The sequence below is a fragment of the Pseudophryne corroboree genome, chromosome 9 (assembly GCF_028390025.1).
Source record: "Pseudophryne corroboree isolate aPseCor3 chromosome 9, aPseCor3.hap2, whole genome shotgun sequence".
Taxonomy (NCBI): domain Eukaryota; kingdom Metazoa; phylum Chordata; class Amphibia; order Anura; family Myobatrachidae; genus Pseudophryne; species Pseudophryne corroboree.
Window position 1 is genome coordinate 458,610,654 of NC_086452.1, and position 144,179 is coordinate 458,754,832.

General features: G+C 49.6%; 1 protein-coding gene across 1 annotated transcript; it reads right to left on the minus strand.

Annotated features, from left to right (window-relative positions):
• Nucleotides 1–10,987: 10,987 nt before the first annotated feature.
• Nucleotides 10,988–117,585, minus strand: OXTR (oxytocin receptor). Its single transcript, XM_063941260.1, has 2 exons — nucleotides 116,033–117,585; nucleotides 10,988–17,281 (listed from the first exon to the last, which is right to left on the minus strand). Exons 1-2 carry the CDS (start codon nucleotides 116,937–116,939, stop codon nucleotides 17,031–17,033), a joined length of 1,158 nt encoding a protein of 385 aa, XP_063797330.1. The 5' UTR covers nucleotides 116,940–117,585; the 3' UTR covers nucleotides 10,988–17,030.
• Between the last annotated feature and the right edge of the window lie 26,594 nt (nucleotides 117,586–144,179).

Consider the following 144,179-nt stretch of genomic DNA (forward strand, 5'->3'; position numbering starts at 1 on the left):
GCTTTCTCCTGCGGGAGAAACACTTTTTTCTGTTCTGTGTCCAGAACCATCCCCAGGAACAGTAGGCGTGTGGTAGGAACCAGCTGTGACTTTGGAATGTATAGAATCCATCCGTGCTGTTGTAGCACTTCCCGAGATAGTGCTACTCCGACCAACAACTGCTCCTTGGACCTTGCCTTTATAAGGAGATCGTCCAAGTACGGGATAATTAAAACTCCCTTTTTTCGAAGGAGTATCATCATTTCTGCCATTACCTTGGTAAAGACCCTCGGTGCCGTGGACAGTCCAAACGGCAGTGTTTGGAATTGGTAATGGCAATCCTGTACCCCAAATCTGAGGTACTCCTGGTGAGGATGGTAAATGGGGACATGTAGGTAAGCATCCTTGATGTCCAGGGATACCATGTAATCCCCCTCCTCCAGGCTTGCAATAATCGCCCTGAGCGATTCCATCTTGAACTTTGAATTTTTTTATGTATGTGTTCAAGGATTTCAAATTTAAAATGGGTCTCACCGAACCGTCCGGTTTCGGTACCACAAACAGTGTGGAATAGTAACCCCGTCCTTGTTGAAGTAGGGGCACCTTGACTATCACCTGCTGGGAATACAGCTTGTGAATTGCCTCTAGCACAGCCTCCCTGCCTGAGGGAGTTGTCGGCAAGGCAGATTTGAGGAAACGGCGGGGGGGAGACACCTCGAATTCCAGCTTGTGTCCCTGAGATACTACTTGAAGGATCCAGGGATCCACCTGTGAGCGATCCCACTGATCGCTGAAATTTTTGAGGCGGCCCCCCACCGTACCTGGCTACGCCTGTGGATCCCCCGCGTCATGCGGTGGACTCAGAGGAAGCGGGGGAAGAATTTTGATTCTGGGAACTGGCTGACTGGTGCAGCTTTTTCCCTCTTCCCTCGTCTCTGTGCAGAAAGGAAGCGCCTTTGATAATACAGTGCTTTCTTAGGCTGTGAGGAAACCTGAGGTAAAAATTTTTCTTCCCAGCTGTTGCTGTGGATACGAGGTCCCAGAGACCATCCCCAAACAATTCCTTACCCTTATAAGGCTCTATGTGCCTTTTAAAGTCAGCATCACCTGTCCAGTGTCGGGTCTCTAATACCCTCCTGACAGAATGGACATTGCATTAATTCTGGATGCCAGCCGTGTATCCCTCATATATAAGACGACGTCTTATGTTCGCAAAATAGTATCCCTGTTTGACAGGGTTACAGACCACGCTGCAGCAGCACTATCTGCAGGTCTCAGTCTAGTACCTGAGTGTGTAAATACAGACTTCAGGATAGCCTCCTGCTTTTTATCAGCAGGTACCTTCAAAGTGGCCGTATCCTAAGACGGCAGTGCCACCTTTTTTGACAAACATGTAAGCGCATTATCCACCCTAGGGGATATCTCCCAGCGTAACTTATCCTCTGGCGGGAAAGGGTACGCCATCAGTAACTTTTTAGAAATTACCAGTTTCTTATCGGGGGAACCCACGCTTTTTCACACTTCATTCACTCATTTGATGGGGGAACAAAACACTGCCTGCTTTTTCTCCCCAAACATAAAACCCTTTTTTAGTGGTACTTGGGTTAATGTCAGAAATGTGTAACACATTTTTTTTATTGCCGGGATCATGTAACGGATGTTCCTAGTGGATTGTGTATATGTCTCAACCTCGTCGACACTGGAGTCAGACTCCGTGTCGACATCTGTGTCTGCCATCTGAGGGAGCGGGCGTTTTTGAGCCCCTGATGGCCTTTGAGACGCCTGGGCAGGCGCGGGCTGAGAAGCCGGCTGTCCCATAGCTGTTACGTCATCCAGCCTTTTATGTAAGGAGTTGACACTGTCGGTTTATACCTTCCACCTATCCATCCACTCTGGTGTCGGCCCCACAGGGGGCGACATCACATTTTTCGGCATCTGCTCTGCCATCACATAAGCCTCCTCATCAAACGTGTCAACACAGCCGTACCGACACACCGCACACACACAGGGAATGCTCTGACTGAGGACAGGACCCCACACAGCCCTTTGGGGAGACAGAGAGAGAGTATGCCAGCACACACCAGAGCGCTATATAATTTAGGGATTAACACTATATTGAGTGAATTTTTCCCAATAGCTGCTTGTATATACAATATTGCGCCTAAATTTAGTGCCCCCCCTCTCTTTTTAACCCTTTGAGCCTGCAAACTACAGGGGAGAGCCTGGGGAGCTGTCTTCCAGCTGTACTGTGAAGAGAAAATGGCGCCAGTGTGCTGAGAGAGATAGCTCCGCCCCTTTTTCGCAGACTTTTCTCCCGCTTTTTTATGGATTCTGGCAGGGGTATTTATCACATATATAGCCTCTGGGGCTATATATTGTGATATATTTGCCAGCCAAGGTGTTTTTATTGCTGCTCAGGGCGCCCCCCCCCCCCAGCGCCCTGCACCCTCAGTGACCGGAGTGTGAAGTGTGCATGAGGAGCAATGGCGCACAGCTGCAGTGCTGTGCGCTACCTTGGTGAAGACTGATGTCTTCTGCCGCCGATTTTCCGGACCTCTTCTTGCTTCTGGCTCTGTAAGGGGGACGGCGGCGCGGCTCCGGGAACGAACACCAAGGCCAGTTCCATGCGGTCGATCCCTCTGGAGCTAATGGTGTCCAGTAGCCTAAGAAGCCCAAGCTAGCTGCAAGCAGGTAGGTTCGCTTCTTCTCCCCTTAGTCCCTCGATGCAGTGAGCCTGTTGCCAGCAGGTCTCACTGTAAAATAAAAAACCTAAAATAAACTTTCTTTCTAGGAGCTCAGGAGAGCCCCTAGTGTGCATCCAGCTCGGCCGGGCACAGAAATCTAACTGAGGCTTGGAGGAGGGTCATAGTGGGAGGAGCCAGTGCACACCAGGTAGTCTAAAAGCTTTCTTTTAGTTGTGCCCAGTCTCCTGCGGAGCCGCTATTCCCCATGGTCCTTACGGAGTTCCCAGCATCCATTAGGACGTCAGAGAAAGGAGGATTAGTGGTGCGGGGGAACGATAGGAGGAGTAGTGGTGTGGGGCACGATAGGAGGATTAGTGGTGCGGGGCACGATAGGAAGAGTAGTGGTGCGGGGCACGATAGGAGGAGTAGTGGTGCGGGACACGATAGGAGGAGTAGTGGTGCGGGGCACGATAGGAGGATTAGTGGTGTGGGGCACGATAGGAGGAGTAGTGGTGCGGGGCACGATAGGAGGAGTAGTGGTGTGGGGCACGATAGGAGGAGTAGTGGTGCGGGGCACGATAGGAGGAGTAGTGGTGCGGGGCACGATAGGAGGAGTAGTGGTGCGGGGCACGATAGGAGGAGTAGTGGTGCGGGGCACGATAGGAGGATTAGTGGGGCGGGGCAGAATAGAAGGAGTAGTGGTGTGGGGCACGATAGGAGGAGTAGTGGTGCGGTGCATGATAGGAGGAGTAGTGGTGCGGGGCACGATAAGAGGAGTAGTGGTGCGGGACACGATAGGAGGAGTAGTGGTGCGGGGCACGATAGGAGTAGTAGTGGTGCGGGGCAGGTTAAAAGGAGTAGTAGTGCAGGGCAGGGCGGCAGAATGGGAGTAGTGTTGCGAAGCAGGGGGGCAGGATGGGAGTAGTGGTGCAAAGCAGGGGGGCAGGATGGGAGTAGTGGTGCGAAGCAGGGGGGCAGGATGGGAGTAGTGGTGCGAAGCAGGGGGGCAGGATGGGAGTAGTGGTGCGAAGCAGGGGGGCAGGATGGGAGTAGTGGTGCGAAGCAGGGGGGCAGGATGGGAGTAGTGGTGCGAAACAGGGGGGCAGGATGGGAGTAGTGGTGCGAAGCAGGGGGGCAGGATGGGAGTAGTGGTGCGAAACAGGGGGGCAGGATGGGAGTAGTGGTGCGAAGCAGGGGGGCAGGATGGGAGTAGTGGTGCGAAGCAGGGGGGCAGGATGGGAGTAGTGGTGCGAAACAGGGGGGCAGGATGGGAGTAGTGGGGCGAAGCAGGGGGGGAAGGATGGGAGTAGTGGTGCGAAGCAGGGGGAGGCAGGATGGGAGTAGTGGTGTGAAGCAGGGGGGGCAGGATGGGAGCACTGGTGCAGGGTAGGGGGGGCAGAATGGGAGCAGTGATGCTGAACAGGGAGGGTAGGATGGGAGCAGTGATGCGAAACAAGGAGGGTAGGATGGGAGTAGTGGCGTGGAGCAGGGGGTGCAGGATGGGAGTAGTGGTGCGAAGCATGGGGGCAGGATGGGAGTAGGGGTGCGAAGCAGGGGGGCAGGATGGGAGCACTGGTGCAGGGTAGGGGGGGCAGAATGGGAGCAGTGCCATGAAGAAGCCGGCAGTTAAACACTAATGTCACCTTTCTTCCTGTAGCTCCCGAGTCCCGGCCGCCGTGGCTCCCTCCCTGGACTGGCAGCAGCCATACACAGGAGCCGCCAAGACTGGTAACTGGATCGAGTATGCCAAGTAGAGCTCCCGCCGTGTGTCCCGCTCCGCCGGCTCCTCCTACTCATGACTCACAAGCAGCTGTCCTCTGCTCTAGCTGCCTCACACCAGGGACGGGTGGCCAGGGGGAGCGCGGAAGCTGAGGAAGGACTAAGGGCTGTAACACACACTCCGTTTTTTCCCGGATGGCAAAAAGCCGAACAAACTTTGTCCGGCTTTTTGCCATCCGGGAGAAACCGGCAGTGTCTGTCACACAGGACGGCTTTTAGCCGTGTGTGATGCTGTGCGCATGCGCAGCATCATACACGGCTACAGTAAAAACCGTTGTGTGTGAAAGCTCCCCTTCACACACACGGTTTACTGGCTCCAAAGACGGCCCGGCGGCCGCCGGACCTTCCAGTGGTGAGACCCGGCTGCAACCCGGCAGCCGGGCCGGGGCCGTGCAGTGTGAAGGCACCCTAGCCCTCACACTGTTAACTACAATGCCGGCACGGGAAAAAGCCGTCCGGCTTTTTCCCGGCCGGCAAAAACCGTGTAGTGTGTTTCAGCCCTTAAGGAGTCTGTGCGCCCGTGCGGGGGTGCGGGGGGACGGGACACACACATTAATTGGCAGCACTGTAGCAGGTGTGTGAGAGGGGGGTGCCTGTGCGCACCAGCCAGGCACCCCCGTGCGCACGCCTATACTTACTGCGGCAGCGTAAGTTGGGCAGCGGCGCCCTCCTAAATGTGGTGCCCTGCCCGCGCCATACGCAGCGGCAGCCTGGACCAGGTCCAGGAGTAATGACCGGACCGGCCCTGCCCACTGCCCAATCACATCTTCCCCAGTGACAGGGGAAGGACTGAGAGCACGCCCCTGTCAAAACAGAGGTGCCGCTTCTGCTGCATTTGTTACAGGGCTTTCACTGTCAAGTGCTTGGCTCCACCCCCCTCTTCCTGCTCTCTCACACTGGAGCGGGAGGCCTCCGAAACTAATTTAAAACTGTTTTTTATAGGGCAAAAATGATCAAAATAAATAATTCACAGCCTAAAGCAGATACTTATGACACAGACAGAATATGTGACATCATAAGTATCTACTTTGTATTATTTTATTCATTAACGACAGGGGAGGCACTGCCTCCTACCTCCCCTGACTGCACGTCCCTGCTTCTCCCCTATTTGGATCCCTATACTGGACATTGGGCTTTTCCTGTGCATAGCGCGCTGGAGCAATATTGAATTGCTTCAGTGATTTAGGGGTTTATTTACTATTCTTTGGAGAGAGACTTAGGGGTCTATTTACTAAGCCTTGGACAGAGATTAAGTGGCGAGAGATACAGTAATGTACCAGCCAATCAGCTCCCAACTGTCATTTTTCAAACACAGCATGTAACATGTCAGTGAGGAGTTGATTGGCTGGTACATTATCTCTCTTCATTTTATCTCTCTCCAAGGCTTGGGGCCCGGAGGTACTGTGAGTAGGGGAGGGGCGGGTAATGTTTCTCCTGCTTCTCCTCCTGGAAGCAGCTGGGCTGCTGTCCTCCCTTTGGCAGTGGCTCTCCCGGAGACTCGCACAGCAGCCAGTCACTATTGTTAGCGCCGGTGTCCCAACGCGCCGCATTACAGGGAAGAAGATGCACTCAATAAACTACAGCTCCCAGCAGGCCTTAGGGCCGGAATGCTTTGGTGCTAAGGGCTGCTGGGAGCTGTAGTTTATTTAGTGCGTCTACTTCCCTGTAATGCGGCACGTTGGGACACCGGCGCTAACAATAGTGACTGGCTGGCAGAACTGATTGACTCGCTGAATCAATCACCCACTCGCGATATCACCCACTCTGTCCGTCACATTAGCCATCTCGGCATAGGCATGCGCAGAACATTTTATTAGGGGGTGCACCGTCGGGGGGGCGTGTATAGCACCACCTACTGGGCATGTCTAGCACTGCCTATTGGGCGTGTCTAACACCACCTTTTGGCTCTGAAAGCAATATAAAGCACATAACACAAGGGGAGTGGCCACTGCAAATGGGGGTGTGTCAATATGACACAATACCTGTTTCTCATCCCTCTGGGAGTATTCCGTTCCATTCCATGTGTACCTTACTTATATGGTGGTTGCTCACAACGGAGAACCTCTGAAAAAATGTCCTCCCTGGGCAGACAGTGTCTTCAGTCGGTAATCACTATTCATGAAGGAAATTACATTGTCCAGAAGATGCCTGTTTGTGTAGGAATATAATCAAGATCATCATTATGCAACAGAGATTCAACCAGACTCGTGTCACCTCCTGCCCTCTGCGTCTCTCAGCCACACCATCATCTCCTCCGTGTCTCTCAGCCACATCCTCATCTCCCACCTGCGTCTCTCAGCCACACCATTTCCTCCCCTCCCTGCATCATCCCTCAGCCACACCGTTATCCCCTCCCTGTGTCATCTCTCATCCACACCATCATCTCCTGACTGCATCTCCCTGTCACGCATCTCTCACAATCCACCTCACTTTGTGTCTCTCAGTCTCCGCCTTCGCTATGTGCCTCTCTGCCTCCCACCCTTCACTCTGTCTCTCAGCCTGCCCCCCCCCCCTTCAATCTGTGTCTTTCAGCCTCACACCCCTTAACCTGTCTCTCAGCCTGCTCACATTCATTCTGTGTCTCTCAGCCTCCAACCCTGTACTCCGTGTCTCTCAGCCTGCCCCCTTCACTGTGTGTTTTAGCATTCACCTCCCTTCATTCTGTGTCTAGTGCCACTTACACACAATGCCCACTGCAGATGTGCCCCTTACACAATGCCCACAGCAGTTGTGCCCCTTACACAATGCCCACTGTAGTTGTGTCCCTTAAATAATGTCCACACAGTAGTCATGCCCCTTACACAATGCCCACACAGTAGTCGTGCCCCTTACACAATGCCCACAGTAGTCGTGGCCCTTACACAATGCCCACACAGTAGTCGTGCCCCTTATACAATGCCCACACAGTAGTCGTGCCCCTTACACAATGCCCACAGTAGTCGTGGCCCTTAAACAATGCCCACACAGTAGTCGTGCCCCTTATACAATGCCCACACAGTAGTCGTGCCCCTTACACAATGCCCACTGTAGTCGTGCCCCTTATACAATGCCCATAGTAGTAGTGCCCCTTACCCAATGCCCACTGTAGCCATACCCCTTACACAATACCCACATAGTAGTCATGCCCCTTACACACTGCCCACTGTAGTTGTGCCACTTATATAATGCCCACACAGTAGTCGTGCCCCGTTAGACAATGCCCACTGTAGTTGTGCTCCTTATACAATGCCCATAGTAGGAATGCCCCTTACATAATGCCCACACAGTAGTCATGCCCCTTTCAATGCCCATAGCTGTGCACCTGATGTATATATATATATACACATATGTCAGTGAAAGGCTGCGGCACTCACTCTGAATCAGGCAGGAAGGCTCAGAAGCCTGTGTCCAGTTCACCCCTGTCCTCTGTCCTGCTCCAGCGGCGGCTAGTCCTAGGGCACACACGTGAATTGAGTGGAGAGACTGAGCGCGGGTGGGAGGACAGCGCAGGGCGGGGAGGCAGGGTGCACGGTGTGATGTCACATTGCGAGGCATTCATAGCATGATGGCGGGTGAGCTGTGCGGCCAGCTACCCACCCTCTGTGACTGTGAGTCTGACCGGTGCAGCGGGAGGGGGTGTGACAGCCTGGGCAGCAATGCGCAGCAGGTGATCCGATCATCGCTATCTGTGTGCTGTAGTAGCACTGCTACAACAGCAGCACACAGACAGTGATGATGGGATCGCAGGTGTGATGTGCGCACGCCTATGCATCTCGGGGCTTCCAGGCTGGCAGCCCAGGTGCTGTGTTGCGGAGTCAGGGCCTCTGGGGATCTGGGTGCGGCTGTGGCTGGGAGGCACTTCTGTGACATCACGCGCAGAGCAGGCTCCGGGGCTCAGAGAGTATATGGCACAGGGAGGGCTATGAAAGCCTTCCGCTGCGCCGCTTTCATACACATCTATGCCGGTGGCCGCAGCAGCTTTTGTTCCACCTGCGCCGCGGCTAGGGAGTGGGGATTGTTGATGCCGGAGGGGAAAGGTGGACTGGCAGCAGGACATAGAACGCTGCAGTAAAAGGATTTTATTCCCCTATTTACAGCACAGAGACTTGCTGTAGATGCAGTACCATACCACCCAGCTGCACCTTTTTGGCAGGTACAGTCCCTTTTTTTATGGTACCGATTTTTGGCTCTCCAAACTTCCATTGAAAGTATGTTACCCATGGTCATGCCCCCTTTTCGAATATGTATCAATGTTTATGTGTAAATTGTTGGAGGGTGTGATGCTGCAGATGCAGTGGGGCTATTTTGGAGTGTGGACCTGGAGCTGCAGCTCCATCAGACCCATTGTTAATCCTGCTCTGAGAACACACAGCAGCCAAAGAGCAGAGCCTCCCATTGGATATAACCTGTGTAAGAGGGCGTTTCTCACCCAATCAGCTGTGGACTGGGTGTGATAGACCTGCTGCTAACCCAATGAGAGCTCCTAGCCACACCCAGCGTTATACACACAGGCACAGAGTCACAGATCTGGGCTATTATATAGGAGATGATTACTAGAGCTGCTGCCACATCACGCAGTGTAAGGGACAGAGCGGAGCTGCTGTATGTGCCCAGTGGTAGCAGCTTCTTCTACCAGGTTTGCTGTGTGTGTGGATCTGAGTCCTCAATCAGTGCTCTGGACCAGAGAGCAGCTACTAGGAAGAAGAGACAGGAGCCTTAACATGAGGTGGGAGAATGTGTGCTTAGAAAGTACAGTACTGGTTCTATTATGTTTGTGTATTTATTATGGTATGTTTAACATTTTCCTGACCATTTATTGATATTATTTCAATGTTTGATACAGCCTATACTATAGACCCATACCCTCCATCATTTGACACATAAAAATCGGTACAAATTAGAAAAGGGGGCGTGGCCACACTCCTATACCTATACTTTCAATGGAAGTTTGGAGAGCCAAAAATCGGTACAGACCATAAAAAAAAGGTAGAAGTCCTGCGTTTACCACTGACCGCTGCTACCACTAATTCATTATTTCCTCAGTAAGTATCACTGATGTGATGACCATAAACAGATATCAACAAAATACAGTAGATTTTAAATTCCCTTTCAACCTCTGGCTGACTTTTTATAGGACAGATCTTGTTTAATCCTACGTCTTCTCCCGCTTTCATATTGTAGAGTTATCTATTCTCAGCCATCAAAGCCATATACCAATTTATACCAGCTGCTCAGTGTAGAATTGGGAAGATAAAAGGTGGATTTTCAATTGACCGGTAGATATCCACAGCCGCTCCTCTGTGCGCAGATAATAAGAAAACGTACTCAGTGATTCCTTTCATCTCCTAGTTCTCAGGTGCGCTGAGAAATTCATATTCAACACACTGCAATATCTAAACTAATATTGCGTGCACTGGGGCCCTTACACATGTTGCCTCGGGGACCACAAATATGTCATTATTCCTCTAGTCAGGGGCAAAACTAATTGGTCAGCTGGAGAGGAAGCTGCAATGGGGTCAGACACTGAGGGCTAGGGCCCATACCCCAAAAATCATAAATTACCCCTCCCGCGGTCCCATGCCATGCAGTGAATGGCTGTCAGCACTCTGGATAGCTCCAGCCAAAAACCGACCAACCCCCAGCCCAGCTTGCCCCTGCTCGGAGGCCCCAAGAATTGTGAGGCCCTGGACAACTGCCCAGTGTGCCTATACATTTAAATGGCCCTAATTCTGATGATCCCTTCTTCTCTGAGCCGGAAATGCAGCATGCACCAGACCAATAATGAGTGGTGTGGGAAGGCTTGCACCTCCCTTGAAACCTTGGTGGCCCAATTAAATCCTGCTGTGGAGCCTATACATTTCTAGTTGCAATCCTGGGCTCAGTGCCGTTATTTTCTGCAAAGCGTGCCAGTACGCGTTGCGGCACAGGGATTACAGTGACCTCATTCCGTTTTGACACTAAAAATGGCTTTCAGAGAAGAACTGTTAAAATAAGGAAAAGTTTCACATCTTTCAATTTAAATACCGTAATTGAGAAACCAGAGATTTTCCAATGATAGTTCTTCATATTCTGCTGTTGAATGCTTATAATAAAGATCGCCCCTCACAAAACAACTCGGCAGGCCGCCAGGGCGACTATAAGCTTTTGAGTTTGTTACGTCAATGTTGAAGGACTTTGGAAAACTAAAGCCACCCAAGAGTTGAAAAAAATAAATAGTTGTGGGTATATTTATGTGAGAATAATCACTGACCTTTTATCACTCATTTCGCAGCCACCGATGTGGCCCCTGCTCACTCTTATTGGGTTGTGTACGCATCCTAGCAAATGTAATGATACAGTTTTCAATGGCGTATCCTCCGAGCCGGATCATCTATTTAGGGTAACCAATGGGCGACAAGGTTCCGGATTACTCTAACCCGCTTATATCATTTAATTATGTTACTGAAATCCTTATTTTCCTCCAAAAGTCCTTAAATAACGTACAGTAGTTGACAAATCCGTGAGTATTATTGTCTCCGTACACACAAATGCCAACCAAATAATCATCACTCCTCTCTGGTTTTAAAGAACGAGATTTATTAAAGATAGATGTATCTGGAATATCAACTTTTTATGTACAGAAAAAAAACCTGAACTCTCAGATGAAATCAGTGATCTGTAAAATGATGACGCGGCAGAAAAATGACTCCTATAAAAAAATATTATTTACAGTGTGTGATGAGTATGAGAGACCGTCCAATAGATCCTGACCAAAAGGGTGTGGATCCCCGGTGCTCTACCTCCTGCTAGCCTTCCGCTCCCAGTCACTGACCGCAAGGTGGTGGGAGCTGTGTATCAGCTTGAGTGCAGTAGTTAACTCCCACGTGCCCACTTTTTGGACCTCAGAAGGTCCACGGAGTAAGTGCAGGCCGCATAACCATGTGATTTGCGTCATTGTGACCATGCCTCCCGCTGTACAGTATACATCATTACACATCTGGGGGAGTGGCCATGATTCTGCCATTCTTAGCAAATCACATTGTCAGTGTCCCACCCACTCTACTAAAGTAGCGGACAGGATCCAGGAGGCTGACTTTCTCTCTCAGGAGTCAGGGAGATCTCCCAAACATTCTGGAGTCTCCCTGACATTCTGGTAGAGTAGGAAAGTATGAAATAACTACATCGGGGGTACCTACTCTGTGAACTGAAAGAATTCCCAGGAGACATCAGGACATCAATTCACTATAAGGTAGAGTGACCAGGGAGACATCACGCATCCTGTGCCTGATGCCTCCGTGATGTCACTATACCATTGTGAACTGAAACAAAATGGCAGCCTCCAGTGAGTGTAGGGGGCGGAGAGACTTAAACGTTGGTGAGACAGATTGCCTTGCCCTGGAGGATTAATAATGCACAGATATTATGTCTGAAATCTGAACGTGTGGTTCCCATAACTCAATGCTGAATATATAGATACAGAATTTCTGAGCTCATCGAATTAAATAGATTAATAGACATACTTTTATATATATATTAATATATATCTATATACAATACATTCATACGTACATATACAGGGAATGATATTCTGTGCAACAATCAACATTTGTGTGAGCGTCTTTTTTTAGTGGAAGCCGTGTAGGAAGGTCAGAAAGACACAGTGATGAGGTGACACAGTAATGAGGTGACATTGTGTATCTGCGGTGACATTACCCTGTCTTCCTCTGCGCATCATTATTGCAAACCAGATAATGACCAGTCAAAAACATAAACAAAACACAACCATAAACACAGCAAAGCTAACATTCGGATGTTTCGGCCCATGTGGGATTAAGCAACAGCGGCCTATCTTTTTACTGGGGTCCAGTGACATCGCTGAGGCATGAGACACAAGGTGCCTCACGCCTCACTGATGTAACTGCTTCTTAATGTAAACTCTTTACTCACAAAATATTGGTTACTATTGAGTTATCAGCTGGATTAATAGTCCACATTCTTGGGTCTATCGGCTCAGCGCCCTATGTGGAGGCCTCAGGTGTGTGTGTGAGTGAATAGTATTGCCATGATGTCGTTATCTTAGTCTCTGGCCCTTTCCTTGCGCAGAATGATCATTTTTCCATGCGCTGAGTGGTGTTTGAAGTGGGACAGACATATTTGTGAGACCCTGATACTTCCTCTCATATCCTTTGGTATTTACCAATGTGCCCCATTGATTGAAGGACCAGGTGGCAATACCTAAATGGAGGCTCTCCGTGACTGCGGCGTGGCGGGTACAAGGCTCAGTCTTCTGAGGAAACAAACCCACAGATATAGGGCAGAGAAGAGGGAAGAGGCATCACACTTGAAAAGAGCAAAGCGGAGGCCCCCCAACCACTTACATTACATATCATGCCTTACAAGCATGCTATTTAATAACGCCAGCGTAACCCTGTAAATGAGTATTGGGGGGAGGGGGTGTATGAGGATAGAACCTACTGGTTTCAGTGACCCCACACCCACTTGTACGTGCAGCTGCACATCATTTTTTATTCCTAACGCTACCTGTTCTATACACACAGGCATGCCCTCCTTTGAGGCATGGCCGCCATATTGTTTAACTTTTTCTACTAACACCTCCCCGCCTAGTCTCTTCCTGAATGTGTGTGTACTTTGTGCTGACGCGCTATCCAGAGACACACAAATGACAGCAGCATTCCTGGACCCCTACTGTCCCTGCTGTGTTGTACTGTATTACACATCTTCATGCATCAGACTGATTAATGGCTGAGACCAAGGAGTGAAACGCGTGTGTAACATCCACGCTAAGCACAGTCCGCCAGTCCTATTGTGTGACAAAGTGATAAATGAGACATCGCCCATCTACATCACTAACAATTATATCCTTCATTCATTTAGCATTCTTTAGCCCTTTTATATTGCTATGTGTGCATGGTAACCTGAACGTGTATTCTTATTAATATATGTGCACAGATTATAAACAAACAGGGTTCTTTACACCATTTGCCTATTTAGTAGTAATTTGCGTCCCACAGTGATCTATCATACCCACGAAAATGAAGGTGCAATTCCATGGAAAGATGTGTGATTTTCTTTCCCCATAAATCATTGTCTGTGAGAAGACACATACAGCTGTTACTCTTTCCTTAGAGGTTTGACTGAAGCTATTAGTAATAATTATTTATCATGTCATGTAATTACCAGTCACATGACAAATGATATAATAAGCATACGGGCCTTGGAATATTCACAGCATGAAACACGGCCTACAGATGGGTCCACGTTTATCTTGACCTTTAATAGGATTAACTGAGACTTGCCAGTTGGACTTAAGTGGTCATTCCGAGTTGTTCGCTCGCTAGCAGTTTTTAGCAGCCGTGCAAACGCTATGCCGCCTCCCACTGGGAGTGTATTTTAGCTTAGCAGAAGTGCGAACAAAAGGATCGCAGAGCGGCGGCAAACTTTTTTTGTGCAGTTTTAGAGTAGCTCAATACCTACTCAGTGCTTGCGACGACTTCAGACTGTTCAGTTCCTGTTTTGACGTCACGAACACGCCCTGCGTTCAGCCAGCCACACCTGCGTTTTTCAGAACACTCCCTGAAAACGGTCAAGCTGACACCCAGAAACGCCCTCTTCATGTCAATCACTCTGCGGCCAGCAGTGCGACTGAAAAGCTTCGCTAGAACTTGTGTGAAACTACATAGTTCATTGCAATAGTACAACGCGTGTGCACATTGCGCCGCATCCGCATGCACAGAAGTGACGATTTTTTTGCCTCATCGATGCACAGCGAACGAAAGCAGCTAGCGATTAACTCGGAATGACCCCCTTAATCCCCTGCTGTAATGACTTAATCCCCTGCTGTAGTGTTCTCTGTATTGTATTGCAGCTGAAAACAATAGATGAAGGGTTTATGCTAATAAATCATGTTGTGCCTAGGCGCAGAAAACTAGTCAAGATAACCTTGGACCCATCTGTACCCTATTCTGCCATCACATGACCACCGAGGAGCTTCCTGACTGATTGGCTCAGCTGCTACACTCTTCTGCTAGGTCTCTACAAAAGGAACAAACGGATTGCAAACGCACATCCAATCTATTTATCATGCTGTGAAATTACAACTGCGCTGGAAATGACTCTCTGATCGCCTACTTATAATAACGTTTTATGTAACGACCGTTATTTCAGTTCATCCATTACTTTATTTCCTGTAAAATTTCACTATGGTTTTTGAACGAAACACTTATTTATATGCAGTGAATCCTTGATTTTGCACTTATGCTGATTCTTATGCATTCATATCTGCGATGCACGCAGGAGACGGCTATTTATTGTACGGTACTGCACAGGCGCCGCTCTGCGGCTGCGCAATACCGCACATCTATGAATCAGATCTTACGGAAGCCCCACTACTCTCCTTACAAACTGCCTGGTGAAAGTCATGGATGCAGTAATGTCTCGCGATTCGTCCGTCTCCGCCAAATAGAATTTGTTCCTCCTATGGAAAACCTTAATCTTTCCTTCTCTGTTGCTCCACTTACCCGGGGCAGCATTGTGCATTAGGCACAGCAGGGTGGTACCTAGAGGCGGCAGAGGATGAAAGGAGGCTTATTCGTTACTCAGCAGGCAGGCAATCTTATTTTCTTTCATCGCCGCAGTAAAAAAAGAACTAAGGGAATGAGGGAAGAAAAGCAAGTGATGCAAGTTTAACTGAGGTGAGGATGAATTGTGCAGCAGCATATCGCAACAGTTATTTCCTGTTCTTCCGAAACACTTAGCACAACTACAAAAAGTGCTGCGTAGAAGGTGTGGCTGATGGATGGGGGAGGGGCTTAGAAAGTCAAGGGTCGTGTGCCTACAGGTCTATCTATTATAATACAACCCTGCTTGTACCAGTGAACCAGCCTCATCTTCCACCGACACAAAGCCATGATGCCGAAATGCATTGACCCTGACGCAACAGCATGTCACACCCCAACCTCAGCCACCTTCCAATAAATGTTGATTGGAGAAATGACACAACTGTATAGGGCTGGGGAGATTCATCAGTTATGACATGAAAGGTGGGAAGCCATAATAGTCTATCCAGTGGTGGGATTCAGCCGGTTCGCACCGGTTCTGCAGAACCGATACCTAATGTTAGGTATGGTTCTGAGAACCGTTTGCTAATGAGCACCGCCCGCACACCCGCCCGCCAGCACAGACCGGCGACCGCAACAGGAGTTCCTCCGCGCCCATTCTGACATGCGCAGAAAGCATATCAAGACACTGAGAGAGGGTTGGGCCAGGCGCAGAGGAACTCTGCAGTGCTACACAGAGACGCTTGGCCCTGTTGCGATCTGTGCTGGCGGGCGGGTGTGACTGCGGGCGGCAGCTCAGGCTAAGCAGGGGTGCCATTTTCGGGAGCGGAGTGGTCACCTGCACACCACCCCCCACCACTAGCATGCAGGAGTTAAGTATAGGCCCTGTCCTGGGGCAGGCCGACTGGCTGGGGGTATGTATGTAGTCCCTCTTTTTCCCCTCTGCTAGTCCCACTTTTCTGCTCTCTGCTAGTCCCACTTTTCTGCCCTCTGCTAGTCCCACTCTGCTAGTCCCACTTTTCTGCACTCTGCTAGTCCCACTTTTCTGCCCTCTGCTAGTTCCGCTTTTCCACCCTCTGCTAGTCCCACTTTTCCGCCCTCTGCTAGTCCCACTCTGCTAGTCCTGCTTTTCTGCCCTCTGCTAGTCCCACTTTTCCGCCCTCTGCTAGTCCCATTCTGCTACACTTAAAATGGTCATTAGGACATAGAACCTGTTATTAATTTATTTGAATCCCACCTATCCCTTCTCCATCCCAGGATTTCCTGCATCACAAGGAGGCCAGGCTACCCTAGTGCCAGATACTAAAACCTCGGTGTCATTCCAAGCCGACAGCCGCTGTCATTACCTGTGCTATATAGACAATGCGTACGGAGATACTTGGTAGCATTGTGATAGTTGTGTGTAGCTTTCTGGCGGCGGTGAGATATGTGGGTGATGTATTACAGGCATTATTGTGTAATAAGTACAGGTGAATCTCTACAGTGACTTATGGTACAGCGAAAGCGTACTTAGGTCCTCACATAGCCGAAACTAGGGGGAGATGTTACAGAGATGTTTTACAACTGGCGAAGTTGCCCTTCAGCTTCTAGCTAGCATTTATCAAGTACACTCCATAATTGGTTGCTACGTCCAACTTCGGCACTTGTACACATCTCCACTCTTTGGGAGTGGAGATGTGTACAAGTGCCGATGTAGCCTGCAAAACTCTGCTTCATTGTTCAAAATCAAGAAGTGTCCATCTCCAGGCCACAGGTCCACTTATTCAGTAAGTCTGTAGCAATCTGTCTGTCATTAGAACTGTACCTGTCAGCCACACACAAAATGGCTGCCTTCACTGTGCATAGGTGACAGCTACACTGTAAGGTGCATTATATTATTTCCCTTCTGACGGACCCGGTGCCAGGAAGGAAGACAGCGCCTTTACTGTTTCCAGCTGCAAGAGAGGGCCGGTAGTCCATTGCTTAGCTCAGAGGCCACAAGGCCTTCTCTATTGACCCACAGTGTTACTTCATCCTGCATGGCTAGGACACTAGGCCTCCTTGCCGGGACTCCTCATGCCATAGACGGCTGAGTGATGCTTTTCTGGCTGGAACTCTTCCGGCTGAGGACAAAGGTTGAGGAGTTGCTCTTTCTGCTGGCGCTAAGGTCACTCCCCTGTTGACTGGACTTCAGGTAGCGGGCGGAGCAGCAGAGGAAGCGCTGCAGGAGATCGTGGAAGAGGTGGCCGGTGAACAGCATGTAGATCCACGGGTTGCAGCAGCTGTTCAGACTTCCCAGGAGCATGGCGATGATGAACAGCGACGCTGAGGAAACAAAGGAGAGGCAGTTATGAGGCATCTTCTTTCAGCATGGAACAATAATAAAGGCCAACTGGGATGCAAAGCATTATGGGGAAATGTACCAAACCTTCTAAAATGGAAAGGTTGAGGTAATGCCCATTGGAACCAATCAGACTCTAGCTATCATTTATGCATTACATTCTATAAAATGATAGCTGCAATCTGTTTGGTTGCTATGGGAAATACAGTCACTTGCCCTATTTAGAAGTGTAATGTATAATGTGTTTTACACCATAAGGACATCAGAAGCCAGGAAGGCGTTACACAACCATATAAAGGCCGGCAGCACCAACAAACGTTTGGGTTATTCTTTTGTACATCTCCCAGTTATACAATATGTGACAGGAGGGTCCTGATTACCATGGCTAAAGGGGTGGAGCGAGGTATGGATCGATCCAGGGATTGGTCAAAAGATTCATAATACCTGTAGTGATTTTGGGAAGAAATGCATTTTCCCTTATCCGATGCGCTGTGAACAGAGTGCATTATGGGAAAGGGATGGAAAACGAAACATAGGGAAATAGATGGCTGCTGTCATTTTATTAGCCCATATTGTCATTTATGTGCCAGAGTCAACTGCGCATGTACTGATCTCTGGGAACATGGCGCCCGTACCATGTTCCTGGAGACTTCTTTACCCCGCATGTGCAAATTACAGGAAAATTTGCCGCCACAGCATTTTCCCAGTGATTTCTGATGCTCTACAATGCTAGCCACCACGAGAATCAAGAGAGGTAAGTTCAGTTGTATGTGCCCCCTAGACCTCACACCCTGCACCCAGTATAGATACACCAATGGCTTAATGTACTTTAGCATTGTATGGTATGTACTTGCAGCATTGTATGGTATGGACTTGCAGCATTGTATGGTATGTACTTGTAGCATTGTATGGTATGTACTTGCAGAGCATTGTATAGTATGTACTTGCAGCATTGTATGGTATGTACTTGCAGTATTGTATGGTATGTACTTGCAGCATTGTATGGTATGTGTTTACAGCATTGTATGGTTTGTACTTGCAGCATTGTGTAGTATGTACTTGGAGCATTGTATGGTATGTATTTACAGCATTGTATGGTTTGTACTTGCAGCATTGTATGGTATGTACTTGCAGCATTGTATAGTATGTACTTGCAGCATTGTATGGTATGTATTTATAGCATTGTATGGTTTGTACTTGCAGCATTGTATAGTATGTACTTGCAGCATTGTATGGTATGTATTTACACATTGTATGGTTTGTACTTGCAGCATTGTATAGTATGTACTTGCAGCATTATATGGTTTGTACTTGCAGCATTATATGGTATGTAATTGCAACATTGTATAGTATGTACTTGCAGCATTATATGGTATGTACTTGCAGCATTGTATAGTATGTACTTGCAGCATTATATGGTATGTACTTGCAGCATTGTATGGTATGTACTTGCAGCATTGTATGGTATATATTTACAGCATTGTATGCTTTGTACAGTACTTGCAGCATTGTATAGTATGCACTTGCAGCATTATATGGTATGTAATTGCAGCATTGTATAGTATGTACTTACAGCATAATATGGAATGTACTTACAGCATTGTATGGTATGTAATTGCAGCATTGTATAGTATGTACTTGCAGCATTGTATAGTATGCACTAGCAGCATTATATGGTATGTACTTGTAGCATTATCTATTAAAATATTTTTAGGAATTTCCCATTTGTTTTCTGTTTCCGCATAAAGATATAATTTCCCAGTCTAGGAACTTTCCTGAACTGATTACATTTCCCTCTTCTAAAATTCATCGTCTCTGTAGCCCACGTACAAAATGTTTTATCAAAAGTAAAATGTTACCGTGTTGTGATCGGTATTCCCCAAATACCCTGCTATATATATATATATATATATATATATATACACACACATATATATATATATATATATATATAGTGTAGATGTAATGGATGGCACTCATTCAGACTCCACAGCGTATGCGAAAAGAGGTGAAAATTTAATCAGCCGACATGTTTCGGGGAACGCAGCCCCGTCCTCTGGCCCTGAGGACGGGGCTGCGTTCCCCGAAACATGTCGGCTGATTAAATTTTCACCTCTTTTCGCATACGCTGTGGAGTCTGAATGAGTGCCATCCATTACATCTACACTAGCTATTTGGGTCTGCGCTGCATTTCCCACAGGAATGGCACCTCAGCAGTTGGTTCTATGAGGAGTGGAGTGCCGGGACGATTGCTATTTGGTTTATATATATATATATATATATATATATCATGTGGAGGACACATTTAGTTTTCCTGCATTTTAATGTGTAATAAATGGAAGTCAGCGCACGTGTTATGTAAGTTGCTTATAACAAACCACAATCATTTACAGTAACTCTCTCAGACTGGGAAATTGGGTGAACACAAACACACTTTCACGGGGTGAGGTTATTTACATTATAGGGGGTTTAGGAGATCATAGTGAGGGGCTGTCGTTGTCCTGTAGTTCTGTGTACAGACATCGTCACACACACCAGCCTGGTTTTGCCTTTAAATTACAGCCGCTTAATCTGTCAACATCGCATCGTCAAAACTTCCACCAACCATTTAGGGGCGCCAAAATTAAATTAGATTTTCCCCGTCCACCCTAACCTAAAAATGTTGTGGCGCCCGATTGGGAATAACGCAAATCAGAGCAAGTAACTGCACCTGGACAAAACCATGCTGCGCTGCAGGCGGGCATATACAGCGCAATGTATCCATCGCACAGTGCAGAGACTGCGTTGGCCCTCATCCAGCACACATGCAGCTGTGAGACTAATCTTTCTCGCTAGACGTTCATCGTCTGCAGATCCGCTCTGTCATTCCCTCCATTGGTTACCAGTATTCTACCGTATTAAATATAGAGAACTTTTACTTACATACAAGGCCATTAACCAACATACATCTCTTCACTTCACTGTCAAAATATCTCCCTACCCGACATCTCCGCTCTGCACAAGAACTGCGTTTCTCATCCACACGCATTACTTATTCAAACTCAAAATTACAGGACTTTATCCGGACTTCACCCACTCTGTGGAATGCCCTCCCACGCACAATAAGACTCGCCTCTAGTCTCCAAACCTTTAAACGTTCCCTGAAAACTCACCTCTTCAGACAAGCCTATCAAATTCCAGATCCACCCACATAACCTTCACTGCTTCCCTATCTAATCACATCCTCTCTGTACAGTACACATAGCATCACATATCTTCTCTTTCTTTACTCTCACACCCTCCTGACCCTTGGCCAACATTGCTGGGTGATCATATCATACAACCCATTAAGAACCTAGCAATCTGGTGGACCATTATGCAATAGGTAGCATCTATCCTTGTGTATCAATGCCTATTTCCCTATAGAGTGTAAGCTTGCAAGCAGGGCCTTCCTACCTCTATGTTTTGTTCTATTACTGTTGTTCTAATTGTAAAGCGCAACGGAATACGTGGCACTATATAAGAAACTGTTAATAAATAAATACACTATTCAGGGGAGCCTGACGCAGGAGATATCAGTCATCATGTTATTATTAGGTTCCAGGAGCTTGGTGACCAATGTAAGGAGCCAGTGTAGTAGTTGTGTATTGCTAAAGTGCTCCCTTGGGGCACCCACACTGGCCAGAGAACGGGGATGCTGTGCAATTTTCTGTGGTAAAATCTGACTATTTGCACTGCCGGGAGTCTCTGCTGTAACTGCAGGGCAGGAACACACAGGAACTGACAGTGTTCCAGAAATGAGAATTAGTTCCAGCAATAGCCTGTAGATGGCAGTGTACTACTGCAAGACTGCTAATCATTCTCTTACTACACCAGCCAGGAGTAGAGCCTGGTACTCACTATCCGATTATCAGACCCATAATTGTATAGGTGTGTATGCAGGAACGCTAGGCGATAAGCGGCTTAAACGCTCCGGCAACAGCCAGATCGAGAGGTCGCGTTTTATGTACAGTTTAATATTTTAGATGCTCAACCTCCCGATCCCATAGAAACTAGAAATAGCTCATGTTGTATGGGGTGCACACTGATCGAATCATCCAAGGCTTGATAAATCTGGGCCTGTGTTTGGTTCAAGCCACCAAAACGGATACCTCCAATGAGCGGTTTCGGAACACGTTATTGCTGGCGATACGAGAATTTGATACAAGCGGTATTTATCATCCTGTTATGGTTGAGCCATGGTTTTGATGATATTGGGGAACCCCAACAATGCTCATAGGCTATCACACTGACCATTGGCCTATCAGCTTAAGCCATAGACAACAAATTCTACACATGCAAATTTGCAAATACCGTGCGACATTGAGAGGCAAAAGCAAAGACAGGACCACTGGAACATTATACGTCTTTGAAATAGCATGTGGGGCATATCCCGAGCAAAAGACTATAATCCCCCCCATATCCTGCCGTTGGACGCCGTACTGCAAGCAGTCCGTCTCTCTCTCCTCCTCTCCCTCTCCTCTTTCCCCCTCCCGCTGCTTTTTTTCCTTTGTGACCACAAACCCTCAATAAGCTCTGGAGGGTTACCACACTGAAATCTCACTTATTAATGTCTTTTTTGTTGCTCCAAATAAACCAAGCTTACTATCTGGTAAAAATGTGACCACAAGTTCATGCCTTAAATAAGCCTAGCAAATATTCAGTGATTTCTGCATGATAAACTGGCCACCAGGGGGCACTGGATGACTCCCAGCAAATCCAAGAAAGTCTATTCGCTCACACTTATTGCGCAGCACTTTACAGAGAATATTTGGCTGTTCACATCGATCTCTCTGCCAGTGAGCTTACAATCTATATTCCCTATCATATGCACACACACATACACTTTTAGCGTCATTTTTTTTTTCTTCTGGAAGCCCATTAACCTACCAGTATGTTTTTGGAGTGTTGGAGGAAAGTGGAGCACCCAGAGAAAACACCATGCCAACATTTAGAGTACATGCAAACTCCACACCTATAGTGATTTAGTTAGAACTTGTTTCTTTCTAATATAGGGATTTATATTGGATATTTACATTCCAAACAGTCTCATCTAACATATCATTGGATGACTGGAGTGTTGTCCAAGTGTACAGTTTTATTTAGTGAACAGTGACCTCTAGTAGAGGATACCGGGCGTCAGTGCCAAGCGTAAGTGGAAGAGCAAGGATGAATATAAATGACATTTAATGCACTTATATTAATTATTTATACACACAGAAGGCAAAAAAATACATATTTAGTTAATGAAAAACAAACCTTAAAATAGTTGTTGTAAAATGTGAGCATGCAGTACCCATGTTTCACCAGAAGAGGGAGCTGTCCCCTGTCCATATTTGACTTTTCCCTTAGGATAGCACAACAACACAGCTGCTTCTGTCCAATCGTATAATGATCTAACTTCTTCCGAGGGTTCCCAGACCCCTAACAATACCAGCGGTGATAAGGGCAACAATACCTGGAGATGACTGGAAGTGAATGGGAGCTGATAATAAATAAGCGATAAGATGTATAAGTCTTGGCGCCAGAATGGTTGGTACACTGATGCCTCTAAATAGAAGTAATGCCTCATTACCTCATAGCAAGATCAGTGTCTGTGTGGGAGCCATACCCCATGCTAGGCGGGGAGCGTCATTATTAACCACCCACATATTTGGCAAACACGTGATAGTCAGGGGCCGCATTTGACCCCCAAAAGGGCCACACATTGCTCTTAATCCCAGTAATAATTTAAATCAATACATTTAATAAAAGAAAGAGATGCCAATCTGTAATAACATAGCAGCAGCATTTTACACAACAAACAAAACTGGCAATAAAACAGGACGGAGCTGGGGGGCCGCAGGTGAAGGCTTGGAGGGCCACACGTGGCCCTAGGGTCTTCTGCTGCTCATCACTGATGCAAAGTAACATCAGAGGATGGATTGCGGATTGGATGGAGGAGGGGTAGAATATTTGGCCACAACAGGGGGCATGGTATTGACATAGGGGGCATGGTATTGACATAGGGGGCAGCTCACCGAGCGCTAGGCATGCCCCCTCAGTGATGGAAATGGGAGGCGTGGCTCGCGATGGCGGCACTGCCATGCCTCCTTTCCCATAGGCCACTCCCTCTTTTCGGTCGCGCATTGCTAGCTCCAGATGTTGGGAGGTATGCCGAAACTAAATGGCTGATTCTCCACTTTATCTCTCTCCAAGGCTTGATACATTTACCCTGCAGTGCTGTGCGTGTCAGTGGGAGCTGTTATCTGTATCCCCGACTCTGACACATCCCAGAGAAATAATCTGGCACAGAGCTGGAATACCTGCGTGCGCTGGTGTAATGCGGCTGATCCGCTGCCAGTCTGGTGCAGGGCTCCTGGAGATGAAGAATGTTATTTGGGTGCAATGTATATACACTCCCGGCATTATCTGAGCTGCCTGCCGGTGCGGCGGCGGAGGGGTTACTGCCTGCCGCATGCCATAACTCCTGCTGAGACATTTGCTGGATACTAGAGTAGAACATGAGGTTACAAGAGCTGCTTTGGGCTGCAGGGACAGCTCATCTTTTTATATTTAGAAGTTGGGGCTATGAAGACGCTTACCTCTATTCCCCGGGGCTCCCCCGCAGCCATAACGCACCCCCCTCCTCCCCCCGACTCCGTTCTCCATGATGCATGCAGGCGATGTACGATGCATACAGATTGCAGACTGAGAGCCTGGTACAGGATGCACAAACATTTCTCATACAGACACAGATTTACTCATCTCCATGTGACATTGCCTCCTCTATACTCTGACATTGAGTGATTAACAACCCCCACAGCTAATCCCACCTCTACCTACAGGCCAAGACAGCCATCATTCAGGTGACACAGGGTGGAGGGAGTCAATGGGGGACATTTACTAAGCAGTGATAAGAGCGGAGAAGTGAGCCAGTGGAGAAGTTGCCCATGGCAACCAATCAGCACTGAAGTAACATCTATAATTTGCATACTTTAAAATGATACAGAGCTGCTGATTGGTTGATGGGGAAATTTCTCCACTGGCTCACTTCTCCTCTCTTATCACTGCTAAGTAAATGTCCCTCATGTCTCTTACCCCTGAACTACCGCAATACATGCAGTTCCCTTGCAGCTGTGACAGAGATGTGCTTATGGTATTACACCGGACTGGAGTCCATTCAATAGGCAGCCTAGGCTCGGGCCTAGAGGCCCCTGGGGTCTTAATGTGGCTCTACCACAGACCATGAAATGTCACCTGTTATTACAGCCACTTGAAAGCTCCATTTTACTTTGAATGGATGAGGCAGCTGTGTACGGTGCTACAGGTCAGGTACAGGTGTACCAGTGAGGTGCGGCGAGGTGAGGCAGGTGAGGCACGCACATCCCTGAGGTGCACCCATAACTGTACGACGCTCATTAAACGTTCTCAGTGACATTTAAACTGGCAGCTACAGGAATAATGATAATTCAGATTAAAGACGCTTTCATGGCACCGTTAGTCGGGCCTCACAGCTTTGCAGCAGTAGCGGCAGACAGTTCTTGGTCTGAACCAATTGGCATAACCACACCGCCTTGTAATTCCATAGCAACATGTTACATCACTGAGGCATGAGGCATACAGTGCCTCGGTGATGTCACTTGTTCTTCGTGAACTCCCGGAGTGCTGGGCAAACCCCCAGCATGATAAGAACGGGGTATGACGCACAGTGATGAGCAGCACACTGTCCCTGGCTGCCCCCTAAGTGGCTCAATTTCAGAAAGAAGATTTCATTTCCAGCCCCCGGATCTTCACCTCTCGCTCCAAACCAGCAATCAGACACCACAGCTGTTATAAATGGGCAGAAGATCCCGCCACCTGTGGAGTGTGTGCTCGTTATCTGCCCGTCACGGCCACTTACTCTAGAAGTCATTGAGCTGGAGGAACCAGCCTCTCCTGCTAAGGTTATACTTTACATCTGCATTTATATTCACTCTGCCTCACCTTGCCATAAGGACGCCGTCAGCTGCAGTACTATAGGGGAATAGGTATCAAAGCTTTAAGAGATAACATGGAGAGAGATAAAGTACCAACCTATCAGCTCCAAACTGTCATTTTTGAAACACAGCCTGTAACATGACAGCTAGGAGCTGACTGGCTGGTACTTTATCTCTCCGGATGGCTATAGCAGAAGCTTTAATGCCCCCCCGGCAGGCTGAACAGTAACAATACCTGCACGCCTCCTGTATATAATAAGGTCAGCGCAAAGTGCTTTGTACTAAGCACATAACCCAGAGATGAAATATAACCTGAAATCTTCCCAGTCCTGACTCACCTTTATAATCCTCAGAGAGGCTCGTTACTCTGAGGTAAAAGACCTTTCTGATGTCATGTCTCTGTTATGTATTTTTAGAAGCAGAAGGGAAGGTGCGAGGCAGGATGGCAGATTTTAGAGTGATAGCAAATTTTAATCAGATTTATGACATTATTTCCTCTGCAGTTATACCCAAAATAGAAAACGTTTCAGGCTTTTTTGAATACAATACGGAGAAGAAAACAACTTGTAGTTGCAGCAATCCAGTCCCCCAATGTTTCGTTAAACATAAAGAAGTCTATCATTGCCTACACTATACTGGACAATGCGCATTTCGCAGGAGTTCCCAAATCTGGGGTGAGTACATCAGCCTCTCTCCTCTTTTCACTAGGACAGTGATGGCTATTCTTGACACTCCAGCTGTTGTTGAACTACACATCCCAGCATGCCCTGCATCAGTTTTAGCATGGCCAAATAACAAAACTGATACAGGGCGTGCTGGGATATGTAGTTCAACAACAGCTGGAGTGTCAAGGTTAGCCATCACTGCACTAGGATATAGTGACAGCACTGAGGCATCAGCTATCCCAGAAAGCCAGAGTAGGCATCTATGACTGCTGTGGCAGGATACAGTCCTGCTGGGAATTGGCGCTCTACAATCGCCATCATGGCACGTTTACTGATACGTATAACTATATACATTTTTGGATTTCAAATGCTCCTTTTCAGTATTATCTTATAAATCCCAGAGAGTGAGGAACAATGACGTAATAGAGGTGTTTGCTTGTGCAGTTTGTCAATGTTGAGAAATAAAAATGAAAAATTGCAGCCCTAGCCCGAGACTGTGGTTTTATCAGGGGCATATATATGTGTATGTGTGTGTGTGTGTGTGTGTGTGTGTGTGTGTGTGTGTGTGTGTGTGTGTGTGTGTGTGTGTGTGCATGCATGTGTGTGTGTGTGTCATTTGCCATACGTACAACTGTATCCTAACAGGTACTGCATCTGTAAACTTTGGAGCCAGTAAAAGTTCTGTGGGAGTGGTGAAACGCGCGTCGGCACAGAACACTTTCAAGGTGCTGTTTGTAAATAAAGAGATGGAGGGGCTCATTTAAAATGGAAGAACTTGTTGCGAATGATAAAACTCATTCCGTATGATAAGTGGTGCGCCAGCCAATCGGCTCCCAACTGTCATGTGTTCAATTCCTGTTATGTGTTTGAAAAATGACAGCTAGGAGCTGATTGGCTCCGGTTATCATACGTAACAAGTTTTATCTTTCCCAACGAGTTTTATCACTCGTTGATAAATGGGCCCCCTAATATGTAATAATTAAGCGACATAGTGGATATTCAGTACAGATATTTGTGTGGCACCCTTTAAGCATCAGTAAAATGCCAGTAATGTGGCATTATGTAAAAGTGCAAACCATTTACACTAGATTTGTGTATTTGTTATGTAGGTTATACACTATGTGGGAAATAACGATACTGCAGGAAGAATAAGCTTTATCATTCCCGTTGTTGATTTCCTGGACTGAATATTCTCTGTCTGCTTCGGATCTAATAAATCTCTAGCAGGCTGGGGAAGGTGCACTATTATAAATAGTTTTAGGCGTGTAACCCGGCAGAGGAAACTTCCGTCATAGTTGTATTATTGTTTACTTCTCCGCCTTTGATTTATGTTACTGAATAAAGGTTATGCCACTGTATATTTATAGCTCTCATTATTTGTCGTGATGTTGTAGTACACAAAGCTTTTAGCACAGTTACTGTATATCGCCTGCAGTGTTTTTGCTATTTGTATATGAGTTATATGCGTCCGCTCCTATCCGTACACTTGGTCTACTACTCGTTATCATCACCAGACTATAATACGGGCAAATGAGACGCCCTGATAATGGGACTTTTTGGAACCTGTTGTCATTGGCCGATTTGATACATTAGGTCAACATGAGAATGCTGACATGGTGAAAATGTCGACAGACAGCATGCAGCATATCGACACTGACAGAGCCGGCCATAGGCATAGGCAAACTAGGCAATTGCCTAGGGCATTTGATATGCCTAGGGGCATCAGAACCTTCTGCTGATTAAAATGATATGCGGCATGCCTATATTCTGTGTGTAGCATTTCATATGCAGATACAGCCACAGTCTCACACAGTATATAGGCATGCTGCATATCAGTTTAATCAGCAGAAGCTGCTTGTGCATCCTAGCCACATAGCAATGCAAATTAGATGCATTTTCATAAAAAAAAGGTGCCCGACGTTAGCATTGAGGCAAGATTTATGAGGACACATCTGTATCCAAGCAGAGGCAGAGGTCACAGTGTTAGTGGCAGTGTGAGTGCTGTGTGCATGTGAGTGGGTTGGTTGTGCAGTAGTGTTCAGAATATGTGTAAGGAGCATTATGTGTGTCATGTAAAAATGCATTAATAATGTGCAACATATGTGTAAGGGGCACTATGTGTGTCATTATGTGTATAAGGGCATTAATAATGTGCGTCATATGTGTAACAGGGTACTACTGTATGTGTGTCATTATGTGTATAGGGGCACTAATAATGTGCAGCAAATGTGTAGGGGGCACTATGTGTGTCATTATGTGTATAAGGGCATTAATAATGTGCAGCATATGTGTAACAGGGTACTACTGTATGTGTGTCATTATGTGTATAGGGGCACTAATAATGTGCAGCAAATGTGTAGGGGGCACTATGTGTGTCATTATGTATATAAGGGCATTAATAATGTGCAGCATATGTGTAACAGGGTACTACTGTATGTGTGTCATTATGTGTATAAGGGCATTAAAAATGTGCAGCTTATGTGTAAGGGACATTATGTGTAAAAGGGCATTAATAAAGGTTGTCATAATGTGTAAGGTGCATTATGTTTATAAGGACATTAATAATGCGTCTCATATGTTTAAGGGGCATTACTGTGTGGCATTATGTGTATAAGGTGCTCTACTATGTGGCATTGCGTATAGAAAGGGCACTACTGTGTCATCTAATGTGAATAAAGAGCAATAGGGTGTGGTGTAATGTGAATAAGGAGCAATTCAGTGTGGTGTAATGTGAATAAGGGGCTCTACTGTGAGGAGTAACGTTTATAAGGTAAAGTGATACTACTGTGGGATGTAATATGAATTATGGACACTATCGCATGATCAAATGTGAATAAAACTGCAGTACTGTGTGACGTAAATTGGAATTTGGAAACACACCCCTTTTTGGGCTGTGCGCCAAATGTGCGAACTGTTCCTATTTAAAATATAGGGGGTACAAACACCAAAATAAGGACCGCTATGGATGAGGGGTGGTGGTGCTGTGAAAGAAGTGCAAGGTCAGAGGCGGAACCAGCGGTGGTGCTAGGGGGCACCAGACAAAATCTTGACTAGGGCATCATATTGGTTAGGGCCGGCTCTGGACACTGATGAAATATCAAATGGTCACACAATGGTAGACAAGCCATGTCTAATGAAGCTGCAGGGCATGAGAGATTTATCTACACTAGCAGACAGTGCCTACTGATTTGGGAATGTGTGGTACAGATGGACTGAATCACCATATACTCTTAGGGGGTCATTCAGACCTGATCGCACGCTAGGGTTTTTCGCTGCGCTGCGATCAGGTCAGAACTGCGCCTGCGTATGCACCACAATGGGCAGGCGCATCGTACGGGTACAAAGTGGATCGTTGGTGAGCGATGGATTTAACGAAGAATCCATTTGCACAGCCGATCGCAAGGAGATTGACAGGAAGAGGGCGTTTGTGGGTGGCAACTGACCGTTTTCTGGGAGTGTATGGAAAAACGCAGGCGTGTCCAAGCGTTTGCAGGGCGGGTGTCTGACGTCAATTCCGGGGCCCGGACAGGCTGAAGTGATCGCAGCGGCTGAGTAAGTTCTGGGCTACTCAGAAACTGCACAAAACTTTTTTGTACCGCTCGGTTGCACATGCGATCGCACACTTGCAAAGCTAAAGTACACTCCCCTATGGGTGGCGACTATCTGATCGCAGCGCTGCAAAAAATAGCTAGCGAGCGATCAGGTCTGATTTAGGCCCTTAATTTGGACATATAACATCATCAAGATTAATCTGTGGTGCCCTGGAACATGTTCTAATGCAGTGTTTCTCAAACTCAATCCTCAAAACACACTATCAGTCTGGGTGGGGTGCGAGCTCAAATGACACACAATTAGTCCACGTGGGGTGCGAGTTGAAATGACACACTATTAGTCCAGGTGAGTGTTACAACTTAAGGATCCTCTTCTTTGACGAGTCGGTGTTCTCTGAAGATCTTCTGGACAATGACCCTTGTACACCCCAGATTAAGACTTGTAGAACTCTCCAGCAGGTCTTGTAGCCTATAATAGCCGCTTTTCCCTTAAGGCGCTATGTGCCTACCTGTACTGGGATGCCACTAAAGAAGCAGACTAGAGATGAACGGGGCAAAGGGAAGGCAAGCAATGGAGACCAGAAAGAAACTGAGGAGCGAGGAAAGGAATAACAATACAAGTCTAAGAGAATAAGGGAATAATGGATACAAAAACACAGAGTACCCCGAAACAGGGAAATAACCTCCAGATAGGGAGGAGCAATAAACTACTAATGAACGCTGGCACACTAGTGTAAAATAGAGATGAATAATGAAGAGGATATTACTGAAGAGAAGGAGGATAAACAATAGACACTTTAACACAGAACTCTCCAAAACTCTGGGCAGCTTTTGGGCTAGGGGAGTATATAAAGTATGCAAACAGACAATACACTAGAGAAAGACGTTAGACAAAACAACAACGATATAGAGCCACTGACAGTAGGAGTACTGAAGGTATGCAGGAGAGATATATAACAGAGGAAACAAAAGACTACAGCAAGAAGACGAGGAGTAATATTAGTAGAAATAACAAAAGCAACAAGACAGAGTTGGATGCTGATAATTATGCAACAGACAGTCAGACACAGAGCTGGACACAGGAATACTGTAGAGGACGGTAGAAGAATAACCAGACATAGGTACCCAGTCTAGTACTAGAGCCTAGAGACAAGGGCTCCCGCTGCAACCAGGAACTATGACCAGCAGGGAGTGAGAGACAACACATATATAGAAGACAAGAGCCAATGAGAGTCAGCCAGCCTCCCCTAATTACCAACTCTCTGCAGCTGTGCTGCTGCAAGTCCACCAGCCTCCTGACTTACACAAGAGACAACAGGCTGGAGTCAGGTAGCGAAGCATTCCAAAGAGGTGTGCTTCTACACGTAGTACTAGTAGCCAGCTTCCAGGTTGCTATGAGACAGCCAGGAATACAAACAGAAATGCGCCGCAGCAGCGACTCATAACAGTGAGGTGTGAGCTGAAATGACAGACCATCAGTCCAGGTGGGGTGCGAGCTGAAATGCCGGAGCCAGCAGCTGATTGTGCCCAACTGGAGCAACAATTGAATAGCTCTGTCGGGCATACTTGGGTAACAGTTGCCGGCGCTAACAACTGAATTCCCCCCATATAGTTAAATAGAAATGACTGAGGTACTGAGTACGTCATCTCTGCTCAAGAATGGCTACACTTAAAACTTAGGTGCTAGTGTGCCTTGAGAACCTAGGTTGAGAACCAGGGGTAAATTTATTAAGATGGGAGTTCTATTTAAGATGGGATGTTGCCCATAGCAACCAATCAGATTCCATATATTATCTTCTAGCAGGTGCTAGATAAATGAGAAGTAAAATCTGATTGGTTGCTATGGGCAACATCCCATCTTAATTAGAACTCCCATCTTAGTAAATTGACCCCCCACTGTTCTCAAACTAGGTTGAGAACCAATATTCTAATCTGTTCTACATGCATTTTATACATGATAAGGAAATTATATGTCAATGCACAAAAGAAATAAGAAATATGAATATGTAGGTGATGATTACCCTGATATCTTAATAGGTATCTCTTATATAATTGCCCAGATCTGTCACTCTGTGACTGTGAGGATAACGCTGGGAGTGGCTAGGAGCTCTCATTGGGTTAGCAGCAGGTCTATCACACCCAGTCCACAGCTGATTGGGTGAGAAACGCCCTCCCATACAGGTTACATCCAATAGGAGGCTCTGCCCTTTGACTGTGTTCCCAGACTCAGAGCAGGATTAACAATGGGGCTGATGGAGCTGCAGCTCCAGGCCCACACACCAAAATAGGCCCACTGCATCTGCAGCAACACACCCTCCAGCAATTTACACATAAACATCGCTACAAATTAAAAAAGGGGGCGTGACCACGGGTACAGCCGTGTGGCCACGCCCCTTTTTCTATACTTTCAATGGAGGCTTAGAGAGTCAAAAATCGGTACATACCATAAATAGAATGGACTGTACCTGCCAAAAAGGTGCAGCTGGAGGGTATGCCACTGCACCTGCAGCAAGTCTCTGTGCTGTAGATAGGGGAAAACATCCTTTTACTGCAGCATCCTATGTCCTGCTGCCAGTCCACCTGCCCCCTCCGGCATCAACAATCCCCACTCCCTAGCCGCGGCACAGGTGGAATAAAAGCTGCTGCGGCCACCGGCATAGATGTGTATGAAATCGGCACAGTGGAAGGCTTTCATAGCCCTCCCTGCGCTGCATACTCTCTGAGCCCTGGAGCCTCCTCTGCGCGTGATGTCACAGAAGTGCCTCCCCGCCACAGCCGCACCCAGAGGCCCTGACTCCGCAACACAGCACCTGGGCTGCCAGCCTGGAAGCCCCGAGATGGCTAATGTAACGGATAGAGTGGGTGATATCGCGGAGGGTAATGTATGGACGCTGAATCAATGTAAAAGGTGACAGTGCTGTGCAGTGCAGTGGGTGTGCAGTGTCACTGACACTGCACAGCACTCTCACCTTTTACATTGATTCAGCGAGTCAGTCAGTTCTGCCAGCCAGTCACTATTGTTAGCGCCGGTGTCCCAACGCGCCGCATTACAGGGAAGTAGATGCACTAAATAAACTACATCTCCCAGCAGCCCTTAGTGCCAAAACATTCCGGCCCTTAGGGCTGCTGGAAGCTGTAGTTTATTGAGTGCATCTTCTTCCCTGTAATGCGTCGCATTGGGACACCGGCGCTAACAATAGTGACTGGCTGCTGTGTGAGTCTCCGGGAGAGCCACTACCAAAGGGAGGACAGCAGCTTAGCTGCTTCCAGGAGGAGAAGCAGGAGAAGCATTACCCGCAACTCCACCACTCGCAGTACCTCCGATCCCCATCTGCGGCACCCGACACCCCCCCCCCCCCCCTCCACCACCTGCGGTGGCTCTGGGCCCTCTCTCCCACCCACAACACCTTCCGCCCCTCCCCCACTCGCCGTACCTGCCCCTTACCCACCCGCGGTACCCCCGCACCCGCGGTGGCTCTGAACCCCCACCTGCGGCACTCATACACCTGCCCCTCCCCCACACGTGGCACCACCCCCTCCCCCAACCGTAACACCCCCGGACCCCCTCCCCCATCTGCGTCTCCACCGCACCCACCACTCCCCCAACCACAGCGCCTACTAGGTGATTCATGAGGCCCTGCATGCGCTGTTCACACCGTTGCAAGGGGCTACGACCCCTTAACCATTGCACGCCCTTTGTCCGTTCAATATTTAACCACTCACACAATTATGATTGGAGGTAATACTCCATATAATACATATATTGCACGCCACAAGGGCGTGCAAGGGTTAAGGGGGCGTAGCCCCTTACGACGGTGTGAATAAATCACCTAGTATATATATTTGGATTGTTACGCTAACTCTCTTATGTAGCAATGTTTAAAACCCGCCATGCAAAACTCCAGCATCTGGCGGCTTCCGATTCACTTTACCAAAAATATTCTGACTCTGCGTTCTGTGCCAGTGATGTAACTTCTGTACGTGCGAGCTTCAAATCACAGCGTGCTGGGCCGACACCTCGTTACCGGGCAGAGCAGCTGTGCTCTAATGAGCAGGAACATCCGCCCATCACGCTACAGGCCACCGGTGAGGCATGACGGACAGCGAGGCACTTATGTAAAAGGGTGAGCTAGCTCCAATCAATGAGGATTCCTGGGACAGAACAGTCAAGTAAGAAGCTTCCAGTCATTGAAAGGGCACCATAGGGCAAAGATACCAACCTGCTCTCTGCCCCCTCAGTGACATCATTGCGCAGAAGCGGTGAGAGACATCAGTCAAGGTCGGATGAATGAAGGGGGTGGGAGATATACGTAACATTTTACTAGAGGAAACGTTTAAATCATTCCAACGGCGACAATGTTTCCCACTGTGCGTCTGACCTTATATTTTATAGTTCTGGGATGGGTCATAATAAACCAAAACTTTACCGAATCTCCTGCACCCAGCATTGGTAGATGTAGGTTCCAATGACGGGTTCTGTGGCATGCAGGAGCAGGGAGGTGCGACTGCGGAAATGCGGATAGGCGCATTAAGGTGAGGTGTGCGTCTGTACCGTGCACTGCGCAATGTGATACAGGATTCCGGCGTCGCCAATCCGAGCAGTGTTGGGATTCCGGCATATGTATTCTGACTGCCAGGATCCCGACTGTATTCCATAATGCCAACCACTAGTGGAAATCCAATTTCTCTATCGTCCTAAGTGGATGCTGGGGTTCCTGAAAGGACCATGGGGAATAGCGGCTCCGCAGGAGACAGGGCACAAAAGTAAAGCTTTTACAGGTCAGGTGGTGTGTACTGGCTCCTCCCCCTATGACCCTCCTCCAGACTCCAGTTAGATTTTTGTGCCCGGCCGAGAAGGGTGCAATTCTAGGTGGCTCTCATAAAGAGCTGCTTAGAGAGTTTAGCTTAGGTTTTTTATTTTACAGTGATTCCTGCTGGCAACAGGATCACTGCAACGAGGGACAGAGGGGAGAAGAAGTGAACTCACCTGCGTGCAGGATGGATTGGCTTCTTGGCTACTGGACATGAAGCTCCAGAGGGACGATCACAGGTACAGCCTGGATGGTCACCGGAGCCACGCCGCCGGCCCCCTCACAGATGCTGAAGCAAGAAGAGGTCCAGAATCGGCGGCTGAAGACTCCTGCAGTCTTCTTAAGGTAGCGCACAGCACTGCAGCTGTGCGCCATTTTCCTCTCAGCACACTTCACACGGCAGTCACTGAGGGTGCAGGGCGCTGGGGGGGGGGGCGCCCTGGGAGGCAAATGAAAACCTTTAAAAAGGCTAAAAATACCTCACATATAGCCCCAGAGGCTATATGGAGATATTTACCCCTGCCTAAATGTACTAAATAGCGGGAGACGAGCCCGCCGGAAAAGGGGCGGGGCCTATCTCCTCAGCACACGGCGCCATTTTCTGTCACAGCTCCGCTGGTCAGGAAGGCTCCCAGGTCTCTCCCCTGCACTGCACTACAGAAACAGGGTATAACAGAGAGGGGGGGCAAAATAAATGGCAATATATTAATATAAAAGCAGCTATAAGGGAGCACTTAATCATAAGGCTATCCCTGTCATATATAGCGCTTTTTGGTGTGTGCTGGCAGACTCTCCCTCTGTCTCCCCAAAGGGCTAGTGGGTCCTGTCTTCGTATAGAGCATTCCCTGTGTGTCTGCTGTGTGTCGGTACGTGTGTGTCGACATGTATGAGGACGTTATTGGTGTGGAGGCGGAGCAATTGCCAAATATGAGGATGTCACCTTCTAGGGGGTCGACACCAGAATGGATGCCTTTATTTGTGGAATTACGGGATAGCGTCAACTCGCTTAAGCAGTCGTTTGCCGACATGAGGCGGCCGGACACTCAATTAGTGCCTGTCCAGGCGCCTCAAACACCGTCAGGGGCTGTAAAACGCCCCTTGCCTCAGTCGGTCGACACAGACCCAGACACAGGCACTGATTCCGGTGGTGAAGGTGACGAATCAACCGTATTTTCCAGTAGGGCCACACGTTATATGATTTTGGCAATAAAGGAGATGTTACATTTAGCTGATACTACAGGTACCACTAAACAGGGTATTATGTGGGGTGTGAAAAAACTACCAGTAGTTTTTACCGAATCAGAAGAATTAAATGACGTGTGTGATGAAGCGTGGGGTGCCTCGATAAAAAACTGCTAATTTCAAAGAAGTTATTGGCTTTATACCCTTTCCCGCCAGAGGTTAGGGAGCGCTGGGAAACACCTCCTAGGGTGGACAAAGCGCTAACACGCTCATCAAAACAAGTGGCGTTACCCTCTCCTGAGACGGCCGCACTTAAAGATCCATCAGATAGGAGGATGGAAAATATCCAAAAAGGTATATACACACATGCAGGTGTTATACTACGACCAGCTATTGCGACTGCCTGGATGTGCAGTGCTGGGGTAGTTTGGTCAGAGTCCCTGATCGAAAATATTGATACCCTGGACAGGGACAATATTTTACTGTCGTTGGAACAAATAAAGGATGCATTTCTTTATATGCGTGATGCACAGAGAGATATCTGCACACTGGCATCACGGGTAAGTGCTATGTCCATTTCGGCCAGAAGAGCTTTATGGACACGACAGTGGACAGGCGATGCGTAGAGGAGTTATTTGGGGTCGGTCTATCGGATTTGGTGGCCACGGCTACGGCCGGGAAATCCACCTTTCTACCTCAAGTCACTCCCCAACTGAAAAAGGCACCGACCTTTCAACCGCAGCCCTTTCGTTCCTTTAAAAATAAGAGAGCAAAGGGCTATTCATATCTGCCACGAGGCAGAGGACGAGGGAAGAGACAGCAACAGGCAGCTCCTTCCCAGGAACAGAAGCCCTCCCCGGCTTCTACAAAAGCCTCAGCATGACGCTGGGGCTTCGCAAGCGGACTCGGGGGCGGTAGGCGGTCGTCTCAAGAATTACAGCGCGCAGTGGGCTCACTCGCAGGTAAATCCCTGGATCCTGCAGATAATATCTCAGGGGTACAGGTTGAAATTAGAGACAGAGCCACCTCGCCGTTTCCTGAAGTCTGCTTTACCAACGTCCCCCTCAGAAAGGGAGACGGTTTTGGAAGCCATTCACAAGCTGTATTCTCAGCAGGTGATAGTCAAGGTACCTCTTCTACGACAAGGGAAGGGGTATTATTCCACTCTTTTTGTGGTACCGAAGCCGGATGGCTCGGTAAGGCCTATTCTAAATCTGAAGTCCTTGAACCTGTACATAAAGAAGTTCAAGTTCAAGATGGAGTCACTCAGAGCAGTGATAGCGAACCTGGAAGAAGGGGACTTTATGGTATCCTTGGACATCAAGGATGCGTATTTCCACGTTCCAATTACCCCTCACACCAGGGGTACCTCAGGTTCGTTGTACAAAACTGTCACTATCAGTTTCAGACGCTGCCGTTTGGTTTGTCCACGGCACCTCGGGTCTTTACAAAGGTAATGGCCGAGATAATATTTCTTCTTCGAAGAAAAGGCGTATTAATTATCCCATACTTGGACGATCTCCTAATAAGGGCAAGGTCCAGAGAACAGCTAGAGATGGGTTTAGCACTATCTCAAGAGGTGCTAAAGCAGCACGGATGGATTCTGAATATTCCAAAATCCCAATTAATGCCGACAACTCGTCTGCTGTTCCTGGGGATGATTCTGGACACAGTTCAGAAAAAGGTTTTTCTTCCCGAAGAAAAAGCCAAGGAGTTATCTGACCTGGTCAGGAACCTCCTAAAACCAGAAAAGGTGTCTGTACATCAATGCACAAGAGTCCTGGGAAAAAATGGTAGCTTCTTACGAAGCAATCCCTTTCGGCAGATTCCATGCAAAGGGATCTGTTGGACAAATGGTCAGGGTCGCATCTTCAGATGCACCTGCGGATAACCCTGTCGCCGAGGACAAGGGTATCCCTTCTGTGGTGGTTGCAGGAGGCTCATCTATTGGAGGGCCGCAGATTCGGCATGCAGGATTGGATCCTGGTGACCACGGAGGCCAGCCTGAGAGGCTGGGGAGCAGTCACACAGGGAAGAAATTTCCAGGGAGTGTGGTCGAGCCTGAAAAAGTCTCTTCACATAAGCATTCTGGAACTAAGAGCAATCTACAATGCTCTAAGCCAGGCGGAACCTCTGCTTCAAGGAAGACCGGTGTTGATCCAGTCGGACAACATCACGGCAGTCGCCCATGTAAACAGACAGGGCGGCACAAGAAGCAGGAGGGCAATGGCAGAAGCTGCCAGGATCCTTCGCTGGGCGGAGAATCACGTGATAGCACTGTCAGCAGTATTCATCCCGGGCGTGGACAACTGGGAAGCAGACTTCCTCAGCAGACACGACCTTCACCCGGGAGAGTGGGGACTTCATCCGGAAGTTTTCCACATGCTATTAAACCGTTGGGTAAAACCAATGGTGGACATGATGGCGTCTCGCCTCAACAAAACACTGGACAGGTATTGCGCCAGGTCAAGAGATCCGCAGGCAATAGCTGTGGACGCGCTGGTAACACCTTGGGTGTACCAGTCGGTATATGTGTTTCCTCCTCTGCCTCTCATACCAAAGGTATTGAGGATTATACGGCAAAGAGGAGTAAGACTAGTGGCTCCGGATTGGCCAAGAAGGACTTGGTACCCGGAACTTCAAGAGATGGTCACGGACGATCCGTGGCCTCTACTTCTGAGAAGGGACCTGCTTCAGCAGGGTACTTGTCTTTTTCAAGACTTACCGCGGCTGCGTTTGACGGCATGGCGTTTGAATGCCAGATCCTAAAAGGAAAAGGCATTCCAGAAGAAGTCATTCCTACCTTGATAAAGGCAAGGAAGGAAGTCACCGCGAAGCATTATCGCCGTATTTGGCGAAAATATGTTGCGTGGTGCGAGCAGCGGAGTGCTCCGATGGAGGAATTTCAACTGGGTCGTTTTCCTACATTTCCTGCAATCAGGATTGTCTATGGGTCTCAAATTGGGATCTATTAAGGTTCAAATTTCGGCCCTATCAATATTCTTCCAAAAAGAATTGGCCTCAGTCCCTGAGGTCCAGATTTTTATCAAAGGAGTACTGCATATACAGCCTCCTGTGGTGCCTAAGGTGGCACCGTGGGATCTAAATGTAGTTTTAGATTTCCTCAAATCCAATTGGTTTGAACCACTAAAGAATGTGGATTTGAAATATCTCACATGGAAAGTGACTATGTTACTGGCCCTGGCTTAGGCCGGGAGAGTATCTGAACTGGCGGCTTTGTTTTATAAAAGCCCTTATTTAATTTTCCATTCGACATAGGGCAGAGCTGCGGACGCGTCCGCATTTTCTCCCTAAGGTGGTATCAGCGTTTCACCTGAACCAGCCTATTGTAGTGCCTGCGGCTACAGACGACTTGAAGGACTCCAAGTTGTTGGACGTTGTCAGAGCCTTAAAAATATACATTTAAAGGACGGCTGGAGTCAGAAAATCTGACTCGCTGTTTATACTGTATGCACCCAACAAGTTGGGTGCACCTGCTTCTAAGCAGTCGATTGCTCGTTGGATTTGTAACAAAATTCAACTTGTACATTCTGTGGCAGGCATGCCACAGCCTAAATCTGTTAAGGCCCATTCCGCAAGGAAGGTGGGCTCATCTTGGGCGGCTGCCCGAGGGGTCTCGGCATTACAACTCTGCCGAGCAGCTACGTGGTCAGGGGAGAACACGTTTGTAAATTTTTACAAATTTGATACCCTGGCAAAGGAGGACCTGGAGTTCTCTCATTCGGTGCTGCAGAGTCATCCGCACTCTCCCGCCCGTTTGGGAGCTTTGGTATAATCCCCATGGTCCTTTCAGGAACCCCAGCATCCACTTAGGACGATAGAGAAAATAAGAATTTACTTACCGATAATTCTATTTCTCGGAGTCCGTAGTGGATGCTGGGCGCCCATCCCAAGTGCGGATTATCTGCAATACTTGTACATAGTTATTGTTAACTAATTCGGGTTATTGTTTAGGAAGCCATCTTTCAGAGGCTCCTCTGTTATCATACTGTTAACTGGGTTTAGATCACAAGTTGTACGGTGTGATTGGTGTGGCTGGTATGAGTCTTACCCGGGATTCAAAATCCTCCCTTATTGTGTACGCTCGTCCGGGCACAGTACCTAACTGGAGTCTGGAGGAGGGTCATAGGGGGAGGAGCCAGTACACACCACCTGACCTGTAAAAGCTTTACTTTTGTGCCCTGTCTCCTGCGGAGCCGCTATTCCCCATGGTCCTTTCAGGAACCCCAGCATCCACTACGGACTCCGAGAAATAGAATTATCGGTAAGTAAATTCTTATTATTTTTCTCAATGTACATAGGGGGTCATTCCGACCTGATCGCACGCTAGGTTTTTTCGCTACGGTGCGATAAGGTCACTACTGCGCATGCGTAGTGACCTTATCGCACCGCAGCGAAAAAAACTGCGTCTCTGCCCCAGTGGAGCTTACACTCTTTGGGGGTCATTCCAAGTTGATCGCTCGCTATGGATTTTCGTAGCGCAGCGATTGTGGCAGAACGGGGCTAATCTGCGCATGCGTATGCACCGCAATGCGCAGGCGCGTCATACGAGTACAAAGAGCTTTGTGATTTTGCACAGGTTCTAGCGACGCTTCCAGTCGCACTGGCGGACACAAGGAGATTGACAGGAAGTGGGAGTTTCTGGGTGTCAACTGACCGTTTTCTGGGAGTGTTTGGGAAAACGCAGACGTGGTCGGACGTTTGCAGAGCGGGTATCTGACGTCAATTCCGGGACCTATGTCCTAGCAATCATCGCACAGAATAAGTAACTACAGGGCTGGTCTTGTTCTGCACAAAATGTGTTTCCTGCCGCGCGGCTGCACAGGCGTTCGCACTCCTGCAAAGCGAAAATACACTCCCCCCGTGGGCGGCGACTATGCGTTTGCACGGCTGCTGAAAGTAGCTAGCGAGCGATCAACTCGGAATGAGGGCCAATATTCCCTATCACATGGACACACACATACATTCACAGTAGGGTCAATCATTTGTCAGGAGCCAGTCAGCCTAACGATATGTTTTTGGAGTGTGGGAGGGAACCAACAGAGCGTCCAAATATTATTACATTACATGGAAATACAACATCACTTCAATCAATTTTATATGCAAAATAAGATTAAGTGAAAGTCATGGGATAGGTATCGCAGCACATTTGGGTTTAAGATGGAGGGGGGTAGAAGTGTACATAGAATTTCTATCTTGGGTTACACACTCACAAACACGAGGGGGATGAAACCTCTGACAACCGAATGTCTTGTTTATTAGTTGGCGCCCGCTATATAATAAGGAAAACATGACAGGTATCTGGGGAATGTGATTATCACAATATTGGGGGTCATTCCGAGTTGATCGCTAGCTGAAAATGTTCGCTGCGCAGCGATGATGCAAAAAAACAGCACTTCTGCGCATGCGTATGCGGTGCAATGCGCACGCGCAACGTACTTTCACAACTGCCGATGTCGTTTCACACAAGGTCTAGCGAAGCTTTTCAGTCGCATTGGCTGCCGCAGAGTGATTGACATGAAGGGGGCGTTTCTGGGTGTGTACTGACCATTTTCAGGGAGTGTTCGGAAAAACGCAGGCTTGCCAGGAAAAACGCAGGCGTGGCTGGGCGAACGCAGGGCGTGTTTGTGACGTCAAAACAGGAACTGAACAGTCTGAAGTGATCGCAAGCGCTGAGTAGGTCTGAAGCTACTCAGAAACTGCACAAAATTATTTTGTAGCCGCTCTGCGATCCTTTCGTTCGCACTTCTGCTAAGCTAAAATACACTCCCAGTGGGAGGCGGCATAGCGTTTGCACGGCTGCTAAAAACAGCTAGCGAGCGATCAACTCGGAATGACCACCATTGTCACACACACAGGTTGTGTAAGCACTCGGGGGGTGATTCCGAGTTGTTCGCACGTTAGTTTTTTTCGCAACTGAGTGATTAGTCGCAAACTGCGCATGCGCATTGTTCGCAGTGCACCTGCGCCAAGTAAATCTGCACAAAAGTTTGGTATTTTACTCACGGCGTAACGAAGATTTTTCATCGTTCTGGTGATCGGAGTGTGATTGACAGGAAGTGGGTGTTTCTGGGCGGAAACTACCCGTTTTATGGGTGTGTGCGGAAAAACGCGGGAGTGTCTAGGCGAACGCTGGGTGTGTTTGTGACGTCAAACCAGGAACGAAACTGACTGAACTGATCGCAGTGTAGGAGTAAGTCTCGAGCTACTCAGAAACTGCTATGAAATTTCTATTTGCAATTCTGCTATGCTAAGATACACTCCCAGAGGGCGGCGGCTTAGCGTGTGCAATGCTGCTTGCGAGCGAATAACTCGGAATGAGGGCCTTGGTACACATCCTGCCTAGACAATAACCGGTATTCGGAGGTGTATGCACTGCTGGCCTGCTGCGCGCATTGGGGGTATTTCTGAGTTGATCGCAGCAGCAAGTTTGTTAGCAATTGGGCAAAACCATGGCCCTCATTCCGAGTTGTTCGCTCGCTAGCTACTTTTAGCAGAAATGCAAACACAAAGCCGCCGCCCTCTGGGAGTGTATTTTAGCATAGCAGAATTGCTAACGAAAGATTAGCAATTGCTAACGAAAGATTAGCAATTCTGCTAATATTAGCAGAACTGCTAACAAAGGTGGTCATTCCGAGTTGTTCGCTCGGTATTTTTCTTCGCATCGCAGCGATTTTCCGCTAATTGCGCATGCGCAATGGCCCTCATTCCGAGTTGATCGGTCGCAAGGCGAATTTAGCAGAGTTACACACGCTAAGCCGCCGCCTACTGGGAGTGAATCTTAGCTTCTTAAAATTGCGACCGATGTATTCGCAATATTGCGATTACTAACTACTTAGCAGTTTCAGAGTAGCTCCAGACTTACTCTGCCTGTGCGATCATTTCAGTGCTTGTCGTTCCTGGTTGACGTCACAAACACACCCAGCGTTCGCCCAGGCACTCCCACCGTTTCCCCGGCCACTCCTGCGTTTTTTCCGGAAACGGTAGCGTTTTCAGCCACACGCCCCTGAAACGCCGTGTTTCCGCCCAGTAACACCCATTTCCTGTCAATCACATTACGATCGCCGGAGCGAAGAAAAAGCCGTGAGTAAAAATACTTTCATCATAGTAAAGTTACTTGGCGCAGTCGCAGTGCGAACATTGCGCATGCGTACTAAGCGGATTTTCACTGCGATGCGATGAAAAATACCGAGCGAACAACTCGGAATGAGGGCCAATGTTCGCACTGCGACTGCGCCAAGTAAATTTGCTATGAAGATTGGTATTTTACTCACGGCATTACGAGGTTTTTTCTTCGTTCTGGAGATCGGAGTGTGATTGACAGGAAGTGGGTGTTTCTGGGCGGAAACTGGCCGTTTTATGGGAGTGTTTGAAAAAACGCTACCGTTTCTGGGAAAAACGCGGGAGTGGCTGGAGAAACGGAGGAGTGTCTGGGCGAACGCTGGGTGTGTTTGTGACGTCAAACCAGGAACGACAAGCACTGAACTGATCGCACTGGAAGAGTAAGTCTCGAGCTACTCAGAAACTGCACAGAGAAGTCTTTTCGCAATATTGCAAATCTTTCGTTCGCAATTTTGATAAGCTAAGATTCACTCCCAGTAGGCGGCGGCTTAGCGTGTGCAAAGCTGCTAAAAGCAGCTTGCGAGCGAACAACTCGGAATGAGGGCCAAAAGCAATTTCCTTGCAGTTTCTGAGTAGCTCCAGACCTACTCCTAGATTGCGATCACCTCAGTCCGTTTAGCTCCTGGTTTGACGTCATAAACACGCCCAGCGTCCGAACAGCCACTCCTCCGTTTCTCCAGACACTCCTGGGTTTTTACCTGGCACGCCTGCGTTTTTTAGCACACTCCCTGAAAACGGCCAGTTTCCGCCCAGAAACTCCCACTTTCTGTCAATCAGCAGAGCGATTGAAAAGCTTTGTTCGCCTGTGAGTAAAATAGCATAGTTTTGTGTAAATTTGTTTAGCGCGTGCGCCCTGAGATGCATACGCATGCACAGAACTGCCGGATTTTAGCTTATTAGCAATTCTGCTAAAATTAGCAGCGAGTGAACAACTCGGAATGAGGGCCCATGTGCACTGCATGGGGGGCAGATATAACATGTGCAGAGAGAGTTAGATTTGGGTGGGTTATATTGTTTCTGTGCAGGGTAAATACTGGCTGCTTTCTTTTTACACTGCAATTTAGATTTCAGTTTGAATACACCCCACCCAAATATAACTCTCTCTGCACATGTTATATCTGCCTCCCCTGCAGTGCACATGGGGGGTCATTCTGAGTTGTTCGCTCGTTGCCAATTTTCGCAATGGAGCGATTAAGGCAAAAATTTGCATGCGCATGGTACGCAGTGCGCATGCGGTAAGTATTTTAGCACAAAACTTAGCAGATTTACTCACTTCCGAACGAAGATTTTTCATCGTTGAAGTGATCGGAGTGTGATTGACAGGAAGTGGGTGTTTCTGGGCGGAAACTGACCGTTTTCTGGGAGTGTGCGGAAAAACGCAGGCGTGCCAGGAAAAAACGCGGGAGTGTCTGGAGAAACGGGAGAGTGGCTGTCCGAACGCAGGGCCTGTTTGTGCCGTCAAACCAGGAACGAAACGGCCTGAGCTGATCGCAATCTGTGAGTAGGTCTGGAGCTACTCAGAAACTGCTAAGAATTTTCTATTCGCAATTCTGCGAATCTTTCGTTCGCTATTCTGCTAAGCTAAGATACACTCCCAGAGGGCGGCGGCCTAGCGTGTGCAATGCTGCTAAAATCTGCTAGCGAGCGAACAACTCGGAATCACCCCCATGGTTTTGCTCAACTGCTAACAAAATTGCTGCTGTGATCAACTCAGAATTAGGCCCATTGCGTGTTCTGTTACCGTTCAGATTACTCTCTGGATAATATTAAAAATAAGAATAAATTATTCATATTTCAACGTCTAAATATTTTTACACATCCCACTATCAGAGGCGTAGCTAGGGTTTTCGGAGCCCAGGGGAAGATGGAATATGGCGCCGCCCCGCCCCCCCCCCCCTCCCCCCCCCAAAAAAAAGAAAATAGCAAAAGAAGCATGTGCGCGCGGCGAAAAAATGGGCGTGGCCACACACGAGAAGGGGTGTGTCCACGCACCAGAAGGGGTGTGGTCACTGAAAATGGCCCACAGTGCCAGTTACATTGCCCCACAGTGCCAGATACAATGTCCCACAGTGCCGGATACAATGCCCCACAGTGCCAGATACATTGCCCCACAGTGCCAGATACATGCCCCACAGTGCCAGATACATGCCCCACAGTGCCAGTTACATTGCCCCACAGTGCCGGATACAATGCCCCACAGTGCCGGATACAATGCCCCACAGTGCCAGATACATTGCCCCACAGTGCCAGATACATGCCCCACAGTGCCAGATACATGCCCCACAGTGCCGGATACAATGCCCCACAGTGCCACATACATTGCCCCACAGTGCCAGATACATGCCCCACAGTGCCAGATACATTGCCCCACAGTGCCAGATACATGCCCCACAGGGCCAGATACATGCCCCGCAGTGCCAGATACATTGCCCCACAGTGCCAGATACATTGCCGCACAGTGCCAGATACATTGCCCCACAGTGCCAGATACATGCCCCACAGTGCCAGATACATGCCCCACAGTGCCAGTTGCACGCCCCACAGTGCCAGTTACATGCCCCACTCAGTGCCAGATACATGCCCCACTCAGTGCCAGATACATGCCCCACTCAGTGCCAGTAACATGCCCCACTCAGTGCCAGTTACATGCCCCACTCAGTGCCAGTTACATGCCCACTCAGTGCCAGTTACATGCCCCACTCAGTGCCAGATACATGCCCCACCGTGCCACCCCCCCCCCCCCCCCCCGGTCACTCACCGCTTGTTGATATGTGAGGGGAGGAGAGCGCAGCGCAGCGCCTCTCCTTCCCCTCACCGCTCCAGGTCTCTAGCGGCTGTCTGGCGCCGGTTCGCTAGCCAATCAGAGCTCGCGGACCGGCAGACAATCAGGAGCCGGTCCGCAAGCTCTGATTGGCTAACGCCGCCGGAGACCGGACACAGCAGCGCTGCTGGCAGCGCTGCTAGTGCTGGCAGCGGTGGTGAGGGGAGGGAGAGATGCTGCGCTCTCCTCCCCTCACATTTCGGCGTGACGGGGGCGAGTGGGGCATGATGCCCTGGCCGCCGGCGGCGCGCCCCTCTCCTGGGCCTGCCAAGGCGCCCAGGGCACGTGCCCCACTCGCCCTACCCTTGTTACGCCTCTGCCCACTATACATCTATTTTTTAGTTTTGGCCTTTGAGTCCCACTGTGCAAGCTAGCCGGGTCATGCACACACGTGACGGGCGACGTTAACCCTTAGCGCTCCAGGCCAGTATCGCAAGTGTGGATCAATGGGTCGAACAAAGTAGGGTCAACAGGCAGTAGGCCGACCCCATATCGTCGACATGCAGTAGGTGGACTTGGTAAAAAGGTAGGGCCATTAGGTTGACATGAAAAAGAACGACAGTAGAAAAGGTCAACACATTTTTTTATATTTCTTTGTGTCATTTTGTGTATTAAACATGTAAGCCAAATTAGTGGAAACGTGTACCCTCGAGGGCTCGCATCGCTTTCCACGCTTCATGCAAGGACCATTCCCAAGCGTAGTCTACGTGGATTGTAAATGGTGAAAAGTTGTAAAAAAATTAACCCCCAAAAAACTTTTGTTCACGCAGCGCAAGCCATGCATCAGTAATGACGTCATTATGTCAACCCCCTTTTAATGCCCTTAGGGGAGGTTTATTAAAATTCTATTACATTGTTTTCCTATTTCTCACCTGAAGAATACCTGTGTTACCAGGGGTTAAAGTGAGCCGCAACGGGGCGGAACTGCATTCCGTCACTTCATTTGGAGACGGAATGCAGTTTACGCCTTCCAAGTCCCGCAGCGTGCATTATGGGAGAGACATCATACTACATGGGGCATTACTAGGGGCAATACTACAGCGGGCATTACTAGGGGCACTACTACAGGGGTGTCAAAGTCAGAAAAATATCTCTATGCACACTACCATATTTGCACCTCACACAGGTCCATGCTGCGCATGCGTACGCTCTCCCGTGCGTGCGCATACTCACAGTCGCGGGCACCCGCAGGCGCACGGTATGCGTACTTACGGTAGAGTTTATGTGATCGTAGCGTGCGACTCAATCATTACATATTTTCAGTAATAATGTATTTTGTAGATCATGGTCCCTTTGATAGATTCTGAAAGTTTAGTTAACATAGCATGTTCCTGAACAGAGAGATCCCTCTTTGTATTGTACGAAGGGTCTAACAGGGGTCATACAGTGGTGTTTGGTACCCATCGGAAGAGTATTTAAATAGCAATATTCCGGTGTTGGTTTGGAGCAGATTAATCGCTCGTGCGAATAGTTATGGACATAAGAAGTTTATGTCCATTTACTATTATTTGTTCTTATTTAGTCATGCGGCGGGAAACTCAGTATCCCACCCACCTGAACAGTTGGAAACAGTCACAACCCACCTGTATGAATCAACCTATGACCTTTTGTTATAGTGCGAAGTCGAATTCCTGTGTCCAATGAACAATAAGATTGTAGGGACCATTGAATTGCATTGTGTGTGGGGCATAAATAGGCAGGCCGACCATATCCAGTTCACTCTCTTCAACGGTTCTCATTGCTGATAATCGGGAGCTGGATATCGAGGCGCATGCGATCGTTTCCCCTTGTGCGTAAGTGTTTCTCCGCAACTATATTGATCTTCTTGTTATTGTGGGCCAATCTCTCTCAATTTCTCTCTCTCTCTCTCCTTCTCTTTCTCACTCATTTTCCCTTAAATTGTATTGTATTGTATTTCCTGTGTAGTTATCTGGTTAGGTAGTCTATGTTATATTGTAGTGTATGACTTGTATTGTGTTTAACTCTTTTGCAAGTATAGCATTCATAATATATATTTTAGGCGTTGGACCCTGAGCACGGTATCTGTGTGTTTCTTATAGTATTAAGTATTCTCAGAGCGTCGGTGACGCTCAAACAGCTTTTAAGGTAATAAGGTTATACTGTGTTGCATTTACTCTCTAACATTATACTAAGGTTTTACTGCACAATACACTGTTTATGGTTTAGATACAAAGGTTTAATATAGTGAGCGTCAGCTCCGCTGGTGATCTCCTCGTGGTCCCGAGCGTTCGCTACGCTATAGCGAATCATTACGTTAGTCAACAGCCAATAACGTGCCTGCCTGTGATCTCTTGGCCGTGAGTGAACGTGACGCTTGAGCGTCTCGATCACGGCAAAGCGATTGTTACGCAACTAGCGTACCCTTACGATACTTCATACATAAATAGCGTACTGTGTTCTTAGACCTCATAAAGGGTATTATATACGATAAATATTTAGCTTTATCAATTGGCGGCTCGCCCTGTCCTTCACATATCTGCACTAGGTAATTTCAGCAGACATTATCCAGCAGCAAAGGGCGGGAGATCATATTCCTCGTAGTGCTGTTTGGATAAGCGTCTGCTTCTCTTAGTAAAGGGTGCTGAAGGAATCCGGGAACCGGAGGTAAGAACAAAACAATAGTGTCTTTTTAAAACTGTTTATTTTTCTGTCTTGCGTACACACGCACGCACACATATATATCTGCATTTCCTTTTCATTGGTGTATTTTCGTATGTCACTCTCCTGTTTGCCAGTTCTATAGTTGATAAACGTATAAATTGTGTTACGGTGGATCTTTGCTTTGCGTACACGTGTCTCTAACAAAAGACTGAGACTTGCGTACGCAATCCAAGGGCCGACGCACGCAGCGTATATTACGCAACGGAGCGTACGGGTACGCCCACGTAACTCAAATCACAAGTTTTTTTTCTCTCCTCTCAACGCGATAAGTAGCGCCACGCGGTAAATAACGCCAGGCGATAAATCGCGCAAATCTATTTAAAAAAAAAAAAAAAATTCGAAATTTAAATTAATAGATCCTTCTCCTAATTTGTAACACATCTGGTCTAAAGAGACATTTCTGCGCAGAAATAGAAATAGAAACAGAAGTGTATATGCGGTGAGTGAGTGTTTGTTTTTACAATTTTTAAGGTTGAACCACAAGAAAAGTCGAGTACTCGTGAGGTACATGCGTGTAAGTGACGTACATGGTGGCTAGGGAGGCATCCCTGGTTAAATATACAATTTGAGCATTAGAGTGTAGCAGACCAGGAGGTCATACTGTAACAGACCAGGAGGTCATAGCAGACCAACAGGTTCAGGTACAGCAGACAAGGAAGTCCGCTATACAGTCCACAGGCACAACACCAAGAAAGGGTTGGTGCAACACCCATATAGGCCATACAAGCTCTGGCTGAAGGAATTCGCAGCCGAAATTTTCGATTCCACTGGTCGCTCAGTACATAAGATTAGTTGCTTGTGTACTAAACGATTGTACCGCACGTAATTGTGTGCATTAGTAAACCTGACCGGTACTATTTGTGTACGAAGGTCATAAACGCTATTTGTACATTCTAACGTGATTTGTGTAATTTTTTTTTTATTTTAAGGGAAGTTCGCTGCTCACTCAGGAACTATCCAGCAACCAATAGTTACTGGAAAGAGTAAGTGTTCTTCGGAGCACCCTCACAGGTTCCAGTAAATAGAGGTTCAGGTCGCAGGGGCCCTAGGTCGAGTACGCCAGCACCATATCGGTGTGATCAGGTCGTATTGGTCGGCGTGGGCGAGTGAGTGGGGTACTCGGTAAACCGCCACCGTCAGCCTATTTTGGACATTTGGTTTGCGTAAGGGTTGGTTAAATAAAGCAACACCTTCGAACTATGGGGGCCACTTGTTCAGGTAGGGGGCGATCAACCTCGGTTCGGGTTGATTCAGTGAACCGACCAATTGGGTCGGCAAGGTATGTAATGTGTGAGAAATACGGAAGTCACACAGAAGCTTTATGTGATGAATGGGAGAGAATGACGGTACATGACGGGGAGAAATTCCCAAGAGTAGGTAGCTTCAGCACAGAAGTGTTAACGAATTTAAGGAGAAGGATATGTCTCATTAAATCAACAAAGAGACGAATCAAACATTATGATTATTTGCAGTTGTGGCAGCAGGAGGGTGACATACAGAGAGGATTGGCTCAGGCGGCGGGATCTGGCTCAATCAGAAAACTGATAGCCACGGCCCCACCGCCACCATACATATCAGGAGAAAAATTGGTTGCGGAGAATGACGCACTAAGGTGTAACACACAAACACTTAGCAACTGTGTAAATGTTAAAGATAATGTTAACCAATTAACCAACGCAAGTATTAACCCGTGCAAGTTGTACCCTGTTTTGAACTTTCCTCAGGAGTGTGATCAAGAAGACGAATCGGCAACAATTTCAGCGCTCTCTCTAGCAGCCACCATAGCAGAGACCACAGTAGGCACAGCTCCACCCACGAGATTAGTAACAAGGGCCCCTAGCGGAGGGATAGGTGAGGTCGTATCTACAGGTAAGTACGGCACCATACACTATGCTGAAGCCATTTCACCACAGGCTGTAGAACCCACACAGAGTGATGTTGTTAGAGTTAATCCTGTTAGGGTAATAGCTGTTCCAAATGGGAAAACTGACACAACAGGGGTCACCCCTGTGAGGAACATTGCCATGTATAGCCCATTTTCCAGAATGGAATTAAGGACCATCGTGTCTGAATTCCCTGACCCTAGAAAAGATTTAGTTGCCAGTCAAAAATACATCAGAGACTTAGGTAACACTGTAGAGCCCAACAATAAAGACTGGCAGATATTGCTGAGAGCATGTTTACCCTCCAATGTTGACGCAACTCAATTTTTAGCTGATTGCGGATTAGATCAGGATGTACCTCTTACAGATGTGTACAACAAAGATAATGTAAAAAGAATAAACTTACAGTTAAAAGAGTATTTCCCAGCGGTAGTCAGATGGAACAAGATATTCTCCATTAAACAGAAGGAGTCAGAGACAGCTGCAGAGTATTTTCACAGAGCATTATCAGAAATGGCAAAATACACAGGCATAGAGGACATTAAAACAAACATAAACCATCGAGAAGTAGCAGTATCGGTACTGATGGATGGTTTAAAAGAATCATTAAAGACTAGGGTACAGACCACACAACCATGTTGGCGAGGTCTGTCTGTGGCTACTTTGAGAGAGGCTGCTATTGATCACGATAGGAACATCACCAGACACAGGGAACAACAAAGTGATAAGTTAATGGCCGTAAGTATACAGGCCCTGACCACAAGGCAGCCTTTGTTTGTATCACCAAACCCTGTGGGTAAGTCAAGTGTGGTTACTTGTTATTCTTGTCATAAACAGGGACACATGGCACGAGATTGTAGAGTAAAGAATGTACGAAACTCATACCAACCCCCTAGACAACGACACGACACACGACATTGGGAGCAAGGTCCGCAGAAACGGAGTTATGAGCCACATGCAGGGGAAACAAAAAGATACCCCCCAAACAGGGATTGGCAAACCTCTGGTAGTTCCCAGCTAACTCCCTCACAAGTAGTTGCTGCCAGCGGGATTCAGGGAGGTCACCATACCCAATAGGGGTGTGGCCACACCTGTAATCTGCAGCCAGTAAAATTGATTGCAAGTCTTGGAAGTGAACCAGAAATTGCAATCAATGTAGCTGGTAAATCATTAAACTTTCTTGTAGACACAGGGGCGGCCAAATCAGTGATAAATTCGACAGTGGGCATGAGGACCACTGGTAGGACAATTCCAGCCGTGGGAGCAACAGGAGTAGTCCAGCATTACCCTGTTAGCAAACCAGCAGAGATTACAATAGGGCCTTTACATACCAAGCATTCCTTTTTGCTGGCTGCATCGGCACCGACCAATCTCCTGGGAAGAGACTTACTGTGTAAAATGGGGTGCGTCATTTATTGTACTCCTGAAGGTGTATTCTTGGACATACCTGAGAATCACGCTCAGGAAGTACGAGACATGTTAGACTCCCCGTCAAAATTAATGTCACATACCACTATGACAAATAGGACTCCCTCCCAAGTAGAAGAAATGACATCTCAGATACCAGAGTCACTTTGGACTAAAGATGGACAGGACACTGGATTAATGGCAAACGTAGCTCCGGTAGTTGTACAAGTAAAAGATGGTAGGATAGCTCCAAAAATCCCACAGTACCCTCTGAAGCCAGAGGTGGAGTTAGGAGTTTACCCAGTAATAGAGCGCTTGCTACAACAGGGCATTCTGGTAAGAACGTCCAGCACTGCTAATAGTCCCATCTTCCCTGTGAAAAAGAGTGGGGGGAGGGGTTACCGGCTAGTGCAGGATCTAAGGGGGATTAACAAAATAGTTGAGAGTCAGTTCCCCGTAGTGCCAAATCCAGCTGTCATCCTAATGCAAATCCCTCCCACTGCGAAATTTTTCACTGTTATTGACCTCTGCTCCGCTTTCTTTTTGGTACCTCTGCACCCTGACAGTCAATATTTGTTCGCATTTACATACAGAGGAGTCCAATACACATGGACTCGATTACCACAAGGATTCATAGATAGCCCAAGTATATTTTCTCAGGCTTTGCATGATTGTTTACAGTCTTTCCAAGCAGTGAGTGGATCAGTATTAATACAGTACGTGGATGATCTACTACTGTGTTCTGATTCATTGGAGGCATCCCTGAAGGATACGAAACAGCTCCTGTTTCATCTTTCAGACACAGGACACAAGGTTTCCAAAGACAAGTTGCAATTATGCCAAACTAAGGTAAAATATTTGGGACACTGTTTAACACAAGGACTGAGACACCTGACCGCTGATAGAATTCAAGCAATTAGAGACATGACTCTGCCACAAACCCAGCAACAAATCAGAACATTTTTAGGAATGTGTGGGTATTGCCGTAATTGGATCCCAGGGTTTTCCATTTTAGCGTTACCTTTGCAGGAAATGGTCTCCTCAAACAAACCTGATCGGATTTCGCATACAGACGAGTCTGAGGCAGCATTTGAGAGACTTAAACAGTGCCTAACGCAGGCACCAGCATTAGGTATGCCGGACTATGGGAAACCCTTTGAACTATACGGAACAGAAAGTGCTGTTTGCGCGGCAGGCGTACTAACCCAAAAGCACGGTGATGCCAGCAGGCCAGTAGCATATTACAGCGCTCAGCTAGACACGGTAGCGCGATCCCTCCCCACATGCTTGCGAAGCGTTGCTGCGATAGCATTGCTAGTAACGAAAAGCGAAGACGTCGTGCTAGGTCACAACCTCACAATTCATACACCGCATGCAGTGTCAGCCTTGCTAAATTCTGCCCAAACCAGGCACGTCTCATCAGCGCGGTTTACAAGATGGGAATTGGCACTAATGGCCCCCGTAAACATCACCATAAGGAGATGCAGTGCATTAAATCCTGCAACATATCTCCCAAGTGTGTCTGGACAGACCCAAAGGGTGGAGGATGAGAGTACTGGGGAAGGAGGATTTAATACAAAGGAAGACACTCATGATTGTATAGAATATTTGACCCAAAATTTTACCGCAAGGCCTGACATCAGTGACAACCCACTGGAAGATGCAGAACTTACGTTCTACACGGACGGTAGTTGTTATAGACAGTCAGACTCGGGAGACTTGTGTACTGGATACGCAGTCGTAGATGACCAAGGCACCATAGAAGCGGAACCGCTAGGCCCACCTCACTCAGCCCAGGTTGCTGAACTGGTCGCCCTAACCAGAGCATGTGAATTGGCTAAGGGCAAATCAGCCAATATCTACACCGATTCTAGATACGCATTCGGGGTAGTCCATGATTTCGGAGCCCTATGGCGCCTCAGAAATTTCATGACGGCAGCTGGTACACCGGTAGCGCATGCAGCTCACATAAAAAGGCTTCTAACAGCGATACAGGAACCCGACAGAGTGGCTGTTATCAAATGTAAAGCACATACATATAGCCAAGACCCAGTATCGCTTGGTAACAGCCGAGCAGACGAAGCAGCTAAGTTAGCAGCTGCTACCCCCAGACAGACAGACACCACACAACTGATGGTATTTAATACCATCAACACACAGAAGTTGTGTGAGATGCAAAATTTGTGTTCCACACAGGAAAAGGCAGTCTGGAAGGCAAAGGGATATGGCCAGGAGTCCTCAGGACTCTGGACGGATGGACATGGTAAACCAGTGGCCCCCAGAGCATATCTTCCATGTTTGGCTGAAGCAGCTCACGGGCTGACTCATCTAGGCAAGGAAGGGATGTGCAAGTTGGTAAGAGCATATTGGTGCGCCCCAGGATTCTCCTCTCATGCGAGTAAAAGAGCCATGTCATGCCTTACCTGTTTGAGAAAGAATATTGGAAAGGCAATACCTACAGAACCATCCCATATCCCACCTGCCGGCGGCCCTTTCCAGGTAATACAGATTGACTTCATTCAATTACCCCCTTGTCGAAATTTGAAATATGTACTTGTTTGTATAGATGTTTTTTCAAATTGGGTCGAAGCATTTCCGGCGGCCACAAATACCGCTATGTTTACTGCTAAGAAAATTGTGCAGGAATTTGTATGTAGATATGGTATCCCTAGAATTATCGAAAGTGATAGGGGTACCCATTTTACAGGTGATGTCTTTCAAGGAATGTGTAAATTGATGGGAATTGATAGCAAGCTGCATACTCCATACCGTCCACAGGCGAGTGCGAAAGTGGAAAGAGTGAACAGCACTATTAAAAATAAACTGAGTAAAGTGATGGCAGAGACAGGATTGACATGGCCAGAAGCTTTACCCATTGTACTGTACAGCATCAGAACCACTCCCAGGTCCCCTCTTAATCTGTCTCCCTTTGAAATCTTGTTTGGTCGACAACCGCATGTTATGATTAACCCTCAGGATGATTTGAAGTGTAACAATGAAGTGACTGTAAAATACTTGATTAACATGAGTAAACAGTTAAGGAATCAAAATGATAATCTGAAGTTAGTGGTTCCTGATTTACCAGATAGTAATTGTCATGACATTGTACCTGGGGATTATGTAATGATACGGAATTTTCTACGCTCAGGTTGCCTTATTGACAGATGGGAAGGACCATACCAGGTCTTATTGACTAGCACTACAGCATTGAAGGTTGCTGAGAGAGAGACTTGGGTTCATTCGTCCCACTGTAAGAAGGTCGTTGATCCAGAGAAGTCCTGTGATAAGGAACAGACGGTAGAGGTTGTATCACTAGAGTGTCTGTTCCAGGAGGACTAAGGCGGCACCTGAGCATCGAGAACCACAAGATCAAAAGCAGTTGTCGATCCCCTGTTCCCTTTTATTGTTTTTCTCCAATTTCCCATCCCATCTCCCTCAAATATTTTTTTCCCCCTCTCATTTTTCTTCGTCTCCTCCTATAAGATGGACTTGCCCCAAGAGACTGTGATCCGGATTTTCCTGTTGACCATGATGTTGACCAGAGCAGTCTGTTCCGGCGAGAGTACCATGGAGGTCGAGAGAGGTTCTGGAATGGGTTCTGATGATAAAAGTGGAGGCGTAGTTTTCCGAGAACAACATAATCAACAAGCAAAGGCGAGTATCAGAAAACGATCCGATAGCATTGACCATAGAAGGAATTGTGAAGGATTGTTAGCTGAAGAAAACTGTATCTGTAGGCTCTGTAACAATGTCATTGAGGATGGGTGCATTAAGAAATGCCAATCCAGTTTTAATATCCATATGGACCGGCATCCATTGAGTGACTATCACTCCTTAGTGGGTAATGTGTTAAACAAAACAGATTGTTGGGTATGCTCTCAAGTACCTCAGGGTCATAGCAAATCAGGGCTAGTACCATTTCCTTTAACGATAGAGGAGGTACTTGAGTTAAATGGTGGGAGACCGGTGGACCGGAGGTTTAATATCTCCAGCCCTCCTAGTTTGAAGCTCCACCAATACCATGTGGATAGGTCCCTATTATGTTTCAACATCTCCAATCCCCGAAAACCGGGAAATTGGGAAGTGTCATGGAGTAACCACACCATGACCTTTTCGCATAGAGCAGATAGAATGCCTACAGATACAGAGCTTGTACGCCACATAGCCAGTAGAGGAAAATCTTTCCGGTATAGGTATACCTTAGGAAATAGGATTACTAAAGTTGGAGAGGTATCACCAGGATACTGTGCACATATCGTACAACCTGATACGTGTACTAAGCAGATGGAAGAATTAGGGTTAGGAGATTTCACATGGAAGGTGTGTAATATGGTTATGTCCTACTCCGTCCCATATGTTCTCCCCGATGATGCATATTTCATATGCGGGAGAAAGGCGTACAAGTGGCTTGCCCCAAACTCTGAAGGATTGTGTTATATTGGAAAAGTACTGCCTGAAGTAATGACTGTATCACATGACAAAATGAAAGACATACACCGTGGTGCCCAAGCTCCTTATACTCACACCCATTACGAGCACGTTGTTAAAAGGCACCTGATAGAGAAGACAGAGCATCCGGCCTCTGATCTGATAAGTGAATCCACCGGGATTCAATTCTTAATCGCGTTAGATTTCACCCGCACCGCTAGAGGAGTGCTGAATTATAAATACATTTCTGCGCTCGCCAATTTGTTAGATAATATCACTGAAATGTATGATGACACGTTTAGGTATACTGGAAGAGAACTTCAGGCTTACAAAACAGAACTGGTACAGCATAGAATGGTTCTCAATTACCTCACAGCAGTGACAGGCGGATATTGTGTCACACTGGCAACACAATACGGCGTGAAATGTTGCACATATATTACGAATAGCACCGAGGACCCGGTCGAGGTCATAGACCAAAAGATGGACGATATTCTCCAATTGAAGTGGGAATTTCGCAGGAGACACAATCTCACTCTTGCTGCTGTAGGTAATGAGCTGACTGGTTGGGTGTCATGGTTGAACCCGCGAAATTGGTTTTCTGGTTTAGGAGACTGGGCTCAAGGAGTCATAATGGATGTTGGGAAGTTTCTCCTATGTATCTTAGGTGTTGTCATATCGATTGGATTGATATTTAGATGCGGTCAGGCTTTAATGAAGTGCAATCATCGTACTAGGGTAATGAGTTTAAGGAGTGAGGAAACTGTAATTAACCTGGACTTGATTTATGACCCAAATGTAGAAACAATGATGTGATGAAAATGCGATTTCTACGGTCCGTTTCTTTCACCTGTTTTTCCGTTTTCTCCAAGGTAACAAGACCCACTTGGACGAGGAATTTGATGAGCCGATATACAGACAACAGAGGGATTAAAGAAGAAGTTTGACAACCTGATACACAGATTTTTGATGAACTATGCCATGGATCCCCAGTTTCCCTAGAAATTTTAAAATTACGCTAGCCCAACACTTTTGTAAATCTATGGACATTGACAGCTTTTGCTCGCACCTTATGGGCAAAAGCACAAAGAAGACTGCATTCAACAGACACCAAACAAGACCTCAATCGACGACTGTACATTTACCTGACATAGAATACCACCGCATTTACCGTAATTATGTCTTTTCTTCATTTCTACAACCCTCAGGTAATGACACACATAGTCGATAGGGAATACAGGCACAGATATCAGCAATCACATATCTCCCCCATTCATGTATCATCAACTAAAATGTGCTCCCCCATTTTGTTACAACCAAAGCCGAAAAGAGCTCGGTAAAGTTTGACAGCCCATCCACAGACCCGTACCACGGGATACGAAGGAATTCACATGTATACTGCGCAATACCTCGAAGCTTGATTTAAAACACGTACGGCACGATGATACATGACCCCCAAGCACGGATTCATACACACATGCTTCTGCTATCTCACTAGGTCATACCCTTTTCCTACCATCTCCTCTCCTCCCTTACCCAACCATGTAAATGTATTAACCCCTAACATATATTTTTCTCTTTTTGAAATGTTTTCAGGAAGTGGCAGTTATTGTTGACTGCCAAAGGGTGGACTGTCAAAGTCAGAAAAATATCTCTATGCACACTACCATATTTGCACCTCACACAGGTCCATGCTGCGCATGCGTACGCTCTCCCGTGCGTGCGCATACTCACAGTCGCGGGCACCCGCAGGCGCACGGTATGCGTACTTACGGTAGAGTTTATGTGATCGTAGCGTGCGACTCAATCATTACATATTTTCAGTAATAATGTATTTTGTAGATCATGGTCCCTTTGATAGATTCTGAAAGTTTAGTTAACATAGCATGTTCCTGAACAGAGAGATCCCTCTTTGTATTGTACGAAGGGTCTAACAGGGGTCATACAGTGGTGTTTGGTACCCATCGGAAGAGTATTTAAATAGCAATATTCCGGTGTTGGTTTGGAGCAGATTAATCGCTCGTGCGAATAGTTTTGGACATAAGAAGTTTATGTCCATTTACTATTATTTGTTCTTATTTAGTCATGCGGCGGGAAACTCAGTATCCCACCCACCTGAACAGTTGGAAACAGTCACAACCCACCTGTATGAATCAACCTATGACCTTTTGTTATAGTGCGAAGTCGAATTCCTGTGTCCAATGAACAATAAGATTGTAGGGACCATTGAATTGCATTGTGTGTGGGGCATAAATAGGCAGGCCGACCATATCCAGTTCACTCTCTTCAACGGTTCTCATTGCTGATAATCGGGAGCTGGATATCGAGGCGCATGCGATCGTTTCCCCTTGTGCGTAAGTGTTTCTCCGCAACTATATTGATCTTCTTGTTATTGTGGGCCAATCTCTCTCAATTTCTCTCTCTCTCTCTCCTTCTCTTTCTCACTCATTTTCCCTTAAATTGTATTGTATTGTATTTCCTGTGTAGTTATCTGGTTAGGTAGTCTATGTTATATTGTAGTGTATGACTTGTATTGTGTTTAACTCTTTTGCAAGTATAGCATTCATAATATATATTTTAGGCGTTGGACCCTGAGCACGGTATCTGTGTGTTTCTTATAGTATTAAGTATTCTCAGAGCGTCGGTGACGCTCAAACAGCTTTTAAGGTAATAAGGTTATACTGTGTTGCATTTACTCTCTAACATTACACTAAGGTTTTACTGCACAATACACTGTTTATGGTTTAGATACAAAGGTTTAATATAGTGAGCGTCAGCTCCGCTGGTGATCTCCTCGTGGTCCCGAGCGTTCGCTACGCTATAGCGAATCATTACTTTAGTTAACAGCCAATAACGTGCCTGCCTGTGATCTCTTGGCCGTGAGTGAACGTGACGCTTGAGCGTCTCGATCACGGCAAAGCGATTGTTACGCAACTAGCGTACCCTTACGGTACTTCATACATAAATAGCGTACTGTGTTCTTAGACCTCATAAAGGGTATTATATACGATAAATATTTAGCTTTATCAGGGGCAATACTACAGGGGGCATTACTAGGGGCACTACTAATGGGGAAATACTACAGGGGGCATTACTAGGGGCAATGCTACAGGGGCACTACCAAAGGGGCAATACTACAGGGGGCATTACTAGGGGCAATAATACAGGGGGCATTACTAGGGGCAATAATACAGGGGGCATTACTAGGGGCACTACTACAGGGGCACTACCAAAGGGGAAATACTACAGGGGGCATTACTAGGGGCAATACTACAGGGGGCATTACTAGGGGCACTACTACAGGGGCACTACCAAAGGGGCAGTACTACAGGGGGCATTACTAGGGGCAATACTACAGGGGGCATTACTAGGGGCACTACTACAGGGGCAATACTACAGGGGGCATTACTAGGGGCAATACTACAGGGGCACTACCAAAGGGTCAATACTACAGGGGGCATTACTAGGGGCAATACTACAGGGGGCATTACTAGGGGCACTACTACAGGGGCACTACCAAAGGGGCAGTACTACAGGGGGCATTACTAGGGGCAATACTACAGGGGGCATTACTAGGGGCACTACTACAGGGGCAATACTACAGGGGGCATTACTAGGGGCAATACTACAGGGGCACTACCAAAGGGTCAATACTACAGGGGGCATTACTAGGGGCACTACCAAAGGGGCAATACTGCAGGGGGAATTACTAGGGGCAATACTACAGGGGCACTACCAAAGGGGCAATACTACAGGGGGGCATTAGTAGGGGCAATACTACAGGGGGCACTACTACAGGGGCAATACTACAGGGGGCATTACTAGGGGCACTACTACAGGGACACTACCAAAGGGGCAATACTACAGGGGGCATTACTAGGGGCACTACTAAAGGGGCAATACCAAAGGGGCAATACTGCATGGGGCATTACTAGGGGCAATACTACAGGGGGCATTACTAGGGGCACTACTACAGGGGCAATACTACAGGGGGCATTACTAGGGGCACTACCAAAGGGGCAATACTACAGGGGGCATTACTAGGGGCACTACTAAAGGGGCACTACCAAAGGGGCACTACCAAAGGGGCAATACTACAGGGGACATTACTAGGGGCAATACTACAGGGGACATTGTTAGGGGCACTACTACAGGGGCAATACTACAGGGGGCATTACTAGGGGCACTACCAATGGGGCAATACTACAGGGGGCATTACTAGGGGCACTACTACAGGGGCAATACTACAGGGGGCATTACTAGGGGCACTACAGAAGGGGCAATACTACAGGTGGCATTACTAGGGGCACTACTAAAGGGGCACTACCAAAGGGGCAATACTACAGGGGACATTACTAGGGGCAATACTACAGGGAACATTGCTAGGGGCACTACTACAGGGGGCATTACTAGGGGCACTACCAATGGGGCAATACTACAGGGGGCATTACTAGGGGCACTACTACAGGGGCACTACGAAAGGGTCAATACTACAGGAGGCATTACTAGGGGCAATACTACAGGGGGCATCACTAGGGGCACTACTACAGGGGCAATATTACAGGGGGCATTACTAGTCAGTGACAGTGATTAGACCTTTTATTATACTATGATCATGATGTGATTGCTACTCTCAAAGGCATTATTTTGCCTGCTCATAGTTTTGTGATAGACATATAGAGCATTTCTTGGAGCCATTGTCCAAGTGATTTTAAAGTGCCTAACTGGGTGGTGATGAAGATATGAATAAAAAAATAAAAAATTCTTATGATGAAAACTGCGTGCCCTTAGGTTGGATTTTTATCTATCTATCTATCTATCTATCTATCTATCTATCTATCTATCTATCTATCTATCTATCTATCTATCTATCTATTTATATATAAAAACTGTAAGGGGTAAATTTACTAAGGTGGAAGTTTCTTAGAACTGGTGATGTCGCTCATAGCAACCAATCAGAGTCTACTTAACATTTATCTAGCTGCTTCTAGAAGATAATATATAGAATTTGACTATGATTGGTTGCTATGGGCAATATCACCAGTCCTAAAAAAATATCCCACCTTAGTAAATTTACCCCTAAGAGTTGTGTCTGGCTCAGTACATAGCATTTTTTTCAGACATATACTTCTAGGGATCGTTAATGAAATATGGAGACGACAAAATAAAATTCAGAATTGTTGTTTGTCTGTTTTGTCAGACTGTTCAGCCGATATCACGTAACAACTACTGGATGAATATGGATAGTGTTTCAGTATCGTACAGCTTAGTGACTTAGGAAGAAAATGAGGTCTGTATGGTATTGATGTGACATCAGGTAGATGAGCAGTAAAGGAAAAACCAGATGCTTAACAGTCGGCGCACATAAATGTATAAATGTGGTGTTGCGATCAAGCTTCTCCACCCGAGTTATGCAACGGAACCCAGAAACCAACTTACAGTGACTGCTCTGCAGAGGAACCTAATTGAGCCAGGAAGTGGCGCAGGTGAGACTGTTTATACCACGAATACTCCCTATCCCCAACAGTTTAACTTTTCAATTCAAGCGCCTGCAATTTCCCGGAAGCGTCTGCTTCGCTATGACTACCAACAAGTGGCAGGGGCAAACTCTCAGGGCTGCAGGTGTAGATATCAGGACCAGCTGTTTCTCCCATGGGCAGCTTTACATGGCTTTCTCATGAATTAGTAGCCCCAAGCATCTTTTTTAATAATCCCTGCAGGAAAAATGGCAAACATTGTATACAAAGAAATAAAACCACAAAAAATAATGATAAATGGGCCCCTAATGCTCAGGGAATAGAGCAGAAGACTGGTGTGTGTCCTATACAGGTCTCTCCGGCACTGTGTCAGTAGCCAGGACAGGTCACACAGCAGCCGGGATCACACACCACTTACTACACACTAATGCTCAGGGGATAGAGCAAGAGACTGGTGTGTGTCCTGTACAGGTGTCTCCTGCACTGTGTCAGTAGCCAGAACAGGTCACACAGCAGCCGGGATGTCACACCACGTACTACACACTAATGATCAGGGGATAGAGCAGGAAACTGGTGTGTGTCCTGTACAGGTCTCTCCTGCACTGTGTCAGTAGCCAGGACAGGTCACACAGCAGCCGGGATCACACACCACTTACTACACACTAATGATCAGGGGATAGAGCAGGAGACTGGTGTGTGTCCTGTACAGGTCTCTCCTGCACTGTGTCAGTAGCCAGGACACGTCACACAGCAGCCGGGATATCACACCACTTACTACACACTAATGATCAGGGGTTAGAGCAGGAGACTGGTGTGTGTCCTGTACAGGTGTCTCCTGCACTGTGTCAGTAGCCAGGACAGGTCACACAGCAGCCGGGATCACACACCACTTACTACACACTAATGATCAGGGGATAGAGCAGGAGACTGGTGTGTGTCCTGTACAGGTCTCTCCTGCACTGTGTCAGTAGCCAGGACACGTCACACAGCAGCCGGGATATCACACCACTTACTACACACTAATGATCAGGGGTTAGAGCAGGAGACTGGTGTGTGTCCTGTACAGGTCTCTCCTGCACTGTGTCAGTAGCCAGGACACATCACACAGCAGCCGGGATATCACACCACTTACTACACACTAATGCTCAGGGGACAGAGCAGGAGACTGGTGTGTGTCCTGTACAGGTGTCTCCTGCACTGTGTCAGTAGCCAGGACACATCACACAGCAGCCGGGATCACACACCACTTACTACACACTAATGCTCAGGGGTTAGAGCAGGAGACTGGTGTGTGTCCTGTACAGGTCTCTCCTGCACTGTGTCAGTAGCCAGGACACGTCACACAGCAGCCGGGATATCACACCACTTACTACACACTAATGATCAGGGGTTAGAGCAGAAGACTGGTGTGTGTCCTGTACAGGTCTCTCCTGCACTGTGTCAGTAGCCAGGACAGGTCACACAGCAGCCGGGATATCACACCACTTACTACACACTAATGATCAGGGGTTAGAGCAGGAGACTGGTGTGTGTACTGTACAGGTCTCTCCTGCACTGTGTCAGTATACAGGACAGGTCACACAGCAGCCGGGATCACACACCACTTACTACACACTAATGATCAGGGGATAGAGCAGGAGACTGGTGTGTGTCCTGTACAGGTCTCTCCTGCACTGTGTCAGTAGCCAGGACAGGTCACACAGCAGCCGGGATCACACACCACTTACTACACACTAATGATCAGGGGATAGAGCAGGAGACTGGTGTGTGTCCTGTACAGGTCTCTCCTGCACTGTGTCAGTAGCCAGGACACGTCACACAGCAGCCGGGATATCACACCACTTACTACACACTAATGATCAGGGGTTAGAGCAGGAGACTGGTGTGTGTCCTGTACAGGTCTCTCCTGCACTGTGTCAGTAGCCAGGACACATCACACAGCAGCCGGGATCACACACCACTTACTACACACTAATGATCAGGGGATAGATCAGGAGACTGGTGTGTGTCCTGTACAGATGTCTCCTGCACTGTGTCAGTAGCCAGGACAGGTCACACAGCAGCCGGGATGTCACACACCACTTACTACACACTAATGCTCAGAGTTTAGATCAGGAGACTGGTGTGTGTCCTGTACAGGTCTCTCCTGCACTGTGTCAGTAGCCAGGACAGGTCACACAGCAGCCGGGATGTCACACCACTTACTACACACTAATGCTCAGGGGTTAGATCAGGAGACTGGTGTGTGTCCTGTACAGGTGTCTCCTGCACTGTGTCAGTAGCCAGGACACGTCACACAGCAGCCGGGATGTCACACCACTTACTACACACTAATGATCAGGGCAGTGGCGTAAGTTCGTCCTAGACGCCCGGAGGCAATATAAATACAGGTGCCCCCCTATATAGAGGCAAAAAATTTTTTATATATATATATATATATATATATATATACATACACACACACCACACCAATATTGATCCTGCAGGCTATATATATATATTTATATATATATATATATATCCTGCCATTCTTTGCAAGCATAATGGCGTATGCATGAAGAAATTTCCAAAGGACAGCTCTTGCGGTGAGAGCTATTCTTTGCCATGATACAGTAGAACTTCCCGGTGTATGATCCGGAGTCCTATCTGTGCATGCGTGGGCTGATGCGCCCCACTAGGGGGTGCTGGGAGGGGTCCAATGGGTAATGTGATAGAAGCCCATCTAAAGATGGTGTTGCCCACCGCATCCAAGCCCTGGGGTCTAGGCTTGGTGGATAAGTAGTAAGCCGCCAAACCTCTGAAAACTGCATTTTTGGAGGTTTGGCTGCATTTTTAACCTTGTGCCAATGATACATCCCTGCAGACCAGTGCCAGTTTGGGGTCCACATGGGCCTGGAGCTGAAAGTGAGTCTATTATGTGACCGATACTGCGGGAGGGGAGGCAATCATTTTGCTGGCTGTCGGGATTCCTAGCGGTCAGGATACCGACACCAGAATACCGTCTCACAGGTCTTATTCCCATTCGTGGGTGTCCACAACACCAATAGAGTGGGATGGGAACCACCGAGACCACTGCGTTGCGAGCGCAACAAGCAAGGGCCTTCATTGCGCACGCCCCCTGCCAGAATTCTGACGGACGGGATGCTGCTGTCAGGATGCTGACAGACGGCATCCCATCTGTCGGTAAAACATATGTATTCCCTGCGGGAGGACAATTAATTATGGGAGGAAGATGGGGAGGGATGGTCGCGGGCGGGCAGAAGGACTTGGCAAATGGGGGGGGGGGGGGGGGGGGCAGATGGAGTAACAGAGGTCTGGAGGACGGGATGAGGCAGAATGGGGGTCATTGTATATATGACAAAAATGCAGATTCATTAAACGGGCATTGAAACGTTGCACTACTTCAATTGGTGTCAGTGTGCAAATCATTGGAGTGCCGCACCACCTCTATTTTGCTAAACTACTTTGCTGTGAGGGCACCCAATGTATTAGTCTATTATGTGGCTGTGCCAGACCCCTACCTCAATCTATATATACAAACATACATACAGTATACTGGCAGTGCACTTATGCAGGGAGAAAGGGAGCATAGATGGATACCTTGTGTAGTGAAAGAAGGCTCTTCTCTCCTCCCCAATTACCGGAGGCAGAGCGCAATAAGAAGTGTAATCCAAGGCAAGCGTGGTACCAGCTCTTAAACACCGCCTCGCACGTGTGTCCATCCATCCCGTCCCCCCCTTCCCCACAGCAGCGGGGCAACGGTAGCAGCAGCTCCTCTCCTACCTCCCACAGCAGGCGCGCACCAGCGTACTCTCCTGGGGTTTGCGCTGTAGTGGCGGCTTACAGGAATGAGTCAGTTCAGTGACGTAACTAGAAATTTTTCTCCCCCAAGCCAAAAAATTATTCGCCCCCCCCCCCCTCCATAATTGGCAGTATAGAGTGTGTGGCTTCATTGGGATGGGCATGGCTTACCATAAAGGGGTGTAACATTGCAGGAAAAGACTGCGTTATACCCCAGTTTTCCAACCTGCACGCCCAGGCGGGAAAGAAAATTAATCCTGATTCATGCCCCTTACATTATTTGTAATTTTTCCTCCTTATAGTAATGCCCAGTATACATTATGCCACATACTGCAGTGGCCCTTAGACATTATGCCACACACAATAATGCACATGACACAATATGAACACACCATAATGCCCCCGACACATTATGCCACACACCGTAATGCCCCCGACACATTATGACAGGAATCGTAATGCCCGTTATACATTATGCTACACACTGCAATGCCCCTGATACATTATACCACACACCGTAATGCCTGTGACACATTATGACAGGAATCACAATGCCCGTTATACATTATGCTACACACTGCAATGCCCTTGATACATTATAGCACATACAATGTCTTTGACACAGTATAACACACACCACAATGAGCCTGAGACATTATACCACATATCACAATGCCCGCGATATAGTATACCATACACCGTAATGCCCGACACATTATGACACACACCGCAATGTCCGTGATACATTATGCCACACACCGTAATGCCCATTATACATTAAGTTCTACAGTAAGGCTTCTAATTACTTTTAAATTACCTGCTCGTTGCCAGGGGTTTCATGCTCTTGGTTCCATGCACGGTGCCAGGGGTTTTCATGCTCAGGTTGTCATGCTCGTTGCCAGGGGTTTCATGCACTGGGTGTCATGTTCGTTGCCAGCGGTTTCATGCTCTTGGTTCCATGCACGGTGCCAGGGGTTTTCATGCTCAGGGTGTCATGCTCGTTGCCAGGGGTTTCATGCACTGGGTGTCATGCTCGTTGCCAGCGGTTCCATGCACGGTGCCAGGGGTTTCATGCTCAGGGTGTCATGCTCGTTGCCAGGGGGTTCATGCACTGGGTGTCATGCTCATTGCTAGGGGGTAGTGCGTGTTGCTAGGGCCGTGCTCCCAGTGCCACATATGCCCCCAGTGCCAGATATTCCCCCACAGTGTCAGGTATATGCCTCCAGTGCCAGGTACATGCCCCCAGTGCCAAATATACCCCCCCAGTGCCACATATGCCCCCTCAGTGCCTGCTCCCCCCCGTGCCAAATATTCCACCACAGTGCCACATATGCCCCCTCAGTGCCTACTCCCCCACAGTGCCAAATATTCCACCACAGTGCCACCTATGCCCCCTCAGTGCCAGCTATATGCCCCCAGTGCCAGATATTTCTCCACAGTGCCAGGCATATGCCCCCAATGCCAGATATTCCCCCACAGTGCCAGGTGTATGCCCCCAGTGCCAGATATTCCCCCCACAGTGCCGGGTATATGCCCCCAGTGCCAGATATTCCCCCACAGGGCCAGGTATATGCGCCCAGTGCCAGGTATATGCCCCCAGTGCCAGATATTCCCCCACAGGGCCAGGTATATGCCCCCAGTGCCAGATATTCCCCCACAGGGCCAGGTATATGCGCCCAGTGCCAGGTATATGCCCCCAGTGCCAGATCTTCCCCCATATGCCCCCAGTGCCAGATCTTCCCCCACTGTGCCAGGTATATGCCCCCAGTGCCAAATATACCCCCCTCCCCAGTGCCACATATGCCCCCCGCCCCAGTGCCAGGTCTCCTCCCCCAGTGCCAGGTATATGCCCCCCAGTGCCAGGTCTTCCCCCACAGTGCCAGGTATATGCCCCCAGTGCCAAATATACCCCCCTCCCCAGTGCCACATATGCCCCCCGTCCCAGTGCCAGGTCTTCCCCCCCAGTGCCAGGTATATGCCCCCCAGTGCCAGGTATATGCCCCACAGTGCCAGGTATATGCCCCCCAGTGCCAGGTCTTCCCCCCCAGTGCCAGGTCTTCCCCCACAGTGCCATGTATATGCCCCCCAGTGCCAGGTCTCCCCCCCCCCAGTGCCAGGTATATGCCCCCCAGTGCCAGGTATATGCCCCCCAATGCCAGGTATATGCCCCCCAGTGCCAGGTCTTCCCCCCCCAGTGCCAGGTATATGCCCCACAGTGCCAGGTATATACCCCACAGTGCCAGGTATATACCCCACAGTGCCAGGTATATGCCCCCCAGTGCCAGGTCTTCCCCCCCAGTGCCAGGTATATGCCCCCAAGTGCCATGTATATGCCCCCCAGTGCCAGGTCTCCTCCCCCCCCAGTGCCAGGTATATGCCCCCCAGTACCAGGTATATGCCCCCAGTGCCTGCTCCCACCTTGTGTTGGAGGGACATGGAGCGCATCGCGCGTCTCCTGTGTCCCTCCCTGGCTCTCTCCCCCGGCCGGTCTAATACAGGAAGTGCCGGTTCGTGAGCCAATCAGAGCTCACGAATGGCACTTCCTTAGACCGGCCGGGAGAGAGCCAGGGAGGGACACAGGAGACGCGCGATGCGCTCCATGTCCCTCCAACACAGCAGGGAGGGAGACATCAGATTGACATGCGGGCGCTCGTCCGCATGTCAATCTGTGTAATGTCAGAGGCGCCACTGCGAGGCGCCCTCTGCGGGTCAGGAGCCCGGCGGCAGCCGACTCCGCTGCCTCCCGGACTTCCGCCCCTGGATCAGGGGATAGAGCAGGAGACTGGTGTGTGTCCTGTACTGGTGTCTCCTGCACTGTGTCAGTAGCCAGGACAGGTCACACAGCAGCCGGGATCACACACCACTTACTACACACTAATGATCAGGGGTTAGAGCAGGAGACTGGTGTGTGTCCTGTACAGGTGTCTCCTGCACTGTGTCAGTAGCCAGGACAGGTCACACAGCAGCCGGGATCACACACCACTTACTACACACTAATGATCAGGGGTTAGAGCAGGAGACTGGTGTGTGTCCTGTACAGGTCTCTCCTGCACTGTGTCAGCAGCCAGGACAGGTCACACAGCAGCCGGGATCACACACCACTTACTACACACTAATGCTCAGGGGATAGAGCAGGAGACTGGTGTGTGTCCTGTACAGGTGTCTCCTGCACTGTGTCAGTAGCCAGGACAGGTCACACAGCAACCGGGATCACACACCACTTACTACACACTAATGATCAGGGGATAGAGCAGGAGACTGGTGTGTGTCCTGTACAGGTCTCTCCTGCACTGTGTCAGTAGCCAGGACAGGTCACACAGCAGCCGGGATCACACACCACTTACTACACACTAATGATCAGGGGATAGAGCAGGAGACTGGTGTGTGTCCTGTACAGGTCTCTCCTGCACTGTGTCAGTAGCCAGGACAGGTCACACAGCAGCCGGGATGTCACACCACTTACTACACACTAATGATCAGGGGATAGAGCAGGAGACTGGTGTGTGTCCTGTACAGGTCTCTCCTGCACTGTGTCAGTAGCCAGGACAGGTCACACAGCAGCCGGGATCACACACCACTTACTACACACTAATGATCAGGGGATAGAGCAGGAGACTGGTGTGTGTCCTGTACAGGTCTCTCCTGCACTGTGTCAGTAGCCAGGACACATCACACAGCAGCCGGGATGTCACACCACTTACTACACACTAATGATCAGGGGATAGAGCAGGAGACTGGTGTGTGTCCTGTACTACAGGTGTCTCCTGCACTGTGTCAGTAGCCAGGACACATCACACAGCAGCCGGGATCGCACACCACTTACTACACACTAATGATCAGGGGATAGAGCAGGAGACTGGTGTGTGTCCTGTACAGGTGTCTCCTGCACTGTGTCAGTAGCCAGGACAGGTCACACAGCAGCCGGGATCACACACCACTTACTACACACTAATGCTCAGGGGATAGAGCAGGAGACTGGTGTGTGTCCTGTACAGGTGTCTCCTGCACTGTGTCAGTAGCCAGGACACATCACACAGCAGCCGGGATATCACACCACTTACTACACACTAATGCTCAGGGGATAGAGCAGGAGACTGGTGTGTGTCCTGTACAGGTCTCTCCTGCACTGTGTCAGTATACAGGACAGGTCACACAGCAGCCGGGATGTCACACAACTTACTACACACTAATGATCAGGGGATAGAGCAGGAGACTGGTGTGTGTCCTGTACAGATGTCTCCTGCACTGTGTCAGTAGCCAGGACACATCACACAGCAGCCGGGATATCACACCACTTACTACACACTAATGCTCAGGGGATAGAGCAGGAGACTGGTGTGTGTCCTGTACAGGTCTCTCCTGCACTGTGTCAGTATACAGGACACATCACACAGCAGCCGGGATCACACACCACTTACTACACACTAATGATCAGGGGTTAGAGCAGGAGACTGGTGTGTGTCCTGTACAGGTCTCTCCTGCACTGTGTCAGCAGCCAGGACAGGTCACACAGCAGCCGGGATATCACACCACTTACTACACACTAATGATCAGGGGATAGAGCAGGAGACTGGTGTGTGTCCTGTACAGGTGTCTCCTGCACTGTGTCAGTAGCCAGGACACATCACACAGCAGCCGGGATATCACACCACTTACTACACACTAATGCTCAGGGGATAGAGCAGGAGACTGGTGTGTGTCCTGTACAGGTCTCTCCTGCACTGTGTCAGTATACAGGACAGGTCACACAGCAGCCGGGATGTCACACAACTTACTACACACTAATGATCAGGGGATAGAGCAGGAGACTGGTGTGTGTCCTGTACAGGTGTCTCCTACACTGTGTCAGTAGCCAGGACAGGTCACACAGCAGCCGGGATCACACACCACTTACTACACACTAATGATCAGGGGATAGAGCAGGAGACTGGTGTGTGTCCTGTACAGGTGTCCTGCACTGTGTCAGTAGCCAGGACAGGTCACACAGCAGCCGGGATGTCACACCACTTACTACACACTAATGATCAGGGGTTAGAGCAGGAGACTGGTGTGTGTCCTGTACAGGTCTCTCCTGCACTGTGTCAGTAGCCAGGACACGTCACACAGCAGCCGGGATATCACACCACTTACTACACACTAATGATCAGGGGTTAGAGCAGGAGACTGGTGTGTGTCCTGTACAGGTGTCTCCTGCACTGTGTCAGCAGCCAGGACAGGTCACACAGCAGCCGGGATCACACACCACTTACTACACACTAATGCTCAGGGGTTAGAGCAGGAGACTGGTGAGTGTTCTGTACAGGTGACTCCTGCACTGTGTCAGTAGCCAGGACAGGTCACACAGCAGCCGGGATGTCACACCACTTACTACACACTAATGATCAGGGGATAGAGCAGGAGACTGGTGTGTGTCCTGTACAGGTCTCTCCTGCACTGTGTCAGTAGCCAGGACAGGTCACACAGCAGCCTGGATGTCACACCACTTACTACACACTAATGCTCAGGGGATAGAGCAGGAGACTGGTGTGTGTCCTGTACAGGTCTCTCCTGCACTGTGTCAGTATACAGGACAGGTCACACAGCAGCCGGGATGTCACACAACTTACTACACACTAATGATCAGGGGATAGAGCAGGAGACTGGTGTGTGTCCTGTACAGGTGTCTCCTGCACTGTGTCAGTATACAGGACAGGTCACACAGCAGCCGGGATCACACACCACTTACTACACACTAATGATCAGGGGATAGAGCAGGAGACTGGTGTGTGTTCTGTACAGGTCTCTCCTGCACTGTGTCAGTAGCCAGGACAGGTCACACAGCAGCCGGGATATCACACCACTTACTACACACTAATGATCAGGGGATAGAGCAGGAGACTGGTGTGTGTCCTGTACAGGTCTCTCCTGCACTGTGTCAGTAGCCAGGACACGTCACACAGCAGCCGGGATCACACACCACTTACTACACACTAATGCTCAGGGGTTAGAGCAGGAGACTGGTGTGTGTCCTGTACAGGTGTCTCCTGCACTGTGTCAGTAGCCAGGACAGGTCACACAGCAGCCGGGATCACACACCACTTACTACACACTAATGATCAGGGGATAGAGCAGGAGACTGGTGTGTGTCCTGTACAGGTGTCTCCTGCACTGTGTCAGTAGCCAGGACAGGTCACACAGCAGCCGGGATCACACACCACTTACTACACACTAATGCTCAGGGGTTAGAGCAGGAGACTGGTGTGTGTGCTGTACAGGTCTCTCCTGCACTGTGTCAGTAGCCAGGACAGGTCACACAGCAGCCGGGATATCACACCACTTACTACACACTAATGATCAGGGGATAGAGCAGGAGACTGGTGTGTGTCCTGTACAGGTCTCCTGCACTGTGTCAGTAGCCAGGACAGGTCACACAGCAGCCGGGATCACACATGACTTACTACACACTAATGATCAGGGGTTAGAGCAGGAGACTGGTGTGTGTCCTGTACAATTCTCTCCTGCACTGTGTCAGTAGCCAGGACACATCACACAGCAGCCGGGATATCACACCACTTACTACACACTAATGATCAGGGGATAGAGCAGGAGACTGGTGTGTGTCCTATACAGGTGTCTCCTGCACTGTGTCAGTAGCCAGGACACGTCACACAGCAGCCGGGATCACACACCACTTACTACACACTAATGCTCAGGGGTTAGAGCAGGAGACTGGTGTGTGTCCTGTACAGGTGTCTCCTGCACTGTGTCAGTAGCCAGGACACATCACACAGCAGCCGGGATCACACACCACTTACTACACACTAATGATCAGGGGTTAGAGCAGGAGACTGGTGTGTGTCCTGTACAGGTGTCTCCTGCACTGTGTCAGTAGCCAGGACACATCACACAGCAGCCGGGATCACACACCACTTACTACACACTAATGATCAGAGGTTAGAGCAGGAGACTGGTGTGTGTCCTGTACAGGTCTCTCCTGCACTGTGTCAGTATACAGGACAGGTCACACAGCAGCCGGGATCACACACCACTTACTACACACTAATGATCAGGGGATAGAGCAGGAGACTGGTGTGTGTCCTGTACAGGTGTCTCCTGCACTGTGTCAGTAGCCAGGACACATCACACAGCAGCCGGGATATCACACCACTTACTACACACTAATGCTCAGGGGATAGAGCAGGAGACTGGTGTGTGTCCTGTACAGGTCTCTCCTGCACTGTGTCAGCAGCCAGGACAGGTCACACAGCAGCCGGGATATCACACCACTTACTACACACTAATGATCAGGGGATAGAGCAGGAGACTGGTGTGTGTCCTGTACAGGTGTCTCCTGCACTGTGTCAGTAGCCAGGACACATCACACAGCAGCCGGGATATCACACCACTTACTACACACTAATGCTCAGGGGATAGAGCAGGAGACTGGTGTGTGTCCTGTACAGGTCTCTCCTGCACTGTGTCAGTATACAGGACAGGTCACACAGCAGCCGGGATGTCACACAACTTACTACACACTAATGATCAGGGGATAGAGCAGGAGACTGGTGTGTGTCCTGTACAGGTGTCTCCTGCACTGTGTCAGTAGCCAGGACAGGTCACACAGCAGCCGGGATCACACACCACTTACTACACACTAATGATCAGGGGATAGAGCAGGAGACTGGTGTGTGTCCTGTACAGGTCTCTCCTGCACTGTGTCAGTAGCCAGGACAGGTCACACAGCAGCCGGGATCACACACCACTTACTACACACTAATGATCAGGGGATAGAGCAGGAGACTGGTGTGTGTCCTGTACAGGTGTCTCCTGCACTGTGTCAGTAGCCAGGACAGGTCACACAGCAGCCGGGATGTCACACCACTTACTACACACTAATGATCAGGGGATAGAGCAGGAGACTGGTGTGTGTCCTGTACAGGTCTCTCCTGCACTGTGTCAGTAGCCAGGACAGGTCACACAGCAGCCGGGATCACACACCACTTACTACACACTAATGATCAGGGGATAGATCAGGAGACTGGTGTGTGTCCTGTACAGGTGTCTCCTGCACTGTGTCAGTAGCCAGGACAGGTCACACAGCAGCCGGGATGTCACACCACTTACTACACACTAATGATCAGGGGATAGAGCAGGAGACTGGTGTGTGTCCTGTACAGGTGTCTCCTGCACTGTGTCAGTAGCCAGGACACGTCACACAGCAGCCGGGATGTCACACCACTTACTACACACTAATGATCAGGGGATAGAGCAGGAGACTGGTGTGTGTCCTGTACAGGTCTCTCCTGCACTGTGTCAGTAGCCAGGACAGGTCACACAGCAGCCGGGATCACACACCACTTACTACACACTAATGATCAGGGGATAGAGCAGGAGACTGGTGTGTGTCCTGTACAGGTCTCTCCTGCACTGTGTCAGTAGCCAGGACACATCACACAGCAGCCGGGATGTCACACCACTTACTACACACTAATGATCAGGGGATAGAGCAGGAGACTGGTGTGTGTCCTGTACTACAGGTGTCTCCTGCACTGTGTCAGTAGCCAGGACACATCACACAGCAGCCGGGATCGCACACCACTTACTACACACTAATGATCAGGGGATAGAGCAGGAGACTGGTGTGTGTCCTGTACAGGTGTCTCCTGCACTGTGTCAGTAGCCAGGACAGGTCACACAGCAGCCGGGATCACACACCACTTACTACACACTAATGCTCAGGGGATAGAGCAGGAGACTGGTGTGTGTCCTGTACAGGTGTCTCCTGCACTGTGTCAGTAGCCAGGACACATCACACAGCAGCCGGGATATCACACCACTTACTACACACTAATGCTCAGGTGATAGAGCAGGAGACTGGTGTGTGTCCTGTACAGGTCTCTCCTGCACTGTGTCAGTATACAGGACAGGTCACACAGCAGCCGGGATGTCACACAACTTACTACACACTAATGATCAGGGGATAGAGCAGGAGACTGGTGTGTGTCCTGTACAGATGTCTCCTGCACTGTGTCAGTAGCCAGGACACATCACACAGCAGCCGGGATATCACACCACTTACTACACACTAATGCTCAGGGGATAGAGCAGGAGACTGGTGTGTGTCCTGTACAGGTCTCTCCTGCACTGTGTCAGTATACAGGACACATCACACAGCAGCCGGGATCACACACCACTTACTACACACTAATGATCAGGGGTTAGAGCAGGAGACTGGTGTGTGTCCTGTACAGGTCTCTCCTGCACTGTGTCAGCAGCCTGGACAGGTCACACAGCAGCCGGGATATCACACCACTTACTACACACTAATGATCAGGGGATAGAGCAGGAGACTGGTGTGTGTCCTGTACAGGTGTCTCCTGCACTGTGTCAGTAGCCAGGACACATCACACAGCAGCCGGGATATCACACCACTTACTACACACTAATGCTCAGGGGATAGAGCAGGAGACTGGTGTGTGTCCTGTACAGGTCTCTCCTGCACTGTGTCAGTATACAGGACAGGTCACACAGCAGCCGGGATGTCACACAACTTACTACACACTAATGATCAGGGGATAGAGCAGGAGACTGGTGTGTGTCCTGTACAGGTGTCTCCTGCACTGTGTCAGTAGCCAGGACAGGTCACACAGCAGCCGGGATCACACACCACTTACTACACACTAATGATCAGGGGATAGAGCAGGAGACTGGTGTGTGTCCTGTACAGGTGTCCTGCACTGTGTCAGTAGCCAGGACAGGTCACACAGCAGCCGGGATGTCACACCACTTACTACACACTAATGATCAGGGGTTAGAGCAGGAGACTGGTGTGTGTCCTGTACAGGTCTCTCCTGCACTGTGTCAGTAGCCAGGACACGTCACACAGCAGCCGGGATATCACACCACTTACTACACACTAATGATCAGGGGTTAGAGCAGGAGACTGGTGTGTGTCCTGTACAGGTGTCTCCTGCACTGTGTCAGCAGCCAGGACAGGTCACACAGCAGCCGGGATCACACACCACTTACTACACACTAATGCTCAGGGGTTAGAGCAGGAGACTGGTGAGTGTTCTGTACAGGTGACTCCTGCACTGTGTCAGTAGCCAGGACAGGTCACACAGCAGCCGGGATCACACACCACTTACTACACACTAATGATCAGGGGATAGAGCAGGAGACTGGTGTGTGTCCTGTACAGGTCTCTCCTGCACTGTGTCAGTAGCCAGGACAGGTCACACAGCAGCCGGGATGTCACACCACTTACTACACACTAATGATCAGGGGATAGAGCAGGAGACTGGTGTGTGTCCTGTACAGGTCTCTCCTGCACTGTGTCAGTAGCCAGGACAGGTCACACAGCAGCCTGGATGTCACACCACTTACTACACACTAATGCTCAGGGGATAGAGCAGGAGACTGGTGTGTGTTCTGTACAGGTCTCTCCTGCACTGTGTCAGTAGCCAGGACAGGTCACACAGCAGCCGGGATATCACACCACTTACTACACACTAATGATCAGGGGATAGAGCAGGAGACTGGTGTGTGTCCTGTACAGGTCTCTCCTGCACTGTGTCAGTAGCCAGGACACGTCACACAGCAGCCGGGATCACACACCACTTACTACACACTAATGCTCAGGGGTTAGAGCAGGAGACTGGTGTGTGTCCTGTACAGGTGTCTCCTGCACTGTGTCAGTAGCCAGGACAGGTCACACAGCAGCCGGGATCACACACCACTTACTACACACTAATGATCAGGGGATAGAGCAGGAGACTGGTGTGTGTCCTGTACAGGTGTCTCCTGCACTGTGTCAGTAGCCAGGACAGGTCACACAGCAGCCGGGATCACACACCACTTACTACACACTAATGCTCAGGGGTTAGAGCAGGAGACTGGTGTGTGTGCTGTACAGGTCTCTCCTGCACTGTGTCAGTAGCCAGGACAGGTCACACAGCAGCCGGGATATCACACCACTTACTACACACTAATGATCAGGGGATAGAGCAGGAGACTGGTGTGTGTCCTGTACAGGTCTCCTGCACTGTGTCAGTAGCCAGGACAGGTCACACAGCAGCCGGGATCACACATGACTTACTACACACTAATGATCAGGGGTTAGAGCAGGAGACTGGTGTGTGTCCTGTACAATTCTCTCCTGCACTGTGTCAGTAGCCAGGACAGGTCACACAGCAGCAGGGATGTCACACCACTTACTACACACTAATGATCAGGGGATAGAGCAGGAGACTGGTGTGTGTCCTATACAGGTGTCTCCTGCACTGTGTCAGTAGCCAGGACACGTCACACAGCAGCCGGGATCACACACCACTTACTACACACTAATGCTCAGGGGTTAGAGCAGGAGACTGGTGTGTGTCCTGTACAGGTGTCTCCTGCACTGTGTCAGTAGCCAGGACACATCACACAGCAGCCGGGATCACACACCACTTACTACACACTAATGATCAGGGGTTAGAGCAGGAGACTGGTGTGTGTCCTGTACAGGTGTCTCCTGCACTGTGTCAGTAGCCAGGACACATCACACAGCAGCCGGGATCACACACCACTTACTACACACTAATGATCAGAGGTTAGAGCAGGAGACTGGTGTGTGTCCTGTACAGGTGTCTCCTGCACTGTGTCAGTAGCCAGGACACATCACACAGCAGCCGGGATATCACACCACTTACTACACACTAATGCTCAGGGGATAGAGCAGGAGACTGGTGTGTGTCCTGTACAGGTCTCTCCTGCACTGTGTCAGTAGCCAGGACACGTCACACAGCAGCCGGGATATCACACCACTTACTACACACTAATGATCAGGGGTTAGAGCAGGAGACTGGTGTGTGTCCTGTACAGGTGTCTCCTGCACTGTGTCAGCAGCCAGGACAGGTCACACAGCAGCCGGGATCACACACCACTTACTACACACTAATGCTCAGGGGTTAGAGCAGGAGACTGGTGAGTGTTCTGTACAGGTGACTCCTGCACTGTGTCAGTAGCCAGGACAGGTCACACAGCAGCCGGGATGTCACACCACTTACTACACACTAATGATCAGGGGATAGAGCAGGAGACTGGTGTGTGTCCTGTACAGGTCTCTCCTGCACTGTGTCAGTAGCCAGGACAGGTCACACAGCAGCCTGGATGTCACACCACTTACTACACACTAATGCTCAGGGGATAGAGCAGGAGACTGGTGTGTGTTCTGTACAGGTGTCTCCTGCACTGTGTCAGTAGCCAGGACAGGTCACACAGCAGCCGGGATATCACACCACTTACTACACACTAATGATCAGGGGATAGAGCAGGAGACTGGTGTGTGTCCTGTACAGGTCTCTCCTGCACTGTGTCAGTAGCCAGGACACGTCACACAGCAGCCGGGATCACACACCACTTACTACACACTAATGCTCAGGGGTTAGAGCAGGAGACTGGTGTGTGTCCTGTACAGGTGTCTCCTGCACTGTGTCAGTAGCCAGGACAGGTCACACAGCAGCCGGGATCACACACCACTTACTACACACTAATGATCAGGGGATAGAGCAGGAGACTGGTGTGTGTCCTGTACAGGTGTCTCCTGCACTGTGTCAGTAGCCAGGACAGGTCACACAGCAGCCGGGATCACACACCACTTACTACACACTAATGCTCAGGGGTTAGAGCAGGAGACTGGTGTGTGTGCTGTACAGGTCTCTCCTGCACTGTGTCAGTAGCCAGGACAGGTCACACAGCAGCCGGGATATCACACCACTTACTACACACTAATGATCAGGGGATAGAGCAGGAGACTGGTGTGTGTCCTGTACAGGTCTCCTGCACTGTGTCAGTAGCCAGGACAGGTCACACAGCAGCCGGGATCACACATGACTTACTACACACTAATGATCAGGGGTTAGAGCAGGAGACTGGTGTGTGTCCTGTACAATTCTCTCCTGCACTGTGTCAGTAGCCAGGACAGGTCACACAGCAGCCGGGATGTCACACCACTTACTACACACTAATGATCAGGGGATAGAGCAGGAGACTGGTGTGTGTCCTATACAGGTGTCTCCTGCACTGTGTCAGTAGCCAGGACACGTCACACAGCAGCCGGGATCACACACCACTTACTACACACTAATGCTCAGGGGTTAGAGCAGGAGACTGGTGTGTGTCCTGTACAGGTGTCTCCTGCACTGTGTCAGTAGCCAGGACACATCACACAGCAGCCGGGATCACACACCACTTACTACACACTAATGATCAGGGGTTAGAGCAGGAGACTGGTGTGTGTCCTGTACAGGTGTCTCCTGCACTGTGTCAGTAGCCAGGACACATCACACAGCAGCCGGGATCACACACCACTTACTACACACTAATGATCAGAGGTTAGAGCAGGAGACTGGTGTGTGTCCTGTACAGGTGTCTCCTGCACTGTGTCAGTAGCCAGGACACATCACACAGCAGCCGGGATATCACACCACTTACTACACACTAATGCTCAGGGGATAGAGCAGGAGACTGGTGTGTGTCCTGTACAGGTCTCTCCTGCACTGTGTCAGCAGCCAGGACAGGTCACACAGCAGCCGGGATATCACACCACTTACTACACACTAATGATCAGGGGATAGAGCAGGAGACTGGTGTGTGTCCTGTACAGGTGTCTCCTGCACTGTGTCAGTAGCCAGGACACATCACACAGCAGCCGGGATATCACACCACTTACTACACACTAATGCTCAGGGGATAGAGCAGGAGACTGGTGTGTGTCCTGTACAGGTCTCTCCTGCACTGTGTCAGTATACAGGACAGGTCACACAGCAGCCGGGATGTCACACAACTTACTACACACTAATGATCAGGGGATAGAGCAGGAGACTGGTGTGTGTCCTGTACAGGTGTCTCCTGCACTGTGTCAGTAGCCAGGACAGGTCACACAGCAGCCGGGATCACACACCACTTACTACACACTAATGATCAGGGGATAGAGCAGGAGACTGGTGTGTGTCCTGTACAGGTGTCCTGCACTGTGTCAGTAGCCAGGACAGGTCACACAGCAGCCGGGATGTCACACCACTTACTACACACTAATGATCAGGGGTTAGAGCAGGAGACTGGTGTGTGTCCTGTACAGGTCTCTCCTGCACTGTGTCAGTAGCCAGGACACATCACACAGCAGCCGGGATATCACACCACTTACTACACACTAATGCTCAGGGGTTAGATCAGGAGACTGGTGTGTGTCCTGTACAGGTGTCTCCTGCACTGTGTCAGTAGCCAGGACACGTCACACAGCAGCCGGGATATCACACCACTTACTACACACTAATGATCAGGGGTTAGAGCAGGAGACTGGTGTGTGTCCTGTACAGGTGTCTCCTGCACTGTGTCAGTAGCCAGGACAGGTCACACAGCAGCCTGGATGTCACACCACTTACTACACACTAATGCTCAGGGGATAGAGCAGGAGACTGGTGTGTGTCCTGTACAGGTCTCTCCTGCACTGTGTCAGTATACAGGACAGGTCACACAGCAGCCGGGATGTCACACAACTTACTACACACTAATGATCAGGGGATAGAGCAGGAGACTGGTGTGTGTCCTGTACAGGTGTCTCCTGCACTGTGTCAGTATACAGGACAGGTCACACAGCAGCCGGGATCACACACCACTTACTACACACTAATGATCAGGGGATAGAGCAGGAGACTGGTGTGTGTTTTGTACAGGTCTCTCCTGCGCTGTGTCAGTAGCCAGGACAGGTCACACAGCAGCCGGGATATCACAACACTTACTACACACTAATGATCAGGGGATAGAGCAGGAGACTGGTGTGTGTCCTGTACAGGTCTATCCTGCACTGTGTCAGTAGCCAGGACACGTCACACAGCAGCCGGGATCACACACCACTTACTACACACTAATGCTCAGGGGTTAGAGCAGGAGACTGGTGTGTGTCCTGTACAGGTGTCTCCTGCACTGTGTCAGTAGCCAGGACAGGTCACACAGCAGCCGGGATCACACACCACTTACTACACACTAATGCTCAGGGGTTAGAGCAGGAGACTGGTGTGTGTGCTGTACAGGTCTCTCCTGCACTGTGTCAGTAGCCAGGACAGGTCACACAGCAGCCGGGATATCACACCACTTACTACACACTAATGATCAGGGGATAGAGCAGGAGACTGGTGTGTGTCCTGTACAATTCTGTCCTGCACTGTGTCAGTAGCCAGGACAGGTCACACAGCAGCCGGGATGTCACACCACTTACTACACACTAATGATCAGGGGATAGAGCAGGAGACTGGTGTGTGTCCTATACAGGTGTCTCCTGCACTGTGTCAGTAGCCAGGACACGTCACACAGCAGCCGGGATCACACACCACTTACTACACACTAATGCTCAGGGGTTAGAGCAGGAGACTGGTGTGTGTCCTGTACAGGTGTCTCCTGCACTGTGTCAGTAGCCAGGACACATCACACAGCAGCCGGGATCACACACCACTTACTACACACTAATGATCAGGGGTTAGAGCAGGAGACTGGTGTGTGTCCTGTACAGGTGTCTCCTGCACTGTGTCAGTAGCCAGGACACATCACACAGCAGCCGGGATCACACACCACTTACTACACACTAATGATCAGAGGTTAGAGCAGGAGACTGGTGTGTGTCCTGTACAGGTGTCTCCTGCACTGTGTCAGTAGCCAGGACACATCACACAGCAGCCGGGATGTCACACCACTTACTACACACTAATGATCAGGGGATAGAGCAGGAGACTGGTGTGTGTCCTGTACAGGTCTCTCCTGCACTGTGTGTCAGTAGCCAGGACACATCACACAGCAGCCGGGATCACACACCACTTACTACACACTAATGATCAGGGGATAGAGCAGGAGACTGGTGTGTGTCCTGTACAGGTGTCTCCTGCACTGTGTCAGTAGCCAGGACAGGTCACACAGCAGCCGGGATCACACACCACTTACTACACACTAATGATCAGGGGATAGAGCAGGAGACTGGTGTGTGTCCTGTACAGGTGTCTCCTGCACTGTGTCAGTAGCCAGGACAGGTCACACAGCAGCCGGGATGTCACACCACTTACTACACACTAATGCTCAGGGGATAGAGCAGGAGACTGGTGTGTGTCCTGTACAGGTCTCTCCTGCACTGTGTCAGTAGCCAGGATAGGTCACACAGCAGCCGGGATATCACACGACTTACTACACACTAATGATCAGGGGATAGAGCAGGAGACTGGTGTGTGTCCTGTACAGGTCTCTCCTGCACTGTGTCAGTAGCCAGGACAGGTCACACAGCAGCCGGGATCACACACCACTTACTACACACTAATGATCAGGGGTTAGAGCAGGAGACTGGTGTGTGTCCTGTACAGGTGTCTCCTGCACTGTGTCAGTAGCCAGGACAGGTCACACAGCAGCCGGGATGTCACACCACTTACTACACACTAATGATCAGGGGATAGAGCAGGAGACTGGTGTGTGTCCTGTACAGGTGTCTCCTGCACTGTGTCAGTAGCCAGGACACGTCACACAGCAGCCTGGATGTCACACAACTTACTACACACTAATGATCAGGGGATAGAGCAGGAGACTGGTGTGTGTCCTGTACAGGTCTCTCCTGCACTGTGTCAGTAGCCAGGACACATCACACAGCAGCCAGGATGTCACACCACTTACTACACACTAATGATCAGGGGTTAGAGCAGGAGACTGGTGTGTCCTGTACAGGTGTCTCCTGCACTGTGTCAGTAGCCAGGACACGTCTCACAGCAGCCGGGATGTCACACCACTTACTACACACTAATGCTCAGGGGATAGAGCAGGAGACTGGTGTGTGTCCTGTACAGGTGTCTCCTGCACTGTGTCAGTAGCCAGGACACGTCTCACAGCAGCCGGGATGTCACACCACTTACTACACACTAATACTCAGGGAATAGAGCAGGAGACTGGTGTGTATCCTGTACAGGTCTCTCCTGCACTGTGTCAGTAGCCAGGACAGGTCACACAGCAGCCGGGATCACACACCACTTACTACACACTAATGATCAGGGGTTAGAGCAGGAGACTGGTGTGTGTCCTGTACAGGTGTCTCCTGCACTGTGTCAGTAGCCAGGACAGGTCACACAGCAGCCGGGATCACACACCACTTACTACACACTAATGCTCAGGGGATAGAGCAGGAGACTGGTGTGTGTCCTGTACAGGTCTCTCCTGCACTGTGTCAGTAGCCAGGACAGGTCACACAGCAGCCGGGATCACACACCACTTACTACACACTAATGATCAGGGGATACAGCAGGAGACTGGTGTGTCCTGTACAGGTGTCTCCTGCACTGTGTCAGTAGCCAGGACAGGTCACACAGCAGCCGGGATCACACACCACTTACTACACACTAATGATCAGGGGATAGAGCAGGAGACTGGTGTGTGTCCTGTACAGGTGTCTCCTGCACTGTGTCAGTAGCCAGGACAGGTCACACAGCAGCCGGGATCACACACCACTTACTACACACTAATGATCAGGGGATAGAGCAGGAGACTGGTGTGTGTCCTGTACAGGTCTCTCCTGCACTGTGTCAGTAGCCAGGACAGGTCACACAGCAGCCGGGATGTCACACCACTTACTACACACTAATGCTCAGAGTTTAGATCAGGAGACTGGTGTGTGTCCTGTACAGGTGTCTCCTGCACTGTGTCAGTAGCCAGGACAGGTCACACAGCAGCCGGGATCACACACCACTTACTACACACTAATGATCAGGGGTTAGAGCAGGAGACTGGTGTGTGTCCTGTACAGGTCTCTCCTGCACTGTGTCAGCAGCCAGGACAGGTCACACAGCAGCCAGGATGTCACACCACTTACTACACACTAATGATCAGGGGATAGAGCAGGAGACTGGTGTGTGTCCTGTACAGGTCTCTCCTGCACTGTGTCAGTAGCCAGGACAGGTCACACAGCAGCCGGGATGTCACACCACTTACTACACACTAATGCTCAGGGGTTAGAGCAGGAGACTGGTGTGTGTCCTGTACAGGTGTCTCCTGCACTGTGTCAGTAGCCAGGACAGGTCACACAGCAGCCGGGATCACACACCACTTACTACACACTAATGCTCAGGGGTTACATCAGGAGACTGGTGTGTGTCCTGTACAGGTCTCTCCTGCACTGTGTCAGTAGCCAGGACAGGTCACACAGCGGCCGGGATCACACACCACTTACTACACACTAATGATCAGGGGATAGAGCAGGAGACTGGTGTGTGTCCTGTACAGGTCTCTCCTGCACTGTGTCAGTAGCCAGGACAGGTCACACAGCAGCCGGGATGTCACACCACTTACTACACACTAATGATCAGGGGATAGAGCAGGAGACTGGTGTGTGTCCTGTACAGGTCTCTCCTGCACTGTGTCAGTAGCCAGGACAGGTCACACAGCAGCCGGGATATCACACCACTTACTACACACTAATGCTCAGGGGTTAGAGCAGGAGACTGGTGTGTCCTGTACAGGTCTCCTGCACTGTGTCAGTAGCCAGGACACATCACACAGCAGCCGGGATGTCACACCACTTACTACACACTAATGCTCAGGGGTTAGAGCAGGAGACTGGTGTGTGTCCTGTACAGGTGTCTCCTGCACTGTGTCAGTAGCCAGGACAGGTCACACAGCAGCCGGGATCACACACCACTTACTACACACTAATGCTCAGGGGTTACATCAGGAGACTGGTGTGTGTCCTGTACAGGTCTCTCCTGCACTGTGTCAGTAGCCAGGACAGGTCACACAGCGGCCGGGATCACACACCACTTACTACACACTAATGATCAGGGGATAGAGCAGGAGACTGGTGTGTGTCCTGTACAGGTCTCTCCTGCACTGTGTCAGTAGCCAGGACAGGTCACACAGCAGCCGGGATGTCACACCACTTACTACACACTAATGATCAGGGGATAGAGCAGGAGACTGGTGTGTGTCCTGTACAGGTCTCTCCTGCACTGTGTCAGTAGCCAGGACAGGTCACACAGCAGCCGGGATATCACACCACTTACTACACACTAATGCTCAGGGGTTAGAGCAGGAGACTGGTGTGTCCTGTACAGGTCTCCTGCACTGTGTCAGTAGCCAGGACAGGTCACACAGCAGCCGGGATCACACACCACTTACTACACACTAATGATCAGGGGATAGAGCAGGAGACTGGTGTGTGTCCTGTACAGGTCTCTCCTGCACTGTGTCAGTAGCCAGGACAGGTCACACAGCAGCCGGGATCACACACCACTTACTACACACTAATGATCAGGGGTTAGAGCAGTAGACTGGTGTGTGTCCTGTACAGGTGTCTCCTGCACTGTGTCAGTATACAGGACAGGTCACACAGCAGCCGGGATGTCACACCACTTACTACACACTAATGATCAGGGGATAGAGCAGGAGACTGGTGTGTGTCCTGTACAGGTCTCTTCTGCACTGTGTCAGTAGCCAGGACACATCACACAGCAGCCAGGATATCACACCACTTACTACACACTAATGATCAGGGGATAGAGCAGGAGACTGGTGTGTGTCCTGTACAGGTCTCTCCTGCACTGTGTCAGTAGCCAGGACACATCACACAGCAGCCGGGATCACACACCACTTACTACACACTAATGCTCAGGGGTTAGAGCAGGAGACTGGTGTGTGTCCTGTACAGGTCTCTCCTGCACTGTGTCAGTAGCCAGGACAGGTCACACAGCAGCCGGGATGTCACACACCACTTACTACACACTAATGATCAGGGGTTAGAGCAGGAGACTGGTGTGTGTCCTGTACAGGTCTCTCCTGCACTGTGTCAGTAGCCAGGACAGGTCACACAGCAGCTGGGATGTCACACCACTTACTACACACTAATGATCAGGGGATAGAGCAGGAGACTGGTGTGTGTCCTGTACAGGTCTCTCCTGCACTGTGTCAGTAGCCAGGACAGGTCACACAGCAGCCGGGATCACACACCACTTACTACACACTAATGATCAGGGGTTAGAGCAGGAGACTGGTGTGTGTCCTGTACAGGTCTCTCCTGCACTGTGTCAGTAGCCAGGACAGGTCACACAGCAGCCGGGATCACACCACTTACTACACACTAATGCTCAGGGGTTAGAGCAGGAGACTGGTGTGTCCTGTACAGGTCTCCAGCACTGTGTCAGTAGCCAGGACAGGTCACACAGCATCCGGGATCACACACCACTTACTACACACTAATGATCAGGGGATAGAGCAGGAGACTGGTGTGTGTCCTGTACAGGTCTCTCCTGCACTGTGTCAGTAGCCAGGACAGGTCACACAGCAGCCGGGATCACACACCACTTACTACACACTAATGATCAGGGGTTAGAGCAGTAGACTGGTGTGTGTCCTGTACAGGTGTCTCCTGCACTGTGTCAGTATACAGGACAGGTCACACAGCAGCCGGGATGTCACACCACTTACTACACACTAATGATCAGGGGATAGAGCAGGAGACTGGTGTGTGTCCTGTACAGGTCTCTTCTGCACTGTGTCAGTAGCCAGGACACATCACACAGCAGCCAGGATATCACACCACTTACTACACACTAATGATCAGGGGATAGAGCAGGAGACTGGTGTGTGTCCTGTACAGGTCTCTCCTGCACTGTGTCAGTAGCCAGGACACATCACACAGCAGCCGGGATCACACACCACTTACTACACACTAATGCTCAGGGGTTAGAGCAGGAGACTGGTGTGTGTCCTGTACAGGTCTCTCCTGCACTGTGTCAGTAGCCAGGACAGGTCACACAGCAGCCGGGATGTCACACACCACTTACTACACACTAATGATCAGGGGATAGAGCAGGAGACTGGTGTGTGTCCTGTACAGGTCTCTCCTGCACTGTGTCAGTAGCCAGGACAGGTCACACAGCAGCTGGGATGTCACACCACTTACTACACACTAATGATCAGGGGATAGAGCAGGAGACTGGTGTGTGTCCTGTACAGGTGTCTCCTGCACTGTGTCAGTAGCCAGGACAGGTCACACAGCAGCCGGGATCACACACCACTTACTACACACTAATGATCAGGGGTTAGAGCAGGAGACTGGTGTGTGTCCTGTACAGGTCTCTCCTGCACTGTGTCAGTAGCCAGGACAGGTCACACAGCAGCCGGGATCACACACCACTTACTACACACTAATGATCAGGGGTTAGAGCAGGAGACTGGTGTGTGTCCTGTACAGGTGTCTCCTGCACTGTGTCAGTAGCCAGGACAGGTCACACAGCAGCCGGGATCACACACCACTTACTACACACTAATGATCAGGGGTTAGAGCAGGAGACTGGTGTGTGTCCTGTACAGGTCTCTCCTGCACTGTGTCAGTAGCCAGGACAGGTCACACAGCAGCCGGGATCACACACCACTTACTACACACTAATGATCAGGGGATAGAGCAGGAGACTGGTGTGTGTCCTGTACAGGTCTTTCCTGCACTGTGTCAGTAGCCAGGACAGATCAGACAGCAGCTGGGATGTCACACCACTTACTACACACTAATGATCAGGGGATAGAGCAGGAGACTGGTGTGTGTCCTGTACAGGTGTCTCCTGCACTGTGTCAGTAGCCAGGACACATCACACAGCAGCCGGGATCACACACCACTTACTACACACTAATGATCAGGGGTTAGAGCAGGAGACTGGTGTGTGTCCTGTACAGGTGTCTCCTGCACTGTGTCAGTAGCCAGGACACGTCACACAGCAGCCGGGATGTCACACCACTTACTACACACTAATGCTCAGGGGATAGAGCAGGAGACTGGTGTGTGTACTGTACAGGTCTCTCCTGCACTGTGTCAGTAGCCAGGACAGGTCACACAGCAGCCGGGATCACACACCACTTACTACACACTAATGCTCAGGGGATAGAGCAGGAGACTGGTGTGTGTCCTGTACAGGTGTCTCCTGCACTGTGTCAGTAGCCAGGACAGGTCACACAGCAGCCGGGATCACACACCACTTACTACACACTAATGATCAGGGGTTAGAGCAGGAGACTGGTGTGTGTCCTGTACAGGTGTCTCCTGCACTGTGTCAGTAGCCAGGACACATCACACAGCAGCCGGGATCACACACCACTTACTACACACTAATGATCAGGGGATAGAGCAGGAGACTGGTGTGTGTCCTGTACAGGTGTCTCCTGCACTGTGTCAGTAGCCAGGACACATCACACAGCAGCCGGGATCACACACCACTTACTACACACTAATGATCAGGGGATAGAGCAGGAGACTGGTGTGTGTCCTGTACAGGTCTCTCCTGCACTGTGTCAGTAGCCAGGACAGGTCACACAGCAGCCGGGATATCACACCACTTACTACACACTAATGATCAGGGGTTAGAGCAGGAGACTGGTGTGTGTCCTGTACAGGTCTCTCCTGCACTGTGTCAGTATACAGAACACGTCACACAGCAGCCGGGATGTCACACCACTTACTACACACTAATGATCAGGGGATAGAGCAGGAGACTGGTGTGTGTCCTGTACAGGTGTCTCCTGCACTGTGTCAGTATACAGGACACGTCACACAGCAGCCGGGATGTCACACCACTTACTACACACTAATGCTCAGGGGATAGAGCAGGAGACTGGTGTGTGTCCTGTACAGGTGTCTCCTGCACTGTGTCAGTAGCCAGGACAGGTCACACAGCAGCCGGGATCACACACCACTTACTACACACTAATGCTCAGGGGATAGAGCAGGAGACTGGTGTGTGTCCTGTACAGGTCTCTCCTGCACTGTGTCAGTAGCCAGGACAGGTCACACAGCAGCCGGGATCACACACACCACTTACTACACACTAATGCTCAGGGGATAGAGCAGGAGACTGGTGTGTGTCCTGTACAGGTCTCTCCTGCACTGTGTCAGTAGCCAGGACAGGTCACACAGCAGCCGGGATCACACACCACTTACTACACACTAATGATCAGGGGTTAGAGCAGGAGACTGGTGTGTGTCCTGTACAGGTCTCTCCTGCACTGTGTCAGTAGCCAGGACAAGTCACACAGCAGCCGGGATATCACACCACTTACTACACACTAATGATCAGGGGTTAGAGCAGGAGACTGGTGTGTGTCCTGTACAGGTCTCTCCTGCACTGTGTCAGTAGCCAGGACACATCACACAGCAGCCGGGATATCACACCACTTACTACACACTAATGCTCAGGGGTTAGAGCAGGAGACTGGTGTGTGTCCTGTACAGGTCTCTCCTGCACTGTGTCAGTAGCCAGGACAGGTCACACAGCAGCCTGGATGTCACACCACTTACTACACACTAATGATCAGGGGTTAGAGCAGGAGACTGGTGTGTCCTGTACAGGTCTCTCCTGCACTGTGTCAGTAGCCAGGACACATCACACAGCAGCCGGGATGTCACACCACTTACTACACACTAATGATCAGGGGATAGAGCAGGAGACTGGTGTGTGTCCTGTACAGGTCTCTCCTGCACTGTGTCAGTAGCCAGGACAGGTCACACAGCAGCCGGGATCACAGACCACTTACTACACACTAATGCTCAGGGGTTAGAGCAGGAGACTGGTGTGTGTCCTGTACAGGTGTCTCCTGCACTGTGTCAGTAGCCAGGACACGTCACACAGCAGCCAGGATGTCACACCACTTACTACACACTAATGCTCAGGGGTTAGAGCTGGAGACTGGTGTGTGTCCTGTACAGGTCTCTCCTGCACTGTGTCAGTATACAGGACAGGTCACACAGCAGCCGGGATCACACACCACTTACTACACACTAATGATCAGGGGATTGAGCAGGAGACTGGTGTGTGTCCTGTACAGGTGTCTCCTGCACTGTGTCAGTAGCCAGGACAGGTCACACAGCAGCCGGGATCACACCACTTACTACACACTAATGCTCAGGGGTTAGAGCAGGAGACTGGTGTGTGTCCTGTACAGGTGTCTCCTGCACTGTGTCAGTAGCCAGGACACGTCACACAGCAGCCAGGATGTCACACCACTTACTACACACTAATGCTCAGGGGTTAGAGCTGGAGACTGGTGTGTGTCCTGTACAGGTCTCTCCTGCACTGTGTCAGTATACAGGACAGGTCACACAGCAGCCGGGATCACACACCACTTACTACACACTAATGATCAGGGGATAGAGCAGGAGACTGGTGTGTGTCCTGTACAGGTCTCTCCTGCACTGTGCCAGTAGCCAGGACACATCACACAGCAGCCGGGATGTCACACCACTTACTACACACTAATGATCAGGGGTTAGAGCAGGAGACTGGTGTGTGTCCTGTACAGGTCTCTCCTGCACTGTGTCAGTATACAGGACACATCACACAGCAGCCGGGATCACACACCACTTACTACACACTAATGATCAGGGGATAGAGCAGGAGACTGGTGTGTGTCCTGTACAGGTGTCTCCTGCACTGTGTCAGTAGCCAGGACAGGTCACACAGCAGCCGGGATCACACACCACTTACTACACACTAATGATCAGGGGATAGAGCAGGAGACTGGTGTGTGTCCTGTACAGGTGTCTCCTGCACTGTGTCAGTATACAGGACAGGTCACACAGCAGCCGGGATCACACACCACTTACTACACACTAATGATCAGGGGATAGAGCAGGAGACTGGTGTGTGTCCTGTACAGGTGTCTCCTGCACTGTGTCAGTAGCCAGGACAGGTCACACAGCAGCCGGGATCACACACACCACTTACTACACACTAATGATCAGGGGATAGAGCAGGAGACTGGTGTGTGTCCTGTACAGGTGTCTCCTGCACTGTGTCAGTAGCCAGGACAGGTCACACAGCAGCCGGGATCACACACCACTTACTACACACTAATGATCAGGGGATAGAGCAGGACACTGGTGTGTGTCCTGTACAGGTCTCTCCTGCACTGTGTCAGTAGCCAGGACAGGTCACACAGCAGCCGGGATCACACACCACTTACTACACACTAATGCTCAGGGGATAGAGCAGGAGACTGGTGTGTGTCCTGTACAGGTGTCTCCTGCACTGTGTCAGTATACAGGACACATCACACAGCAGCCGGGATATCACACCACTTACTACACACTAATGCTCAGGGGATAGAGCAGGAGACTGGTGTGTGTCCTGTACAGGTCTCTCCTGCACTGTGTCAGTATACAGGACACATCACACAGCAGCCGGGATCACACACCACTTACTACACACTAATGCTCAGGGGTTAGAGCAGGAGACTGGTGTGTGTCCTGTACAGGTGTCTCCTGCACTGTGTCAGTATACAGGACACATCACACAGCAGCCGGGATCACACACCACTTACTACACACTAATGCTCAGGGGTTAGAGCAGGAGACTGGTGTGTGTCCTGTACAGGTCTCTCCTGCACTGTGTCAGTAGCCAGGACACGTCTCACAGCAGCCGGGATGTCACACCACTTACTACACACTAATGCTCAGGGGATAGAGCAGGAGACTGGTGTGTGTCCTGTACAGGTGTCTCCTGCACTGTGTCAGTAGCCAGGACACGTCTCACAGCAGCCGGGATGTCACACCACTTACTACACACTAATACTCAGGGAATAGAGCAGGAGACTGGTGTGTATCCTGTACAGGTCTCTCCTGCACTGTGTCAGTAGCCAGGACAGGTCACACAGCAGCCGGGATCACACACCACTTACTACACACTAATGATCAGGGGTTAGAGCAGGAGACTGGTGTGTGTCCTGTACAGGTGTCTCCTGCACTGTGTGTCAGTAGCCAGGACAGGTCACACAGCAGCCGGGATCACACACCACTTACTACACACTAATGCTCAGGGGATAGAGCAGGAGACTGGTGTGTGTCCTGTACAGGTCTCTCCTGCACTGTGTCAGTAGCCAGGACAGGTCACACAGCAGCCGGGATCACACACCACTTACTACACACTAATGATCAGGGGATACAGCAGGAGACTGGTGTGTCCTGTACAGGTGTCTCCTGCACTGTGTCTGTAGCCAGGACAGGTCACACAGCAGCCGGGATCACACACCACTTACTACACACTAATGATCAGGGGATAGAGCAGGAGACTGGTGTGTGTCCTGTACAGGTGTCTCCTGCACTGTGTCAGTAGCCAGGACAGGTCACACAGCAGCCGGGATCACACACCACTTACTACACACTAATGATCAGGGGATAGAGCAGGAGACTGGTGTGTGTCCTGTACAGGTCTCTCCTGCACTGTGTCAGTAGCCAGGACAGGTCACACAGCAGCCGGGATGTCACACCACTTACTACACACTAATGCTCAGAGTTTAGATCAGGAGACTGGTGTGTGTCCTGTACAGGTGTCTCCTGCACTGTGTCAGTAGCCAGGACAGGTCACACAGCAGCCGGGATCACACACCACTTACTACACACTAATGATCAGGGGTTAGAGCAGGAGACTGGTGTGTGTCCTGTACAGGTCTCTCCTGCACTGTGTCAGCAGCCAGGACAGGTCACACAGCAGCCAGGATGTCACACCACTTACTACACACTAATGATCAGGGGATAGAGCAGGAGACTGGTGTGTGTCCTGTACAGGTCTCTCCTGCACTGTGTCAGTAGCCAGGACAGGTCACACAGCAGCCGGGATGTCACACCACTTACTACACACTAATGCTCAGGGGTTAGAGCAGGAGACTGGTGTGTGTCCTGTACAGGTGTCTCCTGCACTGTGTCAGTAGCCAGGACAGGTCACACAGCAGCCGGGATCACACACCACTTACTACACACTAATGCTCAGGGGTTACATCAGGAGACTGGTGTGTGTCCTGTACAGGTCTCTCCTGCACTGTGTCAGTAGCCAGGACAGGTCACACAGCGGCCGGGATCACACACCACTTACTACACACTAATGATCAGGGGATAGAGCAGGAGACTGGTGTGTGTCCTGTACAGGTCTCTCCTGCACTGTGTCAGTAGCCAGGACAGGTCACACAGCAGCCGGGATGTCACACCACTTACTACACACTAATGATCAGGGGATAGAGCAGGAGACTGGTGTGTGTCCTGTACAGGTCTCTCCTGCACTGTGTCAGTAGCCAGGACAGGTCACACAGCAGCCGGGATATCACACCACTTACTACACACTAATGCTCAGGGGTTAGAGCAGGAGACTGGTGTGTCCTGTACAGGTCTCCTGCACTGTGTCAGTAGCCAGGACACATCACACAGCAGCCGGGATGTCACACCACTTACTACACACTAATGCTCAGGGGTTAGAGCAGGAGACTGGTGTGTGTCCTGTACAGGTGTCTCCTGCACTGTGTCAGTAGCCAGGACAGGTCACACAGCAGCCGGGATCACACACCACTTACTACACACTAATGCTCAGGGGTTACATCAGGAGACTGGTGTGTGTCCTGTACAGGTCTCTCCTGCACTGTGTCAGTAGCCAGGACAGGTCACACAGCGGCCGGGATCACACACCACTTACTACACACTAATGATCAGGGGTTAGAGCAGGAGACTGGTGTGTGTCCTGTACAGGTCTCTCCTGCACTGTGTCAGTAGCCAGGACAGGTCACACAGCAGCCGGGATGTCACACCACTTACTACACACTAATGATCAGGGGATAGAGCAGGAGACTGGTGTGTGTCCTGTACAGGTCTCTCCTGCACTGTGTCAGTAGCCAGGACAGGTCACACAGCAGCCGGGATATCACACCACTTACTACACACTAATGCTCAGGGGTTAGAGCAGGAGACTGGTGTGTCCTGTACAGGTCTCCTGCACTGTGTCAGTAGCCAGGACAGGTCACACAGCAGCCGGGATCACACACCACTTACTACACACTAATGATCAGGGGATAGAGCAGGAGACTGGTGTGTGTCCTGTACAGGTCTCTCCTGCACTGTGTCAGTAGCCAGGACAGGTCACACAGCAGCCGGGATCACACACCACTTACTACACACTAATGATCAGGGGTTAGAGCAGTAGACTGGTGTGTGTCCTGTACAGGTGTCTCCTGCACTGTGTCAGTATACAGGACAGGTCACACAGCAGCCGGGATGTCACACCACTTACTACACACTAATGATCAGGGGATAGAGCAGGAGACTGGTGTGTGTCCTGTACAGGTCTCTTCTGCACTGTGTCAGTAGCCAGGACACATCACACAGCAGCCAGGATATCACACCACTTACTACACACTAATGATCAGGGGATAGAGCAGGAGACTGGTGTGTGTCCTGTACAGGTCTCTCCTGCACTGTGTCAGTAGCCAGGACACATCACACAGCAGCCGGGATCACACACCACTTACTACACACTAATGCTCAGGGGTTAGAGCAGGAGACTGGTGTGTGTCCTGTACAGGTCTCTCCTGCACTGTGTCAGTAGCCAGGACAGGTCACACAGCAGCCGGGATGTCACACACCACTTACTACACACTAATGCTCAGGGGTTAGAGCAGGAGACTGGTGTGTGTCCTGTACAGGTCTCTCCTGCACTGTGTCAGTAGCCAGGACAGGTCACACAGCAGCTGGGATGTCACACCACTTACTACACACTAATGATCAGGGGATAGAGCAGGAGACTGGTGTGTGTCCTGTACAGGTCTCTCCTGCACTGTGTCAGTAGCCAGGACAGGTCACACAGCAGCCGGGATCACACACCACTTACTACACACTAATGATCAGGGGTTAGAGCAGGAGACTGGTGTGTGTCCTGTACAGGTCTCTCCTGCACTGTGTCAGTAGCCAGGACAGGTCACACAGCAGCCGGGATCACACCACTTACTACACACTAATGCTCAGGGGTTAGAGCAGGAGACTGGTGTGTCCTGTACAGGTCTCCAGCACTGTGTCAGTAGCCAGGACAGGTCACACAGCATCCGGGATCACACACCACTTACTACACACTAATGATCAGGGGATAGAGCAGGAGACTGGTGTGTGTCCTGTACAGGTCTCTCCTGCACTGTGTCAGTAGCCAGGACAGGTCACACAGCAGCCGGGATCACACACCACTTACTACACACTAATGATCAGGGGTTAGAGCAGTAGACTGGTGTGTGTCCTGTACAGGTGTCTCCTGCACTGTGTCAGTATACAGGACAGGTCACACAGCAGCCGGGATGTCACACCACTTACTACACACTAATGATCAGGGGATAGAGCAGGAGACTGGTGTGTGTCCTGTACAGGTCTCTTCTGCACTGTGTCAGTAGCCAGGACACATCACACAGCAGCCAGGATATCACACCACTTACTACACACTAATGATCAGGGGATAGAGCAGGAGACTGGTGTGTGTCCTGTACATGTCTCTCCTGCACTGTGTCAGTAGCCAGGACACATCACACAGCAGCCGGGATCACACACCACTTACTACACACTAATGCTCAGGGGTTAGAGCAGGAGACTGGTGTGTGTCCTGTACAGGTCTCTCCTGCACTGTGTCAGTAGCCAGGACAGGTCACACAGCAGCCGGGATGTCACACACCACTTACTACACACTAATGATCAGGGGATAGAGCAGGAGACTGGTGTGTGTCCTGTACAGGTCTCTCCTGCACTGTGTCAGTAGCCAGGACAGGTCACACAGCAGCTGGGATGTCACACCACTTACTACACACTAATGATCAGGGGATAGAGCAGGAGACTGGTGTGTGTCCTGTACAGGTGTCTCCTGCACTGTGTCAGTAGCCAGGACAGGTCACACAGCAGCCGGGATCACACACCACTTACTACACACTAATGATCAGGGGTTAGAGCAGGAGACTGGTGTGTGTCCTGTACAGGTCTCTCCTGCACTGTGTCAGTAGCCAGGACAGGTCACACAGCAGCCGGGATCACACACCACTTACTACACACTAATGATCAGGGGTTAGAGCAGGAGACTGGTGTGTGTCCTGTACAGGTGTCTCCTGCACTGTGTCAGTAGCCAGGACAGGTCACACAGCAGCCGGGATCACACACCACTTACTACACACTAATGATCAGGGGTTAGAGCAGGAGACTGGTGTGTGTCCTGTACAGGTCTCTCCTGCACTGTGTCAGTAGCCAGGACAGGTCACACAGCAGCCGGGATCACACACCACTTACTACACACTAATGATCAGGGGATAGAGCAGGAGACTGGTGTGTGTCCTGTACAGGTCTTTCCTGCACTGTGTCAGTAGCCAGGACAGATCAGACAGCAGCTGGGATGTCACACCACTTACTACACACTAATGATCAGGGGATAGAGCAGGAGACTGGTGTGTGTCCTGTACAGGTGTCTCCTGCACTGTGTCAGTAGCCAGGACACATCACACAGCAGCCGGGATCACACACCACTTACTACACACTAATGATCAGGGGTTAGAGCAGGAGACTGGTGTGTGTCCTGTACAGGTGTCTCCTGCACTGTGTCAGTAGCCAGGACACGTCACACAGCAGCCGGGATGTCACACCACTTACTACACACTAATGCTCAGGGGATAGAGCAGGAGACTGGTGTGTGTACTGTACAGGTCTCTCCTGCACTGTGTCAGTAGCCAGGACAGGTCACACAGCAGCCGGGATCACACACCACTTACTACACACTAATGCTCAGGGGATAGAGCAGGAGACTGGTGTGTGTCCTGTACAGGTGTCTCCTGCACTGTGTCAGTAGCCAGGACAGGTCACACAGCAGCCGGGATCACACACCACTTACTACACACTAATGATCAGGGGTTAGAGCAGGAGACTGGTGTGTGTCCTGTACAGGTGTCTCCTGCACTGTGTCAGTAGCCAGGACAGGTCACACAGCAGCCGGGATCACACACCACTTACTACACACTAATGATCAGGGGATAGAGCAGGAGACTGGTGTGTGTCCTGTACAGGTGTCTCCTGCACTGTGTCAGTAGCCAGGACACATCACACAGCAGCCGGGATCACACACCACTTACTACACACTAATGATCAGGGGATAGAGCAGGAGACTGGTGTGTGTCCTGTACAGGTCTCTCCTGCACTGTGTCAGTAGCCAGGACAGGTCACACAGCAGCCGGGATATCACACCACTTACTACACACTAATGATCAGGGGTTAGAGCAGGAGACTGGTGTGTGTCCTGTACAGGTCTCTCCTGCACTGTGTCAGTATACAGAACACGTCACACAGCAGCCGGGATGTCACACCACTTACTACACACTAATGATCAGGGGATAGAGCAGGAGACTGGTGTGTGTCCTGTACAGGTGTCTCCTGCACTGTGTCAGTATACAGGACACGTCACACAGCAGCCGGGATGTCACACCACTTACTACACACTAATGCTCAGGGGATAGAGCAGGAGACTGGTGTGTGTCCTGTACAGGTGTCTCCTGCACTGTGTCAGTAGCCAGGACAGGTCACACAGCAGCCGGGATCACACACCACTTACTACACACTAATGCTCAGGGGATAGAGCAGGAGACTGGTGTGTGTCCTGTACAGGTCTCTCCTGCACTGTGTCAGTAGCCAGGACAGGTCACACAGCAGCCGGGATCACACACACCACTTACTACACACTAATGCTCAGGGGATAGAGCAGGAGACTGGTGTGTGTCCTGTACAGGTGTCTCCTGCACTGTGTCAGTAGCCAGGACAGGTCACACAGCAGCCGGGATCACACACCACTTACTACACACTAATGATCAGGGGATAGAGCAGGAGACTGGTGTGTGTCCTGTACAGGTCTCTCCTGCACTGTGTCAGTAGCCAGGACAGGTCACACAGCAGCCGGGATCACACACCACTTACTACACACTAATGATCAGGGGTTAGAGCAGGAGACTGGTGTGTGTCCTGTACAGGTCTCTCCTGCACTGTGTCAGTAGCCAGGACAAGTCACACAGCAGCCGGGATATCACACCACTTACTACACACTAATGATCAGGGGTTAGAGCAGGAGACTGGTGTGTGTCCTGTACAGGTCTCTCCTGCACTGTTTCAGTAGCCAGGACACATCACACAGCAGCCGGGATATCACACCACTTACTACACACTAATGCTCAGGGGTTAGAGCAGGAGACTGGTGTGTGTCCTGTACAGGTCTCTCCTGCACTGTGTCAGTAGCCAGGACAGGTCACACAGCAGCCTGGATGTCACACCACTTACTACACACTAATGATCAGGGGTTAGAGCAGGAGACTGGTGTGTCCTGTACAGGTCTCTCCTGCACTGTGTCAGTAGCCAGGACACATCACACAGCAGCCGGGATCACACACCACTTACTACACACTAATGATCAGGGGATAGAGCAGGAGACTTGTGTGTCCTGTACAGGTCTCCTGCACTGTGTCAGTAGCCAGGACAGATCACACAGCAGCCGGGATATCACACCACTTACTACACACTAATGCTCAGGGGTTAGAGCAGGAGACTGGTGTGTGTCCTGTACAGGTGTCTCCTGCACTGTGTCAGTAGCCAGGACACATCACACAGCAGCCGGGATGTCACACCACTTACTACACACTAATGATCAGGGGATAGAGCAGGAGACTGGTGTGTGTCCTGTACAGGTCTCTCCTGCACTGTGTCAGTAGCCAGGACAGGTCACACAGCAGCCGGGATCACAGACCACTTACTACACACTAATGCTCAGGGGTTAGAGCAGGAGACTGGTGTGTGTCCTGTACAGGTGTCTCCTGCACTGTGTCAGTAGCCAGGACACGTCACACAGCAGCCAGGATGTCACACCACTTACTACACACTAATGCTCAGGGGTTAGAGCTGGAGACTGGTGTGTGTCCTGTACAGGTCTCTCCTGCACTGTGTCAGTATACAGGACAGGTCACACAGCAGCCGGGATCACACACCACTTACTACACACTAATGATCAGGGGATTGAGCAGGAGACTGGTGTGTGTCCTGTACAGGTGTCTCCTGCACTGTGTCAGTAGCCAGGACAGGTCACACAGCAGCCGGGATCACACCACTTACTACACACTAATGCTCAGGGGTTAGAGCAGGAGACTGGTGTGTGTCCTGTACAGGTGTCTCCTGCACTGTGTCAGTAGCCAGGACACGTCACACAGCAGCCAGGATGTCACACCACTTACTACACACTAATGCTCAGGGGTTAGAGCTGGAGACTGGTGTGTGTCCTGTACAGGTCTCTCCTGCACTGTGTCAGTATACAGGACAGGTCACACAGCAGCCGGGATCACACACCACTTACTACACACTAATGATCAGGGGATAGAGCAGGAGACTGGTGTGTGTCCTGTACAGGTCTCTCCTGCACTGTGCCAGTAGCCAGGACACATCACACAGCAGCCGGGATGTCACACCACTTACTACACACTAATGATCAGGGGTTAGAGCAGGAGACTGGTGTGTGTCCTGTACAGGTCTCTCCTGCACTGTGTCAGTATACAGGACACATCACACAGCAGCCGGGATCACACACCACTTACTACACACTAATGATCAGGGGATAGAGCAGGAGACTGGTGTGTGTCCTGTACAGGTGTCTCCTGCACTGTGTCAGTAGCCAGGACAGGTCACACAGCAGCCGGGATCACACACCACTTACTACACACTAATGATCAGGGGATAGAGCAGGAGACTGGTGTGTGTCCTGTACAGGTGTCTCCTGCACTGTGTCAGTAGCCAGGACAGGTCACACAGCAGCCGGGATCACACACACCACTTACTACACACTAATGATCAGGGGATAGAGCAGGAGACTGGTGTGTGTCCTGTACAGGTGTCTCCTGCACTGTGTCAGTAGCCAGGACAGGTCACACAGCAGCCGGGATCACACACCACTTACTACACACTAATGATCAGGGGATAGAGCAGGAGACTGGTGTGTGTCCTGTACAGGTCTCTCCTGCACTGTGTCAGTAGCCAGGACAGGTCACACAGCAGCCGGGATCACACACCACTTACTACACACTAATGCTCAGGGGATAGAGCAGGAGACTGGTGTGTGTCCTGTACAGGTGTCTCCTGCACTGTGTCAGTATACAGGACACATCACACAGCAGCCGGGATATCACACCACTTACTACACACTAATGCTCAGGGGATAGAGCAGGAGACTGGTGTGTGTCCTGTACAGGTCTCTCCTGCACTGTGTCAGTATACAGGACACATCACACAGCAGCCGGGATCACACACCACTTACTACACACTAATGCTCAGGGGTTAGAGCAGGAGACTGGTGTGTGTCCTGTACAGGTGTCTCCTGCACTGTGTCAGTATACAGGACACATCACACAGCAGCCGGGATCACACACCACTTACTACACACTAATGCTCAGGGGTTAGAGCAGGAGACTGGTGTGTGTCCTGTACAGGTCTCTCCTGCACTGTGTCAGTAGCCAGGACAGGTCACACAGCAGCCGGGATCACACACCACTTACTACACACTAATGCTCAGGGGATAGAGCAGGAGACTGGTGTGTGTCCTGTACAGGTCTCTCCTGCACTGTGTCAGTAGCCAGGACACATCACACAGCAGCCGGGATCACACACCACTTACTACACACTAATGCTCAGGGGTTAGAGCAGGAGACTGGTGTGTGTCCTGTACAGGTCTCTCCTGCACTGTGTCAGTAGCCAGGACAGGTCACACAGCAGCCGGGATGTCACACCACTTACTACACACTAATGATCAGGGGATAGAGCAGGAGACTGGTGTGTGTCCTGTACAGGTGTCTCCTGCACTGTGTCAGTAGCCAGGACAGGTCACACAGCAGCCGGGATGTCACACCACTTACTACACACTAATGATCAGGGGATAGAGCAGGAGACTGGTGTGTGTCCTGTACAGGTCTCTCCTGCACTGTGTCAGTAGCCAGGACACGTCACACAGCAGCCGGGATCACACACCACTTACTACACACTAATGATCAGGGGTTAGAGCAGGAGACTGGTGTGTGTCCTGTACAGGTGTCTCCTGCACTGTGTCAGTATACAGGACAGGTCACACAGCAGCCGGGATATCACACACCACTTACTACACACTAATGATCAGGGGATAGAGCAGGAGACTGGTGTGTGTCCTGTACAGGTCTCTCCTGCACTGTGTCAGTAGCCAGGACACATCACACAGCAGCCGGGATCACACACCACTTACTACACACTAATGCTCAGGGGTTAGAGCAGGAGACTGGTGTGTGTCCTGTACAGGTGTCTCCTGCACTGTGTCAGTATCCAGGACAGGTCACACAGCAGCCGGGATCACACACCACTTACTACACACTAATGATCAGGGGATAGAGCAGGAGACTGGTGTGTGTCCTGTACAGGTCTCTCCTGCACTGTGTCAGTATACAGGACACATCACACAGCAGCCGGGATCACACACCACTTACTACACACTAATGATCAGGGGATAGAGCAGGAGACTGGTGTGTGTCCTGTACAGGTGTCTCCTGCACTGTGTCAGTAGCCAGGACACATCACACAGCAGCCGGGATGTCACACCACTTACTACACACTAATGATCAGGGGATAGAGCAGGAGACTGGTGTGTGTCCTGTACAGGTCTCTCCTGCACTGTGTCAGTAGCCAGGACAGGTCACACAGCAGCCGGGATCACACACCACTTACTACACACTAATGATCAGGGGATAGAGCAGGAGACTGGTGTGTGTCCTGTACAGGTCTCTCCTGCACTGTGTCAGTAGCCAGGACAAGTCACACAGCAGCCGGGATGTCACACCACTTACTACACACTAATGATCAGGGGATAGAGCAGGAGACTGGTGTGTGTCCTGTACAGGTGTCTCCTGCACTGTGTCAGTAGCCAGGACAGGTCACACAGCAGCCGGGATCACACACCACTTACTACACACTAATGATCAGGGGATAGAGCAGGAGACTGGTGTGTGTCCTGTACAGGTGTCTCCTGCACTGTGTCAGTAGCCATGACACATCACACAGCAGCCGGGATCACACACCACTTACTACACACTAATGATCAGGGGATAGAGCAGGAGACTGGTGTGTGTCCTGTACAGGTGTCTCCTGCACTGTGTCAGTAGCCAGGACAGGTCACACAGCAGCCGGGATCACACACCACTTACTACACACTAATGATCAGGGGATAGAGCAGGAGACTGGTGTGTGTCCTGTACAGGTGTCTCCTGCACTGTGTCAGTAGCCAGGACACATCACACAGCAGCCAGGATATCACACCACTTACTACACACTAATGATCAGGGGATAGAGCAGGAGACTGGTGTGTGTCCTGTACAGGTCTCTCCTGCACTGCGTCAGTAGCCAGGACACGTCACACAGCAGCCGGGATGTCACACCACTTACTACACACTAATGATCAGGGGATAGAGCAGGAGACTGGTGTGTGTACTGTACAGGTGTCCTGCACTGTGTCAGTAGCCAGGACAGGTCACACAGCAGCCGGGATGTCACACCACTTACTACACACTAATGATCAGGGGATAGAGCAGGAGACTGGTGTGTGTCCTGTACAGGTGTCTCCTGCACTGTGTCAGTAGCCAGGACAGGTCACACAGCAGCCGGGATCACACACCACTTACTACACACTAATGCTCAGGGGTTAGAGCAGGAGACTGGTGTGTGTCCTGTACAGGTGTCTCCTGCACTGTGTCAGTAGCCAGGACAAGTCACACAGCAGCCGGGATGTCACACCACTTACTACACACTAATGATCAGGGGATAGAGCAGGAGACTGGTGTGTGTCCTGTACAGGTGTCTCCTGCACTGTGTCAGTAGCCAGGACAGGTCACACAGCAGCCGGGATGTCACACCACTTACTACACACTAGTGCTCAGGGGATAGAGCAGGAGACTGGTGTGTGTCCTGTACAGGTGTCTCCTGCACTGTGTCAGTAGCCAGGACAGGTCACACAGCAGCCGGGATCACACACCACTTACTACACACTAATGATCAGGGGATAGAGCAGGAGACTGGTGTGTGTCCTGTACAGGTGTCTCCTGCACTGTGTCAGTAGCCAGGACACATCACACAGCAGCCGGGATCACACACCACTTACTACACACTAATGATCAGGGGATAGAGCAGGAGACTGGTGTGTGTCCTGTACAGGTGTCTCCTGCACTGTGTCAGTAGCCAGGACAGGTCACACAGCAGCCGGGATCACACACCACTTACTACACACTAATGCTCAGGGGTTAGAGCAGGAGACTGGTGTGTGTCCTGTACAGGTCTCTCCTGCACTGTGTCAGTAGCCAGGACACATCACACAGCAGCCGGGATATCACACCACTTACTACACACTAATGCTCAGGGGATAGAGCAGGAGACTGGTGTGTGTCCTGTACAGGTCTCTCCTGCACTGTGTCAGTATACAGGACACGTCACACAGCAGCCGGGATATCACACCACTTACTACACACTAATGATCAGGGGATAGAGCAGGAGACTGGTGTGTGTCCTGTACAGGTGTCTCCTGCACTGTGTCAGTAGCCAGGACAAGTCACACAGCAGCCGGGATGTCACACCACTTACTACACACTAATGATCAGGGGATAGAGCAGGAGACTGGTGTGTGTCCTGTACAGGTCTCTCCTGCACTGTGTCAGTAGCCAGGACAAGTCACACAGCAGCCGGGATGTCACACCACTTACTACACACTAATGATCAGGGGATAGAGCAGGAGACTGGTGTGTGTCCTGTACAGGTGTCTCCTGCACTGTGTCAGTAGCCAGGACAGGTCACACAGCAGCCGGGATGTCACACCACTTACTACACACTAGTGCTCAGGGGATAGAGCAGGAGACTGGTGTGTGTCCTGTACAGGTGTCTCCTGCACTGTGTCAGTAGCCAGGACAGGTCACACAGCAGCCGGGATCACACACCACTTACTACACACTAATGATCAGGGGATAGAGCAGGAGACTGGTGTGTGTCCTGTACAGGTGTCTCCTGCACTGTGTCAGTAGCCAGGACACATCACACAGCAGCCGGGATCACACACCACTTACTACACACTAATGATCAGGGGATAGAGCAGGAGACTGGTGTGTGTCCTGTACAGGTGTCTCCTGCACTGTGTCAGTAGCCAGGACAGGTCACACAGCAGCCGGGATCACACACCACTTACTACACACTAATGATCAGGTGATAGAGCAGGAGACTGGTGTGTGTCCTGTACAGGTGTCTCCTGCACTGTGTCAGTAGCCAGGACACATCACACAGCAGCCAGGATATCACACCACTTACTACACACTAATGATCAGGGGATAGAGCAGGAGACTGGTGTGTGTCCTGTACAGGTGTCTCCTGCACTGTGTCAGTAGCCAGGACACATCACACAGCAGCCGGGATCACACACCACTTACTACACACTAATGATCAGGGGATAGAGCAGGAGACTGGTGTGTGTCCTGTACAGGTGTCTCCTGCACTGTGTCAGTAGCCAGGACAAGTCACACAGCAGCCGGGATGTCACACCACTTACTACACACTAATGATCAGGGGATAGAGCAGGAGACTGGTGTGTGTCCTGTACAGGTCTCTCCTGCACTGTGTCAGTAGCCAGGACAGGTCACACAGCAGCCGGGATCACACACCACTTACTACACACTAATGATCAGGGGATAGAGCAGGAGACTGGTGTGTGTCCTGTACAGGTGTCTCCTGCACTGTGTCAGTAGCCAGGACAGGACACACAGCAGCCGGGATCACACACCACTTACTACACACTAATGATCAGGGGATAGAGCAGGAGACTGGTGTGTGTCCTGTACAGGTCTCTCCTGCACTGTGTCAGTAGCCAGGACAGGTCACACAGCAGCCGGGATCACACACCACTTACTACACACTAATGATCAGGGGATAGAGCAGGAGACTGGTGTGTGTCCTGTACAGGTCTCCTGCACTGTGTCAGTAGCCAGGACAGGTCACACAGCAGCCGGGATCACACACCACTTACTACACACTAATGATCAGGGGATAGAGCAGGAGACTGGTGTGTGTCCTGTACAGGTCTCTCCTGCACTGTGTCAGTAGCCAGGACAGGTCACACAGCAGCCGGGATCACACACACCACTTACTACACACTAATGATCAGGGGATAGAGCAGGAGACTGGTGTGTGTCCTGTACAGGTCTCTCCTGCACTATGTCAGTAGCCAGGACAGGTCACACAGCAGCCGGGATCACACACCACTTACTACACACTAATGCTCAGGGGTTAGAGCAGGAGACTGGTGTGTGTCCTGTACAGGTCTCTCCTGCACTGTGTCAGTAGCCAGGACAGGTCACACAGCAGCTGGGATGTCACACCACTTACTACACACTAATGATCAGGGGATAGAGCAGGAGACTGGTGTGTGTCCTGTACAGGTGTCTCCTGCACTGTGTCAGTAGCCAGGACACATCACACAGCAGCCGGGATCACACACCACTTACTACACACTAATGATCAGGGGATAGAGCAGGAGACTGGTGTGTGTCCTGTACAGGTGTCTCCTGCACTGTGTCAGTAGCCAGGACAGGTCACACAGCAGCCGGGATCACACACCACTTACTACACACTAATGATCAGGGGATAGAGCAGGAGACTGGTGTGTGTCCTGTACAGGTCTCTCCTGCACTGTGTCAGTAGCCAGGACAGGTCACACAGCAGCCGGGATCACACACCACTTACTACACACTAATGATCAGGGGATAGAGCAGGAGACTGGTGTGTGTCCTGTACAGGTCTCTCCTGCACTGTGTCAGTAGCCAGGACAGGTCACACAGCAGCCGGGATCACACACACCACTTACTACACACTAATGATCAGGGGATAGAGCAGGAGACTGGTGTGTCTCCTGTACAGGTCTCTCCTGCACTGTGTCAGTAGCCAGGACACATCACACAGCAGCCGGGATCACACACCACTTACTACACACTAATGCTCAGGGGATAGAGCAGGAGACTGGTGTGTGTCCTGTACAGGTGTCTCCTGCACTGTGTCAGTAGCCAGGACAGGTCACACAGCAGCCGGGATCACACACCACTTACTACACACTAATGCTCAGGGGTTAGAGCAGGAGACTGGTGTGTGTCCTGTACAGGTGTCTCCTGCACTGTGTCAGTAGCCAGGACAGGTCACACAGCAGCCGGGATCACACACCACTTACTACACACTAATGATCAGGGGATAGAGCAGGAGACTGGTGTGTGTCCTGTACAGGTGTCTCCTGCACTGTGTCAGTATACAGGACACGTCACACAGCAGCCGGAATGTCACACCACTTACTACACACTAATGATCAGGGGATAGAGCAGGAGACTGGTGTGTGTCCTGTACAGGTGTCTCCTGCACTGTGTCAGTAGCCAGGACAGGTCACACAGCAGCCGGGATCACACACCACTTACTACACACTAATGATCAGGGGATAGAGCAGGAGACTGGTGTGTGTCCTGTACAGGTGTCTCCTGCACTGTGTCAGTAGCCAGGACACATCACACAGCAGCCGGGATCACACACCACTTACTACACACTAATGATCAGGGGATAGAGCAGGAGACTGGTGTGTGTCCTGTACAGGTGTCTCCTGCACTGTGTCAGTAGCCAGGACAGGTCACACAGCAGCCGGGATCACACACCACTTACTACACACTAATGATCAGGGGTTAGAGCAGGAGACTGGTGTGTGTCCTGTACAGGTCTCTCCTGCACTGTGTCAGTAGCCAGGACAGGTCACACAGCAGCCGGGATCACACACCACTTACTACACACTAATGATCAGGGGATAGAGCAGGAGACTGGTGTGTGTCCTGTACAGGTCTCTCCTGCACTGTGTCAGTAGCCAGGACAGGTCACACAGCAGCCGGGATCACACACACCACTTACTACACACTAATGATCAGGGGATAGAGCAGGAGACTGGTGTGTCTCCTGTACAGGTCTCTCCTGCACTGTGTCAGTAGCCAGGACACATCACACAGCAGCCGGGATCACACACCACTTACTACACACTAATGCTCAGGGGATAGAGCAGGAGACTGGTGTGTACCTGTACAGGTGTCTCCTGCACTGTGTCAGTAGCCAGGACAGGTCACACAGCAGCCGGGATCACACACCACTTACTACACACTAATGCTCAGGGGTTAGAGCAGGAGACTGGTGTGTGTCCTGTACAGGTGTCTCCTGCACTGTGTCAGTAGCCAGGACAGGTCACACAGCAGCCGGGATCACACACCACTTACTACACACTAATGATCAGGGGATAGAGCAGGAGACTGGTGTGTGTCCTGTACAGGTGTCTCCTGCACTGTGTCAGTATACAGGACACGTCACACAGCAGCCGGAATGTCACACCACTTACTACACACTAATGATCAGGGGATAGAGCAGGAGACTGGTGTGTGTCCTGTACAGGTGTCTCCTGCACTGTGTCAGTAGCCAGGACAGGTCACACAGCAGCCGGGATCACACACCACTTACTACACACTAATGATCAGGGGATAGAGCAGGAGACTGGTGTGTGTCCTGTACAGGTCTCTCCTGCACTGTGTCAGTATACAGGACACGTCACACAGCAGCCGGGATCACACACCACTTACTACACACTAATGATCAGGGGATAGAGCAGGAGACTGGTGTGTGTCCTGTACAGGTGTCTCCTGCACTGTGTCAGTAGCCAGGACAGGTCACACAGCAGCCGGGATCACACACCACTTACTACACACTAATGATCAGGGGATACAGCAGGAGACTGGTGTGTGTCCTGTACAGGTGTCTCCTGCACTGTGTCAGTATACAGGACACGTCACACAGCAGCCGGAATGTCACACCACTTACTACACACTAATGATCAGGGGATAGAGCAGGAGACTGGTGTGTGTCCTGTACAGGTGTCTCCTGCACTGTGTCAGTAGCCAGGACAGGTCACACAGCAGCCGGGATCACACACCACTTACTACACACTAATGATCAGGGGATAGAGCAGGAGACTGGTGTGTGTCCTGTACAGGTGTCTCCTGCACTGTGTCAGTAGCCAGGACACATCACACAGCAGCCGGGATCACATACCACTTACTACACACTAATGATCAGGGGATAGAGCAGGAGACTGGTGTGTGTCCTGTACAGGTGTCTCCTGCACTGTGTCAGTAGCCAGGACAGGTCACACAGCAGCCGGGATCACACACCACTTACTACACACTAATGATCAGGGGTTAGAGCAGGAGACTGGTGTGTGTCCTGTACAGGTCTCTCCTGCACTGTGTCAGTATACAGGACACGTCACACAGCAGCCGGGATCACACACCACTTACTACACACTAATGATCAGGGGTTAGAGCAGGAGACTGGTGTGTGTCCTGTACAGGTGTCTCCTGCACTGTGTCAGTAGCCAGGACAGGTCACACAGCAGCCGGGATCACACACCACTTACTACACACTAATGATCAGGGGATAGAGCAGGAGACTGGTGTGTGTCCTGTACAGGTGTCTCCTGCACTGTGTCAGTAGCCAGGACAGGTCACACAGCAGCCGGGATCACACACCACTTACTACACACTAATGATCAGGGGATAGAGCAGGAGACTGGTGTGTGTCCTGTACAGGTGTCTCCTGCACTGTGTCAGTAGCCAGGACAGGTCACACAGCAGCCGGGTAATCACACCACTTACTACACACTAATGATCAGGGGATAGAGCAGGAGACTGGTGTGTGTCCTGTACAGGTGTCTCCTGCACTGTGTCAGTAGCCAGGACACATCACACAGCAGCCGGGATCACACACCACTTACTACACACTAATGCTCAGGGGATAGAGCAGGAGACTGGTGTGTGTCCTGTACAGGTCTCTCCTGCACTGTGTCAGTAGCCAGGACAGGTCACACAGCAGCCGGGATCACACACCACGTACTACACACTAATGATCAGGGGATAGATCAGGAGACTGGTGTGTGTCCTGTACAGGTGTCTCCTGCACTGTGTCAGTATACAGGACACATCACACAGCAGCCGGGATCACACACCACTTACTACACACTAATGATCAGAGGTTAGAGCAGGAGACTGGTGTGTGTCCTGTACAGGTGTCTCCTGCACTGTGTCAGTAGCCAGGACACATCACACAGCAGCCGGGATGTCACACCACTTACTACACACTAATGCTCAGGGGATAGAGCAGGAGACTGGTGTGTGTCCTGTACAGGTCTCTCCTGCACTGTGTCAGTAGCCAGGACAGGTCACACAGCAGCCGGGATCACACACCACGTACTACACACTAATGCTCAGGGGATAGAGCAGGAGACTGGTGTGTGTCCTGTACAGGTGTCTCCTGCACTGTGTCAGTAGCCAGGACACGTCTCACAGCAGCCGGGATGTCACACCACTTACTACACACTAATGCTCAGGGGTTAGAGCTGGAGACTGGTGTGTGTCCTGTACAGGTCTCTCCTGCACTGTGTCAGTATACAGGACACATCACACAGCAGCCGGGATCACACACCACGTACTACACACTAATGATCAGGGGATAGAGCAGGAGACTGGTGTGTGTCCTGTACAGGTCTCTCCTGCACTGTGTCAGTAGCCAGGACAGGTCACACAGCAGCCGGGATCACACACCACTTACTACACACTAATGATCAGGGGATAGAGCAGGAGACTGGTGTGTGTCCTGTACAGGTGTCTCCTGCACTGTGTCAGTAGCCAGGACACATCACACAGCAGCCGGGATCACACACCACTTACTACACACTAATGATCAGGGGATAGAGCAGGAGACTGGTGTGTGTCCTGTACAGGTGTCTCCTGCACTGTGTCAGTAGCCAGGACAGGTCACACAGCATCCGGGATCACACACCACTTACTACACACTAATGATCAGGGGATAGAGCAGGAGACTGGTGTGTGTCCTGTACAGGTGTCTCCTGCACTGTGTCAGTAGCCAGGACAGGTCACACAGCAGCCGGGTAATCACACCACTTACTACACACTAATGATCAGGGGATAGAGCAGGAGACTGGTGTGTGTCCTGTACAGGTGTCTCCTGCACTGTGTCAGTAGCCAGGACACATCACACAGCAGCCGGGATCACACACCACTTACTACACACTAATGCTCAGGGGATAGAGCAGGAGACTGGTGTGTGTCCTGTACAGGTCTCTCCTGCACTGTGTCAGTAGCCAGGACAGGTCACACAGCAGCCGGGATCACACACCACGTACTACACACTAATGATCAGGGGATAGATCAGGAGACTGGTGTGTGTCCTGTACAGGTGTCTCCTGCACTGTGTCAGTATACAGGACACATCACACAGCAGCCGGGATCACACACCACTTACTACACACTAATGATCAGAGGTTAGAGCAGGAGACTGGTGTGTGTCCTGTACAGGTGTCTCCTGCACTGTGTCAGTAGCCAGGACACATCACACAGCAGCCGGGATGTCACACCACTTACTACACACTAATGCTCAGGGGATAGAGCAGGAGACTGGTGTGTGTCCTGTACAGGTCTCTCCTGCACTGTGTCAGTAGCCAGGACAGGTCACACAGCAGCCGGGATCACACACCACGTACTACACACTAATGCTCAGGGGATAGAGCAGGAGACTGGTGTGTGTCCTGTACAGGTGTCTCCTGCACTGTGTCAGTAGCCAGGACACGTCTCACAGCAGCCGGGATGTCACACCACTTACTACACACTAATGCTCAGGGGTTAGAGCTGGAGACTGGTGTGTGTCCTGTACAGGTCTCTCCTGCACTGTGTCAGTATACAGGACACATCACACAGCAGCCGGGATCACACACCACGTACTACACACTAATGATCAGGGGATAGAGCAGGAGACTGGTGTGTGTCCTGTACAGGTCTCTCCTGCACTGTGTCAGTAGCCAGGACAGGTCACACAGCAGCCGGGATCACACACCACTTACTACACACTAATGATCAGGGGATAGAGCAGGAGACTGGTGTGTGTCCTGTACAGGTGTCTCCTGCACTGTGTCAGTAGCCAGGACACATCACACAGCAGCCGGGATCACACACCACTTACTACACACTAATGATCAGGGGATAGAGCAGGAGACTGGTGTGTGTCCTGTACAGGTGTCTCCTGCACTGTGTCAGTAGCCAGGACAGGTCACACAGCATCCGGGATCACACACCACTTACTACACACTAATGATCAGGGGATAGAGCAGGAGACTGGTGTGTGTCCTGTACAGGTCTCTCCTGCACTGTGTCAGTAGCCAGGACAGGTCACACAGCAGCCGGGATCACACACCACTTACTACACACTAATGATCAGGGGATAGAGCAGGAGACTGGTGTGTGTCCTGTACAGGTCTCTCCTGCACTGTGTCAGTAGCCAGGACAGGTCACACAGCAGCCGGGATCACACACCACTTACTACACACTAATGATCAGGGGATAGAGCAGGAGACTGGTGTGTGTCCTGTACAGGTGTCTCCTGCACTGTGTCAGTAGCCAGGACAGGTCACACAGCATCCGGGATCACACACCACTTACTACACACTAATGATCAGGGGATAGAGCAGGAGACTGGTGTGTGTCCTGTACAGGTGTCTCCTGCACTATGTCAGTAACGACAGTATTATCAGAGAGCAGGAAAGACAGTTGCCGCGTACTGACTTTCTGGGATTTTCCTTCATGACAATTGATAACAATATGATATGTTTTAAATCTGTTTATATTATCTGCTCAGTTATTTATTTATTTCATCCTGGTTATTTATATAGTGCACACACATTCTGCAGCGCTTTACAGAGAATATTTGGCCATTCACATCAGCTTACAATCTATATTCCCTACCACATGTAGACGCACATAAATACACACCAGGGTTAAATTTTATAGTAGCCAGTTAACATACCTCTACCGATGTAGCCACACTCATCCAAGCCTGCGGCTTAGTACACTGCCCATGTATTCTTATGGACATGCGTACTTAGACGCATGTAGACTTAGTTGCAGGCACACTTGATGCACCTGGATTGTCACAAATACGACAAACTGCGGGCTAAATGTGCCTGGCTACATCTGTATAATTTTGGATTGTGGGAGGAAACCTTTGCGGGGAAAATATACAAACCTCACACATTACTGGCCGTGGTGGGAATAGAACCCATGACCTCAGTGCTGTGAGGCAGTAATGCTAACCATTACACCACCTGCACTGCCAATACTAATCAGTGGTGCAGATATTACCCTCCTCCATCTGTATGGTGACGGACTGGATAAGACTACAGATCTGAGTATTCATGCAGATACACTTTACGTATGACTGACCCTGTAGCCTGCCAGATAACTAGGATGCCTGGTCTGCAGACATATTTTCGTGATTGGGAAAAACCGGAACGGTCTGGACCCCGAAACGTCGGACCGCAAAGGCTCCCTGCAGCAAACTCTCCCATTCTGAAGGTTGTAATGCTCATTCACACCTGTCCCTGTCCAGGCGGTGTTGTGTCTGGCTGGTGTTCTGTCGGGGGCGAGGGGTGGGGGAAACAGGGATATAGGGAGGTAGAGATTACAGACTGAACCATGTCTCCTACCCTCCTAATGCAAACGAATGTACTATGGCCCTCATTCCAAGTTGTTCGCTCGGTAAAAATCTTCGCATCGCAGCGATTTTCCGCTTAATGCGCATGCGCAATGTCCGCACTGCGACTGCGCCAAGTAAATTTGCTATGCAGTTAGAAATTTTACTCACGGCTTTTTCATCGTTCTGGCGATCGTAATGTGATTGACAGGAAATGGGTGTTACTGGGCGGAAACAGGCCGTTTTATGGGCGTGTGGGCAAAAACGCTACCGTTTCCGGAAAAAACGCAGGAGTGGCCGGAGAAACGGAGGAGTGTCTGGGCGAACGCTGGGTGTGTTTGTGACGTCAAACCTGGAACGACAAGCACTGAACTGATCGCAGATGCCGAGTAAGTCTGGAGCTACTCAGAAACTGCTACGAGGTGTGTAATCGCAATATTGCGAATACATCGTTCGCAATTTTAAGATGCTAAGATTCACTCCCAGTAGGCGGCGGCTTAGCATGAGCAAATCTGCTAAAATCCGCTTGCGAGCGAACAACTCGGAATGACCCCCTATAGGCCTAATTCAGAGTTGATCGTAGCAGCAAATTTGTTAGCAGTTGGGCAAAACCATGTGCACTGCAGGTGGGGCAGATGTAACATGTGCAGAGAGAGTTAGATTTGGGTGGGGTGTGTTCAAACTGAAATCTAAATTGCAGTGTAAAAATAAAGTAGCCAGTATTTACCCTGCACAGAAACAAAATAACCCACCCTAACTCTATCTGCACGTTATATCTGCCCCACCTGCAGTGCACATGGTTTTGCCCATCCCCCAACAAATTTGCTGCTGAGATCAACTCTGAATTACCCCCTATATGTGATAGTGGAAGCCTGCACTAACTGCATGTTACAGTGTATGACAGGAGTGTCAGGAGTCCTGATGGAAATATAACTGCAGACCAGTGATATCAGCACTCATGCAGTTTACAGAGTAAATAAACAGGCAAAAAAAAGATTCTAAAAGGAGCCAAAGTGGGTAATAAAACTGTGACACATATCTGTGTAAGTGTGCAACAAGTGACACGTAGCTGTGTAATAGTGTGCGACATGTGACATGTACTGTAACTGCAAAAGTGTGCAACGAGTGTATAATAATAGTGACACATAGCTGTGTAATAGTGTGCAACAAGTGTATTATAATAATAATAGTTACATAGATATGTACAGTAATAGTGTACAAGTGGTTAATTAGAGTTACACATAGGTATGTAATAGTGCTCAACTTCTACCCCTAGTAAAATGTGTAACAATAATTGACAAGTGTGTAATAATAATGACATTTAGCTGTGTAAATGTTTGAAACAAATGTGTAATAATAGTGACATATAGGTCTGTAATAGTGCTCAACGTCTAACCATAGACAGTGAACAAAAATAACAGACACGTCTGTATAATAATAAAAACAACAGCCAAGTGTGTAATAGTGTGCAACATCTAACCAGAAACAAGTGTGTAATAATAGTGACACATATCTGGGCAAGAGTGTGTAACATCTATCTAGATTCAAGTGTGTACTAATAGTGCCACATAACTGGACAACAGAGTGCAACATGCAGCCAGAGAAAAGTGTGCAATAATAGTGCCACATACTGTAGCTGTGCAATATCTAACCAGAAACAAGTGTGTTATAATAGTGCCATATAACTGTACAACAATGTGCAGATACTAGCCAGATACAAGTGTGTAATAATAGTGCCAGATAGCTGTGCAATATTTAACCAGAGACAAGTGTGTAATAATAGTGCCACATGGCTGTGCAGCATCTAACCAGAAACAAGTGTGTTATAATTGTGCCATAACACTGTACAACAATGTGCAGTAACTAACCAGATACAAGTGTGTAATAATAGTGCCACATAGCTGTGCAATATTTAACCAGAGACAAGTGTGTAATAATAGTGCCACATAGCTGTGCAATATTTAACCAGAGACAAGTGTGTAATAATAGTGCCACATGGCTGTGCAGCATCTAACCAGAAACAAGTGTGTTATAATAGTGCCATATAACTGTACAACAATGTGCAGTAACTAACCAGATACAAGTGTGTAATAATAGTGCCACATAGCTGTGCAATATTTAACCAGAGACAAGTGTGTAATAATAGTGCCACATAGCTGTGCAGCATCTAACCAGAGACAAGTGTGTAATAATAGTGACATATAGCTGTGCAATATTGTGCAACATCTAACCAGAGACAGGTGTGTAATAATATGGCCAGATAGCTATGCAACATCTAAGCAGAGACAAGTGTGTAATAATAGTGCAACATATCTGTGCAATATTTAACCAGAGACAAGTGTGTAATAATAGTGCCACATAGCTATGCAACATCTAACCAGAGACATGTGTAATAATAGTCCCACATAGCTGTGAAATACTGTACAACATCTAACCAGAGACAAGTGTGTAATAATTGTGCCAAATATCTATACAACATCTAACCACAGACAAGTGTGTAATAATAGTGCCACATAGCTGTGCAACATCTAACCAGAGACAAGTGTGTGATAATTGTGCCAAATATCTGTGCAACATCTAACCACAGACAAGTGTGTAATAATAGTGCCAGATAGCTGTGAAATACTGTGCAACATCTAACCAGAGACAAGTGTTTAATAATAGTGACATATAGCTGTGCAATATTGTGCAACATCTAACCAGAGACAGGTGTGTAATAATAGTGCCACATGGCTATGCAACATCTAACCAGAGACAAGTGTGTAATAATAGTGCAACATAGCTGTGCAATATTTAACCAGAGACAAGTGTGTAATAATAGTGCCACATAGCTATGCAACATCTAACCAGAGACATGTGTAATAATAGTACCACATAGCTGTGAAATACTGTGCAACATCTAAACAGAGACAAGTGTGTAATAATTGTGCCAAATATCTGTGCAAAATCTAACCACAGACAATTGTGTAATATTAGTGCCAGATAGCTGTGCAACATCTAACCAAAGACAAGTGTGTAATAATAGTGCCACATAGCTGTGCAACATCTAACCAGAGACAAGTGTGTAATAATAGTGTCACATAGCTGTGCAACATCTAACCAAAGACAAGTGTGTAATAATAGTGCCACATAGCTGTGCAATAGTGTGCAACATCTAACCAGAGACAGGTGTGTAATAATAGTGGAACATAGCTGTGCAACATCTAACCAGAGACAAGTGTGTAATAATAGTGCCACATAGCGGTGCAATTGTGTGCAACATCTAACCAGAGACAGGTGTGTAATAATAGTGCCACATAGCTGTGCAACATCTAACCAGAGACAAGTGTGTAATAATAGTGCCAAATAGCTGTGCAACATCTAACCAGAGACAAGTGTGTAATAATAGTGCCACATAGCTGTGCAACATCTAACCAAAGACAAGTGTGTAATAATAGTGCCACATAGTTGTGCAACACCTAACCAGAGAAAAGTGTGTAATAATAGTGCCACATAGCTGTGCAACATCCAACCAGAGACAAATGTGTAATAATAGTGCCACATAGCTGTACAATAGTGTGCAACATCTAACCAAAGACAGGTGTGTAATAATAGTGACACATAGCTGTGCAACATCTAACCAGAGACCAGTGTGTAATAATAATGCCAAATAGTTGTGCAACATCTAACCAGAGACAAATGTGTAATAATTGTGCCACATAGCTGTGCAACATCTAACCAGAGACAAATGTGTAATAATAGTGCCACATATCTGCACAATAGTGTGCAACATCTAACCAGAGACAAGTGTGGAATAATAGTGCCACATAGCTGTGCAACATCTAACCAGAGACAAGTTTGTAATAATAGTGGCACATAGCTGTACAATAGCGTGCAACATCTAACTAGAGACAAGTGTGGAATAATAGTGCCCCATGGCTGTGCAACATCTAACCAGAGACAGGTGTGTAATAATAGTGCCACATAGTTCTGCAACTATGCACAGCAACTAACAAGGGTGTAATTGTATAACTTCTACATCTGTGTTTTGATAAGATTGCAACTTCTAAAGAAAGAGTAACAACAAGTATGTAACAATAAGATTGTAACTTGTAAAACAACTGCTATATGACAGCTACATAAATGTGTAGGAAGAAGTGTGTAGAAGAATGTAACATTTAATGGCAAAAACACATTTTAACACTGACAGTTTGAGGTGAGAGGAGAGACACTGGGGGGGTGGAAGGAGTGTGTAACTAAATATTGCTGGTGTGTAATAAGTGTGTAACACAATATTCCCTGTGGAAGAATAGTGGGGATTCCACAGATTATTGACAAATTATACAACACACAGCCCTGTAGCAGCTGATCATTTTTCTCCTTTGGGACCTATGGATCTGCAGACATCTGACAGGACCTAGATCAGGAGCCACTGCTGGGTTCTCTGGAGCTTCTTACCTTCCTTTGGGGCATCAGGGTCCCACACTGACCACATCTGGACAAAGAAGAAAGGGGTCCAGCAGATGATGTACGCCAGCACTATGATAAAGGTCATCTTCACCGTCCGGATCTTGGCCTTGGAGATGAGCCTAACACTGCTGACCCTGGACAGTGTGGCTCTCTTGTTGGAGCTCGGCCTGAGGTTGCTCTCACACAGAGTCTTCAGGCGGATGTTCTGCCAGATCTTGTAGCTGATGAGTCCATAGCAGACACTGAGGATCATCACAGGGATGATGTACACTGAGAGGGTTATCCAGGTGATATAAGCCTTTGAGCCCCATGGCTTGATGAAATGAGCCCTGCAGTCATAGACCCCATTCCCCACCTCTGTGAGGGAGAAGATGAGTATCTGAGGGATGCTTAGGAGGCAGCTGATGATCCAGGTCAGGAGGACATAGACACAGTCTGACCTCCTGTGCAGGGACCGCAGGGGCTGACAGATGGCCAAGCACCTGTCCAGGGACATCAGCAGGAGCATGTAGGTGGAGGCAAACATCCCCACCACCTGCAGGTAGGTGACCAACCTGCACAGGATGTCAGGAGCGTAGAACCTGAAGGTGATGTCCCAGATGAGCTGTGGCAGGACCTGGAACAAAGCCACCACCAGGTCAGCAATGCTCAGGTGTTTCATGAAGAAGTACATTCGGGAGTGTTTGTGCCTGTTAATGTGAATCCCGATCAGGACGCAGATGTTCCCAGCCAGGGCCAGGAAGAGAATGAGGGCCAGCACAGTAACCTCCACCTTGGCCACCTCCTCGTTCCTTTTCAGGGGGTCTCTGGTACTGTTCCCCCTTTGAGTACTGTTCTCCAGGCTGGAATTGGCCCATGAGATGTTGCAGTCAGTGATGGGGCACAAGCCCTCCATTGTCAGCTCAGGTTCAGCAATCCTCAGCTACTTCCTAAACCACGTCACTCCTTAGAGGAGAACATCTCCCTTTTGGGGTCTGTGAACCCCAGGTAAAGGGTTCTGCAGACAGGGGATGGGTCCACTGCTAGATTCCGTCCTCCAGCTGGGCTCCCTTGAAGATGAGGTGGTATTCTGTCAGCCCCTCCTTCCACAAGAGGACTTGAAGACCCCCCTCCTAAAATGATCAGAAAGTAGATCAGTGTTGGAACGCAGTGTAATAACTACCACTGTGTTCAGACAGCAATAAATCAATAGATCACCGTTCCCAGCAGTGCAAATCCATAGGGCAATCCTCAGCAGATAAATGCATCAAGGATCTCTGCTCTGGGGGGCACATTATCTCCAGCCAGGTCCATTCCCACTTCGTGCCTTCTGTGCATTCACTCTGCATTGCTCATGTCCCAAATATTAGCTGCAATGTACCCACACAGAGTAGAGTAGATGCACCCCAGCCAGCAGTGCTCCCCAGTATAAGGACAGATAACTGTGCAGCATGCACTGCCACCCTCCAGCCAAACTCCATTCATGCACAGCCATAGAGTGAGTACTGCTTAGCCAGGAGCCTCTTCTCTAATACAGGGAGAGAGTGGGGAGGAGAGACAGAAAAGAGAGAGAGAGAGAGAGAGCCCGCACCAGTCACAGAGAAGTCACATTGGGATTGATAAATACTTGTGGCAGGGGGGCTAACAAATCATAGGGTGCGCTCTCCTCTTTTGTCACTAGATGGCGCTGCAGGACATGGTTCCCAGGCTCTGTGCTGCGCTCGGTGCTGGCTGGATGGCTGCAGCAACTCTTATTAATATTATCTCACATTTTGGTAACACAGCCTGTGTGTTTATTCACACATTGCAGGCAGTCCTCAGACAGACACACAAATGCCACAAGGTCACGTTACACAGCCTCCTCCTCAGTGGCCTGTGACATGGAATTACTAGGTATGGCTGTAACTTTACTTGCTGGCGATGGAGCAGGCATTTCAATGATGGGTCTTGTATGTCTTGTGCTGCCTTTGGCTGGTAGGACATGCTGGCACTTGTAGTTGAACACTGGGATATGCAAAGATTGTTTGGAACTGCTGAGAGTGTAACTGATTCATTTGCATAATGGCCTGCAGAATGGTCCCCAATGTGACTTCTCTGTGACCATGTATACTACACGGGAAGCCTCGCCGCTGTGACACCGTACACCTCCCCGGGGACTGTGTGTATAATACACAGGAAGCCTCGCCGCTGTGACACTGTACACCTCCCCGGGGACTGTGTGTATAATATACAGGAAGCCTCGCCGCTGTGACACTGTACACCTCCCCGGGGACTGTGTGTATAATACACAGGAAGCCTCGCCGCTGTGACACTGTACACCTCCCCGGGGACTGTGTGTATAATATACAGGAAGCCTCGCCGCTGTGACACTGTACACCTCCCCGGGGACTGTGTGTATAATACACAGGAAACCTCGCTGCAGTGACACTGTACACCTCCCCTGGGGACTGTGACTGTGTATAATACACGGGAAGCCTCGCCGCTGTGACACCGTACACCTCCCCGGGGACTGTGTGTATAATACACAGGAAGCCTCGCCGCTGTGACACTGTACACCTCCCCTGGGGACTGTGACCGCGTGTAATACACAGGAAGCCTCGCCGCTGTGACACCCGTATACCTCCCCGGGGACTGTGACTGTGTATAATACACGGGAAGCCTCGCCGCTGTGACACCGTACACCTCCCCGGGGACTGTGACTGTGTATAATACACGGGAAGCCTCGCTGCAGTGACACTGTACACCTCCCCTGGGGACTGTGACCGCGTGTAATACACAGGAAGCCTCGCCGCTGTGACACCATACACCTCCCCGGGGACTGTGACTGTGTATAATATACGGGAAGCCTCGCCGCTGTGACACCGTAACCTCCCCCGGGGACTGTGTGTATAATACACAGGAAGCCTCGCTGCTGTGACACCATACACCTCCCCGGGGACTGTGACCGTGTATAATACACGGGAAGCCTCGCCGCTGTGACACCGTACACCTCCCCGGGGACTGTGACTGTGTATAATACACCGGAAGCCTCGCCGCTGTGACACCCGTATACCTCCCCGGGGACTGTGTGTATAATACACAGGAAGCCTCGCCGCTGTGACACCGTACACCTCCCCGGGGACTGTGACCGTGTATAATACACGGGAAGCCTCGCCGCTGTGACACCGTACACCTCCCCGGGGACTGTGACTGTGTATAATACACGGGAAGCCTCGCCGCTGTGACACCGTACACCTCCCCGGGGACTGTGACTGTGTATAATACACGGGAAGCCTCGCCGCTGTGACACCGTACACCTCCCCGGGGACTGTGACTGTGTATAATATACAGGAAGCCTCGCCGCTGTGACACCGTACACCTCCCCGGGGACTGTGACTGTGTATAATATACAGGAAGCCTCGCCGCTGTGACACCGTACACCTCCCCGGGGACTGTGACTGTGTATAATATACGGGAAGCCTCGCCGCTGTGACACCGTACACCTCCCCCGGGGACTGTGTGTATAATACACAGGAAGCCTCGCTGCTGTGACACCGTACACCTCCCCGGGGACTGTGACCGTGTATAATACACGGGAAGCCTCGCCGCTGTGACACCGTACACCTCCCCGGGGACTGTGACCGTGTATAATACACAGGAAGCCTCGCCGCTGTGACACTGTACACCTCCCCGGGGACTGTGACTGTGTATAATACACGGGAAGCCTCGCCGCTGTGACACCCGTATACCTCCCCGGGGACTGTGTGTATAATACACAGGAAGCCTCGCCGCTGTGACACCGTACACCTCCCCGGGGACTGTGACCGTGTATAATACACGGGAAGCCTCGCTGCTGTGACACCGTACACCTCCCCGGGGACTGTGACTGTGTATAATATACGGGAAGCCTCGCCGCTGTGACACCGTAACCTCCCCGGGGACTGTGACTGTGTATAATACACAGGAAGCCTCGCCGCTGTGACACTGTACACCTCCCCGGGGACTGTGACTGTGTATAATACACAGGAAGCCTCGCCGCTGTGACACCATACACCTCCCCGGGGACTGTGACTGTGTATAATACACAGGAAGCCTCGCCGCTGTGACACTGTACACCTCCCCGGGGACTGTGACTGTGTATAATATACAGGAAGCCTCGCCGCTGTGACACCATACACCTCCCCGGGGACTGTGACCGTGTATAATACACGGGAAGCCTCGCCGCTGTGACACTGTACACCTCCCCGGGGACTGTGACTGTGTATAATACACATGAAGCCTCGCCGCTGTGACACTGTACACCTCCCCGGGGACTGTGACTGTGTATAATACACAGGAAGCCTCGCCGCTGTGACACCGTACACCTCCCCGGGGACTGTGACTGTGTATAATACACAGGAAGCCTCGCCACTGTGACACCGTACACCTCCCCGGGGACTGTGACTGTGTATAATATACAGGAAGCCTCGCCGCTGTGACCCTGTACACCTCCCCCGGGGACTGTGACTGTGTATAATATACAGGAAGCCTCGCCGCTGTGACACTGTACACCTCCCCCGGGGACTGTGACTGTGTATAATACACAGGAAGCCTTGCCGCTGTGACACTGTACACCTCCCCCGGGGACTGTGACTGTGTATAATACACAGGAAGCCTCGCTGCTGTGACACCGTACACCTCCCCGGGGACTGTGACTGTGTATAATACACAGGAAGCCTCGCCGCTGTGACACCATACACCTCCCCGGGGACTGTGACTGTGTATAATACACAGGAAGCCTCGCCGCTGTGACACTGTACACCTCCCCGGGGACTGTGACTGTGTATAATACACAGGAAGCCTCGCCGCTGTGACACCATACACCTCCCCGGGGACTGTGACTGTGTATAATACACGGGAAGCCTCGCCGCTGTGACACCATACACCTCCCCGGGGACTGTGACTGTGTATAATACACAGGAAGCCTCGCCGCTGTGACACCATACACCTCCCCGGGGACTGTGACTGTGTATAATACACAGGAAGCCTCGCCGCTGTGACACTGTACACCTACCCGGGGACTGTGACTGTGTATAATACACAGGAAGCCTCGCCGCTGTGACACCGTAACCTCCCCGGGGACTGTGACTGTGTATAATATACAGGAAGCCTCGCCGCTGTGACACCGTACACCTCCCCGGGGACTGTGACTGTGTATAATATACAGGAAGCCTCGCCGCTGTGACCCTGTACACCTCCCCGGGGACTGTGACTGTGTATAATATACAGGAAGCCTCGCCGCTGTGACACCGTACACCTCCCCGGGGACTGTGACCGTGTATAATACACAGGAAGCCTCGCCGCTGTGACACTGTACACCTCCCCGGGGACTGTGACTGTGTATAATACACGGGAAGCCTCGCCGCTGTGACACTGTACACCTCCCCGGGGACTGTGACTGTGTATAATACACGGGAAGCCTCGCTGCAGTGACACCATACACCTCCCCGGGGACTGTGACTGTGTATAATATACGGGAAGCCTCGCCGCTGTGACACCGTAACCTCCCCGGGGACTGTGACTGTGTATAATACACGGGAAGCCTCGCTGCAGTGACACCGTACACCACCCCAGGGACTGTGACCGTGTGTAATACACAGGAAGCCTCGCCGCTGTGATTCCGTACACCTCCCCGGGGACTGTGACCGTGTATAATACATAGAGATGAGCGGGTTCGGTTTCTCTGAATCCGAACCCGCCAGAACTTCATGTTTTTTTTCACGGGTCCGAGCGACTCGGATCTTCCCGCCTTGCTCGGTTAACCCGAGCGCGCCCGAACGTCATCATGACGCTGTCGGATTCTCGCGAGGCTCGGATTCTATCGCGAGACTCGGATTCTATATAAGGAGCCGCGCGTCGCCGCCATTTTCACACGTGCATTGAGATTGATAGGGAGAGGACGTGGCTGGCGTCCTCTCCATTTAGATTATAAGAGACTGAGAGAGATTTACTGGAGCTGACTAGGAGGAGTACTGTTACTGTAGAAGTGTAGAGACTGAGTGGAGAGAGTTTACTAGTGAGGACAGTGCAGTTTACTTTATAATCCGTTCTCTGCCTGAAAAAAGCGATACACAGCACACAGTGACTCAGTCACATACCATATCTGTGTGCACTGCTCAGGCTCAGGCCAGTGTGCTGCATCATCTATTATCTATATATAATATTATATATATCTGTCTGACTGCTCAGCTCACACAGCTTATAATTGTGGGGGAGACTGGGGAGCACTACTGCAGTGCCAGTTATAGGTTATAGCAGGAGCCAGGAGTACATAATATATTATATAGTGAGTGACCACCAGACACACAGTGCAGTTTATTTAATATATCCGTTCTCTGCCTGAAAAAAGCGATACACACAGTGACTCAGTCAGTCACATACCATATCTGTGTGCACTGCTCAGGCTCAGGCCAGTGTGCTGCATCATCTATTATCTATATATAATATTATATATATCTGTCTGACTGCTCAGCTCACACAGCTTATAATTGTGGGGGAGACTGGGGAGCACTACTGCAGTGCCAGTTATAGGTTATAGCAGGAGCCAGGAGTACATAATATATTATATAGTGAGTGACCACCAGACACACAGTGCAGTTTATTTAATATATCCGTTCTCTGCCTGAAAAAAGCGATACACACAGTGACTCAGTCAGTCACATACCATATCTGTGTGCACTGCTCAGGCTCAGGCCAGTGTGCTGCATCATCTATATATATTATATATCTGTCTGACTGCTCAGCTCACACAGCTTATAATTGTGGGGGAGACTGGGGAGCACTACTGCAGTGCCAGTTATAGGTTATAGCAGGAGCCAGGAGTACATAATATATTATATAGTGAGTGACCACCAGACACACAGTGCAGTTTATTTAATATATCCGTTCTCTGCCTGAAAAAAGCGATACACACAGTGACTCAGTCAGTCACATACCATATCTGTGTGCACTGCTCAGGCTCAGGCCAGTGTGCTGCATCATCTATTATCTATATATAATATTATATATATCTGTCTGACTGCTCAGCTCACACAGCTTATAATTGTGGGGGAGACTGGGGAGCACTACTGCAGTGCCAGTTATAGGTTATAGCAGGAGCCAGGAGTACATAATATATTATATAGTGAGTGACCACCAGACACACAGTGCAGTTTATTTAATATATCCGTTCTCTGCCTGAAAAAAGCGATACACACAGTGACTCAGTCAGTCACATACCATATCTGTGTGCACTGCTCAGGCTCAGGCCAGTGTGCTGCATCATCTATTATCTATATATAATATTATATATATCTGTCTGACTGCTCAGCTCACACAGCTTATAATTGTGGGGGAGACTGGGGAGCACTACTGCAGTGCCAGTTATAGGTTATAGCAGGAGCCAGGAGTACATAATATTATATTAAAATTAAACAGTGCACACTTTTGCTGCAGGAGTGCCACTGCCAGTGTGACTAGTGACCAGTGACCTGACCACCAGTATATATAATATTATTAGTATACTATCTCTTTATCAACCAGTCTATATTAGCAGCAGACACAGTACAGTGCGGTAGTTCACGGCTGTGGCTACCTCTGTGTCGGCACTCGGCAGCCCGTCCATAATTGTATATACCACCTAACCGTGGTTTTTTTTCCTTTCTTTATACATACATACTAGTTACGAGTATACTATCTCTTTATCAACCAGTCTATATATTAGCAGCAGACACAGTACAGTGCGGTAGTTCACGGCTGTGGCTACCTCTGTGTCGGCACTCGGCAGCCCGTCCATAATTGTATATACCACCTAACCGTGGTTTTTTTTTCTTTCTTTATACATACATACTAGTTACGAGTATACTATCTCTTTATCAACCAGTCTATATTAGCAGCAGACACAGTACAGTGCGGTAGTTCACGGCTGTGGCTACCTCTGTGTCGGCACTCGGCAGCCCGTCCATAATTGTATATACCACCTAACCGTGGTTTTTTTTTCTTTCTTTATACATACATACTAGTTACGAGTATACTATCTCTTTATCAACCAGTCTATATTAGCAGCAGACACAGTACAGTGCGGTAGTTCACGGCTGTGGCTACCTCTGTGTCGGCACTCGGCAGCCCGTCCATAATTGTATATACCACCTAACCGTGGTTTTTTTTTCTTTCTTTATACATACATACTAGTTACGAGTATACTATCTCTTTATCAACCAGTCTATATATTAGCAGCAGACACAGTACAGTGCGGTAGTTCACGGCTGTGGCTACCTCTGTGTCGGCACTCGGCAGCCCGTCCATAATTGTATATACCACCTAACCGTGGTTTTTTTTTCTTTCTTTATACATACATACTAGTTACGAGTATACTATCTCTTTATCAACCAGTCTATATTAGCAGCAGACACAGTACAGTGCGGTAGTTCACGGCTGTGGCTACCTCTGTGTCGGCACTCGGCAGCCCGTCCATAATTGTATATACCACCTAACCGTGGTTTTTTTTTCTTTCTTTATACATACATACTAGTTACGAGTATACTATCTCTTTATCAACCAGTCTATATATTAGCAGCAGACACAGTACAGTGCGGTAGTTCACGGCTGTGGCTACCTCTGTGTCGGCACTCGGCAGCCCGTCCATAATTGTATACTAGTATCCAATCCATCCATCTCCATTGTTTACCTGAGGTGCCTTTTAGTTGTGCCTATTAAAATATGGAGAACAAAAATGTTGAGGTTCCAAAATTAGGGAAAGATCAAGATCCACTTCCACCTCGTGCTGAAGCTGCTGCCACTAGTCATGGCCGAGACGATGAAATGCCAGCAACGTCGTCTGCCAAGGCCGATGCCCAATGTCATAGTACAGAGCATGTCAAATCCAAAACACCAAATATCAGTAAAAAAAGGACTCCAAAACCTAAAATAAAATTGTCGGAGGAGAAGCGTAAACTTGCCAATATGCCATTTACCACACGGAGTGGCAAGGAACGGCTGAGGCCCTGGCCTATGTTCATGGCTAGTGGTTCAGCTTCACATGAGGATGGAAGCACTCAGCCTCTCGCTAGAAAAATGAAAAGACTCAAGCTGGCAAAAGCAGCACAGCAAAGAACTGTGCATTCTTCGAAATCCCAAATCCACAAGGAGAGTCCAATTGTGTCGGTTGCGATGCCTGACCTTCCCAACACTGGACGTGAAGAGCATGCGCCTTCCACCATTTGCACGCCCCCTGCAAGTGCTGGAAGGAGCACCCGCAGTCCAGTTCCTGATAGTCAGATTGAAGATGTCAGTGTTGAAGTACACCAGGATGAGGAGGATATGGGTGTTGCTGGCGCTGGGGAGGAAATTGACCAGGAGGATTCTGATGGTGAGGTGGTTTGTTTAAGTCAGGCACCCGGGGAGACACCTGTTGTCCGTGGGAGGAATATGGCCGTTGACATGCCAGGTGAAAATACCAAAAAAATCAGCTCTTCGGTGTGGAGGTATTTCACCAGAAATGCGGACAACAGGTGTCAAGCCGTGTGTTCCCTTTGTCAAGCTGTAATAAGTAGGGGTAAGGACGTTAACCACCTCGGAACATCCTCCCTTATACGTCACCTGCAGCGCATTCATAATAAGTCAGTGACAAGTTCAAAAACTTTGGGTGACAGCGGAAGCAGTCCACTGACCAGTAAATCCCTTCCTCTTGTAACCAAGCTCACGCAAACCACCCCACCAACTCCCTCAGTGTCAATTTCCTCCTTCCCCAGGAATGCCAATAGTCCTGCAGGCCATGTCACTGGCAATTCTGACGAGTCCTCTCCTGCCTGGGATTCCTCCGATGCATCCTTGCGTGTAACGCCTACTGCTGCTGGCGCTGCTGTTGTTGCCGCTGGGAGTCGATGGTCATCCCAGAGGGGAAGTCGTAAGCCCACTTGTACTACTTCCAGTAAGCAATTGACTGTTCAACAGTCCTTTGCGAGGAAGATGAAATATCACAGCAGTCATCCTACTGCAAAGCGGATAACTGAGGCCTTGACAACTATGTTGGTGTTAGACGTGCGTCCGGTATCCGCCGTTAGTTCACAGGGAACTAGACAATTTATTGAGGCAGTGTGCCCCCGTTACCAAATACCATCTAGGTTCCACTTCTCTAGGCAGGCGATACCGAGAATGTACACGGACGTCAGAAAAAGACTCACCAGTGTCCTAAAAAATGCAGTTGTACCCAATGTCCACTTAACCACGGACATGTGGACAAGTGGAGCAGGGCAGGGTCAGGACTATATGACTGTGACAGCCCACTGGGTAGATGTATGGACTCCCGCCGCAAGAACAGCAGCGGCGGCACCAGTAGCAGCATCTCGCAAACGCCAACTCTTTCCTAGGCAGGCTACGCTTTGTATCACCGCTTTCCAGAATACGCACACAGCTGAAAACCTCTTACGGCAACTGAGGAAGATCATCGCGGAATGGCTTACCCCAATTGGACTCTCCTGTGGATTTGTGGCATCGGACAACGCCAGCAATATTGTGTGTGCATTAAATATGGGCAAATTCCAGCACGTCCCATGTTTTGCACATACCTTGAATTTGGTGGTGCAGAATTTTTTAAAAAACGACAGGGGCGTGCAAGAGATGCTGTCGGTGGCCAGAAAAATTGCGGGACACTTTCGGCGTACAGGCACCACGTACAGAAGACTGGAGCACCACCAAAAACTACTGAACCTGCCCTGCCATCATCTGAAGCAAGAAGTGGTAACGAGGTGGAATTCAACCCTCTATATGCTTCAGAGGTTGGAGGAGCAGCAAAAGGCCATTCAAGCCTATACAATTGAGCACGATATAGGAGGTGGAATGCACCTGTCTCAAGTGCAGTGGAGAATGATTTCAACGTTGTGCAAGGTTCTGATGCCCTTTGAACTTGCCACACGTGAAGTCAGTTCAGACACTGCCAGCCTGAGTCAGGTCATTCCCCTCATCAGGCTTTTGCAGAAGAAGCTGGAGGCATTGAAGAAGGAGCTAAAAGGGAGCGATTCCGCTAGGCATGTGGGACTTGTGGATGCAGCCCTTAATTCGCTTAACAAGGATTCACGGGTGGTCAATCTGTTGAAATCAGAGCACTACATTTTGGCCACCGTGCTCGATCCTAGATTTAAAGCCTACCTTGGATCTCTCTTTCCGGCAGACACAAGTCTGCTGGGGTTGAAAGACCTGCTGGTGACAAAATTGTCAAGTCAAGCGGAACGCGACCTGTCAACATCTCCTCCTTCACATTCTCCCGCAACTGGGGGTGCGAGGAAAAGGCTCAGAATTCCGAGCCCACCCGCTGGCGGTGATGCAGGGCAGTCTGGAGCGACTGCTGATGCTGACATCTGGTCCGGACTGAAGGACCTGACAACGATTACGGACATGTCGTCTACTGTCACTGCATATGATTCTCTCAACATTGATAGAATGGTGGAGGATTATATGAGTGACCGCATCCAAGTAGGCACGTCACACAGTCCGTACTTATACTGGCAGGAAAAAGAGGCAATTTGGAGGCCCTTGCACAAACTGGCTTTATTCTACCTAAGTTGCCCTCCCACAAGTGTGTACTCCGAAAGAGTGTTTAGTGCCGCCGCTCACCTTGTCAGCAATCGGCGTACGAGGTTACATCCAGAAAATGTGGAGAAGATGATGTTCATTAAAATGAATTATAATCAATTCCTCCGCGGAGACATTGACCAGCAGCAATTGCCTCCACAAAGTACACAGGGAGCTGAGATGGTGGATTCCAGTGGGGACGAATTGATAATCTGTGAGGAGGGGGATGTACACGGTGATATATCGGAGGGTGAAGATGAGGTGGACATCTTGCCTCTGTAGAGCCAGTTTGTGCAAGGAGAGATTAATTGCTTCTTTTTTGGGGGGGGTCCAAACCAACCCGTCATATCAGTCACAGTCGTGTGGCAGACCCTGTCACTGAAATGATGGGTTGGTTAAAGTGTGCATGTCCTGTTTTGTTTATACAACATAAGGGTGGGTGGGAGGGCCCAAGGACAATTCCATCTTGCACCTCTTTTTTCTTTTCTTTTTCTTTGCATCATGTGCTGATTGGGGAGGGTTTTTTGGAAGGGACATCCTGCGTGACACTGCAGTGCCACTCCTAGATGGGCCCGGTGTTTGTGTCGGCCACTAGGGTCGCTAATCTTACTCACACAGTCAGCTACCTCATTGCGCCTCTTTTTTTCTTTGCGTCATGTGCTGTTTGGGGAGGGTTTTTTGGAAGGGACATCCTGCGTGACACTGCAGTGCCACTCCTAGATGGGCCCGGTGTTTGTGTCGGCCACTAGGGTCGCTAATCTTACTCACACAGCTACCTCATTGCGCCTCTTTTTTTCTTTGCGTCATGTGCTGTTTGGGGAGGGTTTTTTGGAAGGGACATCCTGCGTGACACTGCAGTGCCACTCCTAGATGGGCCCGGTGTTTGTGTCGGCCACTAGGGTCGCTAATCTTACTCACACAGCTACCTCATTGCGCCTCTTTTTTTCTTTGCGTCATGTGCTGTTTGGGGAGGGTTTTTTGGAAGGGCCATCCTGCGTGACACTGCAGTGCCACTCCTAGATGGGCCCGGTGTTTGTGTCGGCCACTAGGGTCGCTAATCTTACTCACACAGCTACCTCATTGCGCCTCTTTTTTTCTTTGCGTCATGTGCTGTTTGGGGAGGGTTTTTTGGAAGGGACATCCTGCGTGACACTGCAGTGCCACTCCTAGATGGGCCCGGTGTTTGTGTCGGCCACTAGGGTCGCTTATCTTACTCACACAGCGACCTCGGTGCAAATTTTAGGACTAAAAATAATATTGTGAGGTGTGAGGTATTCAGAATAGACTGAAAATGAGTGTAAATTATGGTTTTTGAGGTTAATAATACTTTGGGATCAAAATGACCCCCAAATTCTATGATTTAAGCTGTTTTTTAGTGTTTTTTGAAAAAAACACCCGAATCCAAAACACACCCGAATCCGACAAAAAAAATTCGGTGAGGTTTTGCCAAAACGCGTTCGAACCCAAAACACGGCCGCGGAACCGAACCCAAAACCAAAACACAAAACCCGAAAAATTTCAGGCGCTCATCTCTAATAATACACAGGAAGCCTCGTTGCTGTGACACTGTACACCTGCCCGGGGACTGTGACTGTGTATAATACACAGGAAGCCTCGCCGCTGTGACACCGTAACCTCCCCGGGGACTGTGACCGTGTATAATACACAGGAAGCCTCGCCGCTGTGACACCGTAACCTCCCCGGGGACTGTGACTGTGTATAATATACGGGAAGCCTCGCTGCTGTGACCCTGTACACCTCCCCCGGGGACTGTGACCGTGTATAATACACAGGAAGCCTCGCCACTGTGACACCGTAACCTCCCCGGGGACTGTGACCGTGTATAATACACAGGAAGCCTCGCCGCTGTGACACCGTAACCTCCCCGGGGACTGTGACTGTGTATAATACACAGGAAGCCTCGCTGCTGTGACACTGTACACCTCTCCGGGGACTGTGACTGTGTATAATACACAGGAAGCCTCGCTGCTGTGACACTGTACACCTCTCCGGGGACTGTGACTGTGTATAATACACGGGAAGCCTCGCTGCTGTGACACTGTACACCTCCCCGGGGACTGTGACTGTGTATAATACACGGGAAGCCTCGCTGCTGTGACACTGTACACCTCCCCGGGGACTGTGACTGTGTATAATACACAGGAAGCCTCGCCGCTGTGACACCGTAACCTCCCCGGGGACTGTGACTGTGTATAATACACAGAAAGCCTCGCTGCTGTGACCCTGTACACCTCCCCCGGGGACTGTGACCGTGTATAATACACAGAAAGCCTCGCTGCTGTGACACCGTAACCTCCCCGGGGACTGTGATTGTGTATAATAAAATTGACACTACTATTAGGATACCCCCATTTGTGGCAATAATGCTTTATATGTTTGTTTTCTTTGCAGACAGAGGCAGCTACTGAGAGACAGATCTATATAACAATAGCCCCAGCCTAGATAACCAACCTAATGCTGCTGCAGTTCCCCCACTGTATAATGCCCCATAATGACTGTATAATGCCCCATAATGACTGTATAAGTCCCCACAATGACTGTATAATACGCCATAATGACTGTATAATCAGGGTCGGTGCAAGGTATCTCTGCACCCTAGGCAAAGTTTCAGCCTAGTGCCCCCTAATCTGCAACCCCCCCCCCCCCACACACAAACACCTCCCGGTGGTATCATCTCCTATATAATAGCCCAGATCTGTGACTTTGTGATTCATTTGCTAACGCTGGGCGGAGTCACAACACTGGGCGGAGTTAGTCAAATGAGTCACAGATCTAGCCACATCTATAGGAGACTAGGAGCAGAAGCAGATGGTATGGGCATGACACAGGCAGGGGTGCATACCTCCCAGCTTTCTGCAGGAGCTTTCTTCAGGCAGGAGGGACACACACTTGGTGAAAAGGGGGCGTGGCTTCACGGGAGGGCCCACGTTTTCATCAGTGAGGGGGCATGCCCAGCGCTCTGTGAGCTGCTGGCATGCCCCCAGGGGCTGATTATGAGTCCGGGGGGCCCAGGGCACTTGAGACAGGGGAGCCTTATCACATTGCTGTGCCTGCTGTGGGCTGGGGGCGTGGCCTAATCGCGGGGTGCGCGGCCACGCCCCCTTATGCAAATTCCAATTTTTATTTTTATTTTTTAATGGGATTTTGGCCCCTCAGCTAGGGGTAAATCCAGAGGGGTGGTCGCTCCCCCCTACACACACGCACAGGCAGAAGAAAGCAGGGAGACTGCTGCCTCCCTGTAACACCACAGACCTGCCAACATGCAGCAGCGTGTGCTGACTGTAGGACAATGCTGCCGTTGTTGCTGGCAGGACGGGGGGGGGGAACTTCTGAGCTGGGACAGAGCTACTCCAGCCGGGGGGCCCCCTAAAACTGTGGGGCCAACGGTACGTACCCCCTGCCCCCACCCCTTAATCCGGCTCTGCTGCTGGAACCCCCCCTTAATCCGTACCCCCTGATGCCCCCTCTCCCTCTGTCTCCACTATTCACCGCTGCTCTGCTAAGCAGAACAGCGAGTACAGGAGCTTTCCAACTGCCCCCCCACCGCGGGACACTGCGACCCGCGGGTGGGACAGCGGGACAGACCCCCAAAAATGGGACTGTCCCGCGAAAATCGGGACATTTGGGAGGTATGGGGGGGTGTGAGGGGGTATGCTGTAAAGACAGACGGGCATCGGCTCACTGTGTGCTTGACCCCCCACATTGGCATACTCAGCAGGGTCTCTCTGGCGCGGAGGAGCGTCACTTTCTGGCACACTCCACGCTTTTAGCTGCAGTTTTGTGGGGCACCTGCCGCTGTGCAGGTTCCGTACTGCCTCTGTTATCTCCAGCCCCGGCAACCCCACCGCTAGCTGCAGCGCTGCCACCCGCAGTGAGGTGCGCCCAGCTCCTTCACACACTTTAGCTGGCGGGTAGCGCTGCAGAAATCCGAGCTGCTTGCAGACTCCGACCCACTCCTCCCTCCAGCCGCAGCGTCTCCTGGGAGCTAACCAGTCACTCCCAGTCTCCCCTTACCACAGTGCCCAGCAGCCGCGAGGTCCGCGCCACGTGCATGCTAAGACCCCCTCCTCCCTCCAGCCGCAGCATCTCCTGGGGGCTAACCAGTCATTTCCAGTCTCACCTTACCACAGTGCCCGGCAGCTGCGCGAGGTCTGCGGTGTGTGACTGAGGAGGGGGGGGGAGGGATGCGGACGGGCAGAGAAAGCAGGACTCCAGCCTGAGAGAGTCAGCCATGCCAAGTCTCCAGCAGCAGCAGATCCCAACAGGTTGGAGTGGAACAGCAGCAGCCAACAGCAGTGACTCCGGTAAGACACATCTGTCTGTCACCACTGTTTTGTCCCTAATACCAATCTCTCCCGTGCCCTGTGTTCTGTCATGTCCCTGTCACCCCTGGCCTTGCCCTGCCACCCTTATCCTGGCCCTTTCACCCTTATCCTGGCCCTTTCACCCTTATCCTGGCCCTGTCACCCTTATGCTGGCCCTGTTACCCCTATCCTGGCCCTGTCACCCCTGTGCTTGCCCTGTCAACCATATACTGGCCCCGTCACCCCTGTCCTGGTCCTGCCGCCCCTACCCTGGCCCTGTCACCCCTATCCTGTCCCTGTCATTTCTGTCCTGGCCCCGTCGCCCCTGTCCTGGCCCCGTCACCCCTGTCCTGGCCCCGTCACCCCTGTTCTGACCCTGTCACCCCTGTCCTGGCCCTGTCAACCCTGTTCTGACCCTGTCACCCCTGTCCTGGCCCTGTTACTGCATACCCTCCAACTACCTTTTATGGCATGTACAGTACCCGCAGCGCCTCCAGACCTCTCCCCAATGCACCACACCTCCGCACCTTCCCCTCCACCACATGCGGCACTCCACCCCTCCCCCACATGCTGTGCCTCCAGACCCCCTACACCACCCGCGGCTCCCACTCCTCCGCCCCTTCACCACCCACAGCACCTCCAGGCCCCCTCCACCATTCACCCCCCTTATATGTCTCCCCCCACACCTGCCCCCCTCCACCCGCAGCATCTGCAGACACCCTCCTCCATCCGCGGTCCCCCCCTCACCCACCCCTCCCCCACCAATGGCACCCCCGCACCTGCCCCTCCACCACCTGCAGCACCTCTGGACCTCCTTTCCCATCCGCCGCACCACCCGTACCTGCCCCTACCCTACCCATGGTGCCTGTGGTCCCCTACCCCACCCCCGGCACTCCCGTCCCTTCCCATCCCACAGCACCTCCGGAACCCGTCGCCCATCCACAACATCCCCACACCTGCCCCTCTCCCACCCGTGGCACCCCTGCCCCTCCCCCACCTGCAGTGCCTCCGGACCCCTCCCCCATCTGCATCCCCCACTCCTCTGCCCCTCCCCCACCCGCAGCACCTCCCGAACCTTCCCCATCTGGGCCCCACCCCCACTTCTGCCCCCCCTCCACCCGCAGCATCTACAGACACCATCCGCAGTCCCCCCCGCACCCGCTACATTCTGTACATCGTGCCCTGCAGGTGCTGTTCACGCCGTCACAAGGGGCTGCGCCTCCTTCACCATCGCACGCCCTTTCATTGTGCAATATTTTACCACTAACAAAGGAATGCAGGTAATACTCCATATAATACAAATATTAAACCCCAGAAAGGCATGCAAGGGTTAAGGGGGCGTAGCCCCTTGCGACGGTGTGAAGAGCGCCCGTAGGGCGCGATGAAGCACCTAGTGACTGTATAATACTCCGTAATGACTGTATAATGCCCCATAATGACTATAATACCCATAATGACTCTATAATACCCCACAATGACTGTATAATACTCCATAATGACTGTATAATGCCCCATAATGACTATAATACCCCACAATGACTGTATAATACTCCACAATGACTGTATAATACCCCACAATGACTGTATAATACTCCATAATGATGGTATAATACCCCACAATGACTGTATAATACTCCATAATGACTGTATATTACCCCACAATGACTGTATAATACCCCATAATGACTGTATAATGCTCCATAATGACTGTATAATGCCCCACAATGACTGTATAATACCCTACAATGACTGTATAATACCCCATAATGACTGTATAATGCTCCATAATGACTGTATCATACCCCACAATGACTGTATAATACCATAAAATGACTGTATAATACTCCATAATGACTGTATAATGCCCCATAATGACTGTATAATTCCCCATAATGACTGTATAATTCCCCATAATTACTATAATACCCCACATTGACTGTATAATACTCCACAATGACTGTATAATACCCCATAATGCCTGTAAAATACCCTACCATGACTGTATAATACCCCATAATGACTGTATAATGCCCCATAATGACTGTATAATACCCTACAATGACTGTATAGTACCCTACAATGACTGTATAATACCCCATAATTACTGTATAATACCCCATAATGACTGTATAATACTCCATAATGACTGTATAATGCCCCACAATGACTGTATAATACCCTACAATGACTGTATAATACCCCATAATGACTGTATAATGCTCCATAATGACTGTATAATACCCCACAATGACTGTATAATACCCTACAATGACTGTATAATACTCCATAATGACTGTATAATGCCCCATAATGACTGTATAATGCCCCATAATAACTGTATAATACCCCATAATGACTGTATAATGCCCCATAATGACTGTATAATACCCTACAATGACTGTATAATACCCCATAATGACTGTATAATGCCCCATAATGACTGTATAATACCCTACAATGACTGTATAATACCCCATAATGACTGTATAATGCCCCATAATGACTGTATAATACCCCATAATGACTGTATAATGCCCCATAATGACTGTATAATACCCTACAATGACTGTATAATACCCCATAATAACTGTATAATGCCCCATAATGACTGTATAATGCCCTACAATGACTGTATAATACCCCATAATGACTGTATAATGCCCCATAATGACTGTATAATACCCTACAATGACTGTATTATTCCCCATAATGACTGTATAATGCCCCATAATCTCCTATATAATAGCCCAGATCTGTGACTTTGGGATTCATTTGCTAACGCTGGGCGGAGTCACAACACTGGGCGGAGTTAGTCAAATGAGTCACAGATCTGGCCACATCTATAGGAGACTAGGAGCACAGGCAGATAGTATGGGCATGGCACAGGCAGGGGTGCATACCTCCCAGCTTTCTTCAGGCAGAAGGAGGGACACACACTCGGCGAAAAGGGGGCGTGGCTTCACGGGAGGGCGCCCGTTTTCGTCAGTGAGGGCGCATGCCCAGCGCTCTGTGAGCTGCTGGCATGCCCCCAGGGGCTGATTATGAGTCCGGGGGGCCCAGGGCACTTGAGACAGGGGAGCCTTATCTCATTGCTGTGCCTGCTGTGGGTTGGGGGCGTGGCCTAATCGCGGGATGCGCGGTCACGCCCCCTTATTCAAATTCCGATTTTTATTTTTATAATGGGATTTTGGCCCCTCAGATAGGGGTAAATCCAGAGGAGGTGGTTGCTCCCCCCTACACACACGCACAGGCAGAAGAAAGCAGGGAGACTGCTGCCTCCCTGCAACACCACAGACCTGCCAACATGCAGCAGCGTGTGCTGACTGTAGCACAATGCTGCCGTTGTTGCTGGCAGGACGGGGGGGGGGGGGAGCTTCTGAGCTGGGACAGAGCTACTCCAGCCGGGGGGCCCCCTAAAGCTGTGGGGCCAACGGTACGTACCCCCTGCCCCCCCCCCCTTAATCCGGCTCTGCTGCTGGAACCCCCCCTTAATCCGTACCCCCTGATGCCCCCTCTCCCTCTGTCTCCACTATTCACCGCTGCTCTGCTAAGCAGAACAGCGAGTACAGGAGCTTTCCAACTGCCCCCCCCCCCACCGCGGGACACTGCGACCCGCGGGTGGGACAGCGGGACAGACCCCCACCACATGCGGCACCTTCCCCTCCACCACATGCGGCACTCCACCCCTCCCCCACATGCTGTGCCTCCAGACCCCCTACACCACCCGCGGCTCCCACTCCTCCGCCCCTTCACCACCCACAGCACCTCCAGGCCCCCTCCACCATTCACCCCCCTTATATGTCTCCTCCCACACCTGCCCCCCTCCACCCGCAGCATCTGCAGACACCCTCCTCCATCCGCGGTCCCCCCCTCACCCACCCCTCCCCCTCCAATGGCACCCCCGCACCTGCCCCTCCACCACCTCCGGACCTCCTTTCCCATCCGCCGCACCACCCGTACCTGCCCCTACCCTACCCATGGTGCCTGCGGTCCCCTACCCCACCCCCGGCACTCCCGTCCCTTCCCATCCCACAGCACCTCCGGAACCCGTCGCCCATATACAACATCCCCACACCCGCCCCTCTCCCACCCGTGGCACCCCTGCCCCTCCCCCACCTGCAGTGCCTCCGGACCCCTCCCCATCTGCATCCCCCACTCCTCTGCCCCTCCCCCACCCGCAGCACCTCCCGAACCTTCCCCATCTGGGCCCCACTTCTGCCCCCCCTCCACCCGCAGCATCTACAGACACCATCCGCAGTCCCCCCCCGCACCCGCTACATTCTGTACATCGTGCCCTGCAGGTGCTGTTCACGCCGTCGCAAGGGGCTGCGCCTCCTTCACCATCGCACGCCCTTTCATTGTGCAATATTTAACCACTAACAAAGGAATGCAGGTAATACTCCATATAATACAAATATTAAACCCCAGAAAGGCATGCAAGGGTTAAGGGGGCGTAGCCCCTTGCGACGGTGTGAAGAGCGCCCGTAGGGCGCGATGAAGCACCTAGTGATTGTATAATACCCTACAATGACTGTATAATACCCCATAATGACTTGTGTATTGTTAGTTGTGCAAAGTTCTTACCTCGAAGCTTAAGGTGAATGGTATAGGCTCAATATATATATAAAATTAGCTTGCTATCATTTGTATCTACAGTGACCGGATATGTATTACTGTCATGTCTGTAATTGTATAATGGTGACATCACCCAGAGTCTTATATCAGTGGAATACGGACTGCGGGGAAATATGTGGGTATATGATTCCTCAGAATGTATATTACAGTCCAGTGGCGCACATGGTAGCACAGTGTAGGGCTGTGTATACACTTGTGTCACATTGTGGCATACACACAATAATGGCAGATGGCTCAGTAATGGAAGAGATAGACCCAGAGAGTATAAAATACATATTTAGGAGACTTTTAGGTCCCTTGTAGCCAATTGTTTGGAAAACGTAATCTTCCATTACAGTAACAGACCTGTCATCCTTATACATGATTCACTGTCAGTCTCAATCTCCAGATGCATCATTCCGAGAAGATGCAGAAATCAATGAGAGCACATGAGCTTACAGGGACCGGCCAGCAATGGAGGGGCCATTGCGTAGGAGGTGTCAAAGTCAGAAAAATATCTCTATGCACACTACCATATTTGCACCTCACACAGGTCCGTGCTGCGCATGCGTACGCTCTCCCGTACGTGCGCATACTCACAGTCGCGGGCACCCGCAGGCGCATGGTATGCGTATTTACGGTAGAGTTTATGCGATCGTAACGTGCGACTCAATCATTACATATTTTCACTAATAATGTATTTTGTAGATCATGGTCCCTTTGATAGATTCTGAAAGTTTGGTTAATATAGAATGTTCATGAACAGAGAAATCCCTCTTTGTTTGATACGAAGGGTCAGACAGGAGTAATACAGTGGTGTTTAGTATCCATCGGAAGAATATTTAATTAGAAATATTCCGGTGTTGGTTTGAAGCAGATCAATCGCTCGTGCGAATAGTTATGGACATAAGAAGTTTATGAACATTTACTTTATTTGCACTTTATTACCCATGCGGCGGGAAACCCAGTTTCCCTCCCACCTGAGCAGTTGGAAATAGTCACAGCCCACCTGTATGAATCAACCTATGACCTTTTGTTATAATGCGAAGCCGAATTCCTGTGTCCAATGAACAATAAGATTGTAGGGACCATTGAATTGTATTGTGTGTGGGGCATAAATAGGCAAGCCGACCATATCCAACTTCACTCTCTTCAACGGTTCTCATTGCTGATAATCGGGAGCTGGATATCGAGGCGCATGCGATCGTTTCCCCTTGTGCGTAAGTTTTCTCCGTAATCATATTGTCTTACTGTGAGCCATCTCTCTCTCTCTCTACTCTATCTCTCTCTTATTTTCCCTTTATTGTATTGTATTGTATTGTATTGTATTTCCTGTGTAGTTATCTGGTTAGTTGGTTTATGTTATATTGTAGTGTATCATTTGTACTGTGATTCCTTTTGCAAGTATAATAGTTATAATACATATAATAGGTTTTGGACCCTAAGCCCAGGTATCTGTGTATTCTTTATAGGGTTAAGTATTCTCTGAGCGTCGGTGACGCTCAAGCAGCTTTGTAGTTAATCAGGTTACACCAGGTTGCACTTACACTCTGTCTCTACACTAAGGTATACTGTGTATCTCATTGTTAAAGGTATAGATATAAAGGTTTTAACGTTGTAAGCGTCTGCACCGCTGGTGATCTCCTCGTGGTCCCGAGCGTACGCTACGCTATAGCGAATCATCACGTTAGCCGGCAGCCAATAGCGTGCCTGCCTGTGATCACTGGGCCGTAAGCGAACGTGACGCTTGAGCGTCTCGACTACGGTTGAGCGATCGCTACACAACTTGCGTACCCTTACGGTACTTCGTACGTAGATAGCGTACAGTGTTCTTAGACCTCTTAAAGTGTTTTATATACGATAAAGATTTTGCTTTATCAATTGGCGGCTCGCCCGTCCTTCACATATCTGCACTAGGTAGATCAGCAGACATTATCCCTCAGCAAAGGGCGGGAGGTTGTATCCCTCGTAGTGCTGACAGGATAAGCGTCTGCTTCGCTTAGGTAAAGAGTGCTGAAGGAATCCGGGAACCGGAGGTAAGAACAAAACGCTAGTGTCTTTTAAAACTGTTTATTTTTCTGTCTTGCGTACACACGCACGCACACATATATATATCTGCATTTCTTTTTCTTTTTCATTTTCGTATATCACTCTCCTGTCTGCCAGTTTTATAGTCGATAGAAGTGCTAAAAGAGATTTGCCGTTATTTCATAGTTTAAGAGTAAAGGTAATATAGTTAAAGGATAGACAAACACACAGTTTTTGCCTGGGAGATAAGGCGAAGTCAGTGTGTTGTGTGGTAGATGATCAAGGATCATCTACATTGATAAAAGTATAAATTGTGTTACGGTGGATCTTTGCTTTGCGTATACGTGTCTATAACAAAGACTTGCGTACGCAATCCAAAGGCCGACGCACGCAGCGTATATTACGCAACGGAGCGTCCGGTTACGCCCACGTAGCTCAAGTCACGATAAGTTGATTTTTAACGCAAAGCGATAAATAACGCAAAGCGATAAATAACGCAAAGCGATAAATAACGCGAGGCGAGAAATAACGCAAGTCTATTTTTGGGTGTCCGAAATTTAATTAACAGATCCTGCTCCTAATTGGTAACACACCTGATCTAAAGAAAAATTTCTGCGCAGAAATAGAAATAGAAACAAAAGTGTACATGTGATGAGTGAGTGTTTTTACAATTTTTAAAGGTTGAACCACAAGAAAAGTCGAGTACTCGTGAGGTACATGCGTGTAAGTGACGTGCACGGTGGCTAGGGAGGCATCTCTGGTTAAATATACAATTTTGAGCATTAGAGTATAGCAGACCAGGAGGTCATACTGTAACAAGACCAGGAGGTCATAGCAGACCAGGAGGTCCAGGTACAGCCGACAAGGAAGTCCGCTATACAGTTCACAGGCACAACACCGAAAAGGGTTGGTGCAACACCCATATAGGCCATATAAGCTCTGGCTGAAGGAATTCGCAGTCGTAAGTTTCGATTCCATTGGTCTTTCCGTACATAAGCTTAGTTGTTTGTGTACTGAACGACTGGACCGCACGTAAGTGTGTGCAGTAGTTAGTAATCTGACCTAATACCATTAGAGTAAAGGGGTCACAAACGCTATTTGTACACTCTAACGTGATTTGTGTAATTTTTTTATTTTAAGGGAAGTTTGCTGCTCACTCAGGAACTATCCAGCAACCAATAGTTACTGGAAAGAGTAAGTGTTCTTCGGATAACCCTCGCAGGTTCCAGTAAATAGAGGTTCAGGTCGCAGGGGACCTAGGTCGAGTACGCCAGCACCATATCGGTGTGATCAGGTCGTATTGGTCGGCGTGGGCGAGTGAGTGGGGTACTCGGTAAACCGCCACCGTCAGCCTATTGTGGACATTTGGTTTTGCGTAAGGGTTGGCTAAATAAAGCAACACTTTCGAACTATGGGGGCCACTTGTTCAGGTAGGGGGCGATCAACCTCGGTTCGGGTTGATTCAGTGGTCCGACCAATTGGGTCGGCCAGGTATATAATGTGTGAGAAATATGGAAGTCACACAGAAACTTTATGTGATGAATGGGAGAGAATGACTGTACATGACGGGGAGAAATTCCCAAGAGTAGGGAGCTTCAGCTCAGAAGTGTTACAAAATTTAAGGAGGAGGATATGTCTCATAAAATCAACAAAGAGACGAATCCAGCATTATGATTATTTACAGTTGTGGCAACAGGAAGGTGAGATACAGAGAGGTTTGGCTCAGGCGGCGGGATCTGGCTCTAACAGAAAACTGATTGCCACGGCCCCACCGCCACCATATATATCAGGAGAGAAGTTGATTGCGGAGAAAGACGCACTAAGGTGTAACACAAAATCACTTAGTAACTGTGTAAATGTTAATGATAATGTTAACCCATTAACCCATGCAAGTATTAACCCGTGCAAGTTGTACCCTGTTTTGAACTTTCCTCAGGAGTGTGATCAAGAGGACGAATCGGCAACGATTTCAGCGCTCTCTCTAGCAGCCACCATAGCAGAGACCACAGTAGGCACAGCTCCACCCACGAGATTAGTAAAGGCCCCTAGCGGAGGGATAGGTGAGGTCGTATCAACTGGTAAGTACGGCACCATGCATTATACTGAAACTATTTCACCACAGCCTGTAGAATCTACACAGAATGAGGTTGTTAGAATTACACCTGTTAGAGTAATAGCAGTGCCAAATGGGAAAACAGACACATCAGGAGCCACTCCCATTAGGAACATTGCCATGTACACCCCATTTTCCCGAATGGAATTAAGGACCATAGTGTCTGAATTTCCTGACCCTAGAAAAGACTTAGTTGCCAGTCAAAAATACATCAGAGATTAGGTAACACTGTAGAGCCCAACAATAAAGACTGGCAGATATTGCTGAGAGCATGTTTACCCTCAAATGTCGACGCAACTCAATTTTTAGCTGATTGCGGACTAGATCATGATGTACCTCTTACAGATGTGTACAACCAAGATAATGTGAAAAGAATAAACTTGCAGCTAAAAGAGTATTTCCCAGCAGTAGCTAAATGGAATAAGATATTCTCCATTAAACAGAAGGAGTCAGAGACAGCTGCAGAGTATTTTCACAGAGCATTATTAGAAATGGCAAAATACACAGGCATAGAGGACATTAAAACAGACACAAACCATCGGGAAGTAGCAGTATCGGTACTGATGGATGGTTTAAAAGAGTCATTGAAGACTAGGGTACAGACCACACAACCATGTTGGCGAGGTCTGTCTGTGGCTACTTTGAGAGAGGCTGCTATTGATCACGATAGAAACATCACCAGACACAGGGAGCAACAAGGTGATAAATTAATGTCAGTAAGTATACAGGCTCTGACCACAAGGCAGCCTTTGTTTGTATCACCAAATCCTGTGGGTAAGTCAAGTATGGTTACTTGTTATTCTTGTCACAAACAGGGACACATGGCACGAGATTGTAGAGTAAAGAATCCACGAAACTCATACCAACCCCCTAGACAACGACACGACACACGACATTGGGATCGGGGTCCACAGAAACGGAGTTATGAGCCACATACAGGGGAAACAAAAAGATATCCCCCGAACAGAGACTGGCATGCCTCTGGTAGTTCCCAGCTAACTCCCTCACAAGTAGTTGCTGCCAGCGGGATTCAGGAAGGTCACCATACCCAATAGGGGTGTGGCCATACCTGTAATCTGCAGCCAGTAAAATTAATTGCCAACCTTGGAAGTGAACCCGAGATCGCAATTAATGTAGCTGGTAAAACTTTAAACTTTCTTGTAGACACAGGGGCGGCCAAGTCAGTGATAAATTCGACAGTGGGCATGAGAACCACTGGTAGGACAATTCCAGCCATGGGAGTAACAGGAGTAGTCCAGCACTACCCTGTTAGCAAACCAGCCGAGATTACAATAGGGCCTTTGCATACCAAGCATTCCTTTTTGCTGGCTGCATCGGCACCAACTAATCTCCTGGGAAGAGACTTGCTGTGTAAAATGGGGTGCGTCATTTATTGTACTCCTGAAGGTGTATTCTTGGACATACCTGAGAAACACGCTCAGGAAGTGCGAGACATGTTAGACTCCCCATCAAAATTAATGTCACATACCATTATGACAAATAGGAATCCATCCCAAATAGAAGAGATGACATCTCAGATACCAGAGTCACTTTGGACAAAAGACGGACAAGACACTGGATTAATGGCAAACGTAGCTCCAGTAGTTGTACAAGTAAAAGATGGTAGGATAGCTCCAAAAATCCCACAGTACCCTCTGAAGCCAGAGGTGGAGTTAGGAGTTTACCCAGTAATAGAGCGCTTGCTACAACAGGGCATTCTGGTAAGAACGTCCAGCACTGCTAATAGTCCCATCTTCCCTGTGAAAAAGAGTGGGGTTAGGGGTTACAGACTAGTGCAGGATCTAAGGGGGATTAACAAAATAGTTGAGAGTCAGTTCCCCGTAGTGCCAAATCCAGCTGTCATCCTAATGCAAATCCCTCCCACTGCCAAATTTTTCACTGTTATTGACCTCTGCTCCGCTTTCTTTTCGGTACCTCTGCACCCTGACAGCCAATATTTGTTTGCATTTACATACAAAGGAGTCCAATACACGTGGACTCGATTACCCCAAGGTTTCATAGATAGTCCAAGTATATTTTCTCAGGCTTTGCATGATTGTTTACAGTCTTTTCAACCAGACAGTGGATCAGTATTGATACAGTATGTGGACGATTTACTACTGTGTTCAGATTCACTGGAAGCATCTCTGAAGGATACGAAACAGCTCCTGTTTCATCTTTCAGACACAGGACACAAGGTGTCCAAAGACAAGTTACAATTATGCCAAACTAAGGTAAAATATTTGGGACACTGTCTAACACAAGGACTGAGACACCTGACCGCTGATAGAATCCAAGCAATTAGAGACATGACTCTGCCACAAACCCAGCAACAGATCAGAACGTTTTTAGGAATGTGTGGGTATTGCCGTAATTGGATCCCAGGGTTTTCCATTTTGGCGTTACCTTTGCAGGAAATGGTCTCCTCAAACAAACCTGATAGGATTTCGCATACAGACGAGTCCGAAACAGCATTTGAGAGACTCAAACAGTGCCTAACGCAGGCACCAGCACTAGGTATGCCAGACTATGGGAAACCCTTTGAACTATACGGAACAGAAAGTGCTGGTTGCGCGGCAGGTGTACTAACCCAAAAACACGGTGATGCCAGTAGGCCAGTTGCATACTACAGCGCTCAGCTAGACACGGTAGCGCGATCCCTCCCCACATGCTTGCGAAGCGTTGCTGCGATAGCATTGCTAGTGACAAAAAGCGAAGATGTCGTGCTAGGCCACAACCTCACAATCCATACGCCACATGCAGTATCAGCCTTATTGAATTCTGCCCAAACCAGACACGTCTCATCAGCGAGGTTTACAAGATGGGAATTGGCACTAATGGCCCCCGTAAACATCACCATAAGGAGATGCAGTGCATTAAATCCTGCAACGTATCTCCCAGGTGTGCCTGGTCAGGCACAAAGGGTGGAAGGTGAGAGTGATGGGGAAGGAGGATTTAATACAAAGGAAGATACACATGATTGTATGGAATATTTGACCCAAAATTTTACCGCAAGGCCTGACATCAGTGACAACCCACTGGAAGATGCAGAACTCACGTTCTACACGGACGGTAGTTGTCATAGACAGTCAGACTCGGGAGACTTGTGTACTGGATACGCAGTCGTAGATGACCAAGACACCATAGAAGCGGAACCGCTAGGCCCACCTCACTCAGCCCAGGTTGCTGAACTGGTCGCCCTAACCAGAGCATGTGAATTGGCTAAGGGTAAGTCAGCCAATATCTACACCGATTCTAGATACGCATTCGGGGTAGTCCATGATTTCGGAGCCCTATGGCGTCTCAGAAATTTCATGACGGCCGCTGGTACACCGGTAGCGCATGCAGCTCACATAAAAAGGCTTCTAACAGCGATACAGGAACCCGACAGAGTGGCTGTTATCAAATGTAAAGCACACACATATAGCCAAGACCCGGTATCACTTGGTAACAGCCGAGCAGACGAAGCTGCTAAGTTAGCAGCTGCTACCCCCATACAGACAGACACCAC

Excerpts from the sequence above, each read along its gene's own strand:
- OXTR (XM_063941260.1), bottom strand. The coding sequence starts at position 116,939 with ATGGAGGGCTTGTGCCCCATCACTGACTGCAACATCTCATGGGCCAAT. Across the intron at positions 17,282-116,032 it reads CCCTGATGCCCCAAAGGAAG|CGTCGCTGTTCATCATCGCC; the intron begins GTAAGAAGCTCC and ends TTGTTTCCTCAG.